This window comes from Sphaerodactylus townsendi, linkage group LG01 (genome assembly GCF_021028975.2).
Source record: "Sphaerodactylus townsendi isolate TG3544 linkage group LG01, MPM_Stown_v2.3, whole genome shotgun sequence".
NCBI classification, from domain to species: Eukaryota; Metazoa; Chordata; class Lepidosauria; order Squamata; family Sphaerodactylidae; genus Sphaerodactylus; species Sphaerodactylus townsendi.
Genome location: NC_059425.1, coordinates 100,368,642 through 100,474,931, shown reverse-complemented (window position 1 = coordinate 100,474,931; position 106,290 = coordinate 100,368,642). Strand labels below are relative to the sequence as shown.

The 106,290-nt window shown below is 59.3% G+C and overlaps 3 protein-coding genes across 5 annotated transcripts; 2 read left to right on the top strand and 1 right to left on the bottom strand.

Moving 5' to 3' along the window:
* Positions 1-5,654: 5,654 nt before the first annotated feature.
* GINM1 (glycosylated integral membrane protein 1) lies at positions 5,655-21,919 on the top strand. The gene is made up of 8 exons (XM_048488978.1): positions 5,655-5,848; positions 9,581-9,640; positions 10,531-10,627; positions 13,911-14,062; positions 17,328-17,484; positions 18,306-18,436; positions 20,552-20,712; positions 21,021-21,919. The coding sequence occupies exons 1-8, from the start codon at positions 5,723-5,725 to the stop codon at positions 21,115-21,117; spliced, it is 981 nt and encodes a 326-aa protein (XP_048344935.1). The 5' UTR covers positions 5,655-5,722; the 3' UTR covers positions 21,118-21,919.
* Positions 21,920-22,415: 496 nt separating this feature from the next.
* KATNA1 (katanin catalytic subunit A1) lies at positions 22,416-46,709 on the bottom strand. 3 transcript variants are annotated; one of them, XM_048488909.1, is made up of 11 exons: positions 46,570-46,709; positions 37,520-37,693; positions 36,469-36,626; positions 35,803-35,986; positions 33,697-33,818; positions 30,197-30,302; positions 29,359-29,517; positions 28,225-28,351; positions 25,580-25,714; positions 24,001-24,127; positions 22,416-22,754 (listed from the first exon to the last, which is right to left on the bottom strand). In XM_048488909.1, the coding sequence occupies exons 1-11, from the start codon at positions 46,570-46,572 to the stop codon at positions 22,556-22,558; spliced, it is 1,494 nt and encodes a 497-aa protein (XP_048344866.1). In that variant the 5' UTR covers positions 46,573-46,709; the 3' UTR covers positions 22,416-22,555. The 3 variants fall into 3 exon arrangements, with proteins under 3 accessions (XP_048344866.1, XP_048344876.1, XP_048344885.1); XM_048488919.1 differs by lacking the exon at positions 46,570-46,709 and adding an exon at positions 43,957-44,247; XM_048488928.1 differs by lacking the exon at positions 46,570-46,709 and adding an exon at positions 43,259-43,702.
* NUP43 (nucleoporin 43) lies at positions 46,693-64,532 on the top strand. Its single transcript, XM_048488991.1, has 8 exons — positions 46,693-46,939; positions 53,023-53,145; positions 54,345-54,422; positions 55,727-55,895; positions 57,349-57,484; positions 58,561-58,712; positions 61,412-61,534; positions 63,664-64,532. The coding sequence occupies exons 1-8, from the start codon at positions 46,820-46,822 to the stop codon at positions 63,876-63,878; spliced, it is 1,116 nt and encodes a 371-aa protein (XP_048344948.1). The 5' UTR covers positions 46,693-46,819; the 3' UTR covers positions 63,879-64,532.
* Positions 64,533-106,290: the final 41,758 nt, after the last annotated feature.

The window sequence follows — 106,290 nt, the reverse complement described above, 5'->3', positions numbered from 1 at the left end:
GACTCTTTTGCAGCTCCACAGTCCTGTGCCTAACTGGGAACCCCTCGGATCTACTTTGATTAAGCTAGGTGGGGTCGCGGCGGGGGCGGGGGCGGGGGCGGGGCGGGGGGCGGGAGGGGGCTCAGTTCAGATTTACTCTGCATCGGCGGAACGGTGAGCTCCTCCCAAGCGGCCAGTTTATACTATCTACGGAATCAAGTGCTGATTTTTTCTTGGGGCCAATTCACACGTGCCGCCGGATTGGGGGCGGGGGCAAGAATCCTGTGGAACACTTCAGATGTGGTGATATTAAAAAAAAAGTAAGCTCGTGTGAAACGCTGCCCATGTGAAACGGGAAACCAGCCACTCAGATGAACGCTTGGGAGTGCTGATGCAGCATCTAATCACCTTCGAGAAGGGGGATGAGATGCTGAGTTCTGCCTCTGGGAGAGAGCCGAACAGCTCAGGTCTGGCTCAGGAGAAAGAGAAGGCAGAGGAAAATGTAGAGCCATTTAGATCTGTCTCCAGAGAAGAAAATGAAAATGCTCGATTGTCACAGTGATCAGCAGATCTTGAACAATTTAGTCGGACTCTGGGAAAAGAGCAGGCTGATGTGGATGGAATACTGTGAGTGAGAGAGGGTTCAATTTCGTGGGTAGTCCAGCAGTCCAAAGTATTGCTCCCTTGCGGGCTGTAGGATTACCTAGGAGGCAGAGTACTAGACAAAATGGGTGTTTGAGGTGGGCCCCTTCAATTGTGTCATTTGCCTATTTACAGATCAAGCTATGTAACTATGCTGGCAAAAATGGTGGAAACTCAGAATTTTTTTCTTTGAAAAGCTGGTACCAACTGGGTCAATCAAATTACTCAGTTTTGCTGAATAAACCAAAAAGTTTGAATTGAATTTTGAAGAGTTGTGATTAATTGTGCTGTTTCTAATTTAATTGTTATTATCTGCCTTAGTGAGTTATGCAAGATACTATTTTGAAGAATGCTTTTATGAGGGTAAAGTAGGAGGCACCGGGAATGAGTTTATGGAACCAAGGGGGTAGCAACCAGAAAAAAATTGGGAACCAGTGGGCTAGTCAATAGAAGTTTGTGTGCCTGAAAGTATTGTAGAAAAGTCCAGCTATTATCTGAAGTCATAACCAGTTTAAATTTTTGTACCTCAGCCAGGTTTCTCTTTCATCTACTGTGAGACCTGTGCTGCTGGTTTGTTCCTTTTAAACCAAAATGTAAATAATAAATCTTCTTATATATTAATCCAGCTTCAATGATCTCAGCAGTCTCCTTGTGAAGTTCAAAACTTACCCAAAGCTCTATACACATGCCATCTGTAGAACACCTGGAAACTAAAATGAAGGTCTGAAGTTCAAATTAACCTATATCCCAAAAATCTTAGGAGGCTGTGTGCATTCCCTCAGTAAGAAAAAACAAAGCTTGTCACACTTGCTTCGAATGAAATGTGGCTTCAGTAAAGAGTAGGCTGTAACTTTAGTCCCCAGCATTTTATATGGAGAGTTTTTTTCAGTGTGGGAAATCATTTAAAAACAGACTGCCATCAGCAGTGGTGCGGTGCAGTACAGTAATACTGACTCAGAATTTTTCCATCTAATTTTACTGTTTTTGTATATCAGATCTTGAACAGTATCACTTCATGCCCTGGAGGAATCTCATGTTTGAATGTTTCCTTATGAAAAAAAATTCCTTCAAGTAAATAAACACAGTGTCCAGAAGAAGGCTAAATACATGTGCTAGTTCTGTATCTGCAGGGAGCTTTTTCTGAATACAAGAAAATACTAAAAACATTCATACACCTTCAGTCTGAAATGGTATAGATCAGGATAGGCTTGACCACTTGATTACCGTATAGACTGGTCCATAGTTAAATGCTCTTTAAGGGTATGGTGCACAGCACAGTGTTCATCATGGATATTAGATGCAGTCAAACAAGTCACATGTTAACCAAGAAGAGTTCTGGAAACAAAATTAATGCAAATAATGTTATGAAAGATATACACAAAGCACCCTTTCTTTAAAAACAAATGTGAATAGAGCGCCTGATAACTTTATTCTAACTCGCTACTTTTATGTATCATGAAAGGAAAAAACATGATTTGTATATGCCATTAGTAAATGCTGCAAGCAGTATCAAAAGTCAAGTACAAAAGTTGTGTTAAGAAGTGGTATTTACATGCTGCCGGAATGCATTGCCAGTTCTGTTTTCAACATATAGCAAAAGAAACTCACCTGTTCATTATTTACAATTATGGACTTGCAAGCTACACAATGTCTCATATCAGCAGGATATGGCCTCTTATCACATAGCCCTAAGATCCCCTTCATGTGTTACAGAATTAACAAGTAAATACATGTATGACATGAAAACACATATTTTCCTTGCAACTGAAAACTATACTAATAGTGCAATCCTAAGCAGAGCTAAGCCTTCATAAACCCACAGAGTTCAAAGCATTTAGAAGGTCATGTTACTAGAGACAGGTTCAGTGTTTGTTCAGCATGACTCCAGCAGGGAACGAAATGGGAGTATAAACAGAAGACAGCTAGCATCTAAGGATGGCTGACTCAACACTAACCTTGGCATTCCCACATCCTTAACTGAATTCAGGCAGTAGAATGATGGGTTTTCTGCCAGATGTTACTAATCTCATCAGGATTAATGTCATGTTCCCCTCTGAAAATACCCCTTGAATGGGGCTATTACTAACATACTCCAATAACACCTATTCCTCAATAGAGAAAGCCATCAATGTTTTGCCCCATCTCGAAACCATTTCATAGGGAATTGAGTTCACACCCAGCTGCTTAATGTGTCTTTTTAAGACCAGAGACTACCATTCAGAAGTCCCTGAAAATACTCATCATACTCTGATAAGTTCATCAAAGCATTATTCTCACGCGGTCCACTAATCACCACTGCCTTAGGATACACTTCACCCAATAAATTAGGAAGTACCTAGATGTGATGGTCTTATCCATACACCCAATGTCATTTTTTTCCTCTTCATGTCAATAGATGCTGGTTGTGCATTGCTCTCTGCTCCTTGGTCTTCTGGACAGATAACACAGCCTGAACCAATTCCCGCTTTGCAAACCTCACTCCATTCCTTACTTTCTTATTGTATGTTTACAATGCTCTTATTTGTTTGTGATATTTCCACTTTCAATTTAAAAAAACGTTTAGTCAAAGTTGTCCTCGTTGTTTCCAGCTATAATCTCCTAAAGAAGAATTCTGCAATGCATTGGTGGAGAATCTCACTATTGCCTGCTCTCTTGCTAAACTGTGTTCTATCTTCAAATTCCTCTAAATTCATTATTAAAAGGTAGAGCACCAATTCACATACCTGTGCCTGCAGAATGTGGTTTTCCCAGTGCTGACCTTATTGTTAATCATCTATGTACAAGACTGGCACTTAGACCACATTAACATGTTGATTTTTCTTAAGAAATATTAGTAGAACAGCTGATGGAATACTTAATAATATGCATAATGTGAGCTTGACAGATGGTGAACCTGTTAATGTTTTAATGATACAGATTCTGATAGTTTAAATGGTTGCATCATTGAACAAAATTTACATTCCTGTGTAAATCATGTCAAAAGGGACTGGTATGTTTTGTGAAATTTTTGTGGAAAAGGACTTGTATAGAGAACATTTCTGGAAGATGCAGTATAGAGACCTGTAGTTCCTATATATTTAAAAATATATGTAGTTCTACTTTTTAAAGTTTCCACTAAACACACCAAACATACAAAGTTTTCACCCAATCCTATGATTTGAATAATATTTACTTGGAAATAAGCCTAATTTGTTTACAATCATGTAGATTGTAATGTCCTAATCCAGATGTGAAGAGACTCATACAAATGCCAAAAAAAGGCAATGAATGTAGGCATGTGAAGTAACTACCTGTGCATATGCTTAGAAATACAACTGAGTAGATGTGTTGGACCTGAAGAGACCTGTTGGACCTGAAGGAAAACACTTCTACCTTAAAGCAGAATGTGTCTGTATGTGACATCTGAGTGTTACAAAATTGATGTGGTTCAGGGTTGCTTCCAGCAAGATGTTTTGTACTTGGCCGCAGAGTTCTCTAGTTATGGTGAGAGCATACATTATTAATAGGACTTTCTACTTTAAATTGTACATGTACCAGGATATGCTCACTTCCCTGCTTGTATATTTTATAGAGAAAAACTGTACCATCTGTAACTTATACACTTATTTTGTACTCATGCGTCTGTTTGTGCCTGAGTACAAATCAGATGCCCAGTAGTTCAATCAGACATTCTGCCATTTACTAGAAACAATTCCAGCAGAAACGGGTGTGTTTCACAGGGGATCCCGTCTCCCCCTTTTAAGGAACTTTGTTCCAGGTGGTTTACTAAGTGCAGCTTGGTCTGTTAGAAAAATGTAAGGGGAGGAGTTGGATAAGTTACAGTTGCTCAGCAGTTGTCTCATATAGCTTGGAAACTTGCAATGTTAGAACATCACTCACTAAATAATTGGAAAGGGTTCCCAGCAGGCCTGAATCTGACAGAACACAATGGTTTAAGAGGTATCATTAACATCAGTCACATCAAAGATTAATTAACTCCATGATTTTCAAAATAGGCTTTAACTCAACAGACTTACAGACTGTCAAGTGAGTAAGAACATTTCTTTTAAGGCAGTTTAGAAAACATTTGATTTTCTGATCTTTCCAGTTGAGGGGCCTAGAATTCTGGTGACTGATTTCTTGTCACACCGGAGTACCGTGGACAGTTAGGCTTCCATTCGTTCCCTGTATAGGACTGGGCTACAAACTGATCTATCTACCAATTTTCAATTCTGTGTTGAGGTTCTTCTGCGTATTGGCCAGGTGGTTTTTTTTTTTTGACCTGGTGATTAAAGTGGTTTTTAGTTCTGACAGACTGTCTATTAATTTAGAGTTATGCATCCTTGCTATATACATAGGAAGGACTTGTTCTAGAAGATGTTTTGGGGGCCGTCTGCTCACCTCATCTGTTCCTTCCCACCCCAATTTGCTTGTGCATCCTTCTCCCACTCACAAGCCCTCCCGTCACCCATGCTCAGCGGCCTGCCCCCCCTGCCATTCTTTTCCCGGCAGCACCAGTGGGTGCATGCAGCTGGGAGTACTGCTGCCCCAGCCACTGGCACTGACCCCACTTATGCGTTTCTCTAATGATGGGGGGCAGCGGGGGGCAGGTGGCAGAGCTCTTCAAGCAAACTGTAAACTATCTTGAGCTCAGGCCAAAAATGGGTAAATATTTTCATAAGTAAACGAAAACACAGATGAGGGAAGGGTTGCTGACGGGGAAAGGGGAGAAGTTTGGGCGACTGCTCCAGCCCAAGCTATGCTGACACCAGCCTTGCGAGCAGGACTAGGCTTTACGACAGATATCTTAGACACTCTTTTTATAGGGAGCATTGGGATGACAATGCATGGTTTTGTGAAGATTTTTGATGGTCGAGGAACGGCTTGGCTTGTTGAGATCGTAACTGCTTCCTGGAAAAGGCCAGTCACGAGCAAAGACTCTCTGTTTGACTTTTGCATGGCCTTCCCGACAGAATCTCTTCTACATTTGTTCCCGGTTGTTTCTTCCTCTTCCTCCTCCTCCTCCTCCTCCTCCTCCCGGACTCCTCCCCGCTTCCGCCCCGCCTGTCACCCCCTCTTGCTTTGTGGATGTTTCACTTTGTTTCAATTCCTGGCTTCCAAGATGGAGGCGGCGCTGTGGCCGCGGGAAGCCCTCTGGCCGCTCCCGGGCTTTCTGCTTCTGGTGCTTCTGCCCGCCTGCCTGTCTCTTCCGGAGCCCACAGCCGTCTTGTCCCGGATCGCTAGCCAGGTAGGGAGGGGGAAGGTCTGCTGCCTGCCTGGGGGGGTTGGGGGGGTGAAGTCGGACAGAAAAGCCTCCTTCGCGAGTGGAGTGAGATACATCTTGACAGTGGCCCTGTGGAGGAAGCTGAAAGCTTTGCCGCGTGAGAAGGCGGCCAAGATCGGTGATTTGGCTGTTTGTAACGTAGGTAGTGTTGCAATCTGTGAAGTTCCAAGTGTGTTTGCTGCGAGTATAATGTGCAGGAGGAACTGTATGTGGGCATGATTGCATGGCGTTGTGGTGTGTCCACATGAAATGCTATGGTGTGTAGACTCAACATGGATTAATATATGTGCAGAATTGCATAATAAGTAGTGTTAGGCCTTGTTTGTTTTGGATATGTGAATTGTTGTGTGAAGAATGTGCCTGTTGTTGCATACATAGATTTGTGCGAGAGACAGAATGAAAATGATAGGCATATATTTCCAAAGCAACCTGCTTATAGATATAGTCATTTCAGTGATTTATTTGTAAAATTATTTTGATTAGTTGGGATTGAGTAGTTGATGTAATAAATCTCTTCTGTTTTAAGAGAATGGCTCTAATCTAGTTCTGTATGCAGATTTTACCAATAGGGTAGTAAACAACAGTAAAAGAGCTTCCAAATGGGAAACAAGGGAGGGCAGAGAGAGAGAGAGAGAGAGATTGTTGATGCATTACATGATTTGTGGATGCTGCCCTGAAGTGTTTTATGTTACATTTGTATTACTTTGAAATTTTAAAGTGCAGGAATAGTTTTGGAGCATCATAACTTACAAGCACTTAGGACTGCTTTCAATCTCCTAGCTAATACCAATGGGAGTTCTCAAACAGAGCTTCTCTCATGAGCCACTGAAGAGTATGCTCTTACCTTTGATTAATTTGACCCTTGGTTTTGAACAATGTGTATTTAGGAAATTTTACTGTGTATGGTTCTCAGAGGTGCATTTGTTAACCTCATGCATTCTTTGTTCTTCACAATTTTTTTTGCATATTTAGTTCCACGTGTTGATTGTATGAAATGTTGCAACAGTATTCCTTCTCAGAACCACAAAGTGAATTTTCTTATAAGTTAGGAAAGGAATGAATAAGAGCCTGGAGAATTCTCGACTTATGTGTTTCTACTTACAAGCTGCACCTGGTCCCATCTTTACTGCAGAAAAGATAATTGCTTTCAAGAAATACAGTAGAGGAAAATGCTGAGATATTTCCCCTGACTATGATGAATGTGATCCTTAGAAGGGGAGAAATATAACATTGGCATGAGAGCTGTAAAGGATCCTTTATTCCTGAACAGTCCTTAGTTAGTTGGCATCATTCTGGTAGCTTGATTTGGCCCATGGTCTCCAATTGCTGGTTCTTATGGTATGGTAAAGTCTTCCTTAAGAGAAAGTGAGTTGTGTTAACTGGTTAGAGTACTGTAGCACTTGAAAGACTACTATCTTTTTATTCTGGCATGAGCTTTTGTGGACTAGAGCCCACTTTATCAGATCTTCTCTCTCTTTCTACTTTCCTGCCCATGATTATTTCAGAAATTGTCTTGAAAACTGTAAGCTGATAGAACTCCAATTTGCTTTTGATGCATTCCTCATAGATGATTACTGTTGCACAATTCCTGTGTTCTTTTGAAATAGTTATGAATTGATTTGCAGTGTTCCTGAACAAGTCAAATGTTCTACTTCTGCTCCCATTCTCTTTTGGTCCATAAATTCAAGCCAGTCCTTTACTTTCATCACATACTGTGAGGAATCAGAGGCATACCGTGGGAAAATGGCACCCAGACAGAGCTGTTCTCCAGGCACCCCCCACTACGCTCAGGGGACCGGGCTCAGGGGTGTGGGATGGCCGGCTGTCGGCTTGGAGCTGGGAGGGGGGGCGAGGCTTGGGGGGCAGTGTCCTTGGGTTTCCTTGGCCTGATGATGACATGGGCGGCACCAGCTGGCACCTGAAGATGACGAGGCAGCAGCATTTCCTTCTGCCTTGCCATCTTCCTGGTCACGGGGGTAAATTTTGAACCCCCCACATTATCAGATTAGTGGCACCCGGGGCAGAGGGTACCCCCTGTCCGTAGGGCCGTGCACCTCTGTGAGGAATGCTATTGCAAAACATATTATGCAGATCTAATGCAATTATGATGAGAAGGTACATGAAGTTTTCAAATGAAGAGTGATAAAAAACAAGGAAATACTTCCCTCCAGTGATTCAGTAGCTGTTTTTTCGCAAAGCAAGAAATGCTAGGGAATAGTGTTGGTGGTTTCTGTGGTGTGAATGTTGAAGATAACAGAAATCCCTTGTGATACTTGCTGCTTAAGGCAAGAGTTTTGGAGTTAATGATCCAGCCTCTGGCAGGACCATTTTCTCCTGCCATTCCTGTGACTTCTCAGCAAAGTGAAAGAGGCAACATGTTAGCCCTTTGTTTGAACTTTGCCAGTTTTTCTAAACGTCTTCTAAGCAGAGTTGAGCCAAAGTTGCCCTAATTCTAAATGTATTGAAATTATTTGTCTTCTGCCACTTGCTCATGAGGTTTCTGAGACAGTGTAAAGAATAACATGTAGAAATATGTTTTTGTGCTTTTTGGGGTCAATTTCCCATATCTTTAAAAATATTTTCTTTATATATAATGCATGGAAATGTGCATTAAGAATGTGTAGGATGATGTGTTTGCTCTTATAATTTGATATACTTTGTTGGTTACAGGGTGGGGGGAACAAACAGGGAAAAGGAAAGGAGGGTTGAGAGAGGGCTTAAGAAGAATGTAGCACACTTTGTGGACTGCTCTGCTGTTCATTGGTAATATCTTTCTGATTCCCTGAAGATGGGGGCAAGTGACAGGAGGAGTCCTCAGCATCATGGCTTGCCTGGTAGCTCTTTAGAATGATCAGAATGATCAGTATGGAGACAGAATTATGGACTGGATGGACCATTTGTCTGATCCAACAAGATCAGACAAGAGGCATTGATTTCTCCCATCCCATGCCCCAATAGGGACATTAGTGCAGACAGTTCTAAAGGCTAAACTAAATACACTCCTCCTCAACTACAGGTCTACCCCAATAGTGAATATTGCTAAGCAGCAGGACTTGATTTAAGAGCAAAACAAGCATATTGATGAGAACTTGTGGCTAACCTCCCTACAGTACATTCTGCCCTTACAGTTGATTTTTATCCCAGCACTAGCAGAAGTCATGGAGAAGGGTTAAGCACATCTATATCTGTCCCTTTTAAACTGTTAAAATCAACCTGCCTCCCCACTTTTATTTGTGATTGGTGCAGATGTTCTTAAGGATGACTCTGTCACATCTAGTTTGATCCTACCAAATGAGGGAGTGATGAAGTCATTTGGCTGTGTTTATGAGCATATAATGAAAGGGTCTTTCTGAGTAGCTGATGTTTTTTGACAGTATCGCTTGTTTTTTCTTTATATTAAAAACATCTGTTAATATACTGTAGACTTATATATATATATAAATTAGTGATTCATTATAGATGCAAACAAATGCTTCTATTATGCAGATTTGTAATCATTGTTATGAAGTAATTGTATTGTAGATTATATTCCATTGTTAGAGACCGATGTGGGGTAATAAGTAGGTTCTTGTTTTGCACTCACCACTTTCAGGCTTAAAGCAAGAATGTGGCTTATGTGCCAAGTGGCTTCTGTACTGAGGAATTGGAGCACCATTCTTTCCTTCACAGCTCTTTCCTCTCTTTACCATCTTGTAGGAAAGCATCAAGATTAACATTACTGTGTTGCAGAACAATGGGAACCCTCAGGAAGGACAGGTAAGCTAGTCCTGTTAGATTTGCCATAGGGTGGTCAGAACATTGGACTGGGAACTGCAAATTCCTTCTTAGTCATGAAGTTCATAGGATGACCTCTGGCCAGCTCCAGTTTTTCAGCCTCATCTACTTCATAGGATGGTTGTGAAGATGAAAGGGAGAGATTAGAAGAACACCCACACCACCAGGAGCTCTTTGTAAGAAGGGCGGGATAAAAATGGCGTCTTTTTAATATGATGATTCATCAGTGAAAATTGTTGACACGTGTGGTTTTAAGACCACTATAAATTCACCAAGGATTTTACAATATTGCATGGCTATGCAGGAGCCAATTCCTCCCTGCAAATAACCTGCTCCCCCCCCCCCCCCAACCAATAGATTTTTAAAATTATGAGCAAAGTTACAAGTGTATTTAACTTCAGAGCCTTGAAAGTTACGTGACTATTCCAACCTTAAAGACAATAACTGAGGCAGAGAAATAGTGGCTACCTGTGGTGTTCCTGCCAGATGTGGAATCTGAACTGAGGTGTAACTTCTCTAGCGCTTTGTCCACTGGACCTTCCTTTTTCTTATGCAGGTTTTAGAGTCATACTAGCCTATATTATTTTCTTGAAGTTTCATGGGGTGTGTTTTTAGAGTACAGCCCACAACTGCAAAAATTGCCGGGAGTTTAGACATTTCCACATGACGTGGATTTCAACCTTTTAAATTAATTAATCTTTCTGGTTATTGTTGTTGTGTATGTATTTTTTAAAAATCAGTTAAAAGTTTAGTTTCTTCAAATTGTGCCTGGTTGTTCCCATTATGACTTATTTGGATTAAACAGCCTTCCCCTCCTTGTTTTAGCAAATGTGTGTATCCAATGTATGTATACCTCCTGTTGTTATCTTTAGGTTGTCCTTAATATCACCTATGTTAAGGGCCAAGTGTATGTAAATGACTTTCCACTGAAGAGTGGGGTTACCAGGATAAAGTGCCAGACTTTAATATGTGAGTATTGTTTTATTCTTTAATGTAGCATGTGAGCCACCACGAATAAAAATGCTATAATGACTGTGGCATTATACCCTTTGCACATCTAATGACAGAGGATTATCCATGTCAATGTGCTGCAGTTAAAATCACAGACAGCACAGTCCTCTGCAGAGTTACTCCAGTCTAAGCCCATCGATTTCAGTGGGTTTAGATGGGAGTATCTCTGCACAGGATTGTACTCAAAAGAGCCTCATGGTACCTTAAAAGCTAATGAATTTATTGTGGTGTAAGTTTTCATTAAGAGTGTCTATGTCAGATTTTTATGATGGAGTAGGCTCCGTCTCACAAAAGCGGTTGCCACAGTAAGTTCATTAGGCTGTAAGGTTCCACAAAGCTCTGTGTCATTATCACCAGTCAAGTATATTAAAAATTTATGAAAGACAAAATCAGTTGTTCTTGCTAGTTACCATCTCACAGTACTTGTATGCTGTGTCTGAGAGAGGGACACAAACTGGGATCAGATTCTGACCTCATGAAAGCCACTGTGTTTATTTGTGGAAGGCAAGGAATTTGTGCAACAGACTGGGCAGTCTAAATTCAAGGATGTGACTCCACCCTGATAAGGCTTGTCTGCCTCTTCTCTTAAACTGGCTTGCATCCAAATGAATGGGTGTAGGAGAAAGAGTGTGTACAAAATTGTAAGAGTCTTTCAGATAATCTTTGAAAAACATTAATTTCCTGAAATTTTCTTAGTTCAAATTCTATCTACATTGGGACTGGAGGTTTTTCTTAAGAGGTAGTATTGTCCAATAATGGAAAATTAATATTGCATCTATGATAAGAGAAAAAAAGCTATTGTTTTTTGTTGGACAGAAACATTGTGATTCATGGATATACACAGTGTCTTACATAATTTATAAGGCCAGAAAAACTTGCTGTTTCTCTCACACACACACACACACACACACACAGAGAGCTCTCTCTTGATGTACTGGTTATGGCCACACTCAAGGTCAGCTTCCGAGATCATCTATTCTTCATGATCAACTTTTGGGCTAAGGGCATGCTAATGTGCTTTTAAAATTGGCTTTTGAAAGCCTGAAACATTATAGATTAATCACTAAGCACAATTTCATCTAGGGAGACCAGCAGTTGCTCAACATGGCTTGATGCGGGTATGCTTCATAATGTGAGTGTAGAGTGTAAAGATAGCCGTCCTGACCATACCTCTGAGAAAATTCTGTTGAACTCAGTGGGAAGTACATACATGTCTGGGGTTAGGTTCTAAGTGCATTTTGTTCATGGGCAGTCAATACAATCAGAAGATAAATGGTAGATGTAATGTAGGGGAAGGAGCATTATACACAGTGTTATTATGATTTTATATATTCTGTATGTTTTAAATTTTTGAGAGGAGGGAAGATAAAAAAAGATTTAAATGAATAAATGTAGGGCACAACTCTTTGCTTTTGTTGGCATCCCAGTTTATGCTATAAGGTTCTGAGACTTTTTGATAGTGTGCATGAAAAGGTGTGAAGTGTCATATTCACAGTGCCTAAATAGAGGAAAGTGTGGGAAGGAGGAGATAGACTGGGGAGATTTCCTATCCTTACAACAACAACAACAACAACAACAACAACAAAAGGATTAGGGATAGTCTCCCTGTTTCCTTCTCACAAAATGAGAACGTGCTTAGAGTTGCACATGTGTGCATACATTAACAGGGAATGTCCCTGGCAGCATGCAGGTGCCAGCCCTCAACCGGCTGGCACTGCATGTTAATCTCTTTCTTTTTTCCCATTGGCCTTCAGCTTTAGGGAGGAGTGACAGGGATTGGCTTCAGATAAATTCTATGCACTAGAAATCTCCCTCCCTTCCTTTTTGAAAAACTTTGCTCCTTAAACAATCCTGGTGCAGGGGAGCATCTCTTAAAGCATGGGTGCCTTTGAGTCAACTTTCCACCCTAACCCCTGTCCCCATCCTTCTGATGAGGAGAGGATTTCTCCTTTCCTGCCTAAGGATTCTTGGGATTTCAGTTTGGAAGATATGCTTCTTCTGAGACCAGTTTCCTCCTCATGCGTTTAGTAAAGATTTTGCAAACTAGCAATACAGTCGTTTACCAGGGAAAATGGAGACGCTATTGGAGATTGTTCTGCATATTGTTAACAATGTGTTAGTTAACACCGCCATTTTTTGTCTGAAAATTAGAGTATAGGTGTTTTCTAATAACATCCATAGAGTTGTAATGAAAACTCATTGAACATACCTGCTCACGTTGCTTCAGATCTACAAACAGGACTGTGTATTCCTTTGGCTCATTTCTAAAAAAAATTAAATTCAACATTGAAATAATCTAAATTCTGTGCCTAGAAACAGCATTCTACCTGCATAGTTGGCGCAAATTATGGAAGTGTGTATCTGCATCTTTATTTTGCCTAATTTCTTTTGGGCATGAGGAAGGGCAGTAAGCAATTCAGGGTCCAGAAGCCCATCCCTTTGACAACTAGAAGCCCTGTTCACCTCCTTTAGCGTCCGAGAAATCGCCCATAGACTTTTCAGGGCTAGGTGCTTTAAGTCAAAGCTGTGAGTTAACAACCTTGTAAATCCAGGATGTTAATTCTAAATCTGCTTGAAAAATAAAGGTAGTGACAAGGACAGTTCTGCTACGGAAACAAGGGTGCTAGCAAGAGGAGGGGAAAGGTAGAAATCATGTTGGCTGTTGCTTCCCTTCCATATTGTACCATCTAGTGATTGTGATTGGGAGCCACCACTGGAAAATGCCAGCAGAATCTGTAAAACTAAGGATGTTTTGAAATGACCAGTTTTCTTGATATCTTAGCACATTTTCTTTTATCCAGAAGAAATACTTTCTCCTATCCAGAAGGAGAACATTTTCTCCTATCCAGAAGAAAGATTTCCACCAGAGTGCTATGCGCAGGAGTTATTGCCTTCTGCAGTTTGGTTTTTTGTTTTTGTTTTGGTTCAGCCTTACCCAGATGTGTTCATGGCTGCTTAAGGCCACAGTATCTACACTGGTGGAAATGAGTATACAATGCTGAACTGGATTGTTACACCCTCACTGGGGTAAGGATGCTGCTGGAATCTCCATTTGAGTTTGGTATTCATGTTTGCACCCTCTTGTCTCTTGAACATGAGCAATGCTGCCCCCACACTACTCTGTAGAGAGGGTCAGGATCCCACCTGCAAGGCATGAGTCACAGTATTGTATGTAACTTGTATTTAGAGATTATGCCTTTCTGCATGACTGCTGTGTGATATGCCATTTTATCGTTGATAGTGGAGAGTGGGAATGTTGACAGCCTACTGAATCAGAAGCAATTAGGAATTGTTAGTGTCCGCATTATGATCCATGAGTGGCCATTGGCATCCAGCTCCAACTTGCAGTTGATTGTCATTCAGGAAGAAGTGACAGACATTGATGGAAAGCAGGTGAATATTTCTTTAAATGACTTTATTTGCTGGCATGTTTGTAAATCCCCATGAGCATATTTATGCTCCAGCATGGTTATGTAGTTCTGTAGCACAACCGGTTCTGCCAAACAGTCCTGCATGCCTATTTTCCTGCTCCAAGGGTGGCATATGTGGTTCTCATCTCCTCCATGACAAGCAGGTGAGAGACAAGTCACTGGCCCATGATGGAGAGTGGTCTCCCTTTGGGTTTCACCAGTCTCTCATTGGGTCAACAAACATACAAAAACAGTCATGCTGCTGTCTGCAGCTAAGTCTGTGTGTCCTCTTTGTTCTGCAGATGCGGTTCCTGAATTTGTCATTTGTTCTGCTTTTGGAGAGCTACATTACTTCATAATTATTGCAAGCCTTTTTGCAAGCGCATGCCCTCTAAGGAAGATAAATGTGTGTTCAGAAGCACGTGGCTCTTGTAGATGGCATCTTATTTTCACACAGATTTTTTTAAAAAAATCCCTTTAATTTTTAAATTCCTACATTTAAAAAAAAATCCTAAATTTGCCTATTTGCATAAGCTATGATTTGGATACAGTGCATTCTCTTTTGGCAAAATTATAATAAGCCATGAAGGATCAATCCCAGTAGGAATGTGTGTGTGTATATATATATACACTAGCCAAATAAGGTTGTACTGTAGGTAAATTCCCATATGTATAGTATCTTGTCTATGAATTCTCTTCCAGCATTGAGTTGAAATTGAAAACTGGGATGGTGGCTGGAAAAAGCCTTAAAATCATGGCTTGAAATAGTCTTATGTTCTCCCCCACCTTTTTTATATTTTATAACATCCAGACTAATGAAGGATTCTGGATAACCTGAAGCTAGCATACTGTTTTGTGTCTCTTTGTATACTTTGGAAATACCTAAATTCAACCAAGAGGAATGTGTCACCTGGAATATTGTAGTAACACCACAGATTTCAACAGAAATGTATCTTCCCTTCCTAAGGCAAGAGAATTACTGTGCTCAATTAAGTGCACCTGGGTTGTATCCAGATGTTGCAACAAACCCCTGCTTGTTCATGGCAGGAATGAATAAGGTGTGTTGGTCATGCTTATGCACTCCCTCCATCTTCTCCCTCTCTTTGTCCCTTAATGTGTTAGAACTACTGACAGCGCCCTAATTTGGGTAAACGTCAGTCAAATTCCAATTTGCTGCATATTATCTGAGTGCAGGTACTTGGGCAAGATCTCTGGTTATAATATCACTTCTTTGGGGAAGATAATTAATCTGCTTGGGCACTTTCATTCAGACATCATGGCACACTGAGCCAGAGGCATACAGGAGGGAAATGGTGCCCGGAGACATCTGTTCTCCAGGCCCCACCCCTCCCAGCTGCTGGCTCCGAGCCGGAAGCCGGTAGTCCCTTCTGCCCTTCCCTCTGAGGAGGACAGAAGCAACTGGAAGGCTCTGTGCTAGGGCCTTTGCTTTTATAAGCTTGGGGGTGGGGCCACGCTCCAAGGGGCAGGGCCACACTCCCTGAGCTTATAAAAGCAAAGGCCCCAGCACAGAGCCTTCCAGTTGCTTCTCTCCTTCCTAGAGGGGAGGACAAAAGGAACTGCTGGCTGTCAGCTTGGAGCCGGCAGCCAGAGGGGGGTGGGGCTTGGGAAGGGTCCTCTGGCTTCCTTGGCCCCACCCATGTCGATGATGACATGGGCAAGGCTGAGTGCGCCAGAAGACGACAAGGAAGTCCTGCTGCCTTGTCGTCTTCCTGGTCACGTGGGGGGCCAATTTTGCACCCACATGTGACCAGATCAGTAGCACCCTAGGCAAATACGCCACTGCACTGAACCTTGATTCCTGACTTCTGAAAGTTAAAATTGTGTTTCACAAGGAGGAAAATGGAATGAAGGAACAAAAAAGCACATCTAGCAAATTGTTCACACTCATCATTAATACTGGCTTCTTGAGCACCTACTTGCACTTACTCTGTCCTGCATCTCTAAACCTATTGTTTAGAGTATTAAAATAACACAATGCAGAATTACTGTATGACAGTTAGCTTTGAGAAAAACATACAATGGGGTGCGTTAAGGGCTCTCATGCTGGTATTTAGAAAATATATAGTTCATTATGAACAAGTCACAAGGCATAAAAATTGTTTGGCAGAATGACTGATTCTGCCTCTTCTATAGAGCTGGTTAGCTAATAAGTGCTTTGAAGGAAAAAATATCCATGCCATCTAGGAAATGGGTTGGTATAAGCTATTTTTTATCTTGATTCATTGGTCACCATCTAGAGCACAGAGGTGAATTTCATTAGAAAGCTGGACTACAGCTGGAAATGGGCATTTATTAAATGCAGTTGCTAAATGCAGTGTATTTGTTTAGTGGCATGTGGACAATGCTGTTTTCATGGTGAAAAGTGGGTGTATAAACATTGTTTGCAGTTGTACTGTTCCAAACTCAAAATCCAAAAACAAACCATTAACCATGTAATACCTTGTATTAGTCCCAACCCAAAAGTCAGAAAACCTCATCCAAGCTTAGGCTGGATGTTGCAGAAAAAAAAAAAAGTGGTAGTAAGGAGAAAAATCAAGTCATGATTTTAAGGCCTTTTCTGGCCATCCTTAGTTTCTGATGCCACAGGGTAGGTATAGGAGTTCCATGTGACCTAGTTCCATGTGAGCAGGAAAAACCAAACGGCATCTGGCCACTGACATTACAAAGGCTAGCAATTTTCCTTGTATGTTTTTGACACTAGGTTAGCTTCACAGCTCCCTTGTAGGTTCTAGAGCAAAATAATTTCTTGATATTCATTGTACTAACCATTTTTGAGATAAATTTGAGGTCATGCACAAGGTGTAGTCAGTTAAAGCCAAACAGGATATTTTACCTCATGATGTGGGTAAATTCACATACGCACAGTGACTTGCTAGTTCATTGTCTTCCAGCACTTAGCACAGGGATGTCAAAGATAAAAAGCCTTAACATCATGCCCTGGAACATTTATTTTTCTGCCCTTCCTTTTTTTTCCCTTCCCAAGATTCAGCCTGATAATGAATTCTGGAGAACCATTTTTCATTACTCTGTGGTTTGAGTCATCTTCATTCCGGGTAGCACGACTCACAGGTTTCCTACATCATCTTAGCCCAGTGGGCTTTCATAAATTGCATCATGAAGTTGAAAGAAACATTTCATAAAGACTCAACTGAGGGCAGATGGGATTCATTTTAAGGGCAAAGTGGCATTAAAATGTTTAAAATAATAATCTTTAACACTTTGTGCAGGTTCAGCAAGATGAAGTGACTGAAATTGACATATTAGTGAAGGATTTAAGAGTGCTTAGGCATTCAAATTACACAGTTCCTTTGAAGGAAAGCATGCTGTATTCCATCCCAAGGGACAATGATGTTTTATTCACACTTCCTAATATTGCAAGAAAAGGTACATGATAACGTTTAGTTCTGTTGTTTTCACTTAGGTTTCTTTAAGTCCTGTTGTATTCTATGTTTTTTATGCAGCTTTAACAGTATTATTTTCTGTTTTGTTTTATAATTTTATCTTATGATGTTGGTTTAAGTAGCTTATGCTGCTTAAATGATGGAAAACAACCTATAAATGTTTTAAATAAATATAGCTGTTATGTGGAACCTGAACATCATTATAGGAATAGGAAAAGAGGGAATAGTTAAAACCAGTATCTTGAATTGGGCCATGGAAGTCACTGACAGCCACTGCAGTCTTTGCAGTATTGGCTGGACACACTTCCATCTTCCTGTGCTTGTTATTTTATACCAGCTGAAGCTTCCAAGTAGTTTGTAAGAGAATCTCAGATCCTTGAGTAATATATTGAAACAGCTAATTCCCTTCTGCCAGGCTAGGTATCCTGCCTTGTCTGTAGTTTAAAAAATTATTCCTAATGGGATTCAAGAACCAGAGAGGCATGCAACGATCCACTTGAGAGCTACTTCTTCTCTGTCTCCCCTGTTCCTGCACTGGCATAAAACAGTGTAACTACAGTGTCAACTGTCCAGTCTTTTAATCCCATATTGAACCTTCTGAAACTTCACACTTGCATCATATTGCTTGTGTCACACTTAGCTTTTTATTGGTCACTTTTTCTTGTAAAGTAAAACACATAAACTGAAACATTTTGAAAAATAGCATTAATGTTTTGAACTCTGTAGCAGTGGTTTATTGAAATAAAAACACCAAAAACAGTCTATCTGTTAAGCTAATTATTCCTTATATTTGTGTGTCAGTAGATGTTGAAAGTCCACTGCAAACAACTAGTCACTATCTTCTCAGGCAAGTAGAAACGACCATAGATGAAGAGGCATTGCCTGGCAAATTACCAGAAACTCCTGTCAGAACAGATCCTACATCCTCTTACAAGGTATGTTTTTTCTGACTGGAAAAAAATTAAATTTAATTCTTTACCTCATCTGTCATGCAGAAGATACCGGCAATAGACTTATATATGAATCATTGTTCATGTGTAAACTCTGGTGCCCAAAATCTAGAAGGAATTGAGTATTCATCCAACTTCCTTTTTCCTCTCTGACTTTTCCAAACTGTAGAATCACTTCAGAGCTTTTGAAGTAAATCCACCACAGACAGGAATGACCATTGGAGGGTCTGTCTCTGAGCATAGGAGGACATCTTCTGGGTGATTCCAAGTATCCAATCAGGGAGACAGGAACAAGGTTCTTCTTTGTGTTTGGCATAGGGACATCCCACTTCCTCTCAGTTCTGGTAACTCTGAATAGCACTCAGATTATTTAAATAATTATATACACTGATTAAAACTGAACTGCAAGAAACATATGGGAACCTGGGAATGAACAGGATATAAACAGGAAGGAATGAGTAATCACTTGCCTGTACAGAGAAATGATAATAAGAGGAAAAATGATAACAGGAGGGTAAGATGTCCTCCTATGCTGAGAGGAGGAGGACCCTTCACGGTAAGTTTCCAATGATAATTCCCCCTCTGAGCCAGATAACATCTTCAGTGTGATTCCCATTATACAGTCAGGGAGCCAGGAAAAAGATTCTTCTTGCTGTTTGGTACCCCTTCTTCTCAGTTCTTCTCCTGCTTCACAGGGAGAGAAACCAGCTCATTTGCCTGCACTAGTTTCCTTTCTGGGTCTGTTTTTTTACCTCTTTGTACTTATTCTGCATTCCTCTTTTGTTGCTGCCATGGCCATTGACCTCCTCCCCTCAAGTCAGTGGCGTACTGGGGGAAAATGCCAAAGCAGCTGGGCTGGGAGCCTGCTGCAGACCGCCCTTCAACCTGGCCCTCCCCTCAGCCCAGCCAGGTTGCTCCTTCAGCCAGTGGAGTCTCTCCTGAGCTGCTTGCTGTTGAGCTGTAGCTGCAGGCCAGCTCTTGCCTGAGAGCCAACCTGCAGCTGCGGCTCACACCTCAGGCAGGCACCTCTCTGCTGACAGGGAGGCCGGCTCTCGGGCAGGAGCTGGCCTGTGGCTGCGGCTCATCAGCAAGCAGCTCAGGTGGGCGCCGCGGCTGCAGCTGACCTCCCTGTCGGCAGGGAGACTGGGGAGTGCAGGAGTCAGTCTGTGGCTGCGGGGCCCACAGCACGGAGGGAACTGCTGAGCAGCACGCAAGGACCCAGCTGGCGCTCCCCCTTGTGATCAAATGGTGTGTGCCCGGAGACATGGGATACCCCATGTCCCCATTAATGGCTGACTAAAGTTCAAATGAAATTGGTTTATTGTATCAAGAGTAATGAACAGGTTGCACTCAAGTGTTGATCATTCATAAATGATCTTGAGTCACAGGTCAGTAATGAGTTTAGTCAAGACCATGGATGACATAACATTATTCAGGATAGTGAAATCTTAGCAAACTGTGAAGAATTCCAGGGATTCTCTAAACCATATTGTATGTCTACAGAATGGTAATGCAGGTTAATGTAAGCAAGTGGAAAGAATGGTACATTGAGGCAAAAAAAGTACTTCAAATATACATATATAGAAACTGAGCAGACAGTGACTACCCATGAGGGAAATCTCAGAATTGTGGCTCTTCGAATATATTGGCTATTGTGTAGCTGCAGTGAACAAGACAAAATATAAACGCAGTTCCATTGGAAGCATTGTATAATTTTGGTTTGTTCATCTGAAAAGGATATTGTAATGATGCAGGAAGTACAGGAGAACACAGCTAAAATTTTTGCCAGAGCACTTTTCCTACAAACGAAGGCAGAATGAGGCATTTTATTAAGAGACAAAGTACGGAGAAACTTGATGCAGCGAGGCGGGGCAATTTCTATCAGTTCCATTAGCTATAGCCTGCCCTCATTCTATTGTATTCCCAAGGACTTCCGGTCCCATAGGAATGCATTTCCAAGAGGGAATGCATTCAAGTGGCATGTGGTTAAAAGTCCCTTTGTGAATTCACCCCATTCACAAATCTGTACCATCTAAACCACGCCTTTATATTTTGTGGACACACTTCAGAGCATTTATATGCATTGTTCTATATTTGCAGGTGATGTGTCAGTGGGTGGAGGATATCAGAAAATACCTTTGCAAGTTCTGGCTTCGGTCATTTCCGGTATTCTTTAATTTGATGGAGGTCATTGTAGTTGGAGTTATAGGAGCAGCTTTAATAATAAAAGTCTTAAAAGTGGTTTGCCCATGTGAGCCCAAGTAAGTGCTACTTATACTTCATCCTATAAAAGTAAGATGCTATTTTAGCAAATTTTTGGATTAATGTTTTCCCCTTCCCCCTCCCTGTTTATCATTGCATAGTAGACAGTCAAATTTCACACATAATATACTGTTGAACACTCTTTATTTTGTATTTGGCTAGAACCACTCAGGAAGTGCTCTTTAGGAATTAAAACTTCCACACACATATTGTACCATCCTAGAAATAAGCAGTATTCCCAAGTTTGTGAAAAACACCACAAAAATCTTACATGACAGACATCTGTGTTTTGTTCTTCTTTTTCCAGGGGGATCCTCCATCTTGATTTCATACCTGTGGTTACAACTAGCTTGCTTCCAGAGATGCCAGAGAAAAAAGACAATATAGAGGAAAAATATATTTAAAAATGTTCACCTTCAAGTATCTGTATGAGTGTGACCCAATATTTGGCATGATTATTAATATATTGTATAATGCTGTTAAGAAAAGGCTATGAAATATCAGTTTTTTAAAGGACATCTAACATTGGGCCCCTAAAGAGTTCATCTTGTTTCACTTCAACCACCCTAATGACCTCTCTCTCTCTCTCATACACACACACATACATACAGCCCAGCAGGTTCCTTATAGAATGGCTGCAGCAAATTCTAACTTCTGTGAAGTAATTTTTCAATATACAGTTTAATCAGCCCAAGCACACTGTCTGTATGAACCTGCCATACTAGCCTCACCCTGCAAATCTTTTAAAAAAGTATTAGTAGGGTATGTTTCCAAGTAAATAGTACGTTTACAGCTTTAAGATCAACATGATGATGAAAATAATTAGTCCTATTAACATGAAATGAAAATATATGAGGACTGTATACATCTGTAACAAAAAGCTGATTTAAATGGGATATTCTTAAGTGTGCCTTGGGGAAGAAATGGTGGGGAGGAACTTTTATTTTGCTCTTACAGTAAATAGGTTGTTGGTGTAATGCTGTTACTGTATGAAGGGCAACCTCACATTGCAAGCACTTTATTTAATCCATAAAAGGTGTCCTAAAAGGTGTAAGCACTTTTAAAAACGGTGCTTCTTCAAGCTGAAGTACATAGTTAATTTTTCGAACGAGCACAAATGCCTTTAAAATGGTGATTTACAAAGCAGTTTTCCAGACAAATTTGTATTATCACAACTTTTCAATAAATCTTTACATGTTGAGAGTAGTTAAAGATTTGTATTTCTTTACTTTGAGTTGTCTGAACAGACTGTTTATGATACTTTAAGTTATCACTATGTACTTAACTAGAGAGGCTATGTTCTGTGATCCCAAGTATCTAAGCAATGACTGAAGCCAGATGTACAACTTTGTTCTAAATGGAAATGTGTTTCAGTGTTCTGTGTAAAGGGCAACATTCCTCAAGTACCCTCTGCATTGGTTACTTGCAATTCTAGAATACAAAACTCTTCCTATTCATGAAGCTGAAATTATGTTTCAATTTGTCAATGCAACCATTTATTCTTACACTGTATGTCACTTAAATGTAGTTAGTCATTGAAGTCTAGCAACCTCTACCTAAACACTGATTGCAGTGAAAGATTTATGTAATAGAGGGACCCATTCAATTTACCCAGCATTTAAATCTTTGTTAAAATGGTCTGCAGAACACACTTCAGCAACATTAGAAACACGGTGTGTGTGTGTAGAGATAAGAGTTCCAGTTTAAGAAATGAACTTTATTAAGCATTGTTGTTTATGTAATTATAAAACTTTAAAAAAACAGTAGTCAGTGCCCTGGAGTACTATTTTTAATTACTTTTGGAATTGTTTGAAGATGTAAGGCAGATTTCTCACAATAGGCTTAGCATGATCCAAATTCAAGTATCCATTTCTCATATTTTTCAATGTCCGCAGCAGAGACTGACTTAGAAACTTTCTTTAAAGCCATTTCAAAGTCTTCCATTGTTGTTGGCATGTGCATTTCATCTCTGGAAAGATTTCTAATTTCTTCAGGCGTCAAGCCTTCAATGCGTCTTCTCATAGCCATCAGTGAAGCATCCCTGTTCAGATACAAGAGTGAATTTTGTGACAATATACAGACTCAAAGTAGTACTAAACAAATATGAAGCAGTTGTTGTAGATAAGAACTGGGTAACTTACAAGATCAATGAATCCATTTAGGAAACTTTCAACGCAAGCTTGGAAAGAATTCCACTGGCTTTTTGGTGTTGCCAGATTCTTAGGGTAAAGGATAGGTTGCCCAAAAGCAAACAGGTCATGCTGTGAACTAAATTGTTTTAATGAAGTTACGTGCTTTGATTGTGTGTTCCTGCATTGCAGGGGGTTGGACGTGATGTCCCTAATGGCCTCTTCCAACTCCATAATTCTAATTTAGAAGTATATTATCTGTAACAGCTAGTTGGGTCTTCCTGGAAGTAAACCAAATGATTAGACGTGATTACCTGTCGTTCTTGACCCTTGTAACTTTTTATATTCCTTAGATTTGTTCAGCCTTCCTCAGCACAGCTTTAAGCAGACATAATATGAAAAGAAGCATCTCCATATGTCTGTACTCAGTATAAGACATTCTTACACCAGGCAGATGAAACATCAATCTTTTGGCTGAAAGTATCAGAGGTGTGCTGTTTTTGCTCACTTATGATTATGGCTCTTTACAGCAGTTGAACTTAAACTGATCTGGGCTAAAATAATAGTAACTCTATTTCAGCACACAAAAAAGATCTTTTGCAGTTACCCACAGACTTTGAAACCTTGGACTAACTCAACTTTCAGAATATTATTTTCACAGCCTTTCTTTCTCTGACTATATTTCTGTCATCATAAAGCTTGCTCCAGATTTGTTGTCTCCCTTTAGATCTGCTTTAGGAAAAACATGGGAATCTAGGATCCTGGCATCACTGGTGCTTTAAGTAAAAGCCATAAATAGTAGACATATAGGCAAGCTCCATTAGCAGGACCAGAGGCAAAGTACAAATTCCATTTTCTCTAAGGTTATTTGAGCTAGAAGTGTTGCTGGAATTCATATTGTGAAATTATTAGGAGAAGAAGCAAATGGGTACAGAAACAATAACAGATGAAGAAAAGTAGAAGAAAAATTATAAGACGACAACGCTGACAAGACAGAAAAAGATACAGAAGAAATGGAGTAGAAATCATATCAGGGAATGGAAAATGTGGCATTGGTGCAAGCTACTGGATGAACACTAATGGTATAGCAAATAGAACATTTCCATTTACATTAAATGTTCAAGTATTATATTCGGGTATTGTTCAAATATTTCATACCTGCACACATTGGTAATGTCAGCACCAGAATAGCCTTCCATATTCTGTGCTATAGTTGCAAGGTCAACATCATCAGCAAGCTCTAGTTCTCTCAAATTTATTCTTAAAAGTTCTTCTCTGCCTTTAGCTAGATAAAACAACAGTGACAACGTTAACAAAATACAGTCAGGTCCCTACATAATGACATCTTTAATTAGTCTAGATCAGCGTTTCCCAAATGGTGTGTCGTGACCCACCACTGGGTCACAAAAGCAAAATGCTGGGTCACCTAATGTCCAGGGCTGGGGCCGACCACCCCTCCCCTGCTCAGAGGGCACCACCCACCTGCAGCCTGCCAGCCTGGACGAAACAGCAGCTTCGTGGCTCCCCCCTGACCACCCAGAAAGGGGCTGGGGATGGAGCCACAGCTTGCTGCAGATGCTGGTGCCATGAGGAAGGTGGGGGTGGAAGTGGCATCCTAGGAAGCCTCCCTGACGACGATGTGTACAGATGAGGCCCGGTGCAGGGCTGGGGTCATCCCTGCCTAACCAGGCACGGGGCAGCCACATGATGGGGGTATGGCCTTGTTAAAACCGTCCGAGCCACCCCAGGGCCAGAGCTGGTGATTGGCGGTGGACCTATATAGGAATACGAACACAGGGAAAAGGGATAAAAGCAGTGGTGGGATTCAGCAGGATCACACTACTTTCTGCAGAACTGGTTGTTAAAATGGTGCTTGTAAACAACCAGTTGTTAAATTATTTGAATCCCACCACCGGAACCAGTTGTTAAATTATTTGAATCCCATCACTGGATAAAAGTGCAAACGAGGGAAAACACAGGGTAGGTGAAGAGTGAGTGAAGTGCAGCACAGCAGAGAAGGAGAACAAAGTGAAGGAGCCAGAGGGGAGGAAAAACTGGACATTCAAATTTGTTTTATTTTACTGATAAATAGGCCATAAATATTTTAATGAGTCACAGAAGAGAGGTATTAAAATAACCCGGCTATAGAAAGTTTGGGAAACGCTGGTCTAGATGTGCATGGTTACTAATCTGAATTAAAATGCTGAGGATTTTTTACATAACGTTTCTCTAAACATTACATTGCTATCCTAAAATAGCTATATAAACTCAATTTGACCTGCATTTTGAGACTTTCAGCGTAAATTCTACATGATACATAAGAATTTCACTGTAATGAGGAAGTAACAAGCCCCGTGGTGCAGTGTGGTAAGCTGCAGTACTGCAGTCAAACCTCTGCTCATGACCTGAGTTTAACCCCGATGCAAGTCAGGTTTGGGTAGCTGGCTCAAGGTTGACTAAGCTTTTTATCCTCTGAGATTAGTAAAAACAAGTATCCAGCTTGCTGGGGGTAAAGTGTAGATGACTGGGGAAGGCAGTGGCAAGTCACCCCATACAGATAGTCCGCCTAGTAAACACTATGAATCAACATTACCCCATGGGTCAGTAATGATATGGTGCTTGCAAAGGGAACTAACTTTAATGTGGAAAAGTCTCATTGTGGGATTCAGATACAGCTCTACAATTTATCATTTAGAATGGTAAGAGGTTGGGTTTTCCTGATATAAAATGTTTATACCTGATGGTAAAGGAATGTAAATTCTTTTCTCTAGCCGTCGTCTTAAAGCCTCATCAATATCCCATGGAAAATTAGTTGCAGCTAGTACCATAACCATTTTTGAAGGGTCATCAGTTTCAGAAGCCCCTCCAACACCTAAATTAATAGAAATTAGAAGCATCAAAGAAATTATAAGCAGCAAGTGTAATTTCATAATACTTGAAGTCATCCAAAGCAATTCATTTCAAAGTAAGCTGACTTCCAGCAACAAAACTCCATCACTTTGAACTGTCACTATCTTGAATGCCACTGAGCTTCTAAACAGGCAGTGGTAATACCTGGTCACCAGCCTGACAGAAGTGGTTGTATGAGATATTCGTTGGCTATTACGGCCCTCCCACCATCAATATACATTTTGTTACTTTTAAAGAGAAAGAAGAGAACTACGACAGCTCTGAAAGGAGGGAAACATTTATGGTTTTCAAATTGTTCATTGATTCCAAGACTAGAACCAAATCTTATTCAGACACAGTTGGCTTGTTCAGAAAATGAATATAGTCACTCTCCACAAACCCAAATAACATACATTCCCTAAGTCAGTGATGGCAAACCTATGGCATGGGTGCCAGAGGTGGCACTCGGAGCCCTCTCTGTGAGCACATGCACACAGAGTTCGTCATGTGGGGGCCAAAAAATCACACACACACCCCACACACATCTAAGATGGCTTGGACCACTGAGCACGATTTACGCGCACCGCGGTGAGCGGCTGGTGGGCCTGGTGCCTGTGCTCCGGGTGGCTGCTGCCTGAGGGGGGGGGGAGCAGAGGAGGCAGAGATGCTAGAGAGGCACAGAGCGGTGTGCGCGAGACTTGCTGGAGGTTATAGCAGGCTGGCCCCTGCTCGAGCGGGTGGGGTGGAGGAAGAGGGGGCCAACCGGTTTTTTTTAAACTAAAACCTCAGCATTCAGGTTAAATTGCCAGGTTGGCACTTTGTGATAAATAAGTGGGGTTTGGATTGCAATTTGGACACTCAGTCTCAAAAAGGTTTGCCATCACTGCCCTAAGTGATTAGCAGCTGTTAAATGCATAACCAGCTCAGGTCTATTATGAGACAACATATAAATCTCTCAAAAAAAATAACCTATGAAATGGCCCTCAGGCTTCTGGGTGCTGAATAAATCTCTCGAGAGTTGTGAAAGAAGACAGTTGAAAAAACAAAAATGCAGCTGGATTCATTTTCAACAAGATATGGCATAAGTGACTCTTTTAGATAGTGGATTAGTATAAGCCTTACCCCGGAACATGAATTCTCATATCTCACAGAAATCTAAGAATAAAAACTTACCACCTACAAACAATTAATTTGCATACAAAATCTGGCTTCAGAGTCCATTTTGGGAAAACTGTTCTCCCACCCTGATGACGTTTACCAGAAAAAAGATGGGGACTGTAACTCTGCCTGATTTTCCTGGATCCCTTAGCAGCTTTCATTGGCTGAATCCAACCATCCTGCAAGCCTTTCTCTTACCCAAAGACCCCTCCTCCAACTTGAAATGGCTCTTCCTCCAGTGGAAGAGCCACTTATGTTGGAGAAAGATGTCAAACCTGGATTCAGCTTTACTTTTGGAATCCCAAGCAATGGTTGCACCCTGGGGTGCTTTTGTTTAACTGATAAGACCATTGTACCTACTGCTGGAATATTGTCTACTAGCACTCAGCTTTACTAACCTTCGTATTGAATTATTGGAAAGCACTCTAAATGGACTGGAGCTTGAAGATCATCCATAAACTTCAATTTGTTCAAAATGCTTTAGGCTCTTTTTTTTGGCAGAAAACTGATTTCTTTCAAATGTGTTTCTGGGTCCAATTCAGGATGGTGTACTGGTTTTGTCCTTTACAGTCCAGGCAGTCCATTCCAAAGGGAGTGGTGGTGGTGGTAGTAGTGCAGTCGCTGGGGACAAAGCCACAGTAGTGCACTCTTACTGCCTCCAATGGGGTTTCAAATGGCACGGGAAGGAGGAAAAACCAGAAAAAACCTTGGCCACCTGAAAAATTCCCACAGAGTAGACTGACATGCCACACTACTTGGTGGTGTAAATTGGCTGCTGGCGTAGGGGGCGTCGAAAATCCTTTGGGAGCAGGCTAAAGACGATTTCACCTCCAGGAACACCCCTGGAATAATGACATGGAAGACCACCTCCTGGTTACTCCACCGTGGCACCCTGCTGCTGGGGCAAGTCACTGTGAAGTGGTGTCTGTGCCACTTTGTAGAGTGCTGGTAGCATCAGTGCCAGTGCAATCCTTCCACCGGCTTCAGCGCACCCCCCTCCCCCAGTAAATGGATTTTGGAGGTCTCTATCCTGTATCATCTGTCAGTAAGGCTCTCCTCTGGGTAACATCTTTTGCAAATAAAAAAAAGCTAGCCTCCTTAAGAAATAAAGTCAGTTCAGTTGTTGTTTTAAGTAATGGAATGCTCTCCTTCATAAAGTGTGATAAACCATATCCCTAACCTCTTTCGATAATCAGACAAAAATCTTTATCCATCAGACTTTTAGATGTGCTGTTTGATTAAAGCAGCAACAAAGCATCCTAGGCATACTTTGTGTTACTGAAACAGTAAACAGCTCTGATTGTTAATATTCAGTATACAAATAAATATATTTACCATCCATTTGAACAAGCAGTTCTGCCTTCACCCTTCGACTGGCTTCATGCTCCTCAGAGGTTCCTCTGCGGCTACAGATAGAGTCTATTTCATCAATAAATATTGTTGTTGGTGCATAGAATCGAGCCTGAAGATACAAGAAAATAAGAGAACATCCATAGATTTATCCTAAGTTTATTCATGAAATGTAGACTGTTTTGTACTGCAGAATTTACTTCATAAAAAACAATTCATCTTTGGCCTGAAGAAATTAGCTTGGGAAAGAACCCTCCAGCATTCAACAAGGATCTTACATAATAATTTTGACTTATAATCTTGTCCAAATAATGATATAATAGGTGTAATTATTTAGACTTTATTATTATTAAAGTTTCCAAGGCAGTTCAGAAAACATTAAGTTATAACATAATGCAATATGAATTCGCCAGGTTAAGTACTAAGAAGTAGGGCTGTGTATCTGGATATAGCTGAGCCAGAAAGCTCCCCTTCCCAAACAAAGTAATTTCAGCATTTTTCAGCCAAATAAAAAACCCAGCTATCTGGTTAGAGCCGAATAGCAAATGCCAAAAAAGAACTTCCGGCTATTCCCATTGCTCAGCCAACAGAGGGCTTGACTCAGCTGATGCCTACATGCAGCTCTTCCCCACTGCTGATCCCTGCATTTTGGGTTTGGCGTAAAAAAACCTGAAATATTCTGAATAAGCTCGCTGGGGAGATCGGCTTTTTGAAAATTTTTAGGAATTTTAAACTCGACACTCCCCGACCCCCCAAAAATACCAGGAAAAAAATGGAATACACCTCTAGCAAACAGTGCCTTCAAAACACTCCAGTATTGGACAACAAGTCTATATAAAATGATGAGGTGAGGACATTCTAAATATCAGAAGCAGGTTTCATCACTAAGGTTACTCTGTAGTGCAGGATGCTTAAACGTCTGTAGTACTGTGAACAGTAATTCGACAGCCATAAACTAAGAAGTCATTAGCATGGCCACCATGCCCTAGGCCAAACATTACAAAAACCTTATATATAATCAAGAATTCTAGAACATTTTGATATTTTACCATTTGCCAGTTATAACCTACTACTCCTCTAAAATGATTTCAAATCATTGCTTATGAGTTCTAAAATCACCATTTCAAACAACAGCCGAACAAGTTTTTCAGATTCTCCTCTGTATTTTGAAGTAAGTGTTGATGAAGATATATTGAAAAAAGTTGTCTTGCATTCAGTAGCTACAGCTTTTGCAAGAAGGGTTTTTCCAGTACCAGGAGGTCCAACCATCAATACACCCTATTTAAAAAAAAAGATTTCAGAATAAAAAACAATGTGAAGACCAACTTTTAGAACGTTTAGAATACATTCAACAGCACACTGTAGTATTCTGCACCATCCACTGTAACAGCTAACGGTAGAGTAAGAGAATATTTTTTAGATTCTTAAAGTAACAATGCAGGGATACAACACCATTTGTATGATTTGTAGTTATCAAGACTTCAGCTAAATTAAACATAATAACTGGTTTTATTTATGGCTAAAACCAAGTTACATACAAATATAACCAAAATAGTTCGTTACAGAAGAACTATGGTTGGATCAAGCAGAAGAACAATGGTTGGATCAAACATTATGATATGAATAATAGGTCTTATAACACTTTCCCCTTGCTAGCTATGAAAATCCCCGGGGGATCACAATAATACAGCCAAGTATTGGGGGGAGGGGGCTGCAACTGGGAGAGGAAATTAGGTGAAGCATTTCCTTTTTGCCAGCATTACCCACCAGCATAAGGAAGAGACTCTGATTTTAACTTCTTTTTCCTCCTCACTGTAGCCAGCCACCCCTCCCCCAGTACCTTAGTGAATTCTGTTCCAGTGGGTCCTCTGATCCTCAGGAGGTTTTCAAAGCAAGAAGGAAGTTAGGACACATCTTAAAATTTCAGTAATGCTTCCAAATGATCAATATATTTTACCTTCCAAGGCCTTCTAATTCCCTTAAAGAATTCTGGCATCCACATGGGTAAGACTACAGCTTCTTTAAGCAATTTTTTAGCCTCCACTAAGTCAGCTATATCATCCCTTTAAAAAGAAAAAGAATATTTTTTAAAGTATGACATGATACTGAACACAGCAATTACAATTCTGCTCAAAATTATGCTGAGCGGTAGACCAGACCTCCTGGACTGATCCCTGAGGACCCTTTTCGGGTCGCCACCCTGGTTCTCTCCGCAGAGGACCTACTGAAGGTCTCTGGTGGAGGAGTAAAAGACGGAGCCACCATTTAAGAGGGCTCATTTTTTGGTGGGAAGGTCTACCTTGCCACAGAAAAATCCCCTCAAGGACACACAAAAATCACACACACTCCAAGAAGACCTTACAAGACTAAAGACCAACAAAGAACACAAACTCACAACCTGGAACAACAAAAAACCTAATCTGGCTATGGAGCCAGAGAAAAGCACTGCTCTCCCTGCTGAGGCAGGAAAAATACTGGATTACAAGATGGACACTTGGCCTTCTACAGGAAGTAGCAAGTTTAAGTTTCTGCCTCCCTGTGAACGGGTTGGGAAATCACCCATCCTAGATGTCCTCCGAGCCTCCAGGAGAACAGAGGCTCTGCCTGCCAGATGCCAAGTGTTCCATGCACAGACTTGCTGAGCAAGACAAGCCCTAGTAGTGATGGTGCATGTGCGTACGCATGTGTGTGAGAGTGGAGAGAGAACAGCCACAACAGCCTAGGCCTGTATTTTTTAGACTCACCCATTCTGCACTGGATCCAACCCAAGCCCCTGCCTGTAGAGCTAGAATGGGCTTGCTCTGGCTTCCAGAAGTGCAGGAGGCAGCCAGTGTAGCCTAAGCCTACTGCCTCCCTGGTACGTACTGTTCCTGGGTGGGTCTAAGCTGAACTCCAGTCGTTCACTCCTTCAGCCCAACTGACATCATTAATTTGGTGTATAAAATGAAGATGAAAGAAACATGTACACCACCCTGATAAAAGTGATAGAAAAGTCAACCATTCCTGTGTATTGGTCAAGCAAACCAGTCAACCTATCCAACATTTGCCCCAGTACTGCCCAGGCATAAGTAGATGAAATGTCATGGCAGCTTCCACTGAGTGGAAATTCAAATTTCCCCAAGTTCTCAGTCTTTCTTGCAAACTCCTGTTTCTTCAGCTAAGAAAGCAAGAGCCATTTCAAACATTACCTTTTTAAGTACATGACTAAAATGTGGTCTGATATTTTTACACATTTGTAAGTTGAACAATGGACACTTGCTCCTCAGGACAGTGCGACTAGCTGCATTTCCTACTGGCATACATACAATGGTAAACACGGGTTTGCCTCAGCTAAATGGCCATGAAATACACCCTATTCAGCACTCTATATATTTATAAATATTAAAAATGAAAAATAAATATAAACTTGTTCCATATAAATTGATGTGAGATTTTTGCAGTTTATGACAGGGAAGGGCTGAGTAGCATGAATAAGTTTACAAGTCAAAACATTTGAGAAGCAGTGATCTAATAGTTCCATTGAGTTGATATACCAAGTTGCATTTGTTTTTATTTGTAAAATTTCAGTCACATTACATTTTTAAATGATATCTGACTATAACAATATATTAATGATCAGTTTATATTCAAACACTTAAATTTAAAGTCAAGATCTATCAGACAGATTAAGGTCAAAGTCTACTTTTCTACCTGTAGGAACAAAGGACTACACAGAGAAGTCATTGAAATCCACAAGTATATGGACAATTTCAACAAAAGAGAAGAAACGATGAAAATGAACAAAATTTGGCTACCAGTACTTTAAAACTCTAGAATCAATACAATGGTTAGTGAACACTACCCAGACACAGGATGTCTCTCTGCAGGAAACAATTAAATGGATTAAAATGCCAGGCAACTGCTAAGCAGATGCTCTCACTAATTAATTATGCAACTTCAGTGTTACATACATGCTAAAATGGGTGGATTCCACTTAACACATGCAAATTACATTTGCAAACTGCACCCTTAACACTTTTAACAAGCAACGGTTCTTTCTCCCACCCTGGACATTCCACAGGTATATATACTCTACTTGCTTTACTACCATCAGATCCTCTGAAGATGCCAGCCACAGATGAAGAGGAAACATCAAGAGAAAATGCTACTGGAACATGACCATACAAACCCGGAAAACCCACAACACCCTAGTATCTCATGCTTCACTGAGGCACACAAAAGGCAGGAAAGACACTCTGCTAGATAGCTCATGGGTTAGCAGTCACTTTAACTTCTAAAACTGCATCCTCCCTACGGCAACTAAGACTGAGTTTATTAGATGACAGATTTGTATAAAATTAGCAGTTGGTTGTATATGGGAAATAAGAACCACTTTCAGGTAATCAGACAGGAAAGTTTTTGTAAACTGGAATCACATTCTTTTTTGTTTTCATTTCAAGACAGTGAAATGTGAAATAAAGCATGAACAACATACAGCGGTATCTTCAAACAGGGTTTTTTTGCTGCATGGTTTGCTCCTCTAACTCTACCTGATGCTGTTTCAAACCCTAAATGCCTTATTCTATTCATCACACCTCTACCCCCCTCCCATGCTTCAGGCAAACTGGCTAACCTTCTGTCCTTGGTCTAGTTCAGGGGTAGGGAACCTGCGGCTCTCCAGATGTTCAGGAACTACAATTCCCATCAGCCTCTGTCAGCATGGCCAATTGGCCATGCTGGTAGGGGCTGATGGGAATTGTAGTTCCTGAACATCTGGAGAGCCGCAGGTTCCCTACCCCTGGTCTAGTTCCTCAAACATTTGTTTGGCACTGTAAGTTATAATCCTTTATACAGTGGTTTTTTTTCCTATTTAATCCTTGACAATAAATCAGGGAAACCAGATGGCTTTGTGACTGAAACCAGGGTGAGCTAATTAGGACTGCATAAATCCAGTTTCTGCTGCAAACCAGAAGGACAAGTTTTGCTGAACTCAACCAGAAGAGATAGCTATGAGTTGTTCAAAATGGAGTGAATTTGCTTACACAGTAGCTCACTATCAAAGTGATATTCTTTGCCAGGATGTTTACAAACGAGTATGCGGACAGGCAGGCAAGCTAAGAAGAGGATTCTTGCCAGATGCTATTAAGCACTTCTTCACAAACCTGGTTTATGTTCTCCCAAACAATGGTCCCCATCGGAGAGAACAGCAAGGTACAAAATAATTAATTGGATAAATAAAAATGATGCAAGGCTTGTCGGTTTCTAATAGACAAGCTGACCCACTGTACTGACTCTTTTATACTGCACTAGATCTTGTAAAGCGATTGGAGAAAAAACTCCAAAGAGATGTACAATTCATCATCAGAATTAATGAACTGTATGTATAAAAGTGTGAGGAATTTTCCCCTTAAAGGCCTCACAAGCTTAAACACGTACAACTCTAATTTTTGTTTAAAATGAGAACATGCTCACACTTACCATCGGATGTTGGGATTCTGAGAAATAATATCTCTTTCCAAAGCCTCTACTAAGTCTTTATCATACCCAGTACTATCAAATTTCTTTGGCTCAGGTTCTGAAATGTCAGATGAAGACTTACTCTGCATTACAAACAAAATGGGCATATCAGACACACACATTTATTTGAATATTACTTGTATGTAATATGAACAGTCCCTGGTTTAACACCTGAACATTATTGTAAAGTTATGTAAACATGGACACTGTTTACATAGCTTATGAGTACTGCAAAAAAAATGAGGATTCCAAGTTTACTAATGACATATATTGCACATAACTACTTAAACGTATGCTCCTGGTACAGAAAGGAAGCACCCTAAATATTCCTTATGCAAAGAACAACAGCAAAGAAGCACAAATATTGGCTAACAGGTCTGTGCTAATCAAAGACATGCAATGAATAATAAAACTGTTTGCAATCACTCCAAGTTACAGAAATATCATTAGAAGAGCAACAGGTCACTGGCATTTCTGCTGTCAAATAGAGACCCTGGCTCCATTGCAGACTGCACGTACGATTTAAAAAAGGAGGGAAGAACACAGGCCTATTAAAAAGTTCTTGGCTGATGTATTCCCATCAAAACAACACAAATTCTACTATAAAATGTGCAGGAGGGGAACACGCATAACACTCGAAGCATCTTCACAGTAGGGGTAAAAATGTGACAGATGATGATACACCTTAACTGGGTTACACCACAAGTGTTGGTTTGAGAGTGTGTGATGCAGTAAAAAGTTTTTTGAAATCCTCCTTTCTACAATGAACTTTCTATTACAGTCCAATAAGCTATCCCACAAAACCAGTTATTTGGTTAAAATTCTACACATACCCTTTTTAGCTCTGCAGGCACAGTTGGTTCTTTTAATAAAATGGTTATATAGGACCAAACTCTGAGGAACCTTAATTATTATTATTGGAGCATATATAGAAGCATTCATATTGGAAACATACATATAAAACAAGGTCAGAACCTAAGATGCCCCATTATTTTGCAATCAACAAGTATTATTTCTCTAGCTCACAAAGCAAGCAAAAAAACCCCCCAATCCTCCCAAAACACCTGCATTCCTCAAGGAGAGAACAAATGAATCTGCCATTCCAGCAAAACCCTAGTACATAACACTTTTCTTGTCATACAAATATGTTACTGCACTCAAGAAACTGGAATCCATTGCATATGTCTTGTAATACACAGATCCATTCTCTACCTTTGCTAGTTCTGTACCCTAAAACAACCAGTTATTACATGTCACAACATTTAGCCATTAGCATTTCCCAATCTTAGCTGCAAGTCCTTAGATACCAGCACATAAGAACTAATGTTTATCACTGAACTTTCTTCCATCCTTTCTCCTGTTCTTTCATTTAAGATTGTTGGAAACCAATTAGTTAATACTAAATTCTTATCAATATCTTTCCTACTCCAGTTTTCAGGATAGAAGTGAATTTTTTAGGAACAAAACTGACAGGCCTATGCAAGATAAAAGGATTTCCCCTAGCTGAAAGAGAAAGCAGTGGGGAAGGGAAACCAGGAATTTTCTCACAGAATTATAAGTTTTCCACAAAATAGAAGTTATCTGTATGTAAATCCCTCAGAATTTGTAGAGAAAAACACTTGAAGGTTAAATAAAATGTAAATATCCTACAGACTTCAAGACTGGCTGAATACTTTGTAACTCTGGTTTACACTTTAGGAAGTTTTTCTAAAACAACTTCCATGGAGCACTTGGACTTCAGACTCCTATTTAAAATCCAAATCCAGTCTACAAAGTTTCCTGAATAGGCCATATAGCTTGGATTTGGAAGATTGAACTTGAATCCAGCCGAATTATAAATTCACTCAGGCTATTTGTATTTGTAAAAGGAAAAATATTACCTATCTTATCAAATGATATATAAGGTAAACTTACGTAACACTTTGTAATATAATTTTTTTTAAAGTCTCAGTTATAAATTGCTGGTACTTACAAATGCCACAACCTCTAGGCTATCTGGAAAATAACTTATGTATCCTGTTCTCAGTTTAACTCTCACAGCTAAACTATCATCCTTACAACACTTACTTTGTCCTCTTTTCCTTTATTTTGAGGATCCTTCTTTTCTCGGCCACGAATTATTTTGCCTTTATCATTTGTGTTTCGGGAGGAGGGACGATGTGGGGCTCTGGCTACTGCACCTGCTCGGTTATTATGACTTCTACAGTCATTGCACTGAGCAGACTGGCGTTTCCGCAGTCCTGGTGAGGATCTGATTAGTTAGAAAAAGTGAAAGAAAACTTAAGATATTTGACGTGAATATGTTTATTGTGAAACCTAAAAGCAGAAATTTCTTGCATGATAAAGTGCACAACCATTTCCTTCAAATCCTCAAACAGCTACATATTTGTGGGAGAATTCCTATGCATTCTAGGGCCCCCAAAATATAGATTTTCTTCCTTTCTACAGAGGTCATGTGACTCTATAAAGCTTTATATATAAACATATTTCCAATAGAAAAACCTGCCAATTATTTATAGTACAGGCATCTAAACTGTGATTCAAAGACACACTATCAGGTTGAAGTTCTATCAGAGTTGCCATGCAGTGTTAATAAGCAATAGGGCACGTTGTTTTACAGGTTTGGAACTGGATTAATATGTGGGGCTCACAAATAAAGTATTTAGCCAAATTATACTTTTAACATATTGTTTGTGTACCCCTAATATACTTTACCATCTCATTATTTCTTACCTACGTTCAGCAGGTACAGGCAATGACCAGACTTCTCCATCATGAGCTGGTAATTCTTGCTGTGCAGCTTTCAAAGGGGTGCTGTCTAATTTAAAGCTTTCTAGAGTTTTCATGATATCTTTCACATGCTTGGCTTCTACACTTATTTCCTGTCTAACCTGATTGAAAACATGGAATACGAATAAACACTGTCAATGATAGAAACTTGTTAATTTAAAAGGCAAATCTCTTTATCCAACGACATAATATAAATACACACACATCTTGCTTTTAATCTTTAGGAGGCAGTTGAAGATGATTGTATTTAATATCATATCTGGTTAAGTTTACTAGTAGTGCTGAACTGCGATTTTAAATTTTACATGGTTTTGAAATGTATTTTATTTTATGTATTTTGCCTATCTCATAAGCAGCCTTGAACTCTGGAAATAAGAAAGCTGCTAATAAATGCTTTAAATAAATAAAAGAACTTTTCTGGGGCTGCATTACATATGCCAATATACAGGTTTTTCTCTCTTGTGAAAAACATACATTATTTAAAGCATAAACATATAACAAACAGAACTTACAAGCAAACTTTTTATAACTGGATATCATCTTAGAAAATTAAACCTAATATCTGCAAAGCTGAAATTTCTATAATAATTAGCTTGAAGATCTTCAATATATTGTCTAAGACTCAACTGGTTGTTGTGAGCTTTCCGGGCTGTGTGGCCATGGTCTCATAGATCTTGTTCCTAACGTTTCACCTGCATCTGCGGCTGGCATCTTCAGAGGTGTATCACAGAGAGAAGTGTGTTACAATGCAGTGTGTAACACACTTCTCTCTGGACACAGTGTATAACACTGTGATACACCTCTGAAGATGCCAGCCACAGGTGCAGGTGAAACGTTAGGAGAAAGATCTACCAGACCACGGCCACACAGCCTGGAAAGCCCACCATAATCAGCTTGAAGGTCCGTTTACATTAATTGCTCCCTACCAAAACAATTTTCTGTTAATAAATAGAGCTATAGATGAAATGAATTCAGTGAGAATAGCGTAGAATACCTGTTGCCATTTCTGCTGGAGATATGCATCCTTGACAGAGGAGAGATATTTGTTTATTTGGTCAAGTACTCCCTGGTAGTAAACGATCGCAGAATCATAATTTCCTAGCAAGGCATATTCCCGGGCCAGTTTGACATTCTCGCTTATCATGACAAGACTCATGCTCAACATAAGCTGAAAAAAAAAACAGAGACAATATGCTGCAATTGTAAGATACAAAAATTACACAACAAAACAAACATTGTATGTACAGTGTGGCACTTCCAGTTAAAAAACATGTTTTTACAGAAATTACTGATCCAGTCTTATACAGGGGTTCTCATATGTTGAGTAAGAACCCAAAAGTGAATTGTGATTTTCTTCCAGGTGGTGAAGAAGAGAAAAAGGATGAATTAGGAGGAGTTGGCTCTAGTGCCATCTCCTTATGGTGACAAGAGAAAGAGAGGGAACAACTGCCATGTTCCTTTCTCTGCCTTCTGGCCATGCTCGTTTCCTTGTTTTAGCGATAATAAAATCAAAGAATGATTATTATATACTAATGTGTTATACTGATTTGTAACATACTAAAAACAGCTGTCAGCAACTTTCAAAGTGTTGTTCCCTAATGCCAACTTGTTTCCCTGCTGCTCTACTTCTCAAAACTTTGCACATTACTTCCTTATCCTTTTTCAAGATCCCTTCTCTTTGTCCTTTTTCACAAAGTTCATGCTCCCCACTTTTCTATCACCTTTTCATTCTTTTCCTCCCTTTTTTACCCCTCTTTCTCTTTCAGCCTCTGTTTAGACCCCTACAACACACCACTTTGACACTTGGCTTCCAGGGATGCTAAAGGTAATGGGAGGATGGAGAAGGACTGGCAAATATGGGGGCAGGGAGCAGACAGCCAAGTTTTAGCTTCATCCTACAAAGCCCGTTTTCACACATGCTGAATTAACTTCCAATCTGCTTTCAATGCATTTTAATGATTGTCCGCAAGTAGATTTTGCCATTTCATACAGTAAAATCTAGCTGCAAAGTGCATTGAAAGTGGATTGGAAGTTAATTCAGCATGTGTGAAGCCACAATTTAAAGGTTAAGGGACACCTGAGCTGACAGAATTGCTTTGTTATAATTCATTGTGTTTTTTTGTTCAAAACTACTTTGCCAGAGCAACACAACCATCAGGAGAATAAGGAGATAGTACCACAGAACATGTGAAAATATATGAAAGAGCAGCTGACAAAGAAAGAATAAAACAGCATACAACACAGGCTTTGCCAAGAAAACCTTTTCTGACTGCCACATCCAAAGCACCTTCATTCATTCAAACCAGATAAAATTCACTGTACATAGCTTTCCCTATCAGCACCGAGTTGCAAGAGGTAACTTAGGCTACTGTAACCAGCCTGACCTGTGGTGGCATGAAGGGGGAGAGAATGGTCTTTTTGTCTGGAATGCTGCCCTGTCTGACCTGGCAGAACAGTGCCCTGAACAGAACAGTTTGTTTGAATTCAGAAACTCCATATTGGGACTGTGTCTGATCTTTTGGACAAGACTGCCTAAATGACACTCTCCCTCAACCTCATGCCTTGCACATACTCAGGAAACATTTGACTATGAACAACAGCACCTCTGGACAGACCAGTTCTCTTTTGTCTTTATCTCTTAACCTACTCAAGGGTCTTCCTTTGACTCAACCTCCTGGTGACCATCTTATGTAGTAACCCCCATTAAGGGTTGTTACCTGTTTATTGTCCAACACAGGCAACACCCATAAGGATAATGGGTCAGCCATCAGGTCAATAGTCTAACACTCAAGACCACTGCCTCACCTGGAACAGGAGGAAAAATCCTTTGTTCAAGGATTTCCTTTGTCCCAAGACATGTTTTTCCCTATAAAGATGCGCCTCAGACTCCAGTTAGGTGTTCAATATTGTCTCATACTACCTTGCTTTTGATAATATTGTTCCATCAGAGGTGATCATACAGAGCCTAATACTGGTCATTAGGAGTCTGTCTCCTGGATATTCACTGGTAAATATAATCTTTGATGTTCCATTCCTTCTCTCTATATATGTCTTTCACAACTAAATTACATCCTAGGAAACCTTATATGTGTGTGTTTTTTGCACCCCAGTAACTGAGTGTGTGGGAATTTATTTTATTCCATTTTCTTATTTTTTCAATAAAATCCTTTTTAAAAGAAATTTATTTTCTCTGCTGGTTTCTTATGATGACCTGAAACTCATTGGGGTTTATGTTCAAGCTGGGCTGGATAGTTTCCCATAGGCTCTAATACGCTTGCCGTCCTGAGTTTTTAATGATACGTCTGAATAGGAAGTTTTAGGTATTAGTAGAATGTTTTTAAATGTGTCTGTATGCCACCCTTAGCCTGACTTTGGTCGGGGAGAACGAGAAATAAATTTAATGAAATGAAATGACTTTGAGCATAGGCATCTGAACCTACATCTACTTTGTAACCTGCCATTGCATGCTTAATTATCTTGCTAAACTTGTAATTTTAAACTGGCTTAGTCATCTAATTACCAACAGGTGTATCAGGTTTGAGAACCACACTTACCTCAACAAAATTTTCATGTGAAAGCCTGTTAATTTCAGAACTATGTTTTTATATAAGACGTACTTTATAATAATCTGATTATTATCCTTACAGAAGTTTATATCTACTCGCAATTTTGGCAGAGGTGCAGCTTTCAACAAATTTTGAGGTCTATAAAATGCATTTCTGAATATTAACTAACTGTATCATACCACTGTGGGTTTTATTAAAAGCAATTGTTTAAAATATTATGAAGAGATGTTGCTTCCACCAGAACAAATGCATAGAGCCATCTGAGTTTTTTTTGTAGACAGAAGAATTTCCATGGATGAAGTGCAAATTTCTAACCTTCTCCCATCCACCAAAGCCCTACCCCCCCCCCCCATGCTGCTCTTAAGAGATGGAAGATACCTCAGGAACAATATTTTGGAGGGAGGGGGACTGCCACTGCTGAGAGAAAGGAGAGGCAATATAGTCATGCTTCACATGTAATAATTCTTCCACTCTTGGAAAAGCTCCAGTGGATCCCAATCAACCCATTTATTTACTATATTTCTATACTGCTTCTCCTTGCTGCTCAAAATGGTCTACAGTAAAACAAACAAAAGCTGACTAGAACATATTAAAACTAAGACAAGAAAAGTTCACTCTAACAATATAGCCTTATACGCCAGTGGTGGGATCCAAAAATTTTAGTAACAGGTTCTCATGGTGGTGGGATTCAAACTATGGGGCTGGGTGGGGCACAACGGGGACGTGGCCGGGCATTCCTGGGCGGGGCTGTGGATGCAGCTGCTGCGCTGGTCCTTGGGCGGGAAACAAATGCCATTTGTTTCTTCAACCAGTACTCACAGCCTCTGGTCATGTGGATTCTAAGTTCAGTCTTTCAAGAAGCAATGACTTTGTGGCATCTGGTAATAACAATTTCTTCTTCATAACTTGTGACATGCAAACAAAAGGCTAAGAATTTTCATTGTTTTACTAGTTTTACTTTGAATAATGGAATGTTTATCTATACTTTTATTCCACAGTCCATTTATTTTATTTTTACTTTAACATCATTACAAACTGTTACAACAAAGGTGTGGGGAAAAAAAACCACAGTTACAAAACAGCTATATGGATAATACAGCTGTGCAGCTGTTGACTGTTCTTATCAAAGTAATGAGATTGAGCAAAATGCAAATATTTACATTATAAATCATTTTAATTTCCTAAAATTTCATATTGATCATAGACAATTGTTCCAATGATAAACATACACTTGCTTTTTGAAAGCATAATAAATATTCAGTTTTACTATCAAAAGATTATTTAATTCCAATTCCCTGTGCTCCTTAATCCCTATGTAAAGCCTCTGGGTCAAGTCATTTGTACTTCTGGAATTGGATATCATCAATATGCAGATACAAATTCTTATCCAAATCTTCTGGTGAAGCAATAGAGATCCTAAATTGCTTTCTGGCTGCAGTGGTTAAATGGCTAAGAGGAAACAAACTGAAACTAAACCCTGAAAAATAAGGCTGATTAGGATGGCAGAGATCTTGAAGAATATTATCCTCCCCATTTCTGTTGGGGTTCAGGGGATCCTCACTGATTCAGTTAAGCTTAAGGAGATTATACTAGACCCAACAATATTGCTGAAGAAGCAAGTCAATGTAGCCGCAAAAAATGCTTTCTAACTCAACCTAGCTCATAAAATGGCCCCATACAGCTGATTAGACCACTGGGATTCATGTCACAGGAACAGCACCACCAAACTACAGTACCATACATTGGTCTCCCCTCAAAATCAATTCAGGAACACTGTAGAATGATGCAGCTCAGTTATTAATGGGGGCTAGATCAGTGGTTCTCAACCTGGGGGTCGGGACCCCTTTGGGGGTCGAACGACCCTTTCAGAGGGGTCGCCTAAGACTCTCTGCATCAGTGTTCTCCATCTGTAAAATGGATAAATGTTAGGGTTGGGGGTCACCACAACATGAGGAACTGTATTAAAGGGTCACGGCATTAGGAAGGTTGAGAACCACTGGGCTAGATGGAGCACTCATATTTCTCCCATTCTACAGTCTCTCTACTGGCAGGCAATCAGCTACCAGCCTGGATTCAAAGTATCAGCTGTCACCTAAAAAAGTCCCTCATACCCTTGGATCCTCAGATCTGCGAGACCATCTCTGCGCCCCCCTTCACGCTTCACCATGACAGCCTTGCTTATCCAAGCAGGGCCTTCTGCAAGCACTAATCTGCAAACGAGCAAAATCAACTGCCTGACCTCCGGCCTGCCCAAGAGAGGTCAGGAACACTCCTGGTCTCCTGACTTTCCTCAAACTATCCAAAACTAAATTATTCAAGAGCACTTTTCCCTGCAGGTAGCAGGGCACCACTGCACTATATGCTTCCCAAAGGTACTTGGATGAATAATTAGGAACGGTGGTCTTTGCTAATGTGTGCAGCTTGCTGTAAGTAGGATCCAACTGTATAATTTTTTATCATTTCATGTGTCATATTAATAATTATGCTTTATTTCAGGGTTTTTTAAAAAAGATTCCTAGTTGGTTCTACGACACTAACTCTGTCCTATTGTTTACCGAATGTCCCATCCTGCGAACTTTATGGATTCAAATATTTATAATACATCTCCAAAAACCTGGGCAAACACAGAAGCCTTTCACAATGCATGAACAAGTACTGTACTTCACCTGTAAAGGCACAACAGCGTATCACATTACACGGCCCCTACAGAAGAACCTTCAACTCTCACACCCAGGGGCGAGACTTATTCCCAGTAGGCGACCTAGCAAGCTCTGGCCACCTCCACCACATGAAAGCGAGCACAGCTGGGGGCACCTAGGCACTCGGTTTCCAACGGGCCATGGGATGCCTGGCTGCACAAAAACTGAGATAAAAGAGGTCAGGAGATGGGGGTGGGGGGAGAACGAATGCCAGGAGCAACAACGCTCTTGGTCACAAAAGCTTCCTCCCTCTCCTCCTCTTAAAACAGAGCCAGATTCGTTCCTTCCGTTTCGCCAGCTCCACAACCGGGACCCTCCAGCCACCGGCTTCACCGCAAAGGGAAGCCAGCAGAAGCAGCAGGAGGATCGGTCACAACCTTTTATTCATTCAAACCCCAGGCCTCTTTCCCTAGGCCGCAGGGATGCTCGGCCGCACGGACCCCGAATAGGCAAAAACGCTCAACGCACCTGGCGCCATTAGGAGCTTCCTGAGACCATTCCCAACGACGCCCCGCGGCCCAGCAAAGCCTCTCGCCCGTCCTGCCCCGCCGGCTCCTCTCGCGCCTTCCCGCCGACATCGTCACCGGGGCCCGGAACAATCACGCCACCGCCTCGAGAGAGACGCGGCTCGGCACAGGCCGGGCCAGGCCAGAGCAGCTGCGGAGCTCCCCGCGGCCGACCTGCGTTTGCGGCCTCCCAGCCCGGACTCCTTCCGAGGCAGCTCCGACACAGGCAGCTGCTCCGCAGACAGGCCGCGACCGGCCCCTCGGCGGACCTCCTGCCGCCGCACCTCCCTCCTCCGGCAGCGACGGGCTCTGCCGTTGCCTGCGCCGCTGTGGTCGCGGGGGTGGCCGCCGCCGCCGCCGCCACCCTGGGCCGGATCCCCGCTCTCGCGCAAAGAAGCAAACCCCCCTCCGCCTCCCGGGGGTCGAAGAGGTCTTCTCAACGCGCCCCGCCCCCCGTGGCGGTTGGCTCCCGCCCAGCACGCGACGCGGCCGGTTGGCGAGTAACGGTCCTGACGGACGGGCTGGGGTCCTCGCGCCCGTGCGAAGCACATCGGATGAATGGCCCGAGCGCGCCTGGCCCCTCCTTCCGCCGCCTCCTGCTGGCCCGGCCCGGCCCGGCGCTCGCGCCCTCCCTCCCCCTCCTCACGCGCACACACTTACTGCGGAGGTTGTGGATGAGCTCGGCGTGACTGGCGCCTCCGGACTTCCAGGCCATCGCTAGGCAGACTCTGCGGAGCAGGTAGAGAGCCGCCTTCAGCGCCGCGACTGCGCACAGCAGCTTCCCCAGGAAGGACACCACCTCCAGCGCCGACACAGGCGCCGCCTCCTCCCCCCCACCTCCCGCACCAGCAGCTGCTGCTGCCGCCGCGCGCCCGCTGGAGGGAGGGGCTGCGGCTCGGCCACCCCCCAGCGCGCTCGACATTCTGAACGGCCGCCGCCGGGCAACCGAGGCCAGGGTGCGCAGGCGCAGTCCACGGAATAAAGGGGACAGCGCTGAGGCGGCGAAGAGGGGGGGTCTCCTTGGTGATACAGGCGGGGGGAGTTGCCTGCTGAGGCGCCTTCAAGGATAACCACGTGACCGACACCAGCGTTATGGTGCTTCAAGCCGGGCGAGACGCTCAAAAGAAGAAAGGATCCTAATGGTCGTCATGCCTAAAACGCCTCGGGCAATTCTTTTAAACGCTGGAAAGCTTCAGGCCGAACAGATTATCTCACTGGCCAACGTTATTCTGAAAGTGTCTAAAAGAGTTCAGATACACAAAGTGTAAAATTCTTGCTTTTTGTCATTGTATGGGAAACATTCCTTCCCTCGAACTGTTCCATCTTTTGCCCCCAGCTAGTGTGCCAATGTTTGTGTGATGTGAAATGTCCCATAAGCACCTATTGCTGTCAGACAGTCAAAACTCTTCTCACCATAGTTGTAGAAGAAGAAGAGTTTGAATTAATACCGCACCTTTCTCTGCTGTAAGGAGACTCAAGGTGGCTTGCAAGCTCCTTATCTTTCCTCTTCCCACAATAGATGCCTTGTGAGGTAGGTGGGGCTGACAGAGTTCCGAAGAACTGTGACTAGTCCAAGGTCACCCAGCAGGAGTGTGGAACCACATCTGGTTCACCAGATAAGCCACAGCCACTCAAGTGGAGGAGTGGGGAATCAACCCCACCTTTTAGAGTCCCCCCCCAGCTTTATTTGCTATATAATTAAGGGAATGAGCATCCATGTCCAGTGGCATATCATCCGAAAATGGTGCCCGAGTCAAGTGTTGAAATTGCATCCCTCCACTGTGCCCTCCTCCCCAAACTGCACCTCCAGTGCCCTTGCTTACTTACAAGCTGGGCAAGCAGCAGGTGGGTTGGGTGAGCAAGCGGAACCTGGTGGGTGGACTGCAAGGGTGGAAGCGGTGCCTGAATGCGCTCCTCCAAGCATCTCCAAATACAACCACACACACACATTTTCACACATTAATGCTGCATTTTACTGTCAACAATGGGGATAGCTTATATTTGGTTCATATAGTCTTCAAAAGAGAGCTAACACTAGCAGGGAAGGTTTTCCCCGTGTCCCCTCTACAGCAATGCTGTACAACAAGTGAGTGGTGATATTAATAAGTCCTAGCAAAATAAAACAAAAATCCATTGTTACCAGTTTTCAATGTGACATGGTTTTGATTTATAGGGAGAAAAGGTACAGCTGTTCCCTTGCTTCCGATGGCATGAGACAGTTTATTTTATTATTGTGCTCCAGTGGGACTAAATGAAAGGTGTTTTTTTTAATCCCACTGAAAGGTCCTTGGCTCTCATTTTTTAAAGGTCCTTGCCTCCACCCCATCATTCTGAACCTCTACATAACTCTGCCTACCAAACTGTATGTCAATATACTGAGGTAAAACAAAACAAAAACATAGCATCTAATATTGCAGCTGTACCAGCTTATGCCTTGGGAATTAAAATTCACCAGTTGGGCAAAACAGAAAAGCAAGTGGGCTCACTTACTACCTATGTTAACAATTAACATTTATAGTTTTAGCATGTAATGCATTAGGAAGTTCACTTTTACGGGAATATTTCCTGTCCCAATTTATATATGACAAGATTCTTTTTAATCAAAATGTCACATAAGATATAGAACTAAATGCAAAGAAGTTTAAGAGACAGCCGTGCTAACCTCTGTGTTCTGTTGACCTTTCCTTCAAACCATCTGTGAATGTGAATACACAAAAATATGCAGTTGATAGTTTACCTGCTTACAATAATTAGTACTCTTTAGGGGTCCAAATCCTATGCAGGAGTAGGGCACACCAAGGATCATGAATCCTAACTCTCAAGGTTTAGTTTTTGCTAAAATAATGTCTGACTACAGTAGCAACATACCAAAATGAAAATGTACCTAGAATAATATTGAAAAATTCATTGTTGCGTTTTAGGTAAGCAGAGGCACCAGGAGATAACTGGATGTTAATTACTGACAGTAAGGTATGAGGAATACATTACTGGCATTGGAGACCGACAGACATTTGAATAACTCTGACTATTATAGTCCGACTTTGTCAGAGAATGAAAACGAGGCGTGGTTGGCCAGATTAGTGTTTGGATGGAAAATTACCAAGGAAGACTGGGGTTGTTATGCAGAAGGCGGCCACGGCAAAGTACTTCTGTTTATCTTCTGTCCTGAAAACCCCATGGTCCTGGGGTCACCATTAGTCCACTGCAACTTGAGAGCTCACAATTATTACTATTTAGTTCGAGCAACGTTAGAAATTGAGGGTTCGTTCCTACCATTTTTCCCCCACCGGCACTCGCCACCTACTCCTCCTGCTGGTCAAGGCGCTTTCCGCTGACGCAAAAAATTCGCGCGGGGCTGTATGAAACCGCGGCGCCATTCCTTGAGCGAAGGGGTAGTTTGACGCCTTGCCGTTGCCCATCCTCTGTGCTTCTTGCAAGCCAATCAAAGGGGCACGTTTGAAAGCCGGCGGAGGCGGGGTCGGAAAAGGCGGGCGCGTTTCTGTTCCTCGGCGCCTTCCTCAGCATGGAGGACGTGGTGGCCAAGTATGTGTCCCAGAAAGTCAGCAAGACTCGCTGGCGACCTCTCCCTGCTACCGCACTGCAACCTCCCGAGATCTTCGTTACCGGCTCGTGGGACAACGAGGTATTGTGTGAGCGCTTCGTTGCGCTCTCCTTCCCTGGGCTTTTAAAAAAGTTTTTTTAAGCCTTTTTTAGTTTCGCTGTCGCAGGTCGCTGTTGTCGTCTCTTTCTGAGAGGCGTTGAAGATGCTGTGCAGAGGGTTTGCTGCCTTCGGTGCTGAGCTGGCATGGTGGATGACTGCCTGCCTTGTGCTCACTTCCCTCATTCGGCCTCCGTGTTTCCTCTTTAGGTTGCTCTTGAATGGCTCGAATTTGGGGAAAGTGACGTGATGTTAATTTAGGTTATTTTGTTTTGGTTTTGAGTGTTTCCACACTTGAAAATGAGCGGGATAGAGAAATGGCTTTGTATGTATTTGGAAAAAATATATATCTGGGCTCACAAAGTAAACAAGATGAAACGGCATACAATTGTTTAAGAGTTAACAATCAGAAGCCCATACCGGGCATGCATGTTTAGCAGTGTAAAAAAATCATATAGCTGGTCTAAGGCAGACTAATTCCTTTACTGAAGGGTACCCAACCTGCAGCTCCTGGTCTCTTTCTGTGCTACCCTCAAACCTGCTTGCTTCTATCACCATCTAGAAATTTTCCCTCAGACCCGCAGTGTTCTTCCTTCCTTAAGAGGCGTCACCTGAGCCTATTCTCGTCCCTTTCTTGTCATTCCCCACCACTACTCCACAGTAGCCACGTTGTCTTTTTCTGGCCTGCATAGTTCTTTCTGTCAGACCCCTTTTGATTTTATTAACCACCATTTTGGCTATTCTGGGTGTTTTCTAGCCAGCAAAGCTCACCTATTCGTTCCACTCAAATTTTTCACTTTCCCTCTCCATGTACTATCATGTAGCAAGCTATATGCATGTAAGGAAGCTAACGCAGCTGTGTGAATGGGTCTGGCTTGGTTTTGCAAAAAAAAAAGGGGGGGGGAGTACAGGAAAAGGTCTGGTATTTTTGCAAAAAAGGGGTACAAAGTGTTTTGCATGCTGAACATTTAAGATTCTCCACTCATCAAGGTGGCTCCATGTGGCTTCCTACATTACTAGTGAGGTTCCTGCTGCAGGTAAAAGTATGCTTCCTCATCAAGACCTGGTTGTTCTGACTTTTTCCTTTACTTGCTTCTGCCTTTTCTTCCCCTACCGCTCCAACTAGAGGTCTTCTCATGTATCTGTGATTGCAAAAGCTGTTGTGGCGTTTCCCCTAGCTGCCCGGTGTCCTCAGGCGAGTGTGCCGTCCCTCCTTCCCTGACCTGGGGGTTGGATTCCCCAGACGGTGTTTTGTCCCCTTGGCCCAGAGGACCAAGAAAAAACCTCGCCCACAGGGCGCCTGCGTGAGTGTACCTCCTGGCCTCCCCACACAGCCAATGCCCGCCTCTTAGCAGGTCTCTCCGCCTTCCTTCCCCTGGCTGACTTGAGAGTTCGCACCCTCCCTCTCTCTCCCCCCCTTGTTGCTTCACAGGGAGAGGAGCTTCCCCGGGGTTTGGCTCTCCCCTGTTGCCTCACAGGTAGAGGTGTTTCCAGCCTGTGTGAAAGACTCCCACCCTGTTACTGTACAGGGTTGGGACCAGCCTAAACCGTGCTCTAGGTTCTGGTAGGGCAGGGGTGGGCAATTATTTTTTCCATGGGGCCGCATAAGAAACAGAAAATATTGTGGAGGGCCGGGCCAAAACGCAGGGGTGGTTTTGAAAGCCCACAGAAGCCAGCAGCCAAGGCAACCTGCTTCTGCGGGGCTTTCAAAGACACCGTGCGCCCCAGCAAGGCAGGGGCGCGAGGCGCTTTTGAAAGCCCCGCAGAAGCCGGCAGCCAAGGCAACCAGCTTCTGCAGGGCTTTCAAAGGCGCCTCACTCCCCAGCAAGGCAGGGGCGCAAGGTGGTTTTGAAAGCCCCGCAGAAGCCGGCAGCCAAGGCAACCGGCTTCTGCGGGGCTTTCAAAGGCGCCTCACTCCCCAGCAAGGCAGGGGCGCGAGGCGCTTTTGAAAGCCCCGCAGAAGCCGGCAGCCAAGGCAACCAGCTTCTGCGGGGCTTTCAAAGGCGCCTCACTCCCCAGCAAGCCAGGGGGGCGAGGTGGTTTTGAAAGCCCTGCAGAAGCCAGCAGCCAAGGCAACCGGCTTCTGCGGGGCTTTCAAAGACGCCTCACTCCCCAGCAGAGGTGTATCTATGCAAACTGGAGCCCGGGGACAAAACCTGAATTTGGCGCCCCCTCCCCCGGTATGGGCGGCCACCCTTCCCCACCACGCCCAAACAATGATTTTTTGCACCACTGCACAAAACACCCCCCACCCCCAGCAAAACATACATGGCTCTCTCCCTACCAACTCTTTCCTAATTTTGTCCTTACACCAACCCTGTGAGGTAGGTTAGCCTGAGAAACAGCTCCAAGCCAGTTCAAGGGAAAATTAACTTTTAAGCATGTAAATCTCTCACAAATCACCCCCATCAGAAGATTTACCAAACAAATGTCAGCAATATCTCTCACAGATCACCCCCCACCCCCAGCAAAACATACATGGCTCTCTCCCCATCAACTCTCTTTCCTAATTTTGTCCTTACACCAACCCTGTGAGGTAGGCTGGCCTGAGAAACAGCTCCAAGCCAGTGCAAGGGGAAATTAACTTTTAAGCATATAAATCTCTCACAAATCACCCCCATCTGAAGGTTTACCAAACAAATGCCAGCATCATCATCAGTTCTGTTGCTGCTGGGATCCAGCTCAGCTTCCCTTCTCCTGTGCCTATCGGAGCCAGTCTGCTGAGAAGGCTTGTGAGTAAGGGAGAATAAGGCACACTGGGTCAGAGGGAGGGGAGGCGGAGCGCCCCAGTCCTGCTCCTGGGAGCACAGTGGGATTTCTCCCCCGCCCCCTGGACACTCCAGGCCACCGTACAGCGTGGGCGGGGCTACAACAGGCACTGGCAACAGTCGCTGCCTCAGTGCTGGCCTTGCTAAGGCCTACTGAATCAGCTTGCGTGCAGGGACGTTTTGGCACCCCCCACGTGACCAAAATGGATGCGCCCGGGGACAGGAGGTACTCCTGTAGGAGGTACTACCTCCAGGAGGTAGGCAAAAACGCTTGTGCTCCCCAGCAAGGCAGGGGGGCCGGTCAGGGTCATCTGGCGGGCCGGATACGGCCCGCGGGCCATATAATGCCCAGGTCTATGGTAGGGGGTCTGGGCTCCAGGGTCCTCTTCCCTCCTTCCCACTTCCCACCATTGAGCTTTCCCTTGTCTGTTCACACCACCACCCACATTCCCTGCTGCTAACGCAGCTCCTGACTCTCTTTTTCCCACTTCCTTATATCCCTTCTGCCTTCTCATTTCTCTCCCTCATCCTAGCAGCTTCCCCAGCCCATCTCCCACATCTGCCTCAGCTGTGGGCGGGCGGGCCCTGCCTGGTCTAAGCTGCTTCTCCAGCCCATCTCCCACATCCGGCTCAGCTGTGGGCAGGTGGGTCCTGTTGGGCCTAAAACTCCTCTCTTCCCTGCCTTCCTCTTTGAACAAGGCCTTCCCATCTCCTGCGGTGCCAGCCCATGCGTGACCCAGTGGGGCAAGTCTGGGCGCTGGGGCCGAGCCCGGACAAGTGGCTCCTTGGATTAAGAGGGAAGGAGTACTGTTCCAATATCTTACTCCAGTGAAGTTCTCCTCCCCCAGGCTGCCATTTTATTTCTCATGATTGAGGCTTGGCCAGTAGGCAGTTATGTGTATGTGCACCCTACAAATAACTTGAAGCCACCCTACAAATAACTTGAAGCCATATTTGTTAAGAAATAAATCTTGTAGTATCCAATGTGCTTACGATAGCAACTTTGTCATCTGGTAGGTCAGAGCCATAATCCATTAAAAAAAATTCTTTCTCGCCTGTGTTTGTGGCTGAGAACTCCTGAGTGCTAGTGGACAGGGAGACAGGGGTCTCTTGCCATAGTGGAAATGTAAATCCCCAGCTGGTAGAAGCTAGAGTGGAATGGATTTGATGGGAAAGGGAACAGTTACGCCTCTAAACTATACTTCTCATATGTTTATTTTTCCAAGGATAATAGTTAAACTCTGCTACTGCTTCTGTACTAAAAATTCTGTATGAAAGTTCTGTTTCAAATAAATGAAAAATGGCAAATGAGCACTGTGTCTTTAATGACAAGTGGACTACTGAGTATTTTGTTTTAAACAAGGAAATATGTCCTTGTATTTCTTGAAACTGGTATGTCTTGAAACTGTCAGAGTATTAAAGGAGTACAACATTAGAAGGTATTTTGGATCTTGTCACAAGAACTACTAGATGAATCAAGGAGAGGTGTGAGTGAACAAGATACAGTTCTTTAAAAAATCAGTGTTTTTGCAGCAAAATAGGTTTAGAAAGCACGTTGAAGAGAATTTGTCTACTGTGAGGATCAGCTATCATGTTGCTGTATGTCTTTATCATGAAGTTCATGCCTTTCTCAAGGAGAACGGTAAAGGTGAAGAAGTACTTTCTGACCTGAAATGGATTTTATGAGTTGGCTTTTTTAACTGATGTCACAGAGTATCTGAACACACTGGCCAATTATGCGCAGCAAGGTTCATGTGACTTCAAAAAGAATTGGCCGGGGAATTTTTGTTTTGGGGCATGTTTGGCATTGTTAAAACACACACACACCATTTGCAGTGGGGCTGGCATTACCCATCAGCTGACTTTGTGCTTGTATCAGGGGGATGGGGGTTCACGAGTTCTCTATTGTGCATACATGTTTTAATCTCTAATATAATATTTAATTTTTATCTTTAATCTTATCAATAGATTGATATATCAGTCTACCAGTCTATCGATATATCAACATTAAAAAGGTGAACTATTAAAGAAAAGTCTTGAATACCTCATCTGTGCTCTTTGCCTGAACACTGATTGTCTTTTATGGTGGGAAGTGGGGAAGTAATGGTGGCATGCAAACTGCAGAAGGACAACGTGAACTGTTGTCAATCTATCAACCAACAGGCTTTTTCCGTTGTGGTCTGGAATCACTAATTGCTTGTGTGTAAATCTACCAGGCTGGAGAAATTCCAGTTTGTTGATGAAATGCAAGTTGAGAAAATTGTATGCTTCCCCACTAGAATGTAGTCAAATTAATATGAGAATTATAATTCATTTTTACGTACTGCCTTTTTCAAAACCATTATTTTGTACATCATTGAACATGGTACTTTGATAAAAGAGCATTAGTGCCAAAATGTATTTTTACTTTCGGACTTTCAATGGATGTGGGGAGCAGGTCTAGGTAGACATTAGGACTCAGGAGGATCATTCTGCAAGAAAGAAGGACCGCCATGCTTTGTTCTGTGCCAGAGGAATATACAATCTACTCACATTTTTATGTGAAACAGAGTATAATTGATTTGTAAGACTATGATAAGCTCAGATACATTTACACAGGAAATGGTCTGTTAGATTTCTATTCTGGTATATCTATATATACATACACATACCTGATATTATTATCAACCTACAGAGATTTGCTGCAGGTATGTTCATAGTCTTTGGCATTCACATACATCTGTGAACAAACTTTTTTCAAGATGACAGTTGGGAAATCCAAGTGTAGGTCAAGACTTACAGATGAAAATTTACATGCACAACTTAACAGAAGCTTCCTGTCTATTTCTCTGCCCCATTCCAGTGGATTCCTCACTCTCCTATTTTTTTAGGAATTAGTATATAACAATTCAGTATTTATATCTTCAGCCAAAAATCAGCTCACAGAGAAGCGACAGAAATTAGACAAAATATATTACAATTAGAATTCAATTTAAAATGTTCACTGGGGAGGGGATTGTCAGCTGGCTTGTCTCTGTCTCTTTTCTTAGAGTCTTATCCAAGCTAGTTGGAGCAAATCTAGAAGTTCTGTGTTTATATGCTTTTTGATAGTTATGAGATGCTTGGAAAATGTTCCTAACTTTGAACCCTGTGAATATGGTGAATTTGAGTTGGTAACATTTGTAAAATAATATTGAAACCTCCTAAAACTTGACTTCTTAAAAAATGAAATTATGACTGGCAAGTTTTGTTAGGCTTTCTATGGAAAACAGTGATCTTAAATAAAGATTTGGGTTTTCTTCTCTTGTTGTCCTCTTACAGGAAAATAATATTTCCGTTTGGTCTGTTGGAGACTTTGAAGGCTTGGGCCTGAGTGCAGATTATCATGGAGAACCACATCTACTATGTGATATCCAGCACAGCGGTGATGTTATGGATTTGCAGGTAAACAGTACTATAAAAAAGACTGTTAAGTGACCAACAAGTGTAAAGTAAGATGCAAAGTATTTAGTTATTCAGGTAGGAAAAGGAGCTCCTTTTCGCTTCTGTTTGGGAAACCTTTCCTCCTGGAACTCTGGCCGCTGATTAGTAGTTAACCATACCTTGTCTCACAGAAAGATAGAACCTCAGTGTGGAATTAAACTGAGCTACTTCCTGGACCTCCTTTGCGTTGAATGGAGATGGTAAGAATCTAAGAATCCTAGAAAGAACACCTAATGAATAATTTGCAACCTACTTTGGTAGCATATAGCAATTTTTGAATGATGGAAATAAGTACTAATACTATACATATGCACTGAAGAGGACACACATGCACTGAAGATTAGCGAAAACGCACTTCAGCGCGCAGGCGTTTTGCTGCTGCTTCTTTGAACCTTGCTGCTCCTTTGAACTTGTACAATTTGGCAGCAGGTTGCTGTTTCTTGAACCGGTGCCTTTTCCATGTTTTCCATTGGACTGTGAATGAAATAGTTATAGTATTACGGTCGGGAGAACTTTATGGACTCATGGAATCATTCCTGATTATGTTATTTTGTGAATATTGCATATATGCACTTTAGTCATTGTTGGTATTAACACTTCCTTGTGCAATCCTGTTGTGTGGCAAGTTTTGGGGGGTTTGGCCAACCTTGTTTCTCGTTTTAGTCTTGCCCTCATCCTTCCTTTCCATAACTATCTTAGGGAACCAGGATAAAATGACCATATTGGAAGGTTTGAGTTTTGGAAGAAAAAACCAACCACCACCAATGGGTAGAGAAGAATCCCTAGGTTACCCAAAGCAGAATGCAGTTAAAGCTGCTGTGATAGCCCAAGGAATTCCAGAGATTCAGTAGTTTTTACCGATGGCAGCCATTTTGGAAAATCGTGTTTTGGTCCGAATTTCAAAAAAACTGATTAGTGGGGAAGAATCCTCAGGGGCACTAAGCAGAATGCAGTTAAAACTGCTTTGATAGCCCAAGGGATTCCAGAGATATGGGTGGTTTTATTTGTGGCGGCCATTTTAATATTGAGACTTTTTTCTACAACTGAAGCACACTGCTTTCACTTCCCCCAAACCATGCAGAACTGCATTTTTATCTTTTGCTTGGACAGTATATAGTAAAGTCACATGAGAATCTTTAACGAGATCTGTGTTTTCTTAGTTTCTGGATCAGGAAAGAATTGTGGCTGCTTCATCCACTGGAAGTGTGACTGTATTCAAGCATCATCAAAATAATGAGGTAACAGTATTTTCAGCTGTTATGACTGTTTCAATACTTGGATAGTTTTTACAGTTTTGCAGTTTCTAGAATGGTTAATGATTACAAGGAAGTTAAACTTGAAAATCTTGAATACTAAGAATGTATTTTAAATATATTAATCTTTCTGCTTGCTTGGATAGTGCTCTAGGATTCTTTATCCATATTCTCTGGAATTTTTGAATGAGTTATACAAGTATCTGTTAGCTTGCTATGTAAATTATTAGGGGGGAATTGATGTAAGCTTGCAATTATACATTTATATATAAACAAGTCCTGGTGACCAGGAGCTAATCCTGAACAAAAATGTTGTAAAAATGGTGCCACATTTTGAGAATCCAAAGAGACCAATCTGCAAGCTAGTTTCTCAGAAATACTTAAATTTAATCTGATGTAGATTGATTGTAATGGTTTGTCTGGTTTCTAAATGGCCCAGGGCTTTTGGTGGTGGTATTTTGTTTAAGGAAATTAGTCTTTTTGACTATAAAATGGTATGGTTTGATTGATTGATTCATTACCATTATTAGGCATAGGATAAAACAACAATCAAACTAACAGTAACAACAATAAAAGGTTATTAGGTGATCAGCAGGAGTGCACAGTTGTTGATAAAGCTGTTGCCAAAAACTTTGCTACATCTGCAGTTCTTTTAGTGCAGCAGTCATTCAAAAGCAGATGTAGCTTGTCTTGGTCAGAAGTGACAAGACACAAATTAACGTGAGGTTCAATGTAGAGACTCCTGAGTTCTGTGTGGCGAGAACAATACAAGAGTATATGAGCAGTTGTTTCTACTTGGTTGGCCGACCATTGACAAGTTCTTGCTTGTAACAGGACCTGCAGGAATCTGCCACGGAGAACTGCAGAGGGGAGGACATTTAGATGAGCTTGCACAAAGAAGCGTCTCAGTAATGGGGATGAGAGATTTTTGAAGTAGGCCGGAAGGGATCCATCAGGTGGAAGAAGTCCATAGCTCAATGATGAGCAAGGCCTGTTAGTTTCAGATAGCAGTTTTTGTCTTTCCAGATCAAGTACTCTTGGTTTTAAGGTGCGAAAGGACTGATGTCATACGAGTTGGAAAAAAATTCCACAGAGAAACCTAAGGTTGTGATATAATTTGTGGTTTGTTGGTTCCATTTGGAGCAGTATGAATCTGCGAGCATGTGACATGTTAATTTGCCTGGCCTTGCATTGTGATGGAGATGCATCCAAAATTTCAAGGCTGATATACAGACTCTCATAATCATAAGATTTAAGTATGGTTTGATTCTTTGTCACTTATTTCATAGACTCTGTCAGTAAGCCGGAAATGGGAGAAGGCACATTACTATAATCCATCATATAGTAGTGCATCATGCACTGGGATAATCTGTAACAGTCCTGAAATCTTCAGTGTTGGAGAAGACGGCAAAATAAATTTGTTCACACCGGAACGTATCGATGCTGTTCGTACAATTGGTAGGCAGTTGGCTCCTGCATTTCTTTTAAACACTTGTTCTGACATGCTGTAAGCTGCTTTGTTCATCTTAAACGTTAGAAGAAAGTACCATGAGTTGCATTTTCCTGGGAAGTAATTATGACATCATTGTTCTTGGGTACCATTGTTTTTGTCCCAAGTCAACAGAAAATGGCAGCTTTAGAAAACACACACAAAAAGTAATACTGTATGAAGTTGAAAAACATTCTAGATGTTTATGTTGAGCAGGATCCCCCAATGTGGTGCCCATGGCTGCAGTAGTGCCTGCTGATACCTTTCCTGGCACCCACCAAGTGTTTTGAGAAAGTAGGTGGGACCCGTGGGTTATTCCCTAGCAGGACTACTGATTGACCATTGGAAATCTGATTGGCTGGGCAGATTTTTAGAAAGTTGCTTTGGCAACAGTTGCCACCACATAATGAGGATATTTATTGTATGACTGAAAATAAGATGTATGCAAAAATATTTTAAACCATATGTTCATTTTAAAAGGCATTCTGTTAAACAGAACTTCTGCCTGACATGTTGAAAAGTTACTATTAGAGCTACGCACAACTTCACTCCCTGAGATGTTGCAATTGGCTCTGCCTCTTGTGGCATCAATTTTGATGTAACATCCACCAACCTGTGTCAAAATTCCAAAGGTACCTTCAGGCTTAGAAAGGTTGGGGACCCCTGATGTAAGGAGCACATCTTGTTGGGTGATTCTTACTGTCCAGTCAAGGGGGCAGGAAATGATTTTCTTGCTTTCTTTTGCCTGTGGAAGTCACCTTTCTCAGTTTCAGTGCCTCCATAAGCAGTCAAACTTCAACTTTAACTCATGGTAAGCAACTTTAAATTAAATTGTCAACAATTTACAACTGGGGCATCGATTGCAAAACATATGAATTGTAATTCTTGCTATGGATTTTCAGTGTTGAGATATGATGGCTTTTCTAACAAGGAAAAATTATTAAGAGATTTTTGCCATTTTTTTCCTCTGTAAATAGGCACAGCTGCTTTGGAATCAGGAGTTAAATTTAATTTCAGAGTTTTATTAATCGTATGTTGTTGACATTTAGTGGAGATAATGTGCATCACTGTCCTCATACTTTTCTTTTACAACTTTTAAAACTTTACGACTGTTAGTCTTTGACCTTGTAATCTCATTAAAGTTGCACTGAGGTTTACTGTAGTCATTGGAAGAAAGTTGGAAATGGTATAATACCATAAAGAAGTTTTAGCCATCTATAATTAGGCTTCCAGCTAAGGTTCACATCAAGAAAATTCTTCAAAAATAGTAAATCATCTGGGGGCAACCCATGGCTTTCTTTTGGAGAAAACTGTGTTTGAGATGTATCTGCTCACTGTATTGGTAATGCTTTCTCAATTATAACTTGTTCAGTACTTTTAAAATAAAATAATTAACATGAATATGCTTTTGATTTTCTACAGACAATGCTGACAGTAGTACTCTTCATGCTATTACATGCCTTCGCACAACTGAGATCCTGACAGTTAATTCTATTGGTCAGCTCAAAATATGGGATTTCAGACAGCAAGGAAATGAGCCATCACAAATATTTTCATTGTAAGCAGTTCACTTTTTGATGAAATAGTTAAATCCAAAAAGTGCATGATGTCTAATTAATGCTTTAGCTCAACTTGCAGTGCAATCCTAAGCAAAGTTACTCCAGTCTGATCCAATTGAAATGAATGACCTTAGACTAAGGTAACGTTATTTAGGATTGCATTGTTAATCCTGTACCAAGAGGTCTAGTGTGGTATAATGATTAAGAATGGCAAACTTTAATCTGGAGTGCCAGGTTCGGTTTCCCACTCCTCCACATGAAGCCTGCTGGGTGATCTTGGTCCAGTCAACAGTTCTCTCAAAACTCTCTCAGCCCATTCAGAGACAGGCAACGGAAAACCACCTTTGAATCTCTCTTGCTTTGAAAACCATAAGGGGTCATCATAATTAAGCTGTGACATGATGGCACACAGATACACACCGGTGCCTGCATTTCTTTCTCTTCCCACCCTTCACAAAAACTTTCTCTGAATATTATATTTGCATTTGAAATGACGCAGTTTTGGGTAAAATCTAAGCCTATTACAATTGTTAACATTATAGGTAACAAAATGCTAGTGGTTTTGTGTAAAAGCACCCAGACTTTTATCCAAGATAATTTTTCTGGCATGTTTACTTAGATGTAAGCTTCATATTTCTTTTAAAAACAAAATGGCTAGATAGGCAAATATTAAGGACTGAAGTGATTTGGTAATTGCTTTGAACCCTCTACATAGCTTTTGTCTGTTTAAAAGAACCATATCAGATGAGTCTAGTGTTCTTGCAAATCATAAATTACTCTATGTAGTTGATGTATGGTTTCTGTATGACTGCGATTGACACCAAGAAGATGCTTAGGTTTATCACTAGGCTAGCAGATGCTGTTGTTGTTTTTTAAGCACTATCAGCCCAAGGTCTATTAAGGTGTATTTTCGAAACTCAGGAATCGACTTATTTCTAACTTAATAGGCCCAAGCTGTATTTGTGTTAATATTCTACTTAGTTTTGTGTGTTCTTGGTTTCCAATAGTCTTAATGCCTAGTCAGTAAGAGAAAAGTAAATGTATTTTTCAAACAGGTTTTTCTCCTTCTTTGCAGAACAGGGGAGAGAGTTCCCCTACACTGTGTTGACAGGCATCCCAATCAACAACACATTGTAGCTACAGGCGGCCAAGATGGAGTGCTGAGTATTTGGGATGTAAGGCAAGGGAGCATGCCAGCTTCCTTACTAAATGCTCATGAAGCAGAAGGTAAGTTCAGAAACCAATAGTTGTAACTCTTGGGTCTTTTTAAAAATGTTATGTTTTTTAATTGTGGATGTGGTCTTCTTCCATGTGCGGAGTCCTTCTTCCCTCTCTTCTACCTATTTCAGGAGACACACTTGGGGTCAGGTTGTATCTTCTGTATTTCTATTCAGACCCTGTAATGTACTCAGTTCTATGTAACTGCCTAAAATAACAAAACAATGCTGCTCAAAAGATATATGTAACAGCCTTCTATATGTAACCACAGCCATCTGTGCAGTCCTTTCTTGATCTTGATCTCTATGGCTTCACACGTTTTGTAGGAAACTAGGCTTCCCTTGCCACCTCTGTCCCATGAGAAAGGAATTACATCTGTTATCTCATGGGGCAGGAAGCCAGGTTGCTCTCTCAGTATTTGCCGCCGACCTTGGGATGCCTCGGCTCCAAAGACTGTTTTTCATAAATTCTTGGGAAACCAGGAGCGGGGCTTTCAGCAGGGAATAAAGGGAACTGTGAATTGCAGTTTTGTCAGAACTGGCTTTGCCAAGTATGGTGCTTCGATCCTCATCAATAAATGCTGCTGATCAATACCTCAGAGTCTGCTTATTGGCTTGAGGTTCCGAGACCTTACACAGGGACGGGGCTGCCTCCCAGCACCTGGAACCTTGTTCCCCCCCTCTCCTTGTCACAGATGCCTACCAGGGGACCCTGGATGACCCCACAACCAATAGCCCCACCCCTGGACTTACCACAAGGAGCAGGGATCTCCAGGAAACCAGTGAGAAGAAACAGCAGAGAAATGGTAGGACAGCCTGAGCAGCGAGAGCAGGCCTCAGCAGTTCTAGGGAACAAGGTGGAGGCAGCACACCTTGGCCAAGCTGAAATCAGCAGTCCTCAGCAGCCTTAGAGAGTGGGGTGGAGCCAGCACAACCCCAGCTAGGCTGCAATGAAGTAGGTGGGCCAAAAAGGCTGAAGAGCCAGTCTCAAGCAGGTAGGGCAAGACATTCAGCTTGCCAGCCATTAGGAGGATGGAGAAGGGAGCTCCCAGGAGGGAGGGAACCTTCTGATAAAAGGCAGGCAGGGTGTGAGGGGGTTGGTTGGTTTGGTGCAGGGGTTCAGGCTTGCATGAATGCTATTGACTACCTGACGCAAGTAAAGAGCTTATGAACGGAAGCCAGAGTTGTGTCCTGTTTTATTCCAAATGGGTGACCAAGTTCCTACAAGGCCTGGTGGTGTACCCTGAAGGGTTGATAGGCAGGGGGACACTTACAAGGTATCACTTATAGTTCCTATGAGCAAAAATGTACCCTAGGTACAAATTACTCCAGAAATAAGTGGAATTTTCCATTGGGGTAAGCTTGATATCCATGCTGAGTGCTGGCATACAAAATGATTCCAGCTAAATTCAATTAACTTAGTCCTGCTAATATTCATTCCTTCACCCCAGTTATTTTTTTCCTCCTGCCATGTCTTAAGTTTTATTTCTTTCTACTATAAAAGGATTCAAAATGGAAGAATTGCGTTCTTCCAAAAACAATGCTGATTAATGGCCTAAAGTGATCTGTGTAAAGAAAGAAAGTAGATCTGATTGGTTGCACTTGCTTCACTGAGTAGGTGCCACCTTCAAGCCAAACCTTATGAACTGTGTTCTGAGTTGCTTCCTCCTGAGGTAAAACTGCACTGCATTTCTGCCTAGAGTGGAGTACATACCCTGGACTATTTGGTACCTTTCTGCACCATAAAATAAATAGATGGCCAATGGTGGTGTTTTCAAGCATTTTAGATCTTGGCACTGTCATAATTTGGCTGTTCCTATAGTCCAAATTGAAATGAGAAACAAGTATGATATATGGGATGTGTTGCCAGCTAGTCTTACTTAAGAGCTCATAGAGAGGGAAAATGAAAAGGTTACAGGCTAATGTTCTTAACTTTTTCCATCAGATTAGCCGTGTTGACCCTTTGCTACAAGATGCCATGTCTCCTTAACTCCACAACACAAAGTGGATGTTGCATAATTTTTCCTTGGTCAAAACATCACAAATGATATGGTAGTGCAAAAGTTTTGTTTGCCATGAGCTCTTCATTTCTGTGTTGTGCAATAATTACATTTATGCATTGAAAATGGGATTGGGTTTTAAAATCTATTTTAAGTGTTTTCCGTTTTATTTTGTATGAGAGGGCAAAGGATTATTTTCTGCTGTTCCAAAGGCCAAGAGTGGCTCTACTAGACTTAGGTTACTAAATGGTAGGCTTCAGCTAAAGTCTGGGAAAAAGTTTGGAATTTTTCTCCCTGTCTCAAGGGCAGGATCCATTACTGGGCAAATGGAAAAATAAAAACAAATGTAATTTTCAACTATAAAGATGAAAGCTAATGTGAGAAACTACATTTGCATTAAAAATCTTTTATTGAGCCCTCTCAAGTTTATCCATTATACCTTTGACTAGCCTGTGGCTACTAGAATAATAATTGAAAAGTAACTTTTCCAAATTCATTGTATTCCATGAATTACAAAACCTGTTATAATTTAGAACTATAAGCTTATTTGTAAAAATCAAACTTCTATTGTTTCCTGGGTTTACCTTTAGTTTCTGGCATGGTTAGTAACAGACAAATTCCAATAAAGTGTTCTGTGTTTGCATTCTGTACAGTATTTTTATGGGCAGACTAGTCTACTGTGTAATAAATATGTATGTTTACTATTTAGTGTGGGAAGTACACTTTCACCCTTCCAGTCCTGACCATCTGTTCACTTGTTCAGAAGATGGATCTCTGTGGCACTGGGATGCATCCTTGGATGTATCCGGAAAAAAATCTCTGCTGTATACAGGTAAAATTCCCTTCAAAGTTTGTACTAGCCTGAAGGAGTAGAAATGTTGTGTTTCAGTTCCTTAACACTGAACAACTTATTTTTCATATTGAATAGTTGTTGGTTAATTTTTCCAACCAAGCTCACTAATTGTTAATTATCTACTGATTATCTTGTCCTTCTGTAAACCGCCACAAAAGACATAACTATTTAAAGTCTAGGAAGCATAAAGTCTCTAGGTAATGATGACCCTATCACATTGCTTATTTAGATCCCATTTTTTTCCCTTTTCTGTGACCCAAAGAGGCTTTTCACGTTATTTTTTCCTCCTATTCCCCCTTCTTTCACTTAATCCTCTCAACAACCTTGTGAGGGTAGGTTAGGCTGAATGATTATGACGGGGCCAAGGACACCTCACAGGTCCAGGGTTTTAGTCCAATGCTCTAAGGACCGCACTATGTCAGCTGCTGCTTCTGAGCTATAATTCTTAGAACAAAAGACTGCTCTGATTGTCAGGGAAAACAAAGGTGAGTAGTTTAAATGCTACCCTTAGGTCACTCCACAAATGAAAAAATCCAGGGGACCAGAAAAGGCAGTTGAAACAAACAAATTGTGGCATCCAAGCCCCAAACGCATTACAAATGTATTGCATGGTGATATTAGACTGAAAAATTAAAAAGGATGCAGTTTTAGATGTATAAGTAAGAAGAAAATGAATTGCAACTCTACCCTTGATTGCTCATGGACTGAAACTGTCAATAACTTGAACCTTTAGCAGGGAATGTGAAGTCAATTTGGCTGGGGAAAATCTGTCTCATAACACAGTTAACCTGTCTGTAATAATTCTGAGGCTAAACAAGAATTTGCTTTAAAGAGAAGGAACTAAAGATGGAGGCTGAAATTTGGGGAATGCATAAGAAGAAATTCCAGATGTGTAGGGATCCTTGAGACCAGAGAAGTTCAAAGACACTAAATTGATGAAAAGGAACCTTAGAGAAAGGGAAAGTACTGGAATATGCTGCATAACACTATGCAAGCCCAGCATTTAAGAGAGGAGTAAAAATAGAGAGGGCAAGAAATTACCAATAAACCCCTGAATCCCAAGGTAAGAAACTGACAACCTTGTTGGAATAAAACTGGCCACAACTTTATTGGCTACAGCAGCCATCAGAATCTTGGCATCACATGAAGCAATGGATCCAGCAATCGGGTGACCACCCTATCAGCTGATATACCACTCTGCCTAGCCGCAGCCTGCCTGCCTGCCAGGCAGGGGAAAAACACACCAGATGATAGGTTGAAGGATCCCATTTGGGCACCAGCCTCTATATGGTCTTCCCTGCCATTCAGAGTGAGGGCATCCAAACAGCCACTGGGCATTTTCCCTAAGCACTCATTCCAAAATTCCTTAAGGGGATCCCCAAGTTGAGGAAAATGGACATGCAGGCTGATTCCCCTTCCACAAATGAATCCTGTTCAATGCTGATACCGCCAAAACAGTTGTGACAAAAGATACACCAGTAATATACAAACAGTAAAACAACAAACTAAACCGAGAGGGAGAGCTGGGTGTGAGAAAGCCATGAGGCAAAGAGAGCTGTTTACAGGCAGGCTGTGGCGTAACTAGTGCTGGAGCAGGGCCAGGACCAGGGAGCAAGCCTTGCCTCGCAAGGGCTCCAGCCAGCTGCTCACCCATGGCCGGGCCCCTGACAGCTCCTGATAGGCTGGCTGGGCGGAAGTAGGTCGCCCAGTCAGAAACGAGAGCAAACGGCCAGCTCTGTGGCCTCTCGCACCTATGTCATGGCCCATCAGGCCTGCACGTGCCATGTTTTGCTCCCAACAGATCACTGCCTCCCTTCCTCCACCCCTTGTGGGCTCCCAAAAGGGGACCTAGGTAAGTCTGAGCCCCTCTCTTTGGCACACCAAGCACAATAATTTTCTCCACAGTGCTGCTGTGATAATCATTTGTCTTTTAGTTGTACTTGCATATTAAGAATTGAGACAGTAAAGGGTTATGGATTCTTTGGGGATGTTGACGTTTAAGTCAAACATTTTAATCTTACTGATTTGATGTGCAGAACAATATGCAGTTTTTTGTTTCTCTGCATGTTAAAGCTCAGAACTGACCTTTTGCTTTGCGTTTATTTTAGGTGGGAGAAGCAGTACATTTCTGTCTCACAATGCAGTTAACCAGTCTATAATGACTCCTTGGCTAAGCAGTGATCCTACTAAAGACCGCATAGAGACTACCAATTTAATTTCAAGTCCAACACTATCTGTTAATAGTTTAGATGTTTTAGGATCATGTCTTGTATATGGAACTGATGCAGAATCTATTTATGTTAAAAAAAACCTCTTTGCATGATTTTTATTCAACTAAACTGTTCAAATGCTATTACTGTAGTTGCACTTTTTAAATCTGAATCCACAATACTTTAATGCAGCCATTACCATAGGGACATGATTTGAAATCAGATGAAATTTAATTTATAATAATCTTGAGGTGACTACCTATGTGGACTTTTCAAAAATTAAGAAACTGCCATTTCATTATTAAGAAAAAGTGATCCTGGCTTCCAAAAAGTAATCTAGTGGTTACAAATACAAATCAGGTAGCCATATTCAGTAACTGGAAATTGAAATGCAAGCACATGAAATCTTACACCTACTACAGTTTTCAACTTCTAGAAGAAACTTTTGTATAGTTCACATTGTTGCTCTTCTCCTTGGTTTTTATAATCTTTTTGAACAGTCGTTATTATGGCTTGTTCAGAAGTTGTTATGGCTTGTTAAGATTGAATTGTGAGATCTCTTTAAAAACAGCACCTTCATGGCCTACATAGCCTGTCTTGAGATGACCACTATTGTGAGTGACAGAATTGTTAGACAGATTTTTTTCTTAGGACTTTCTTACTCTGGAAGTGTGCTTAAGTTCAAAGACTTGGTGAATTTTTTTCCCAGGATTCTTGATACTGAGGAGATATTTTGTATTGTTTTTACTAAACCGTCACTAAAAGTTGTCAGTTGTTTTGTCGTATTTAACTTAAAGAAGCTAATACCATTCTGCAAATTCTGAACTGAAGAATAAATGTGCAGTTTGTAGAGAAACTGGTATATATTAGCAAAAGTGATGGAAGGCTTTCTCCAGATCCATGTGCAGTGACAGCTAGTAGGTAGCATTTGTAGGTGGGGTGGAGCAGTAATATTTCTGGAACACTACTTCAGCTTGGATCCAGTATCTGTGCAGCGCAATACTGTATGAGCTCAGTGGGCTTACTCCATGAGCCATGAGACTGCCACCTCAGTCTGCACTATCTCTAGTGCACTGCAAAGGCAGGAACAATGAGTGTTTCTACTTCTTGAGTCTACGCTTCTGCCTCAAGAAAGAATTCTAACCCAGTACAGTGTGAATTGTATGTCTAGAACTTGAAAGCTGGAAGACACAAAGTTTGTTTCTTTCCTGTGTACTTCAGGATCACTCCGTATTAGAGACTTCAGAAACTATTGTATTAGCGACTTCAGAAACTATAAAGAATATACCAACCGCTTTATCAAATTCAAATTAATCAATAACTCCAGAGGTTTTAAAAATTTACCATTTATTTGAGCCATATTAGAAAATATTAGAAAATGAAAACATAAAAATAAATAATATCAATACAAGACATTTCTAAGAGAATGCAAATAAAATACAGGCATAGTTACAACAAATAATAGTTTCCCTGTAGGAACTACCTTATTAGGAAATCACATCCACTTGCTGCTCTAGCTTTGAAAATTTATGATGCCACTTTTGTAGAGTAAAATAATTTGCTCTACAATAACTTCCACATTCTAAGACAAACCAAAGTCACATAATAAAACTCCACTATGATTTAGAATACCAGCTTTCTTATGCAAAAGAACATTTCTGAACATAACTTCTCAATCTAGAGAACAAACTCCGTATCTTGCATTCTGTTAGCGGAGGAGGTGGGTCAGCAGCACCCTCCTTCCGCGCCACTCGTTTCGCGGTGGGTCCCTCTCCTCCGCCCTTTCGGGCCCCCTCGGTGCCTTCCCCCCACCCCACGCCTCGCGAGTCTCCTTGCTGCGGATCGAAGGCGACCGAGTGACTCGGGCGAGAGAACCATAGAGAGGTCTGCGCCGAGGGCCAGAGGGCGCAAGGCGCAGAGGAAGCCGGGAAAGAGGATCACATCCGGGAGTCATGGGCGACGGGCCGGTGGACAAAATGGCAGCCCGGAACTAAACCGGGGCGGGGGGAGAAGCGGCGTTTCGAGAGGGGGAAGGGACGAGCGCAGCCGCCATTGACGCCGGGAAACGTTTGCGCAGCAGCAGCAGCTCCTTCCAGGCCGCCGCCCCCCCTCCCCGGCCGGTGATTGCGCTGGATCCGCTGCCTCTCCTTCGGGTAGGTGGGTAGGAAAGCTGGGCTCCCGCTCCGCCTTAGGGAAGGAAGGTAGCGCGGCGGCCGGCCACGGGGGTAGGCCCTGCGCGAGACACGCCTCGGTCCGGGCCAGGATAACGGACCATTGCGCTGCCTTACGAAGGACGCCTCAGGCTGCAGCGCCCTTCCTTCTGCCCTCGGCCCGTTCGTTGGGCGGGGTCCAGGGCTGCCTGCAGACGCCGGGCCTGAACAGCCCGAGGGACTGTCTTTGCCCCCACCCCCACCACGGAGCAGCGCTTCCCTTTCCGTCCCGGCCGCGCAGTCGTCGGGCGGCGGTGTGGCCTAAGAGGCGGCCTGAACGCCTGAAGCTCTGCCCGGCGCCGCCTCTCGCTGTTGCCTCGCTGCCCGCAGCTGCCTTGCAGCGAAAGTCCTTTGACAGCAATCTCCGTCTCCAAGCACTTGGCTACTGCGTGACGAGGGGCAGAAAAAAACAGATCCTCCGAGACTTCCTCCTGAGCAACCGTGCCTTGGATTGCCAGCTGGCTCTCTCATTTAACTACTTTCCTTAAAAAAAAAACAAATGACGAAAAACAAGTGCCTTTCTGCAAGAGATTCCTCGCAGCACTTGACTACTAATAAGGATTCTTGAAAGTCAAAACGTTTTGAAGGGAGCCCCATCGCTAAACTTTTCGGGGCCCACATGAAAAGCAGCACCAGTCTACTTCCCTGCCCCCAGTGTAAAATGCCAGGCTCTCCTATCAGTTAATATTGAACGAGTCCGGGTTAGGTTTTTCGTGTTCTGTGTTTACAACCGCATGCATGGCATTACTGAGCACCAGGGGATGTTTCAGGGCCATTTTGCACATTGTGAGGGGAGAGGCTAACCTAAACTAAAGCCTCCTTTCTCGTTTTGCCGTGTTCCTGGCCTCTCAACTCATCTACAGGGAGTCACAACCCATTTTGGGGTCTCAATCCGCAGGCTCAGAACTTCTGCTTCAAAGACCCTGGCGGGCTACCTTCTGCGAAAAATCTGCTGATCGGTACTCCAAGAGCACTAGAATCTCAGGTCTTTCCCAACAAGAACACGCATTCCAAGTCAGAAGAAAAAAGCACAGATACGTTTCATGAGTCAGCATTTCTTAGCAGATCATCTCTGTGCCTGAGTCCCTGGTTCTAGGGCAGGGGTCCCCAAACTTTTTAAACAGGGGGCCAGTTCACTGTCTCTCAGACTGTTGGAGGGCCGGACTAAAAAAAACTATGAACAAATTCCTATGCACAAATGATTGTAAAATGTTTGATTTCACCTTTCAGCCTTTCTGTCATGGTCTATTTTTAGAACACTGACCAAAGTATGTCAAGTACAGAGTGGGCTCCAAATATTGTTGGGGAGGCTGTGGAATACCTTCCCCTGTAAAAAAAAAAAAAGCAGAACTTTCCCAATGAAGCATTCCATCTAACCCAGGATCAGGTATCTTCCTGGGTTCTTTCCTCCCTAGCAGCCAGTGAGCGATTCACCAGCCTGGCTGATGCCAATGGGAGTGAGGTAGGAACAGAAAGCCTGAGAGCAACACATGGAGTAGCCGAGGAGGAAGAGTGAGGAGCAGTAGTTGCCACGTGTAAGGTTTCCAACTCTGGGTCAGAAAATTCATGGAGATTTGGGGGTGCCATCATGTAAGTGCAATCAACAGCCATTGGGGCCGGTTCCTCCTCTCCCTCGAGCCCCCACTGCACATGAATGGAGCCATCGCCGCCATGCCTGGCGGGCCGGATAAATGCCTTCAGGGGGCCACATTTGGCCCCCGGGCCGTAGTTTGGGGACCCCTGTTCTAGGGTAAGGTTGTATCGGAGGAAAAAAGTTAGGTCAGATTATCCCCCCCACCCCCCCCCCCCCCCACCCCCCCCCCCCCCCACCCCCCCCCCCCCCCACCCCCCCCCCCCCCCACCCCCCCCCCCCCCCACCCCCCCCCCCCCCCACCCCCCCCCCCCCCCACCCCCCCCCCCCCCCACCCCCCCCCCCCCCCACCCCCCCCCCCCCCCACCCCCCCCCCCCCCCACCCCCCCCCCCCCCCACCCCCCCCCCCCCCCACCCCCCCCCCCCCCCACCCCCCCCCCCCCCCACCCCCCCCCCCCCCCACCCCCCCCCCCCCCCACCCCCCCCCCCCCCCACCCCCCCCCCCCCCCACCCCCCCCCCCCCCCACCCCCCCCCCCCCCCACCCCCCCCCCCCCCCACCCCCCCCCCCCCCCACCCCCCCCCCCCCCCACCCCCCCCCCCCCCCACCCCCCCCCCCCCCCACCCCCCCCCCCCCCCACCCCCCCCCCCCCCCACCCCCCCCCCCCCCCACCCCCCCCCCCCCCCACCCCCCCCCCCCCCCACCCCCCCCCCCCCCCACCCCCCCCCCCCCCCACCCCCCCCCCCCCCCACCCCCCCCCCCCCCCACCCCCCCCCCCCCCCACCCCCCCCCCCCCCCACCCCCCCCCCCCCCCACCCCCCCCCCCCCCCACCCCCCCCCCCCCCCACCCCCCCCCCCCCCCACCCCCCCCCCCCCCCACCCCCCCCCCCCCCCACCCCCCCCCCCCCCCACCCCCCCCCCCCCCCACCCCCCCCCCCCCCCACCCCCCCCCCCCCCCACCCCCCCCCCCCCCCACCCCCCCCCCCCCCCACCCCCCCCCCCCCCCACCCCCCCCCCCCCCCACCCCCCCCCCCCCCCACCCCCCCCCCCCCCCACCCCCCCCCCCCCCCACCCCCCCCCCCCCCCACCCCCCCCCCCCCCCACCCCCCCCCCCCCCCACCCCCCCCCCCCCCCACCCCCCCCCCCCCCCACCCCCCCCCCCCCCCACCCCCCCCCCCCCCCACCCCCCCCCCCCCCCACCCCCCCCCCCCCCCACCCCCCCCCCCCCCCACCCCCCCCCCCCCCCACCCCCCCCCCCCCCCACCCCCCCCCCCCCCCACCCCCCCCCCCCCCCACCCCCCCCCCCCCCCACCCCCCCCCCCCCCCACCCCCCCCCCCCCCCACCCCCCCCCCCCCCCACCCCCCCCCCCCCCCACCCCCCCCCCCCCCCACCCCCCCCCCCCCCCACCCCCCCCCCCCCCCACCCCCCCCCCCCCCCACCCCCCCCCCCCCCCACCCCCCCCCCCCCCCACCCCCCCCCCCCCCCACCCCCCCCCCCCCCCACCCCCCCCCCCCCCCACCCCCCCCCCCCCCCACCCCCCCCCCCCCCCACCCCCCCCCCCCCCCACCCCCCCCCCCCCCCACCCCCCCCCCCCCCCACCCCCCCCCCCCCCCACCCCCCCCCCCCCCCACCCCCCCCCCCCCCCACCCCCCCCCCCCCCCACCCCCCCCCCCCCCCACCCCCCCCCCCCCCCACCCCCCCCCCCCCCCACCCCCCCCCCCCCCCACCCCCCCCCCCCCCCACCCCCCCCCCCCCCCACCCCCCCCCCCCCCCACCCCCCCCCCCCCCCACCCCCCCCCCCCCCCACCCCCCCCCCCCCCCACCCCCCCCCCCCCCCACCCCCCCCCCCCCCCACCCCCCCCCCCCCCCACCCCCCCCCCCCCCCACCCCCCCCCCCCCCCACCCCCCCCCCCCCCCACCCCCCCCCCCCCCCACCCCCCCCCCCCCCCACCCCCCCCCCCCCCCACCCCCCCCCCCCCCCACCCCCCCCCCCCCCCACCCCCCCCCCCCCCCACCCCCCCCCCCCCCCACCCCCCCCCCCCCCCACCCCCCCCCCCCCCCACCCCCCCCCCCCCCCACCCCCCCCCCCCCCCACCCCCCCCCCCCCCCACCCCCCCCCCCCCCCACCCCCCCCCCCCCCCACCCCCCCCCCCCCCCACCCCCCCCCCCCCCCACCCCCCCCCCCCCCCACCCCCCCCCCCCCCCACCCCCCCCCCCCCCCACCCCCCCCCCCCCCCACCCCCCCCCCCCCCCACCCCCCCCCCCCCCCACCCCCCCCCCCCCCCACCCCCCCCCCCCCCCACCCCCCCCCCCCCCCACCCCCCCCCCCCCCCACCCCCCCCCCCCCCCACCCCCCCCCCCCCCCACCCCCCCCCCCCCCCACCCCCCCCCCCCCCCACCCCCCCCCCCCCCCACCCCCCCCCCCCCCCACCCCCCCCCCCCCCCACCCCCCCCCCCCCCCACCCCCCCCCCCCCCCACCCCCCCCCCCCCCCACCCCCCCCCCCCCCCACCCCCCCCCCCCCCCACCCCCCCCCCCCCCCACCCCCCCCCCCCCCCACCCCCCCCCCCCCCCACCCCCCCCCCCCCCCACCCCCCCCCCCCCCCACCCCCCCCCCCCCCCACCCCCCCCCCCCCCCACCCCCCCCCCCCCCCACCCCCCCCCCCCCCCACCCCCCCCCCCCCCCACCCCCCCCCCCCCCCACCCCCCCCCCCCCCCACCCCCCCCCCCCCCCACCCCCCCCCCCCCCCACCCCCCCCCCCCCCCACCCCCCCCCCCCCCCACCCCCCCCCCCCCCCACCCCCCCCCCCCCCCACCCCCCCCCCCCCCCACCCCCCCCCCCCCCCACCCCCCCCCCCCCCCACCCCCCCCCCCCCCCACCCCCCCCCCCCCCCACCCCCCCCCCCCCCCACCCCCCCCCCCCCCCACCCCCCCCCCCCCCCACCCCCCCCCCCCCCCACCCCCCCCCCCCCCCACCCCCCCCCCCCCCCACCCCCCCCCCCCCCCACCCCCCCCCCCCCCCACCCCCCCCCCCCCCCACCCCCCCCCCCCCCCACCCCCCCCCCCCCCCACCCCCCCCCCCCCCCACCCCCCCCCCCCCCCACCCCCCCCCCCCCCCACCCCCCCCCCCCCCCACCCCCCCCCCCCCCCACCCCCCCCCCCCCCCACCCCCCCCCCCCCCCACCCCCCCCCCCCCCCACCCCCCCCCCCCCCCACCCCCCCCCCCCCCCACCCCCCCCCCCCCCCACCCCCCCCCCCCCCCACCCCCCCCCCCCCCCACCCCCCCCCCCCCCCACCCCCCCCCCCCCCCACCCCCCCCCCCCCCCACCCCCCCCCCCCCCCACCCCCCCCCCCCCCCACCCCCCCCCCCCCCCACCCCCCCCCCCCCCCACCCCCCCCCCCCCCCACCCCCCCCCCCCCCCACCCCCCCCCCCCCCCACCCCCCCCCCCCCCCACCCCCCCCCCCCCCCACCCCCCCCCCCCCCCACCCCCCCCCCCCCCCACCCCCCCCCCCCCCCACCCCCCCCCCCCCCCACCCCCCCCCCCCCCCACCCCCCCCCCCCCCCACCCCCCCCCCCCCCCACCCCCCCCCCCCCCCACCCCCCCCCCCCCCCACCCCCCCCCCCCCCCACCCCCCCCCCCCCCCACCCCCCCCCCCCCCCACCCCCCCCCCCCCCCACCCCCCCCCCCCCCCACCCCCCCCCCCCCCCACCCCCCCCCCCCCCCACCCCCCCCCCCCCCCACCCCCCCCCCCCCCCACCCCCCCCCCCCCCCACCCCCCCCCCCCCCCACCCCCCCCCCCCCCCACCCCCCCCCCCCCCCACCCCCCCCCCCCCCCACCCCCCCCCCCCCCCACCCCCCCCCCCCCCCACCCCCCCCCCCCCCCACCCCCCCCCCCCCCCACCCCCCCCCCCCCCCACCCCCCCCCCCCCCCACCCCCCCCCCCCCCCACCCCCCCCCCCCCCCACCCCCCCCCCCCCCCACCCCCCCCCCCCCCCACCCCCCCCCCCCCCCACCCCCCCCCCCCCCCACCCCCCCCCCCCCCCACCCCCCCCCCCCCCCACCCCCCCCCCCCCCCACCCCCCCCCCCCCCCACCCCCCCCCCCCCCCACCCCCCCCCCCCCCCACCCCCCCCCCCCCCCACCCCCCCCCCCCCCCACCCCCCCCCCCCCCCACCCCCCCCCCCCCCCACCCCCCCCCCCCCCCACCCCCCCCCCCCCCCACCCCCCCCCCCCCCCACCCCCCCCCCCCCCCACCCCCCCCCCCCCCCACCCCCCCCCCCCCCCACCCCCCCCCCCCCCCACCCCCCCCCCCCCCCACCCCCCCCCCCCCCCACCCCCCCCCCCCCCCACCCCCCCCCCCCCCCACCCCCCCCCCCCCCCACCCCCCCCCCCCCCCACCCCCCCCCCCCCCCACCCCCCCCCCCCCCCACCCCCCCCCCCCCCCACCCCCCCCCCCCCCCACCCCCCCCCCCCCCCACCCCCCCCCCCCCCCACCCCCCCCCCCCCCCACCCCCCCCCCCCCCCACCCCCCCCCCCCCCCACCCCCCCCCCCCCCCACCCCCCCCCCCCCCCACCCCCCCCCCCCCCCACCCCCCCCCCCCCCCACCCCCCCCCCCCCCCACCCCCCCCCCCCCCCACCCCCCCCCCCCCCCACCCCCCCCCCCCCCCACCCCCCCCCCCCCCCACCCCCCCCCCCCCCCACCCCCCCCCCCCCCCACCCCCCCCCCCCCCCACCCCCCCCCCCCCCCACCCCCCCCCCCCCCCACCCCCCCCCCCCCCCACCCCCCCCCCCCCCCACCCCCCCCCCCCCCCACCCCCCCCCCCCCCCACCCCCCCCCCCCCCCACCCCCCCCCCCCCCCACCCCCCCCCCCCCCCACCCCCCCCCCCCCCCACCCCCCCCCCCCCCCACCCCCCCCCCCCCCCACCCCCCCCCCCCCCCACCCCCCCCCCCCCCCACCCCCCCCCCCCCCCACCCCCCCCCCCCCCCACCCCCCCCCCCCCCCACCCCCCCCCCCCCCCACCCCCCCCCCCCCCCACCCCCCCCCCCCCCCACCCCCCCCCCCCCCCACCCCCCCCCCCCCCCACCCCCCCCCCCCCCCACCCCCCCCCCCCCCCACCCCCCCCCCCCCCCACCCCCCCCCCCCCCCACCCCCCCCCCCCCCCACCCCCCCCCCCCCCCACCCCCCCCCCCCCCCACCCCCCCCCCCCCCCACCCCCCCCCCCCCCCACCCCCCCCCCCCCCCACCCCCCCCCCCCCCCACCCCCCCCCCCCCCCACCCCCCCCCCCCCCCACCCCCCCCCCCCCCCACCCCCCCCCCCCCCCACCCCCCCCCCCCCCCACCCCCCCCCCCCCCCACCCCCCCCCCCCCCCACCCCCCCCCCCCCCCACCCCCCCCCCCCCCCACCCCCCCCCCCCCCCACCCCCCCCCCCCCCCACCCCCCCCCCCCCCCACCCCCCCCCCCCCCCACCCCCCCCCCCCCCCACCCCCCCCCCCCCCCACCCCCCCCCCCCCCCACCCCCCCCCCCCCCCACCCCCCCCCCCCCCCACCCCCCCCCCCCCCCACCCCCCCCCCCCCCCACCCCCCCCCCCCCCCACCCCCCCCCCCCCCCACCCCCCCCCCCCCCCACCCCCCCCCCCCCCCACCCCCCCCCCCCCCCACCCCCCCCCCCCCCCACCCCCCCCCCCCCCCACCCCCCCCCCCCCCCACCCCCCCCCCCCCCCACCCCCCCCCCCCCCCACCCCCCCCCCCCCCCACCCCCCCCCCCCCCCACCCCCCCCCCCCCCCACCCCCCCCCCCCCCCACCCCCCCCCCCCCCCACCCCCCCCCCCCCCCACCCCCCCCCCCCCCCACCCCCCCCCCCCCCCACCCCCCCCCCCCCCCACCCCCCCCCCCCCCCACCCCCCCCCCCCCCCACCCCCCCCCCCCCCCACCCCCCCCCCCCCCCACCCCCCCCCCCCCCCACCCCCCCCCCCCCCCACCCCCCCCCCCCCCCACCCCCCCCCCCCCCCACCCCCCCCCCCCCCCACCCCCCCCCCCCCCCACCCCCCCCCCCCCCCACCCCCCCCCCCCCCCACCCCCCCCCCCCCCCACCCCCCCCCCCCCCCACCCCCCCCCCCCCCCACCCCCCCCCCCCCCCACCCCCCCCCCCCCCCACCCCCCCCCCCCCCCACCCCCCCCCCCCCCCACCCCCCCCCCCCCCCACCCCCCCCCCCCCCCACCCCCCCCCCCCCCCACCCCCCCCCCCCCCCACCCCCCCCCCCCCCCACCCCCCCCCCCCCCCACCCCCCCCCCCCCCCACCCCCCCCCCCCCCCACCCCCCCCCCCCCCCACCCCCCCCCCCCCCCACCCCCCCCCCCCCCCACCCCCCCCCCCCCCCACCCCCCCCCCCCCCCACCCCCCCCCCCCCCCACCCCCCCCCCCCCCCACCCCCCCCCCCCCCCACCCCCCCCCCCCCCCACCCCCCCCCCCCCCCACCCCCCCCCCCCCCCACCCCCCCCCCCCCCCACCCCCCCCCCCCCCCACCCCCCCCCCCCCCCACCCCCCCCCCCCCCCACCCCCCCCCCCCCCCACCCCCCCCCCCCCCCACCCCCCCCCCCCCCCACCCCCCCCCCCCCCCACCCCCCCCCCCCCCCACCCCCCCCCCCCCCCACCCCCCCCCCCCCCCACCCCCCCCCCCCCCCACCCCCCCCCCCCCCCACCCCCCCCCCCCCCCACCCCCCCCCCCCCCCACCCCCCCCCCCCCCCACCCCCCCCCCCCCCCACCCCCCCCCCCCCCCACCCCCCCCCCCCCCCACCCCCCCCCCCCCCCACCCCCCCCCCCCCCCACCCCCCCCCCCCCCCACCCCCCCCCCCCCCCACCCCCCCCCCCCCCCACCCCCCCCCCCCCCCACCCCCCCCCCCCCCCACCCCCCCCCCCCCCCACCCCCCCCCCCCCCCACCCCCCCCCCCCCCCACCCCCCCCCCCCCCCACCCCCCCCCCCCCCCACCCCCCCCCCCCCCCACCCCCCCCCCCCCCCACCCCCCCCCCCCCCCACCCCCCCCCCCCCCCACCCCCCCCCCCCCCCACCCCCCCCCCCCCCCACCCCCCCCCCCCCCCACCCCCCCCCCCCCCCACCCCCCCCCCCCCCCACCCCCCCCCCCCCCCACCCCCCCCCCCCCCCACCCCCCCCCCCCCCCACCCCCCCCCCCCCCCACCCCCCCCCCCCCCCACCCCCCCCCCCCCCCACCCCCCCCCCCCCCCACCCCCCCCCCCCCCCACCCCCCCCCCCCCCCACCCCCCCCCCCCCCCACCCCCCCCCCCCCCCACCCCCCCCCCCCCCCACCCCCCCCCCCCCCCACCCCCCCCCCCCCCCACCCCCCCCCCCCCCCACCCCCCCCCCCCCCCACCCCCCCCCCCCCCCACCCCCCCCCCCCCCCACCCCCCCCCCCCCCCACCCCCCCCCCCCCCCACCCCCCCCCCCCCCCACCCCCCCCCCCCCCCACCCCCCCCCCCCCCCACCCCCCCCCCCCCCCACCCCCCCCCCCCCCCACCCCCCCCCCCCCCCACCCCCCCCCCCCCCCACCCCCCCCCCCCCCCACCCCCCCCCCCCCCCACCCCCCCCCCCCCCCACCCCCCCCCCCCCCCACCCCCCCCCCCCCCCACCCCCCCCCCCCCCCACCCCCCCCCCCCCCCACCCCCCCCCCCCCCCACCCCCCCCCCCCCCCACCCCCCCCCCCCCCCACCCCCCCCCCCCCCCACCCCCCCCCCCCCCCACCCCCCCCCCCCCCCACCCCCCCCCCCCCCCACCCCCCCCCCCCCCCACCCCCCCCCCCCCCCACCCCCCCCCCCCCCCACCCCCCCCCCCCCCCACCCCCCCCCCCCCCCACCCCCCCCCCCCCCCACCCCCCCCCCCCCCCACCCCCCCCCCCCCCCACCCCCCCCCCCCCCCACCCCCCCCCCCCCCCACCCCCCCCCCCCCCCACCCCCCCCCCCCCCCACCCCCCCCCCCCCCCACCCCCCCCCCCCCCCACCCCCCCCCCCCCCCACCCCCCCCCCCCCCCACCCCCCCCCCCCCCCACCCCCCCCCCCCCCCACCCCCCCCCCCCCCCACCCCCCCCCCCCCCCACCCCCCCCCCCCCCCACCCCCCCCCCCCCCCACCCCCCCCCCCCCCCACCCCCCCCCCCCCCCACCCCCCCCCCCCCCCACCCCCCCCCCCCCCCACCCCCCCCCCCCCCCACCCCCCCCCCCCCCCACCCCCCCCCCCCCCCACCCCCCCCCCCCCCCACCCCCCCCCCCCCCCACCCCCCCCCCCCCCCACCCCCCCCCCCCCCCACCCCCCCCCCCCCCCACCCCCCCCCCCCCCCACCCCCCCCCCCCCCCACCCCCCCCCCCCCCCACCCCCCCCCCCCCCCACCCCCCCCCCCCCCCACCCCCCCCCCCCCCCACCCCCCCCCCCCCCCACCCCCCCCCCCCCCCACCCCCCCCCCCCCCCACCCCCCCCCCCCCCCACCCCCCCCCCCCCCCACCCCCCCCCCCCCCCACCCCCCCCCCCCCCCACCCCCCCCCCCCCCCACCCCCCCCCCCCCCCACCCCCCCCCCCCCCCACCCCCCCCCCCCCCCACCCCCCCCCCCCCCCACCCCCCCCCCCCCCCACCCCCCCCCCCCCCCACCCCCCCCCCCCCCCACCCCCCCCCCCCCCCACCCCCCCCCCCCCCCACCCCCCCCCCCCCCCACCCCCCCCCCCCCCCACCCCCCCCCCCCCCCACCCCCCCCCCCCCCCACCCCCCCCCCCCCCCACCCCCCCCCCCCCCCACCCCCCCCCCCCCCCACCCCCCCCCCCCCCCACCCCCCCCCCCCCCCACCCCCCCCCCCCCCCACCCCCCCCCCCCCCCACCCCCCCCCCCCCCCACCCCCCCCCCCCCCCACCCCCCCCCCCCCCCACCCCCCCCCCCCCCCACCCCCCCCCCCCCCCACCCCCCCCCCCCCCCACCCCCCCCCCCCCCCACCCCCCCCCCCCCCCACCCCCCCCCCCCCCCACCCCCCCCCCCCCCCACCCCCCCCCCCCCCCACCCCCCCCCCCCCCCACCCCCCCCCCCCCCCACCCCCCCCCCCCCCCACCCCCCCCCCCCCCCACCCCCCCCCCCCCCCACCCCCCCCCCCCCCCACCCCCCCCCCCCCCCACCCCCCCCCCCCCCCACCCCCCCCCCCCCCCACCCCCCCCCCCCCCCACCCCCCCCCCCCCCCACCCCCCCCCCCCCCCACCCCCCCCCCCCCCCACCCCCCCCCCCCCCCACCCCCCCCCCCCCCCACCCCCCCCCCCCCCCACCCCCCCCCCCCCCCACCCCCCCCCCCCCCCACCCCCCCCCCCCCCCACCCCCCCCCCCCCCCACCCCCCCCCCCCCCCACCCCCCCCCCCCCCCACCCCCCCCCCCCCCCACCCCCCCCCCCCCCCACCCCCCCCCCCCCCCACCCCCCCCCCCCCCCACCCCCCCCCCCCCCCACCCCCCCCCCCCCCCACCCCCCCCCCCCCCCACCCCCCCCCCCCCCCACCCCCCCCCCCCCCCACCCCCCCCCCCCCCCACCCCCCCCCCCCCCCACCCCCCCCCCCCCCCACCCCCCCCCCCCCCCACCCCCCCCCCCCCCCACCCCCCCCCCCCCCCACCCCCCCCCCCCCCCACCCCCCCCCCCCCCCACCCCCCCCCCCCCCCACCCCCCCCCCCCCCCACCCCCCCCCCCCCCCACCCCCCCCCCCCCCCACCCCCCCCCCCCCCCACCCCCCCCCCCCCCCACCCCCCCCCCCCCCCACCCCCCCCCCCCCCCACCCCCCCCCCCCCCCACCCCCCCCCCCCCCCACCCCCCCCCCCCCCCACCCCCCCCCCCCCCCACCCCCCCCCCCCCCCACCCCCCCCCCCCCCCACCCCCCCCCCCCCCCACCCCCCCCCCCCCCCACCCCCCCCCCCCCCCACCCCCCCCCCCCCCCACCCCCCCCCCCCCCCACCCCCCCCCCCCCCCACCCCCCCCCCCCCCCACCCCCCCCCCCCCCCACCCCCCCCCCCCCCCACCCCCCCCCCCCCCCACCCCCCCCCCCCCCCACCCCCCCCCCCCCCCACCCCCCCCCCCCCCCACCCCCCCCCCCCCCCACCCCCCCCCCCCCCCACCCCCCCCCCCCCCCACCCCCCCCCCCCCCCACCCCCCCCCCCCCCCACCCCCCCCCCCCCCCACCCCCCCCCCCCCCCACCCCCCCCCCCCCCCACCCCCCCCCCCCCCCACCCCCCCCCCCCCCCACCCCCCCCCCCCCCCACCCCCCCCCCCCCCCACCCCCCCCCCCCCCCACCCCCCCCCCCCCCCACCCCCCCCCCCCCCCACCCCCCCCCCCCCCCACCCCCCCCCCCCCCCACCCCCCCCCCCCCCCACCCCCCCCCCCCCCCACCCCCCCCCCCCCCCACCCCCCCCCCCCCCCACCCCCCCCCCCCCCCACCCCCCCCCCCCCCCACCCCCCCCCCCCCCCACCCCCCCCCCCCCCCACCCCCCCCCCCCCCCACCCCCCCCCCCCCCCACCCCCCCCCCCCCCCACCCCCCCCCCCCCCCACCCCCCCCCCCCCCCACCCCCCCCCCCCCCCACCCCCCCCCCCCCCCACCCCCCCCCCCCCCCACCCCCCCCCCCCCCCACCCCCCCCCCCCCCCACCCCCCCCCCCCCCCACCCCCCCCCCCCCCCACCCCCCCCCCCCCCCACCCCCCCCCCCCCCCACCCCCCCCCCCCCCCACCCCCCCCCCCCCCCACCCCCCCCCCCCCCCACCCCCCCCCCCCCCCACCCCCCCCCCCCCCCACCCCCCCCCCCCCCCACCCCCCCCCCCCCCCACCCCCCCCCCCCCCCACCCCCCCCCCCCCCCACCCCCCCCCCCCCCCACCCCCCCCCCCCCCCACCCCCCCCCCCCCCCACCCCCCCCCCCCCCCACCCCCCCCCCCCCCCACCCCCCCCCCCCCCCACCCCCCCCCCCCCCCACCCCCCCCCCCCCCCACCCCCCCCCCCCCCCACCCCCCCCCCCCCCCACCCCCCCCCCCCCCCACCCCCCCCCCCCCCCACCCCCCCCCCCCCCCACCCCCCCCCCCCCCCACCCCCCCCCCCCCCCACCCCCCCCCCCCCCCACCCCCCCCCCCCCCCACCCCCCCCCCCCCCCACCCCCCCCCCCCCCCACCCCCCCCCCCCCCCACCCCCCCCCCCCCCCACCCCCCCCCCCCCCCACCCCCCCCCCCCCCCACCCCCCCCCCCCCCCACCCCCCCCCCCCCCCACCCCCCCCCCCCCCCACCCCCCCCCCCCCCCACCCCCCCCCCCCCCCACCCCCCCCCCCCCCCACCCCCCCCCCCCCCCACCCCCCCCCCCCCCCACCCCCCCCCCCCCCCACCCCCCCCCCCCCCCACCCCCCCCCCCCCCCACCCCCCCCCCCCCCCACCCCCCCCCCCCCCCACCCCCCCCCCCCCCCACCCCCCCCCCCCCCCACCCCCCCCCCCCCCCACCCCCCCCCCCCCCCACCCCCCCCCCCCCCCACCCCCCCCCCCCCCCACCCCCCCCCCCCCCCACCCCCCCCCCCCCCCACCCCCCCCCCCCCCCACCCCCCCCCCCCCCCACCCCCCCCCCCCCCCACCCCCCCCCCCCCCCACCCCCCCCCCCCCCCACCCCCCCCCCCCCCCACCCCCCCCCCCCCCCACCCCCCCCCCCCCCCACCCCCCCCCCCCCCCACCCCCCCCCCCCCCCACCCCCCCCCCCCCCCACCCCCCCCCCCCCCCACCCCCCCCCCCCCCCACCCCCCCCCCCCCCCACCCCCCCCCCCCCCCACCCCCCCCCCCCCCCACCCCCCCCCCCCCCCACCCCCCCCCCCCCCCACCCCCCCCCCCCCCCACCCCCCCCCCCCCCCACCCCCCCCCCCCCCCACCCCCCCCCCCCCCCACCCCCCCCCCCCCCCACCCCCCCCCCCCCCCACCCCCCCCCCCCCCCACCCCCCCCCCCCCCCACCCCCCCCCCCCCCCACCCCCCCCCCCCCCCACCCCCCCCCCCCCCCACCCCCCCCCCCCCCCACCCCCCCCCCCCCCCACCCCCCCCCCCCCCCACCCCCCCCCCCCCCCACCCCCCCCCCCCCCCACCCCCCCCCCCCCCCACCCCCCCCCCCCCCCACCCCCCCCCCCCCCCACCCCCCCCCCCCCCCACCCCCCCCCCCCCCCACCCCCCCCCCCCCCCACCCCCCCCCCCCCCCACCCCCCCCCCCCCCCACCCCCCCCCCCCCCCACCCCCCCCCCCCCCCACCCCCCCCCCCCCCCACCCCCCCCCCCCCCCACCCCCCCCCCCCCCCACCCCCCCCCCCCCCCACCCCCCCCCCCCCCCACCCCCCCCCCCCCCCACCCCCCCCCCCCCCCACCCCCCCCCCCCCCCACCCCCCCCCCCCCCCACCCCCCCCCCCCCCCACCCCCCCCCCCCCCCACCCCCCCCCCCCCCCACCCCCCCCCCCCCCCACCCCCCCCCCCCCCCACCCCCCCCCCCCCCCACCCCCCCCCCCCCCCACCCCCCCCCCCCCCCACCCCCCCCCCCCCCCACCCCCCCCCCCCCCCACCCCCCCCCCCCCCCACCCCCCCCCCCCCCCACCCCCCCCCCCCCCCACCCCCCCCCCCCCCCACCCCCCCCCCCCCCCACCCCCCCCCCCCCCCACCCCCCCCCCCCCCCACCCCCCCCCCCCCCCACCCCCCCCCCCCCCCACCCCCCCCCCCCCCCACCCCCCCCCCCCCCCACCCCCCCCCCCCCCCACCCCCCCCCCCCCCCACCCCCCCCCCCCCCCACCCCCCCCCCCCCCCACCCCCCCCCCCCCCCACCCCCCCCCCCCCCCACCCCCCCCCCCCCCCACCCCCCCCCCCCCCCACCCCCCCCCCCCCCCACCCCCCCCCCCCCCCACCCCCCCCCCCCCCCACCCCCCCCCCCCCCCACCCCCCCCCCCCCCCACCCCCCCCCCCCCCCACCCCCCCCCCCCCCCACCCCCCCCCCCCCCCACCCCCCCCCCCCCCCACCCCCCCCCCCCCCCACCCCCCCCCCCCCCCACCCCCCCCCCCCCCCACCCCCCCCCCCCCCCACCCCCCCCCCCCCCCACCCCCCCCCCCCCCCACCCCCCCCCCCCCCCACCCCCCCCCCCCCCCACCCCCCCCCCCCCCCACCCCCCCCCCCCCCCACCCCCCCCCCCCCCCACCCCCCCCCCCCCCCACCCCCCCCCCCCCCCACCCCCCCCCCCCCCCACCCCCCCCCCCCCCCACCCCCCCCCCCCCCCACCCCCCCCCCCCCCCACCCCCCCCCCCCCCCACCCCCCCCCCCCCCCACCCCCCCCCCCCCCCACCCCCCCCCCCCCCCACCCCCCCCCCCCCCCACCCCCCCCCCCCCCCACCCCCCCCCCCCCCCACCCCCCCCCCCCCCCACCCCCCCCCCCCCCCACCCCCCCCCCCCCCCACCCCCCCCCCCCCCCACCCCCCCCCCCCCCCACCCCCCCCCCCCCCCACCCCCCCCCCCCCCCACCCCCCCCCCCCCCCACCCCCCCCCCCCCCCACCCCCCCCCCCCCCCACCCCCCCCCCCCCCCACCCCCCCCCCCCCCCACCCCCCCCCCCCCCCACCCCCCCCCCCCCCCACCCCCCCCCCCCCCCACCCCCCCCCCCCCCCACCCCCCCCCCCCCCCACCCCCCCCCCCCCCCACCCCCCCCCCCCCCCACCCCCCCCCCCCCCCACCCCCCCCCCCCCCCACCCCCCCCCCCCCCCACCCCCCCCCCCCCCCACCCCCCCCCCCCCCCACCCCCCCCCCCCCCCACCCCCCCCCCCCCCCACCCCCCCCCCCCCCCACCCCCCCCCCCCCCCACCCCCCCCCCCCCCCACCCCCCCCCCCCCCCACCCCCCCCCCCCCCCACCCCCCCCCCCCCCCACCCCCCCCCCCCCCCACCCCCCCCCCCCCCCACCCCCCCCCCCCCCCACCCCCCCCCCCCCCCACCCCCCCCCCCCCCCACCCCCCCCCCCCCCCACCCCCCCCCCCCCCCACCCCCCCCCCCCCCCACCCCCCCCCCCCCCCACCCCCCCCCCCCCCCACCCCCCCCCCCCCCCACCCCCCCCCCCCCCCACCCCCCCCCCCCCCCACCCCCCCCCCCCCCCACCCCCCCCCCCCCCCACCCCCCCCCCCCCCCACCCCCCCCCCCCCCCACCCCCCCCCCCCCCCACCCCCCCCCCCCCCCACCCCCCCCCCCCCCCACCCCCCCCCCCCCCCACCCCCCCCCCCCCCCACCCCCCCCCCCCCCCACCCCCCCCCCCCCCCACCCCCCCCCCCCCCCACCCCCCCCCCCCCCCACCCCCCCCCCCCCCCACCCCCCCCCCCCCCCACCCCCCCCCCCCCCCACCCCCCCCCCCCCCCACCCCCCCCCCCCCCCACCCCCCCCCCCCCCCACCCCCCCCCCCCCCCACCCCCCCCCCCCCCCACCCCCCCCCCCCCCCACCCCCCCCCCCCCCCACCCCCCCCCCCCCCCACCCCCCCCCCCCCCCACCCCCCCCCCCCCCCACCCCCCCCCCCCCCCACCCCCCCCCCCCCCCACCCCCCCCCCCCCCCACCCCCCCCCCCCCCCACCCCCCCCCCCCCCCACCCCCCCCCCCCCCCACCCCCCCCCCCCCCCACCCCCCCCCCCCCCCACCCCCCCCCCCCCCCACCCCCCCCCCCCCCCACCCCCCCCCCCCCCCACCCCCCCCCCCCCCCACCCCCCCCCCCCCCCACCCCCCCCCCCCCCCACCCCCCCCCCCCCCCACCCCCCCCCCCCCCCACCCCCCCCCCCCCCCACCCCCCCCCCCCCCCACCCCCCCCCCCCCCCACCCCCCCCCCCCCCCACCCCCCCCCCCCCCCACCCCCCCCCCCCCCCACCCCCCCCCCCCCCCACCCCCCCCCCCCCCCACCCCCCCCCCCCCCCACCCCCCCCCCCCCCCACCCCCCCCCCCCCCCACCCCCCCCCCCCCCCACCCCCCCCCCCCCCCACCCCCCCCCCCCCCCACCCCCCCCCCCCCCCACCCCCCCCCCCCCCCACCCCCCCCCCCCCCCACCCCCCCCCCCCCCCACCCCCCCCCCCCCCCACCCCCCCCCCCCCCCACCCCCCCCCCCCCCCACCCCCCCCCCCCCCCACCCCCCCCCCCCCCCACCCCCCCCCCCCCCCACCCCCCCCCCCCCCCACCCCCCCCCCCCCCCACCCCCCCCCCCCCCCACCCCCCCCCCCCCCCACCCCCCCCCCCCCCCACCCCCCCCCCCCCCCACCCCCCCCCCCCCCCACCCCCCCCCCCCCCCACCCCCCCCCCCCCCCACCCCCCCCCCCCCCCACCCCCCCCCCCCCCCACCCCCCCCCCCCCCCACCCCCCCCCCCCCCCACCCCCCCCCCCCCCCACCCCCCCCCCCCCCCACCCCCCCCCCCCCCCACCCCCCCCCCCCCCCACCCCCCCCCCCCCCCACCCCCCCCCCCCCCCACCCCCCCCCCCCCCCACCCCCCCCCCCCCCCACCCCCCCCCCCCCCCACCCCCCCCCCCCCCCACCCCCCCCCCCCCCCACCCCCCCCCCCCCCCACCCCCCCCCCCCCCCACCCCCCCCCCCCCCCACCCCCCCCCCCCCCCACCCCCCCCCCCCCCCACCCCCCCCCCCCCCCACCCCCCCCCCCCCCCACCCCCCCCCCCCCCCACCCCCCCCCCCCCCCACCCCCCCCCCCCCCCACCCCCCCCCCCCCCCACCCCCCCCCCCCCCCACCCCCCCCCCCCCCCACCCCCCCCCCCCCCCACCCCCCCCCCCCCCCACCCCCCCCCCCCCCCACCCCCCCCCCCCCCCACCCCCCCCCCCCCCCACCCCCCCCCCCCCCCACCCCCCCCCCCCCCCACCCCCCCCCCCCCCCACCCCCCCCCCCCCCCACCCCCCCCCCCCCCCACCCCCCCCCCCCCCCACCCCCCCCCCCCCCCACCCCCCCCCCCCCCCACCCCCCCCCCCCCCCACCCCCCCCCCCCCCCACCCCCCCCCCCCCCCACCCCCCCCCCCCCCCACCCCCCCCCCCCCCCACCCCCCCCCCCCCCCACCCCCCCCCCCCCCCACCCCCCCCCCCCCCCACCCCCCCCCCCCCCCACCCCCCCCCCCCCCCACCCCCCCCCCCCCCCACCCCCCCCCCCCCCCACCCCCCCCCCCCCCCACCCCCCCCCCCCCCCACCCCCCCCCCCCCCCACCCCCCCCCCCCCCCACCCCCCCCCCCCCCCACCCCCCCCCCCCCCCACCCCCCCCCCCCCCCACCCCCCCCCCCCCCCACCCCCCCCCCCCCCCACCCCCCCCCCCCCCCACCCCCCCCCCCCCCCACCCCCCCCCCCCCCCACCCCCCCCCCCCCCCACCCCCCCCCCCCCCCACCCCCCCCCCCCCCCACCCCCCCCCCCCCCCACCCCCCCCCCCCCCCACCCCCCCCCCCCCCCACCCCCCCCCCCCCCCACCCCCCCCCCCCCCCACCCCCCCCCCCCCCCACCCCCCCCCCCCCCCACCCCCCCCCCCCCCCACCCCCCCCCCCCCCCACCCCCCCCCCCCCCCACCCCCCCCCCCCCCCACCCCCCCCCCCCCCCACCCCCCCCCCCCCCCACCCCCCCCCCCCCCCACCCCCCCCCCCCCCCACCCCCCCCCCCCCCCACCCCCCCCCCCCCCCACCCCCCCCCCCCCCCACCCCCCCCCCCCCCCACCCCCCCCCCCCCCCACCCCCCCCCCCCCCCACCCCCCCCCCCCCCCACCCCCCCCCCCCCCCACCCCCCCCCCCCCCCACCCCCCCCCCCCCCCACCCCCCCCCCCCCCCACCCCCCCCCCCCCCCACCCCCCCCCCCCCCCACCCCCCCCCCCCCCCACCCCCCCCCCCCCCCACCCCCCCCCCCCCCCACCCCCCCCCCCCCCCACCCCCCCCCCCCCCCACCCCCCCCCCCCCCCACCCCCCCCCCCCCCCACCCCCCCCCCCCCCCACCCCCCCCCCCCCCCACCCCCCCCCCCCCCCACCCCCCCCCCCCCCCACCCCCCCCCCCCCCCACCCCCCCCCCCCCCCACCCCCCCCCCCCCCCACCCCCCCCCCCCCCCACCCCCCCCCCCCCCCACCCCCCCCCCCCCCCACCCCCCCCCCCCCCCACCCCCCCCCCCCCCCACCCCCCCCCCCCCCCACCCCCCCCCCCCCCCACCCCCCCCCCCCCCCACCCCCCCCCCCCCCCACCCCCCCCCCCCCCCACCCCCCCCCCCCCCCACCCCCCCCCCCCCCCACCCCCCCCCCCCCCCACCCCCCCCCCCCCCCACCCCCCCCCCCCCCCACCCCCCCCCCCCCCCACCCCCCCCCCCCCCCACCCCCCCCCCCCCCCACCCCCCCCCCCCCCCACCCCCCCCCCCCCCCACCCCCCCCCCCCCCCACCCCCCCCCCCCCCCACCCCCCCCCCCCCCCACCCCCCCCCCCCCCCACCCCCCCCCCCCCCCACCCCCCCCCCCCCCCACCCCCCCCCCCCCCCACCCCCCCCCCCCCCCACCCCCCCCCCCCCCCACCCCCCCCCCCCCCCACCCCCCCCCCCCCCCACCCCCCCCCCCCCCCACCCCCCCCCCCCCCCACCCCCCCCCCCCCCCACCCCCCCCCCCCCCCACCCCCCCCCCCCCCCACCCCCCCCCCCCCCCACCCCCCCCCCCCCCCACCCCCCCCCCCCCCCACCCCCCCCCCCCCCCACCCCCCCCCCCCCCCACCCCCCCCCCCCCCCACCCCCCCCCCCCCCCACCCCCCCCCCCCCCCACCCCCCCCCCCCCCCACCCCCCCCCCCCCCCACCCCCCCCCCCCCCCACCCCCCCCCCCCCCCACCCCCCCCCCCCCCCACCCCCCCCCCCCCCCACCCCCCCCCCCCCCCACCCCCCCCCCCCCCCACCCCCCCCCCCCCCCACCCCCCCCCCCCCCCACCCCCCCCCCCCCCCACCCCCCCCCCCCCCCACCCCCCCCCCCCCCCACCCCCCCCCCCCCCCACCCCCCCCCCCCCCCACCCCCCCCCCCCCCCACCCCCCCCCCCCCCCACCCCCCCCCCCCCCCACCCCCCCCCCCCCCCACCCCCCCCCCCCCCCACCCCCCCCCCCCCCCACCCCCCCCCCCCCCCACCCCCCCCCCCCCCCACCCCCCCCCCCCCCCACCCCCCCCCCCCCCCACCCCCCCCCCCCCCCACCCCCCCCCCCCCCCACCCCCCCCCCCCCCCACCCCCCCCCCCCCCCACCCCCCCCCCCCCCCACCCCCCCCCCCCCCCACCCCCCCCCCCCCCCACCCCCCCCCCCCCCCACCCCCCCCCCCCCCCACCCCCCCCCCCCCCCACCCCCCCCCCCCCCCACCCCCCCCCCCCCCCACCCCCCCCCCCCCCCACCCCCCCCCCCCCCCACCCCCCCCCCCCCCCACCCCCCCCCCCCCCCACCCCCCCCCCCCCCCACCCCCCCCCCCCCCCACCCCCCCCCCCCCCCACCCCCCCCCCCCCCCACCCCCCCCCCCCCCCACCCCCCCCCCCCCCCACCCCCCCCCCCCCCCACCCCCCCCCCCCCCCACCCCCCCCCCCCCCCACCCCCCCCCCCCCCCACCCCCCCCCCCCCCCACCCCCCCCCCCCCCCACCCCCCCCCCCCCCCACCCCCCCCCCCCCCCACCCCCCCCCCCCCCCACCCCCCCCCCCCCCCACCCCCCCCCCCCCCCACCCCCCCCCCCCCCCACCCCCCCCCCCCCCCACCCCCCCCCCCCCCCACCCCCCCCCCCCCCCACCCCCCCCCCCCCCCACCCCCCCCCCCCCCCACCCCCCCCCCCCCCCACCCCCCCCCCCCCCCACCCCCCCCCCCCCCCACCCCCCCCCCCCCCCACCCCCCCCCCCCCCCACCCCCCCCCCCCCCCACCCCCCCCCCCCCCCACCCCCCCCCCCCCCCACCCCCCCCCCCCCCCACCCCCCCCCCCCCCCACCCCCCCCCCCCCCCACCCCCCCCCCCCCCCACCCCCCCCCCCCCCCACCCCCCCCCCCCCCCACCCCCCCCCCCCCCCACCCCCCCCCCCCCCCACCCCCCCCCCCCCCCACCCCCCCCCCCCCCCACCCCCCCCCCCCCCCACCCCCCCCCCCCCCCACCCCCCCCCCCCCCCACCCCCCCCCCCCCCCACCCCCCCCCCCCCCCACCCCCCCCCCCCCCCACCCCCCCCCCCCCCCACCCCCCCCCCCCCCCACCCCCCCCCCCCCCCACCCCCCCCCCCCCCCACCCCCCCCCCCCCCCACCCCCCCCCCCCCCCACCCCCCCCCCCCCCCACCCCCCCCCCCCCCCACCCCCCCCCCCCCCCACCCCCCCCCCCCCCCACCCCCCCCCCCCCCCACCCCCCCCCCCCCCCACCCCCCCCCCCCCCCACCCCCCCCCCCCCCCACCCCCCCCCCCCCCCACCCCCCCCCCCCCCCACCCCCCCCCCCCCCCACCCCCCCCCCCCCCCACCCCCCCCCCCCCCCACCCCCCCCCCCCCCCACCCCCCCCCCCCCCCACCCCCCCCCCCCCCCACCCCCCCCCCCCCCCACCCCCCCCCCCCCCCACCCCCCCCCCCCCCCACCCCCCCCCCCCCCCACCCCCCCCCCCCCCCACCCCCCCCCCCCCCCACCCCCCCCCCCCCCCACCCCCCCCCCCCCCCACCCCCCCCCCCCCCCACCCCCCCCCCCCCCCACCCCCCCCCCCCCCCACCCCCCCCCCCCCCCACCCCCCCCCCCCCCCACCCCCCCCCCCCCCCACCCCCCCCCCCCCCCACCCCCCCCCCCCCCCACCCCCCCCCCCCCCCACCCCCCCCCCCCCCCACCCCCCCCCCCCCCCACCCCCCCCCCCCCCCACCCCCCCCCCCCCCCACCCCCCCCCCCCCCCACCCCCCCCCCCCCCCACCCCCCCCCCCCCCCACCCCCCCCCCCCCCCACCCCCCCCCCCCCCCACCCCCCCCCCCCCCCACCCCCCCCCCCCCCCACCCCCCCCCCCCCCCACCCCCCCCCCCCCCCACCCCCCCCCCCCCCCACCCCCCCCCCCCCCCACCCCCCCCCCCCCCCACCCCCCCCCCCCCCCACCCCCCCCCCCCCCCACCCCCCCCCCCCCCCACCCCCCCCCCCCCCCACCCCCCCCCCCCCCCACCCCCCCCCCCCCCCACCCCCCCCCCCCCCCACCCCCCCCCCCCCCCACCCCCCCCCCCCCCCACCCCCCCCCCCCCCCACCCCCCCCCCCCCCCACCCCCCCCCCCCCCCACCCCCCCCCCCCCCCACCCCCCCCCCCCCCCACCCCCCCCCCCCCCCACCCCCCCCCCCCCCCACCCCCCCCCCCCCCCACCCCCCCCCCCCCCCACCCCCCCCCCCCCCCACCCCCCCCCCCCCCCACCCCCCCCCCCCCCCACCCCCCCCCCCCCCCACCCCCCCCCCCCCCCACCCCCCCCCCCCCCCACCCCCCCCCCCCCCCACCCCCCCCCCCCCCCACCCCCCCCCCCCCCCACCCCCCCCCCCCCCCACCCCCCCCCCCCCCCACCCCCCCCCCCCCCCACCCCCCCCCCCCCCCACCCCCCCCCCCCCCCACCCCCCCCCCCCCCCACCCCCCCCCCCCCCCACCCCCCCCCCCCCCCACCCCCCCCCCCCCCCACCCCCCCCCCCCCCCACCCCCCCCCCCCCCCACCCCCCCCCCCCCCCACCCCCCCCCCCCCCCACCCCCCCCCCCCCCCACCCCCCCCCCCCCCCACCCCCCCCCCCCCCCACCCCCCCCCCCCCCCACCCCCCCCCCCCCCCACCCCCCCCCCCCCCCACCCCCCCCCCCCCCCACCCCCCCCCCCCCCCACCCCCCCCCCCCCCCACCCCCCCCCCCCCCCACCCCCCCCCCCCCCCACCCCCCCCCCCCCCCACCCCCCCCCCCCCCCACCCCCCCCCCCCCCCACCCCCCCCCCCCCCCACCCCCCCCCCCCCCCACCCCCCCCCCCCCCCACCCCCCCCCCCCCCCACCCCCCCCCCCCCCCACCCCCCCCCCCCCCCACCCCCCCCCCCCCCCACCCCCCCCCCCCCCCACCCCCCCCCCCCCCCACCCCCCCCCCCCCCCACCCCCCCCCCCCCCCACCCCCCCCCCCCCCCACCCCCCCCCCCCCCCACCCCCCCCCCCCCCCACCCCCCCCCCCCCCCACCCCCCCCCCCCCCCACCCCCCCCCCCCCCCACCCCCCCCCCCCCCCACCCCCCCCCCCCCCCACCCCCCCCCCCCCCCACCCCCCCCCCCCCCCACCCCCCCCCCCCCCCACCCCCCCCCCCCCCCACCCCCCCCCCCCCCCACCCCCCCCCCCCCCCACCCCCCCCCCCCCCCACCCCCCCCCCCCCCCACCCCCCCCCCCCCCCACCCCCCCCCCCCCCCACCCCCCCCCCCCCCCACCCCCCCCCCCCCCCACCCCCCCCCCCCCCCACCCCCCCCCCCCCCCACCCCCCCCCCCCCCCACCCCCCCCCCCCCCCACCCCCCCCCCCCCCCACCCCCCCCCCCCCCCACCCCCCCCCCCCCCCACCCCCCCCCCCCCCCACCCCCCCCCCCCCCCACCCCCCCCCCCCCCCACCCCCCCCCCCCCCCACCCCCCCCCCCCCCCACCCCCCCCCCCCCCCACCCCCCCCCCCCCCCACCCCCCCCCCCCCCCACCCCCCCCCCCCCCCACCCCCCCCCCCCCCCACCCCCCCCCCCCCCCACCCCCCCCCCCCCCCACCCCCCCCCCCCCCCACCCCCCCCCCCCCCCACCCCCCCCCCCCCCCACCCCCCCCCCCCCCCACCCCCCCCCCCCCCCACCCCCCCCCCCCCCCACCCCCCCCCCCCCCCACCCCCCCCCCCCCCCACCCCCCCCCCCCCCCACCCCCCCCCCCCCCCACCCCCCCCCCCCCCCACCCCCCCCCCCCCCCACCCCCCCCCCCCCCCACCCCCCCCCCCCCCCACCCCCCCCCCCCCCCACCCCCCCCCCCCCCCACCCCCCCCCCCCCCCACCCCCCCCCCCCCCCACCCCCCCCCCCCCCCACCCCCCCCCCCCCCCACCCCCCCCCCCCCCCACCCCCCCCCCCCCCCACCCCCCCCCCCCCCCACCCCCCCCCCCCCCCACCCCCCCCCCCCCCCACCCCCCCCCCCCCCCACCCCCCCCCCCCCCCACCCCCCCCCCCCCCCACCCCCCCCCCCCCCCACCCCCCCCCCCCCCCACCCCCCCCCCCCCCCACCCCCCCCCCCCCCCACCCCCCCCCCCCCCCACCCCCCCCCCCCCCCACCCCCCCCCCCCCCCACCCCCCCCCCCCCCCACCCCCCCCCCCCCCCACCCCCCCCCCCCCCCACCCCCCCCCCCCCCCACCCCCCCCCCCCCCCACCCCCCCCCCCCCCCACCCCCCCCCCCCCCCACCCCCCCCCCCCCCCACCCCCCCCCCCCCCCACCCCCCCCCCCCCCCACCCCCCCCCCCCCCCACCCCCCCCCCCCCCCACCCCCCCCCCCCCCCACCCCCCCCCCCCCCCACCCCCCCCCCCCCCCACCCCCCCCCCCCCCCACCCCCCCCCCCCCCCACCCCCCCCCCCCCCCACCCCCCCCCCCCCCCACCCCCCCCCCCCCCCACCCCCCCCCCCCCCCACCCCCCCCCCCCCCCACCCCCCCCCCCCCCCACCCCCCCCCCCCCCCACCCCCCCCCCCCCCCACCCCCCCCCCCCCCCACCCCCCCCCCCCCCCACCCCCCCCCCCCCCCACCCCCCCCCCCCCCCACCCCCCCCCCCCCCCACCCCCCCCCCCCCCCACCCCCCCCCCCCCCCACCCCCCCCCCCCCCCACCCCCCCCCCCCCCCACCCCCCCCCCCCCCCACCCCCCCCCCCCCCCACCCCCCCCCCCCCCCACCCCCCCCCCCCCCCACCCCCCCCCCCCCCCACCCCCCCCCCCCCCCACCCCCCCCCCCCCCCACCCCCCCCCCCCCCCACCCCCCCCCCCCCCCACCCCCCCCCCCCCCCACCCCCCCCCCCCCCCACCCCCCCCCCCCCCCACCCCCCCCCCCCCCCACCCCCCCCCCCCCCCACCCCCCCCCCCCCCCACCCCCCCCCCCCCCCACCCCCCCCCCCCCCCACCCCCCCCCCCCCCCACCCCCCCCCCCCCCCACCCCCCCCCCCCCCCACCCCCCCCCCCCCCCACCCCCCCCCCCCCCCACCCCCCCCCCCCCCCACCCCCCCCCCCCCCCACCCCCCCCCCCCCCCACCCCCCCCCCCCCCCACCCCCCCCCCCCCCCACCCCCCCCCCCCCCCACCCCCCCCCCCCCCCACCCCCCCCCCCCCCCACCCCCCCCCCCCCCCACCCCCCCCCCCCCCCACCCCCCCCCCCCCCCACCCCCCCCCCCCCCCACCCCCCCCCCCCCCCACCCCCCCCCCCCCCCACCCCCCCCCCCCCCCACCCCCCCCCCCCCCCACCCCCCCCCCCCCCCACCCCCCCCCCCCCCCACCCCCCCCCCCCCCCACCCCCCCCCCCCCCCACCCCCCCCCCCCCCCACCCCCCCCCCCCCCCACCCCCCCCCCCCCCCACCCCCCCCCCCCCCCACCCCCCCCCCCCCCCACCCCCCCCCCCCCCCACCCCCCCCCCCCCCCACCCCCCCCCCCCCCCACCCCCCCCCCCCCCCACCCCCCCCCCCCCCCACCCCCCCCCCCCCCCACCCCCCCCCCCCCCCACCCCCCCCCCCCCCCACCCCCCCCCCCCCCCACCCCCCCCCCCCCCCACCCCCCCCCCCCCCCACCCCCCCCCCCCCCCACCCCCCCCCCCCCCCACCCCCCCCCCCCCCCACCCCCCCCCCCCCCCACCCCCCCCCCCCCCCACCCCCCCCCCCCCCCACCCCCCCCCCCCCCCACCCCCCCCCCCCCCCACCCCCCCCCCCCCCCACCCCCCCCCCCCCCCACCCCCCCCCCCCCCCACCCCCCCCCCCCCCCACCCCCCCCCCCCCCCACCCCCCCCCCCCCCCACCCCCCCCCCCCCCCACCCCCCCCCCCCCCCACCCCCCCCCCCCCCCACCCCCCCCCCCCCCCACCCCCCCCCCCCCCCACCCCCCCCCCCCCCCACCCCCCCCCCCCCCCACCCCCCCCCCCCCCCACCCCCCCCCCCCCCCACCCCCCCCCCCCCCCACCCCCCCCCCCCCCCACCCCCCCCCCCCCCCACCCCCCCCCCCCCCCACCCCCCCCCCCCCCCACCCCCCCCCCCCCCCACCCCCCCCCCCCCCCACCCCCCCCCCCCCCCACCCCCCCCCCCCCCCACCCCCCCCCCCCCCCACCCCCCCCCCCCCCCACCCCCCCCCCCCCCCACCCCCCCCCCCCCCCACCCCCCCCCCCCCCCACCCCCCCCCCCCCCCACCCCCCCCCCCCCCCACCCCCCCCCCCCCCCACCCCCCCCCCCCCCCACCCCCCCCCCCCCCCACCCCCCCCCCCCCCCACCCCCCCCCCCCCCCACCCCCCCCCCCCCCCACCCCCCCCCCCCCCCACCCCCCCCCCCCCCCACCCCCCCCCCCCCCCACCCCCCCCCCCCCCCACCCCCCCCCCCCCCCACCCCCCCCCCCCCCCACCCCCCCCCCCCCCCACCCCCCCCCCCCCCCACCCCCCCCCCCCCCCACCCCCCCCCCCCCCCACCCCCCCCCCCCCCCACCCCCCCCCCCCCCCACCCCCCCCCCCCCCCACCCCCCCCCCCCCCCACCCCCCCCCCCCCCCACCCCCCCCCCCCCCCACCCCCCCCCCCCCCCACCCCCCCCCCCCCCCACCCCCCCCCCCCCCCACCCCCCCCCCCCCCCACCCCCCCCCCCCCCCACCCCCCCCCCCCCCCACCCCCCCCCCCCCCCACCCCCCCCCCCCCCCACCCCCCCCCCCCCCCACCCCCCCCCCCCCCCACCCCCCCCCCCCCCCACCCCCCCCCCCCCCCACCCCCCCCCCCCCCCACCCCCCCCCCCCCCCACCCCCCCCCCCCCCCACCCCCCCCCCCCCCCACCCCCCCCCCCCCCCACCCCCCCCCCCCCCCACCCCCCCCCCCCCCCACCCCCCCCCCCCCCCACCCCCCCCCCCCCCCACCCCCCCCCCCCCCCACCCCCCCCCCCCCCCACCCCCCCCCCCCCCCACCCCCCCCCCCCCCCACCCCCCCCCCCCCCCACCCCCCCCCCCCCCCACCCCCCCCCCCCCCCACCCCCCCCCCCCCCCACCCCCCCCCCCCCCCACCCCCCCCCCCCCCCACCCCCCCCCCCCCCCACCCCCCCCCCCCCCCACCCCCCCCCCCCCCCACCCCCCCCCCCCCCCACCCCCCCCCCCCCCCACCCCCCCCCCCCCCCACCCCCCCCCCCCCCCACCCCCCCCCCCCCCCACCCCCCCCCCCCCCCACCCCCCCCCCCCCCCACCCCCCCCCCCCCCCACCCCCCCCCCCCCCCACCCCCCCCCCCCCCCACCCCCCCCCCCCCCCACCCCCCCCCCCCCCCACCCCCCCCCCCCCCCACCCCCCCCCCCCCCCACCCCCCCCCCCCCCCACCCCCCCCCCCCCCCACCCCCCCCCCCCCCCACCCCCCCCCCCCCCCACCCCCCCCCCCCCCCACCCCCCCCCCCCCCCACCCCCCCCCCCCCCCACCCCCCCCCCCCCCCACCCCCCCCCCCCCCCACCCCCCCCCCCCCCCACCCCCCCCCCCCCCCACCCCCCCCCCCCCCCACCCCCCCCCCCCCCCACCCCCCCCCCCCCCCACCCCCCCCCCCCCCCACCCCCCCCCCCCCCCACCCCCCCCCCCCCCCACCCCCCCCCCCCCCCACCCCCCCCCCCCCCCACCCCCCCCCCCCCCCACCCCCCCCCCCCCCCACCCCCCCCCCCCCCCACCCCCCCCCCCCCCCACCCCCCCCCCCCCCCACCCCCCCCCCCCCCCACCCCCCCCCCCCCCCACCCCCCCCCCCCCCCACCCCCCCCCCCCCCCACCCCCCCCCCCCCCCACCCCCCCCCCCCCCCACCCCCCCCCCCCCCCACCCCCCCCCCCCCCCACCCCCCCCCCCCCCCACCCCCCCCCCCCCCCACCCCCCCCCCCCCCCACCCCCCCCCCCCCCCACCCCCCCCCCCCCCCACCCCCCCCCCCCCCCACCCCCCCCCCCCCCCACCCCCCCCCCCCCCCACCCCCCCCCCCCCCCACCCCCCCCCCCCCCCACCCCCCCCCCCCCCCACCCCCCCCCCCCCCCACCCCCCCCCCCCCCCACCCCCCCCCCCCCCCACCCCCCCCCCCCCCCACCCCCCCCCCCCCCCACCCCCCCCCCCCCCCACCCCCCCCCCCCCCCACCCCCCCCCCCCCCCACCCCCCCCCCCCCCCACCCCCCCCCCCCCCCACCCCCCCCCCCCCCCACCCCCCCCCCCCCCCACCCCCCCCCCCCCCCACCCCCCCCCCCCCCCACCCCCCCCCCCCCCCACCCCCCCCCCCCCCCACCCCCCCCCCCCCCCACCCCCCCCCCCCCCCACCCCCCCCCCCCCCCACCCCCCCCCCCCCCCACCCCCCCCCCCCCCCACCCCCCCCCCCCCCCACCCCCCCCCCCCCCCACCCCCCCCCCCCCCCACCCCCCCCCCCCCCCACCCCCCCCCCCCCCCACCCCCCCCCCCCCCCACCCCCCCCCCCCCCCACCCCCCCCCCCCCCCACCCCCCCCCCCCCCCACCCCCCCCCCCCCCCACCCCCCCCCCCCCCCACCCCCCCCCCCCCCCACCCCCCCCCCCCCCCACCCCCCCCCCCCCCCACCCCCCCCCCCCCCCACCCCCCCCCCCCCCCACCCCCCCCCCCCCCCACCCCCCCCCCCCCCCACCCCCCCCCCCCCCCACCCCCCCCCCCCCCCACCCCCCCCCCCCCCCACCCCCCCCCCCCCCCACCCCCCCCCCCCCCCACCCCCCCCCCCCCCCACCCCCCCCCCCCCCCACCCCCCCCCCCCCCCACCCCCCCCCCCCCCCACCCCCCCCCCCCCCCACCCCCCCCCCCCCCCACCCCCCCCCCCCCCCACCCCCCCCCCCCCCCACCCCCCCCCCCCCCCACCCCCCCCCCCCCCCACCCCCCCCCCCCCCCACCCCCCCCCCCCCCCACCCCCCCCCCCCCCCACCCCCCCCCCCCCCCACCCCCCCCCCCCCCCACCCCCCCCCCCCCCCACCCCCCCCCCCCCCCACCCCCCCCCCCCCCCACCCCCCCCCCCCCCCACCCCCCCCCCCCCCCACCCCCCCCCCCCCCCACCCCCCCCCCCCCCCACCCCCCCCCCCCCCCACCCCCCCCCCCCCCCACCCCCCCCCCCCCCCACCCCCCCCCCCCCCCACCCCCCCCCCCCCCCACCCCCCCCCCCCCCCACCCCCCCCCCCCCCCACCCCCCCCCCCCCCCACCCCCCCCCCCCCCCACCCCCCCCCCCCCCCACCCCCCCCCCCCCCCACCCCCCCCCCCCCCCACCCCCCCCCCCCCCCACCCCCCCCCCCCCCCACCCCCCCCCCCCCCCACCCCCCCCCCCCCCCACCCCCCCCCCCCCCCACCCCCCCCCCCCCCCACCCCCCCCCCCCCCCACCCCCCCCCCCCCCCACCCCCCCCCCCCCCCACCCCCCCCCCCCCCCACCCCCCCCCCCCCCCACCCCCCCCCCCCCCCACCCCCCCCCCCCCCCACCCCCCCCCCCCCCCACCCCCCCCCCCCCCCACCCCCCCCCCCCCCCACCCCCCCCCCCCCCCACCCCCCCCCCCCCCCACCCCCCCCCCCCCCCACCCCCCCCCCCCCCCACCCCCCCCCCCCCCCACCCCCCCCCCCCCCCACCCCCCCCCCCCCCCACCCCCCCCCCCCCCCACCCCCCCCCCCCCCCACCCCCCCCCCCCCCCACCCCCCCCCCCCCCCACCCCCCCCCCCCCCCACCCCCCCCCCCCCCCACCCCCCCCCCCCCCCACCCCCCCCCCCCCCCACCCCCCCCCCCCCCCACCCCCCCCCCCCCCCACCCCCCCCCCCCCCCACCCCCCCCCCCCCCCACCCCCCCCCCCCCCCACCCCCCCCCCCCCCCACCCCCCCCCCCCCCCACCCCCCCCCCCCCCCACCCCCCCCCCCCCCCACCCCCCCCCCCCCCCACCCCCCCCCCCCCCCACCCCCCCCCCCCCCCACCCCCCCCCCCCCCCACCCCCCCCCCCCCCCACCCCCCCCCCCCCCCACCCCCCCCCCCCCCCACCCCCCCCCCCCCCCACCCCCCCCCCCCCCCACCCCCCCCCCCCCCCACCCCCCCCCCCCCCCACCCCCCCCCCCCCCCACCCCCCCCCCCCCCCACCCCCCCCCCCCCCCACCCCCCCCCCCCCCCACCCCCCCCCCCCCCCACCCCCCCCCCCCCCCACCCCCCCCCCCCCCCACCCCCCCCCCCCCCCACCCCCCCCCCCCCCCACCCCCCCCCCCCCCCACCCCCCCCCCCCCCCACCCCCCCCCCCCCCCACCCCCCCCCCCCCCCACCCCCCCCCCCCCCCACCCCCCCCCCCCCCCACCCCCCCCCCCCCCCACCCCCCCCCCCCCCCACCCCCCCCCCCCCCCACCCCCCCCCCCCCCCACCCCCCCCCCCCCCCACCCCCCCCCCCCCCCACCCCCCCCCCCCCCCACCCCCCCCCCCCCCCACCCCCCCCCCCCCCCACCCCCCCCCCCCCCCACCCCCCCCCCCCCCCACCCCCCCCCCCCCCCACCCCCCCCCCCCCCCACCCCCCCCCCCCCCCACCCCCCCCCCCCCCCACCCCCCCCCCCCCCCACCCCCCCCCCCCCCCACCCCCCCCCCCCCCCACCCCCCCCCCCCCCCACCCCCCCCCCCCCCCACCCCCCCCCCCCCCCACCCCCCCCCCCCCCCACCCCCCCCCCCCCCCACCCCCCCCCCCCCCCACCCCCCCCCCCCCCCACCCCCCCCCCCCCCCACCCCCCCCCCCCCCCACCCCCCCCCCCCCCCACCCCCCCCCCCCCCCACCCCCCCCCCCCCCCACCCCCCCCCCCCCCCACCCCCCCCCCCCCCCACCCCCCCCCCCCCCCACCCCCCCCCCCCCCCACCCCCCCCCCCCCCCACCCCCCCCCCCCCCCACCCCCCCCCCCCCCCACCCCCCCCCCCCCCCACCCCCCCCCCCCCCCACCCCCCCCCCCCCCCACCCCCCCCCCCCCCCACCCCCCCCCCCCCCCACCCCCCCCCCCCCCCACCCCCCCCCCCCCCCACCCCCCCCCCCCCCCACCCCCCCCCCCCCCCACCCCCCCCCCCCCCCACCCCCCCCCCCCCCCACCCCCCCCCCCCCCCACCCCCCCCCCCCCCCACCCCCCCCCCCCCCCACCCCCCCCCCCCCCCACCCCCCCCCCCCCCCACCCCCCCCCCCCCCCACCCCCCCCCCCCCCCACCCCCCCCCCCCCCCACCCCCCCCCCCCCCCACCCCCCCCCCCCCCCACCCCCCCCCCCCCCCACCCCCCCCCCCCCCCACCCCCCCCCCCCCCCACCCCCCCCCCCCCCCACCCCCCCCCCCCCCCACCCCCCCCCCCCCCCACCCCCCCCCCCCCCCACCCCCCCCCCCCCCCACCCCCCCCCCCCCCCACCCCCCCCCCCCCCCACCCCCCCCCCCCCCCACCCCCCCCCCCCCCCACCCCCCCCCCCCCCCACCCCCCCCCCCCCCCACCCCCCCCCCCCCCCACCCCCCCCCCCCCCCACCCCCCCCCCCCCCCACCCCCCCCCCCCCCCACCCCCCCCCCCCCCCACCCCCCCCCCCCCCCACCCCCCCCCCCCCCCACCCCCCCCCCCCCCCACCCCCCCCCCCCCCCACCCCCCCCCCCCCCCACCCCCCCCCCCCCCCACCCCCCCCCCCCCCCACCCCCCCCCCCCCCCACCCCCCCCCCCCCCCACCCCCCCCCCCCCCCACCCCCCCCCCCCCCCACCCCCCCCCCCCCCCACCCCCCCCCCCCCCCACCCCCCCCCCCCCCCACCCCCCCCCCCCCCCACCCCCCCCCCCCCCCACCCCCCCCCCCCCCCACCCCCCCCCCCCCCCACCCCCCCCCCCCCCCACCCCCCCCCCCCCCCACCCCCCCCCCCCCCCACCCCCCCCCCCCCCCACCCCCCCCCCCCCCCACCCCCCCCCCCCCCCACCCCCCCCCCCCCCCACCCCCCCCCCCCCCCACCCCCCCCCCCCCCCACCCCCCCCCCCCCCCACCCCCCCCCCCCCCCACCCCCCCCCCCCCCCACCCCCCCCCCCCCCCACCCCCCCCCCCCCCCACCCCCCCCCCCCCCCACCCCCCCCCCCCCCCACCCCCCCCCCCCCCCACCCCCCCCCCCCCCCACCCCCCCCCCCCCCCACCCCCCCCCCCCCCCACCCCCCCCCCCCCCCACCCCCCCCCCCCCCCACCCCCCCCCCCCCCCACCCCCCCCCCCCCCCACCCCCCCCCCCCCCCACCCCCCCCCCCCCCCACCCCCCCCCCCCCCCACCCCCCCCCCCCCCCACCCCCCCCCCCCCCCACCCCCCCCCCCCCCCACCCCCCCCCCCCCCCACCCCCCCCCCCCCCCACCCCCCCCCCCCCCCACCCCCCCCCCCCCCCACCCCCCCCCCCCCCCACCCCCCCCCCCCCCCACCCCCCCCCCCCCCCACCCCCCCCCCCCCCCACCCCCCCCCCCCCCCACCCCCCCCCCCCCCCACCCCCCCCCCCCCCCACCCCCCCCCCCCCCCACCCCCCCCCCCCCCCACCCCCCCCCCCCCCCACCCCCCCCCCCCCCCACCCCCCCCCCCCCCCACCCCCCCCCCCCCCCACCCCCCCCCCCCCCCACCCCCCCCCCCCCCCACCCCCCCCCCCCCCCACCCCCCCCCCCCCCCACCCCCCCCCCCCCCCACCCCCCCCCCCCCCCACCCCCCCCCCCCCCCACCCCCCCCCCCCCCCACCCCCCCCCCCCCCCACCCCCCCCCCCCCCCACCCCCCCCCCCCCCCACCCCCCCCCCCCCCCACCCCCCCCCCCCCCCACCCCCCCCCCCCCCCACCCCCCCCCCCCCCCACCCCCCCCCCCCCCCACCCCCCCCCCCCCCCACCCCCCCCCCCCCCCACCCCCCCCCCCCCCCACCCCCCCCCCCCCCCACCCCCCCCCCCCCCCACCCCCCCCCCCCCCCACCCCCCCCCCCCCCCACCCCCCCCCCCCCCCACCCCCCCCCCCCCCCACCCCCCCCCCCCCCCACCCCCCCCCCCCCCCACCCCCCCCCCCCCCCACCCCCCCCCCCCCCCACCCCCCCCCCCCCCCACCCCCCCCCCCCCCCACCCCCCCCCCCCCCCACCCCCCCCCCCCCCCACCCCCCCCCCCCCCCACCCCCCCCCCCCCCCACCCCCCCCCCCCCCCACCCCCCCCCCCCCCCACCCCCCCCCCCCCCCACCCCCCCCCCCCCCCACCCCCCCCCCCCCCCACCCCCCCCCCCCCCCACCCCCCCCCCCCCCCACCCCCCCCCCCCCCCACCCCCCCCCCCCCCCACCCCCCCCCCCCCCCACCCCCCCCCCCCCCCACCCCCCCCCCCCCCCACCCCCCCCCCCCCCCACCCCCCCCCCCCCCCACCCCCCCCCCCCCCCACCCCCCCCCCCCCCCACCCCCCCCCCCCCCCACCCCCCCCCCCCCCCACCCCCCCCCCCCCCCACCCCCCCCCCCCCCCACCCCCCCCCCCCCCCACCCCCCCCCCCCCCCACCCCCCCCCCCCCCCACCCCCCCCCCCCCCCACCCCCCCCCCCCCCCACCCCCCCCCCCCCCCACCCCCCCCCCCCCCCACCCCCCCCCCCCCCCACCCCCCCCCCCCCCCACCCCCCCCCCCCCCCACCCCCCCCCCCCCCCACCCCCCCCCCCCCCCACCCCCCCCCCCCCCCACCCCCCCCCCCCCCCACCCCCCCCCCCCCCCACCCCCCCCCCCCCCCACCCCCCCCCCCCCCCACCCCCCCCCCCCCCCACCCCCCCCCCCCCCCACCCCCCCCCCCCCCCACCCCCCCCCCCCCCCACCCCCCCCCCCCCCCACCCCCCCCCCCCCCCACCCCCCCCCCCCCCCACCCCCCCCCCCCCCCACCCCCCCCCCCCCCCACCCCCCCCCCCCCCCACCCCCCCCCCCCCCCACCCCCCCCCCCCCCCACCCCCCCCCCCCCCCACCCCCCCCCCCCCCCACCCCCCCCCCCCCCCACCCCCCCCCCCCCCCACCCCCCCCCCCCCCCACCCCCCCCCCCCCCCACCCCCCCCCCCCCCCACCCCCCCCCCCCCCCACCCCCCCCCCCCCCCACCCCCCCCCCCCCCCACCCCCCCCCCCCCCCACCCCCCCCCCCCCCCACCCCCCCCCCCCCCCACCCCCCCCCCCCCCCACCCCCCCCCCCCCCCACCCCCCCCCCCCCCCACCCCCCCCCCCCCCCACCCCCCCCCCCCCCCACCCCCCCCCCCCCCCACCCCCCCCCCCCCCCACCCCCCCCCCCCCCCACCCCCCCCCCCCCCCACCCCCCCCCCCCCCCACCCCCCCCCCCCCCCACCCCCCCCCCCCCCCACCCCCCCCCCCCCCCACCCCCCCCCCCCCCCACCCCCCCCCCCCCCCACCCCCCCCCCCCCCCACCCCCCCCCCCCCCCACCCCCCCCCCCCCCCACCCCCCCCCCCCCCCACCCCCCCCCCCCCCCACCCCCCCCCCCCCCCACCCCCCCCCCCCCCCACCCCCCCCCCCCCCCACCCCCCCCCCCCCCCACCCCCCCCCCCCCCCACCCCCCCCCCCCCCCACCCCCCCCCCCCCCCACCCCCCCCCCCCCCCACCCCCCCCCCCCCCCACCCCCCCCCCCCCCCACCCCCCCCCCCCCCCACCCCCCCCCCCCCCCACCCCCCCCCCCCCCCACCCCCCCCCCCCCCCACCCCCCCCCCCCCCCACCCCCCCCCCCCCCCACCCCCCCCCCCCCCCACCCCCCCCCCCCCCCACCCCCCCCCCCCCCCACCCCCCCCCCCCCCCACCCCCCCCCCCCCCCACCCCCCCCCCCCCCCACCCCCCCCCCCCCCCACCCCCCCCCCCCCCCACCCCCCCCCCCCCCCACCCCCCCCCCCCCCCACCCCCCCCCCCCCCCACCCCCCCCCCCCCCCACCCCCCCCCCCCCCCACCCCCCCCCCCCCCCACCCCCCCCCCCCCCCACCCCCCCCCCCCCCCACCCCCCCCCCCCCCCACCCCCCCCCCCCCCCACCCCCCCCCCCCCCCACCCCCCCCCCCCCCCACCCCCCCCCCCCCCCACCCCCCCCCCCCCCCACCCCCCCCCCCCCCCACCCCCCCCCCCCCCCACCCCCCCCCCCCCCCACCCCCCCCCCCCCCCACCCCCCCCCCCCCCCACCCCCCCCCCCCCCCACCCCCCCCCCCCCCCACCCCCCCCCCCCCCCACCCCCCCCCCCCCCCACCCCCCCCCCCCCCCACCCCCCCCCCCCCCCACCCCCCCCCCCCCCCACCCCCCCCCCCCCCCACCCCCCCCCCCCCCCACCCCCCCCCCCCCCCACCCCCCCCCCCCCCCACCCCCCCCCCCCCCCACCCCCCCCCCCCCCCACCCCCCCCCCCCCCCACCCCCCCCCCCCCCCACCCCCCCCCCCCCCCACCCCCCCCCCCCCCCACCCCCCCCCCCCCCCACCCCCCCCCCCCCCCACCCCCCCCCCCCCCCACCCCCCCCCCCCCCCACCCCCCCCCCCCCCCACCCCCCCCCCCCCCCACCCCCCCCCCCCCCCACCCCCCCCCCCCCCCACCCCCCCCCCCCCCCACCCCCCCCCCCCCCCACCCCCCCCCCCCCCCACCCCCCCCCCCCCCCACCCCCCCCCCCCCCCACCCCCCCCCCCCCCCACCCCCCCCCCCCCCCACCCCCCCCCCCCCCCACCCCCCCCCCCCCCCACCCCCCCCCCCCCCCACCCCCCCCCCCCCCCACCCCCCCCCCCCCCCACCCCCCCCCCCCCCCACCCCCCCCCCCCCCCACCCCCCCCCCCCCCCACCCCCCCCCCCCCCCACCCCCCCCCCCCCCCACCCCCCCCCCCCCCCACCCCCCCCCCCCCCCACCCCCCCCCCCCCCCACCCCCCCCCCCCCCCACCCCCCCCCCCCCCCACCCCCCCCCCCCCCCACCCCCCCCCCCCCCCACCCCCCCCCCCCCCCACCCCCCCCCCCCCCCACCCCCCCCCCCCCCCACCCCCCCCCCCCCCCACCCCCCCCCCCCCCCACCCCCCCCCCCCCCCACCCCCCCCCCCCCCCACCCCCCCCCCCCCCCACCCCCCCCCCCCCCCACCCCCCCCCCCCCCCACCCCCCCCCCCCCCCACCCCCCCCCCCCCCCACCCCCCCCCCCCCCCACCCCCCCCCCCCCCCACCCCCCCCCCCCCCCACCCCCCCCCCCCCCCACCCCCCCCCCCCCCCACCCCCCCCCCCCCCCACCCCCCCCCCCCCCCACCCCCCCCCCCCCCCACCCCCCCCCCCCCCCACCCCCCCCCCCCCCCACCCCCCCCCCCCCCCACCCCCCCCCCCCCCCACCCCCCCCCCCCCCCACCCCCCCCCCCCCCCACCCCCCCCCCCCCCCACCCCCCCCCCCCCCCACCCCCCCCCCCCCCCACCCCCCCCCCCCCCCACCCCCCCCCCCCCCCACCCCCCCCCCCCCCCACCCCCCCCCCCCCCCACCCCCCCCCCCCCCCACCCCCCCCCCCCCCCACCCCCCCCCCCCCCCACCCCCCCCCCCCCCCACCCCCCCCCCCCCCCACCCCCCCCCCCCCCCACCCCCCCCCCCCCCCACCCCCCCCCCCCCCCACCCCCCCCCCCCCCCACCCCCCCCCCCCCCCACCCCCCCCCCCCCCCACCCCCCCCCCCCCCCACCCCCCCCCCCCCCCACCCCCCCCCCCCCCCACCCCCCCCCCCCCCCACCCCCCCCCCCCCCCACCCCCCCCCCCCCCCACCCCCCCCCCCCCCCACCCCCCCCCCCCCCCACCCCCCCCCCCCCCCACCCCCCCCCCCCCCCACCCCCCCCCCCCCCCACCCCCCCCCCCCCCCACCCCCCCCCCCCCCCACCCCCCCCCCCCCCCACCCCCCCCCCCCCCCACCCCCCCCCCCCCCCACCCCCCCCCCCCCCCACCCCCCCCCCCCCCCACCCCCCCCCCCCCCCACCCCCCCCCCCCCCCACCCCCCCCCGCCCCCACCCCCCCCCCCCCCCACTAATCTGACCTAACTTTTTTCCTCCGATACAACCTTACCCTAGAACCAGGGACTCAGGCAGAGATGATCTGCTAAGAAATGCTGACTCATGAAACGTATCTGTGCTTTTTTCTTCTGACTTGGAATGTGTGTTCTTGTTGGGAAAGACCTGAGATTCTAGTGCTCTTGGAGTACCGATCAGCAGATTTTTCGCAGAAGGTAGCCCGCCAGGGTCTTTGAAGCAGAAGTTCTGAGCCTGCGGATTGAGACCCCAAAATGGGTTGTGACTCCCCATAGATGAGTTGAGAGGCCAGGAACACGGCAAAACGAGAAAGGAGGCTTTAGTTTAGGTTAGCCTCTCCCCTCACAATGTGCAAAATGGCCCTGAAACACCCCCTGGCATTTTACACTGGGGGCAGGGAAGTAGACTGGCGCTGTTTTTCATGTGGGCCCTGAAAAGTTTAGCAATGGGGCTCCCTTCAAAACGTTTTGACTTTCAAGCATCCTTATTAGTAGTCAAGTGCTGCGAGGAATCTCTTGCAGAAAGGCACTGGGTTTTTTTTAGGAAAGTAGTTAAATGAGAGAGCCAGCAGGCAATCCAAGGCACGGTTGCTCAGGAGGAAGCCTCGGAGGACCTGCTTGTTTCTGCCCCTCGTCACGTAGTAGCCAAGTGCTTGGAGACAGAGATTGCTGTCAAAGGACTTTCGCTGCAAGGCAGCCGCGGGCAGCGAGGCGACAGCGAGAGGCGGCGCCGGGCAGAGCTTCAGCCGTTCAGGCCGCCTCTTAGGCCACACCGCCGCCCGACGACTGCGCGGCCGGGACGGAAAGGGAAGCGCTGCTCCGTGGTGGGGGTGGGGGCAAGGGCAAGCGTCCCTCGGGCTGTTCAGGCCCGTCGTCTGCAAGCAGCCCTGGACCCCGCCCAACGAACGGGCCGAGGGCAGAAGGAAGGGCGCTGCAGCCTGAGGCGTCCTTCGTAAGGCAGCGCAATGGTCCGTTATCCTGGCCCGGGCCGAGACGTGTCTCGCGCAGGACCTTCCCCCGTGGCCGGCCGGCTGCCCGGCCGCCGCGCTACCTTCCTTCCTTGAGGCGGAGCGGGAGCCCAGCTTTCCTACCCACCTGCCCGAGGGAGAGGCAGCGGAGCCAGGGCAGTCACCGGCCGGCGGGGGGGGGGGGGCGGCGGCCTGGAAGGAGCTGCTGCTGCTGCTGCGCAAACGTTTCCCGGCGTCAATGGCGGCTGCGCTCGTCCCTCCCCCCCCCTCCTCTCGAAACGCCGCTTCTCCCCCCGCCCCGGTTTAGTTCCGGGCTGCCATTTTGTCCACCGGCCCGTCGCCCATGACTCCCGGATGTGATCCTCTTTCCCGGCTTCCTCTGCGCCTTGCGCCCTCTGGCCCTCGGCGCAGACCTCTCTATGGTTCTCTCGCCCGAGTCACTCGGTCGCCTTCGGTCCGCAGCAAGGAGACTCGCGAGGGGGCGGGGGGAGGAAGCACCGAGGGAGCTCCCGCGAAGCGAGTGGCGCGGAAGGAGGGTGCACGAAGACTTGTGAAGGATGTTCTATGATATGCTGATGCTTCATTGAGCCTGTATGGCCTCTTCCCAATCTATGATTCTATAACGGTGCTTTAATATAAACAATATGAAATGGCTCCTCAATATCAACAATATAACCCAGAATTTTTTCGAAAGTTATATAACAATGTTTTTGAACTTAGAGAGAATTAGAGTTTGAAAAAGTCCGAAGACAATTTTTTTTTGTCTAAGGGTGCTAATTAAATAGGATCCCTAGTATAGTAGTGGTTGTCTTAAGACAGAAGCTGCACAGGCAAATCAGTATCCCATGAAGGTGCTATTAAATAGATTTTTCAATTTATTCTTTACAAGTTATGACAGCTTGATACTGTTGATAGACACTTTTCTCCTCTGCAACATTATAGTCTTATAGTACTGTGAGAAATGTGAGAAACATTAAATTGATATGTCTGAAGAATTTTATGGAAGTCAGCTTTTATTTAGTAAGTTTGTTTCCAGCATCGTTCCTAATAGTTCAATAAAACCCTCATCAGTGTTTTGGATTTGTTTGTTTTTCTGATCACTAAAGTCCCTCCGTATCATCATTATCATCTTATATTCTAATAGTGAAGCCCTCACCTGGAGGTTGGTAGCTGTAGTTCCTCTGGAGGAGATGGCTGCTTTGGAAGGTGGAGTCAATGGCGTTACATCCTTCTGAAGTCCCTCCCCTCCTCAAACCCCACCCTTTCCAAGCTCCATCACTCCAATCTCCAGAAATTTTCCAATCTGGAGGTGGCAATCCTTTCTTCTCACCTAACAGCCAACCTACTTTTTCTGTATCTCTGTCTTATGTTGTCCATCCCCACCCCCCTGCAGGCTCTGCCTTGGGAAACTATATATTTCTCAACAGTGATTGAAAGGCGTGCGCCCGGGGACATGTCCTTAGGGCAGTACGCCACTGGTGACCCCATACAACTCTCGATCTCACTCTAATCTCTAACTGTTACACTGCACTGGTTTTGATAGAGTGGCTGCTATTGAATAGTACCTAGCAGCCAGCCTAAGTTGAGTCATGCAAGTCAGGTTGTATCAAATCTCCTAGAAGTTACTATCAGGACTAGGGTTGGCAAGCTGCAGATGGGACCTGGAGATCTCCCAAAATTACAAGTGAACCCCAGACAAAAGAGATTAGTTCCCTTGGGGAAAAAATGGATATTTTGGAGGGTGGACAATGGCATTATACCCTAGTGAGGCAACCATCTCTAAAGCTCACTGTACAAAGGCTCCCTCCCCAAATTTCCAGGAATTTCCCAATCTAGAGCGGGCAACCCTAGGTTTGGCCCCAGTGAGTTCTCTTTCAAAGGCCAAAATAGTCCTGGAAACGGCCCTGTCTCCTCAGCCATGTATAATGCCACAGAGACCACCCTCCAAAGCAGCCATTTCTTCCAGGGGAACTCATCTCTGTCATCTGAACAGCAATTGTAATTTTGGGTGATCTCCAGCCCCCACCTGGAGATTGGCACCCTTAGTTCCCCTGGAGAAAATGGCTGCTTTGGAGGATAGAGGTCCCTCCCCTCCCCTAACCGCTCAGTCTCCAACCCTTAAATCTCTAGGAATTTCTTAATCTGGAGTTGGCAACCTTATCTCCTTCCCATCCAACACCCAATTTACCTTTATTTGCCCCTCTGTTTTAAGCTTTTATTCTCTATGGCAGTGTCTGCCTAGTTGTGTGGTGCCAGCCACTGGGCTGTCAAAGGATAAAACCTCTCACCCTTGGCGTGATAAAATGGGAAATGATCTGGCGCTCAGCACACGCCCTGCAACCCAAAACTAAAGTAACATTACCATAATGAATCAACCCACTGGCTTTTGTGTGAAGGAAAGTGACAAATTTCAACTCCAGGGCATATGTAAAAATAGATTAGTATAGCAATAGATGTTACATCAATGTTTTGTTTTGCCTCAAAATGCTGTAACAAATTCAGAGTTTTTTAGGGAAATCGGAATGAACAAGATGACAAGTGATGCATTTTGTTCAAC

Excerpts from the sequence above, each read along its gene's own strand:
- NUP43 (XM_048488991.1), top strand. The coding sequence starts at position 46,820 with ATGGAGGACGTGGTGGCCAAGTATGTGTCCCAGAAAGTCAGCAAGACT. Across the intron at positions 55,896-57,348 it reads CGATGCTGTTCGTACAATTG|ACAATGCTGACAGTAGTACT; the intron begins GTAGGCAGTTGG and ends GATTTTCTACAG. Across the intron at positions 58,713-61,411 it reads AAATGCTCATGAAGCAGAAG|TGTGGGAAGTACACTTTCAC; the intron begins GTAAGTTCAGAA and ends TTTACTATTTAG.
- GINM1 (XM_048488978.1), top strand. The coding sequence starts at position 5,723 with ATGGAGGCGGCGCTGTGGCCGCGGGAAGCCCTCTGGCCGCTCCCGGGC. Across the intron at positions 5,849-9,580 it reads TGTCCCGGATCGCTAGCCAG|GAAAGCATCAAGATTAACAT; the intron begins GTAGGGAGGGGG and ends ACCATCTTGTAG. Across the intron at positions 9,641-10,530 it reads GGAACCCTCAGGAAGGACAG|GTTGTCCTTAATATCACCTA; the intron begins GTAAGCTAGTCC and ends TGTTATCTTTAG.
- KATNA1 (XM_048488909.1), bottom strand. Across the intron at positions 29,518-30,196 it reads GAATTAGAAGGCCTTGGAAG|GGTGTATTGATGGTTGGACC; the intron begins GTAAAATATATT and ends TTTTTTAAATAG. Across the intron at positions 22,755-24,000 it reads GACATTACCAATGTGTGCAG|GGATGCTTCACTGATGGCTA; the intron begins GTATGAAATATT and ends GTATCTGAACAG.